General features: G+C 47.5%; 9 protein-coding genes, 1 long non-coding RNA gene and 18 other non-coding genes across 33 annotated transcripts; 7 read left to right on the top strand and 21 right to left on the bottom strand.

The window, feature by feature from the left end:
- The first annotated feature begins 3,976 nt into the window (after positions 1-3,976).
- TRNAM-CAU lies at positions 3,977-4,048 on the top strand. The gene has a single exon. It is a non-coding gene; the product is annotated as a tRNA-Met (tRNA).
- A 22,018-nt stretch (positions 4,049-26,066) lies between these two features.
- Positions 26,067-27,780, bottom strand: LOC120657107 (E3 ubiquitin-protein ligase CIP8-like). Its single transcript, XM_039935362.1, has 2 exons — positions 26,721-27,780; positions 26,067-26,442 (listed from the first exon to the last, which is right to left on the bottom strand). Exons 1-2 carry the CDS (start codon positions 27,628-27,630, stop codon positions 26,228-26,230), a joined length of 1,125 nt encoding a protein of 374 aa, XP_039791296.1. The 5' UTR covers positions 27,631-27,780; the 3' UTR covers positions 26,067-26,227.
- A 20,863-nt stretch (positions 27,781-48,643) lies between these two features.
- On the top strand, positions 48,644-51,594 carry LOC120657105 (protein FAM32A-like). Of its 2 annotated transcripts, none has more exons than XM_039935361.1 (3): positions 48,644-48,821; positions 49,842-49,993; positions 51,138-51,594. In XM_039935361.1, the coding sequence occupies exons 2-3, from the start codon at positions 49,846-49,848 to the stop codon at positions 51,398-51,400; spliced, it is 411 nt and encodes a 136-aa protein (XP_039791295.1). In that variant the 5' UTR covers positions 48,644-48,821; positions 49,842-49,845; the 3' UTR covers positions 51,401-51,594. The 2 variants fall into 2 exon arrangements, with proteins under 2 accessions (XP_039791295.1, XP_039791294.1); XM_039935360.1 differs by having other exon boundaries at positions 48,725-49,015.
- A 999-nt stretch (positions 51,595-52,593) lies between these two features.
- LOC120657106 lies at positions 52,594-60,484 on the top strand. The gene is made up of 3 exons (XR_005668084.1): positions 52,594-52,680; positions 53,105-53,186; positions 60,120-60,484. It is a non-coding gene; the product is annotated as an uncharacterized LOC120657106 (long non-coding RNA).
- A 1,905-nt stretch (positions 60,485-62,389) lies between these two features.
- On the bottom strand, positions 62,390-62,465 carry LOC120657858. Its single transcript, XR_005668391.1, has one exon. It is a non-coding gene; the product is annotated as a small nucleolar RNA R160 (small nucleolar RNA).
- A 924-nt stretch (positions 62,466-63,389) lies between these two features.
- On the bottom strand, positions 63,390-63,468 carry LOC120657854. The gene has a single exon (XR_005668388.1). It is a non-coding gene; the product is annotated as a small nucleolar RNA R160 (small nucleolar RNA).
- Positions 63,469-63,598: 130 nt separating this feature from the next.
- Positions 63,599-63,678, bottom strand: LOC120657847. The gene has a single exon (XR_005668380.1). It is a non-coding gene; the product is annotated as a small nucleolar RNA R160 (small nucleolar RNA).
- Positions 63,679-63,940: 262 nt separating this feature from the next.
- Positions 63,941-64,019, bottom strand: LOC120657853. The gene has a single exon (XR_005668387.1). It is a non-coding gene; the product is annotated as a small nucleolar RNA R160 (small nucleolar RNA).
- A 130-nt stretch (positions 64,020-64,149) lies between these two features.
- On the bottom strand, positions 64,150-64,229 carry LOC120657846. Its single transcript, XR_005668379.1, has one exon. It is a non-coding gene; the product is annotated as a small nucleolar RNA R160 (small nucleolar RNA).
- Positions 64,230-64,491: 262 nt separating this feature from the next.
- On the bottom strand, positions 64,492-64,570 carry LOC120657852. The gene has a single exon (XR_005668386.1). It is a non-coding gene; the product is annotated as a small nucleolar RNA R160 (small nucleolar RNA).
- A 130-nt stretch (positions 64,571-64,700) lies between these two features.
- Positions 64,701-64,780, bottom strand: LOC120657844. The gene has a single exon (XR_005668377.1). It is a non-coding gene; the product is annotated as a small nucleolar RNA R160 (small nucleolar RNA).
- Positions 64,781-65,042: 262 nt separating this feature from the next.
- On the bottom strand, positions 65,043-65,121 carry LOC120657851. The gene has a single exon (XR_005668385.1). It is a non-coding gene; the product is annotated as a small nucleolar RNA R160 (small nucleolar RNA).
- Positions 65,122-65,251: 130 nt separating this feature from the next.
- Positions 65,252-65,331, bottom strand: LOC120657843. The gene has a single exon (XR_005668375.1). It is a non-coding gene; the product is annotated as a small nucleolar RNA R160 (small nucleolar RNA).
- A 262-nt stretch (positions 65,332-65,593) lies between these two features.
- Positions 65,594-65,672, bottom strand: LOC120657850. The gene has a single exon (XR_005668384.1). It is a non-coding gene; the product is annotated as a small nucleolar RNA R160 (small nucleolar RNA).
- Positions 65,673-65,802: 130 nt separating this feature from the next.
- LOC120657842 lies at positions 65,803-65,882 on the bottom strand. The gene has a single exon (XR_005668374.1). It is a non-coding gene; the product is annotated as a small nucleolar RNA R160 (small nucleolar RNA).
- A 262-nt stretch (positions 65,883-66,144) lies between these two features.
- Positions 66,145-66,223, bottom strand: LOC120657849. The gene has a single exon (XR_005668383.1). It is a non-coding gene; the product is annotated as a small nucleolar RNA R160 (small nucleolar RNA).
- A 130-nt stretch (positions 66,224-66,353) lies between these two features.
- On the bottom strand, positions 66,354-66,433 carry LOC120657841. Its single transcript, XR_005668373.1, has one exon. It is a non-coding gene; the product is annotated as a small nucleolar RNA R160 (small nucleolar RNA).
- Positions 66,434-66,695: 262 nt separating this feature from the next.
- Positions 66,696-66,774, bottom strand: LOC120657848. The gene has a single exon (XR_005668381.1). It is a non-coding gene; the product is annotated as a small nucleolar RNA R160 (small nucleolar RNA).
- A 130-nt stretch (positions 66,775-66,904) lies between these two features.
- LOC120657840 lies at positions 66,905-66,984 on the bottom strand. Its single transcript, XR_005668372.1, has one exon. It is a non-coding gene; the product is annotated as a small nucleolar RNA R160 (small nucleolar RNA).
- A 285-nt stretch (positions 66,985-67,269) lies between these two features.
- LOC120657856 lies at positions 67,270-67,348 on the bottom strand. The gene has a single exon (XR_005668389.1). It is a non-coding gene; the product is annotated as a small nucleolar RNA R160 (small nucleolar RNA).
- Positions 67,349-68,730: 1,382 nt separating this feature from the next.
- Positions 68,731-74,432, bottom strand: LOC120657104 (putative U-box domain-containing protein 42). Of its 4 annotated transcripts, none has more exons than XM_039935359.1 (5): positions 74,257-74,432; positions 72,862-73,249; positions 71,423-72,396; positions 71,001-71,310; positions 68,731-70,461 (listed from the first exon to the last, which is right to left on the bottom strand). In XM_039935359.1, exons 3-5 carry the CDS (start codon positions 72,392-72,394, stop codon positions 68,843-68,845), a joined length of 2,901 nt encoding a protein of 966 aa, XP_039791293.1. In that variant the 5' UTR covers positions 72,395-72,396; positions 72,862-73,249; positions 74,257-74,432; the 3' UTR covers positions 68,731-68,842. The 4 variants fall into 4 exon arrangements, with proteins under 4 accessions (XP_039791293.1, XP_039791292.1, XP_039791291.1 ...); XM_039935358.1 differs by having other exon boundaries at positions 73,857-74,410; XM_039935357.1 differs by having other exon boundaries at positions 74,075-74,410.
- Positions 74,433-74,992: 560 nt separating this feature from the next.
- Positions 74,993-77,085, top strand: LOC120653733 (amino acid transporter AVT6A-like). The gene is made up of 6 exons (XM_039931411.1): positions 74,993-75,419; positions 75,547-75,699; positions 75,791-75,994; positions 76,139-76,558; positions 76,843-76,894; positions 76,977-77,085. The coding sequence occupies exons 1-6, from the start codon at positions 74,993-74,995 to the stop codon at positions 77,083-77,085; spliced, it is 1,365 nt and encodes a 454-aa protein (XP_039787345.1).
- Positions 77,086-83,134: 6,049 nt separating this feature from the next.
- LOC120653732 (spidroin-1-like) lies at positions 83,135-91,415 on the top strand. Its single transcript, XM_039931410.1, has 3 exons — positions 83,135-83,272; positions 84,305-84,685; positions 91,113-91,415. Exons 1-3 carry the CDS (start codon positions 83,135-83,137, stop codon positions 91,413-91,415), a joined length of 822 nt encoding a protein of 273 aa, XP_039787344.1.
- Positions 91,416-98,395: 6,980 nt separating this feature from the next.
- Positions 98,396-101,670, top strand: LOC120657102 (transcription factor BIM2-like). 2 transcript variants are annotated; one of them, XM_039935352.1, is made up of 11 exons: positions 98,396-98,625; positions 98,779-98,856; positions 98,956-99,306; positions 99,408-99,519; positions 99,720-99,789; positions 100,044-100,136; positions 100,283-100,321; positions 100,440-100,617; positions 100,737-100,872; positions 100,960-101,086; positions 101,209-101,670. In XM_039935352.1, the coding sequence occupies exons 1-11, from the start codon at positions 98,610-98,612 to the stop codon at positions 101,257-101,259; spliced, it is 1,251 nt and encodes a 416-aa protein (XP_039791286.1). In that variant the 5' UTR covers positions 98,396-98,609; the 3' UTR covers positions 101,260-101,670. The 2 variants fall into 2 exon arrangements, with proteins under 2 accessions (XP_039791286.1, XP_039791287.1); XM_039935353.1 differs by lacking the exon at positions 100,283-100,321.
- A 184-nt stretch (positions 101,671-101,854) lies between these two features.
- Positions 101,855-103,079, bottom strand: LOC120657103 (protein TIC 20-v, chloroplastic-like). Its single transcript, XM_039935354.1, has one exon. It carries the CDS (start codon positions 102,818-102,820, stop codon positions 102,173-102,175), a length of 648 nt encoding a protein of 215 aa, XP_039791288.1. The 5' UTR covers positions 102,821-103,079; the 3' UTR covers positions 101,855-102,172.
- Positions 103,080-110,596: 7,517 nt separating this feature from the next.
- On the bottom strand, positions 110,597-114,456 carry LOC120657101 (rhamnogalacturonan I rhamnosyltransferase 1-like). Its single transcript, XM_039935351.1, has 8 exons — positions 113,552-114,456; positions 112,807-112,874; positions 112,616-112,704; positions 112,328-112,493; positions 111,953-112,242; positions 111,648-111,852; positions 111,372-111,529; positions 110,597-111,182 (listed from the first exon to the last, which is right to left on the bottom strand). The coding sequence occupies exons 1-8, from the start codon at positions 113,847-113,849 to the stop codon at positions 110,939-110,941; spliced, it is 1,518 nt and encodes a 505-aa protein (XP_039791285.1). The 5' UTR covers positions 113,850-114,456; the 3' UTR covers positions 110,597-110,938.
- Positions 114,457-118,665: 4,209 nt separating this feature from the next.
- Positions 118,666-118,793, top strand: LOC120657890. Its single transcript, XR_005668422.1, has one exon. It is a non-coding gene; the product is annotated as a U11 spliceosomal RNA (small nuclear RNA).
- Positions 118,794-119,311: 518 nt separating this feature from the next.
- On the bottom strand, positions 119,312-122,686 carry LOC120657099. The gene is made up of 6 exons (XM_039935350.1): positions 122,033-122,686; positions 121,860-121,960; positions 120,846-120,943; positions 120,067-120,281; positions 119,919-119,971; positions 119,312-119,614 (listed from the first exon to the last, which is right to left on the bottom strand). The coding sequence occupies exons 1-6, from the start codon at positions 122,421-122,423 to the stop codon at positions 119,552-119,554; spliced, it is 921 nt and encodes a 306-aa protein (XP_039791284.1). The 5' UTR covers positions 122,424-122,686; the 3' UTR covers positions 119,312-119,551.
- Positions 122,687-138,126: the final 15,440 nt, after the last annotated feature.

Here is a 138,126-nt window from a genome sequence, read left to right as displayed (position 1 = left end):
ATGACTTAGTACAATACGTGATCGAGATACTATTTTCCATAGAAAGGGTTGTATCTGCGCATTCATGATCTACTTGTGATCTACTTGTGGCCTGGGGTTTCAAGATCCTTTTTTCTAAATGAAAACAGTGTGGTGAATTGATGATGACAGCGGTAATCCTAATGGACATTGGGATGGTATTTTGTTCTGCAATGGCTGCTGATAGTTTCTGGTAGAGCTCTCATGAAATGGGAGAATATTTCAGAAAGGAAAAAAGAGGTACCAAGGTTGGTGTCTTCTGTCCGAATATTTCAGGAAGGAAAGAAGAGGTACCAAGGTTGGTGTCTTCTGTCTACTGTTGTGAGCTTGTGGCCCCATTTGAATTTTGCCCGGATAAAAAGAACGTGCACTTCAGAAGTTGGCAACTTGGCATTAATTTTCCCATCAACTAAAGGGAAACCATATCCGCTAGCTCTTATGCTTTGGCACATAAACATTGCGTAGTTCCAGTCGCTCCCTACCTTTTTATTATTTAACTGAGTTTTATGTACTAAGAATTCTAGTGGTCTTCAATGTGACATTCTGTTCCTAGGATGGTTTTGACCAGCTGGCAACATGGTTTTGTCAGGCTTTTAGGACCTTATTTTTTGAAAGTAAAACCTGAACCGTCCTGATCCATGTGCGTTTTATGGTAGTGTTTGTGCATTAGCCTCAAACAAAATCATTTGTCATACATAGCTCCATTCTAATGGGCGTAAATATGTCATACTTGCTGCTCAGACATCAGTATCAAATATTGTGGCCTAGGAACAGTAATAGGACTCCTTTTGAGTTATTTTCCATGTGCTTGTTTCCTTGCTAGAATATCATATTAACTTCTAGACTTTGAATTACTTAGTAACATAGTTAAGGTATCTTCTTGTGCTGATGCTCAAGTGCAACCTCGAGTTTAAAATACGAAGGTGCGTCATGTCAGTGTAAATAAGAGGTGCACTGGTCATTACATCATGGTCAAGCTATTTTTCGTCTCATATTCAGCATATTGTTGACAGAAATACTGCGGTCAGCTACTAGCTGAAAATTTGCTCAACTGGATTGGAGGAGAATGGTAAAGCCAAAGAAAGAACTGGAGGAAAATTTGCTCAACTGGATCGGAGGAGAATGGTAGAGCCAGAGAAAGAACTGGAGGCTCCGGGGTTTACGGGAGCGGTCGTGTTCAATTGGATTCGATTTGTGATTCCAAGCCGCCAGTCGAATCATTTGCACCCAGGGCAATCTATTCCGGACTCAATCAATGGCCTAGACCCTATAGAGCTACAAGGCCATCGTCTTTGGAAGACATGGAAATCTTATCCGGTTCTCTCTTTGGATCGTGATCACAAGTATGAAGGGGAAAACTCTCAAAAGATTGTAATGATCAGAGGAAAGAAGACGGCCCGTTTGTTTTTTACTTGGTTTCCTTTGCTTCCACGATTGGTTCACCTTTCCTGTGGTAACATGCTTGTCAAAGATTGAGACCCCAACCTGATAAAATGAAATCAACCCATCATGCCGCCATCAAGCATAAGGTAAGTACAAGGTAACAAACTTTTGCTATCTTCTCGTCGATTGATACTCCCCTTTGTCTGGATTAGTCAATTCATCAGGTGCAACACTGTAACATATCACTATTTGGAAATCCAATGGGGTCAGCTGGTTGGTGGTCGACCTGAGCGGCTCAGCATATTGAAGGCGACAACTTTGACTGAACCGGACCTGGTTTTACTGATCCATATGGAGAGTCTGGCACTGGGTGGCGACCGTGATCAATAATGCTACTGGGAAAGCCAAGCAGAAACCAGAGGCCCGTTTGGCCTACACAAAGATTGGCTTCTTTCTTTTCGTATACGGCGGGGATTCATGTCCGGCAGCCCCCATCAGGCGCACCAGTCATGCCCGTAAATCCACCGACCCGGACACAGAATCTATCGGCCGTTGGATCGACCGATCACGCGTCGTATCACCGTCGACCGAAGCTTTCATTGTCCTCGAAGAAAACAAGAGGCACTGTGTGTGTCTCCATCTCTTTGGGACACGCTGGACCCCGTGGTTACCTAATTTGGGATGATGTGTGGGGAAGCTGTAGGCGCCTCGCGCCTAGACGGCGTACGGGCCTACGGAAAGCGAGGCAAATTCTTTTGGGGGAGAGTTGGTAGTCTCGTGTGGTGGTAGCGCGCGCCTAGGGTGATGTCCGCACGCTCGCACGCAGGGTCTGAAAGCCGATTGGGTTGGGTAATGCAGCACGGTCACGTACTAGCGCGCAAGTCGCATGCTAATGATGCGCATGCAGGAATAGGGCACGCACCATTTCCGATCCTTTAAAAAAATATTTAAAAAACGAGTCCAAGTGCAAGAACAGGGCACCCTTCCTTTTTCCTTTTTTTCTTTATAAAAAAACTACTAGTGCACCTGAAGCATGGAGAGTCTTATCCATCTTCGGCATCATCTCAGTAGCACTACTTACTTTAGGAATTGAATATGGTTGAATGGTGGAATTCTTGCGGTTCCAAACATGTGGATTGTGGAGCTTCCCTAATTCCGAGCTCCTTTTGCCCTCTGCTAAAGACTAAAGTAAATCCATTCAGTGATGATACTCGAGATGTCCATTCTTTTTCGTGTAAGGCTGCGACATCTAGGGGTGGTAAAGGGCCCTCCAATTTAGCCTAGCAAATTTAAGGATAGGGCTGGATAAGGGCAGGGCTAAAATTATATTCATTTTTGAGCTAAAATTGATTAGGGCTCAAATTAATTTGTGAAGGAAGCAAAAGGGCCTGGCCCGTTACCACCCCTAGCGACATCTCTCCTAGCGATCGATAGCAAGCCTGTTTTTTGTGTGCACGTGAAACAGTACCCCCATCCTCATCATACCTAGTAAACCATAGAACGGGCTTTCTTGCATCGTAGCGTGTACTACGTGACCATTACAGCATCTAATTGCTCACCGACCCGTGCGTACTCCTACGCCCGTCGGCCGCTTCAAATCAGTCCGTATCTCCTGAGCCGGGACAGAACGCTGCTCGAGTTGCACAGACAGCAAATCGCCAAATCGTCGCGACGGGACGAGATAAAGCGGAGCCGTCGGGGCAGCCAACCCTCAGATTTCAAAAGGAGACGTCATCCTCCAAAATCCAAATCCCCACCCACCATGCATCGCGTCCCGCTGCTAGCTACAATGCAAGTTGTAGACGCAAAGCTAGCTACCCTGGCCACTAGACGCCTACCCGGCCCAGCCCTGGCCCCCCTTGCTGTCCGTGTGCTTGCTTGCTTGCTTTGGCCGCGCCATGGCGGCCATGGCGCGATGATTGCGACCACTCGCCCTGCCCGCCCCTAGCCAACCACGGACTCCACGAGCGGGTCAATTCATCGGCCAGTGCTGCCGCCGAGCTGGACGGACGGGTCAACGGCCCACCCGTAGAGCACTCGAGGCCGCGGGCGAAAGGTTGGGGAGGGAAGGAGACGGACGGGGGGACGCCCGGCTCGGCAAAGCCGGAGGCGGGGGCGCGCGACCGAATGGAGGCCGGCGACCCGGCCTTGCCTGCCACGGAGGGGCACCGGCGTGTGGCGGGGCCGCGGCGGCGCGTGTCGCGCTCGCGCTGGTGCGGCGCCCATTTCCTGCCGCCGCGCCCGCGCGTGCCGCTCGCTGACTCGCTGTTGCTGTTCGTCCCACTTCCTCCCTACGACCCCACCCACGCGACGCGGATACTATTTGATATAGGGTTCGTGTGGTCTGCGGTCTGCCTGCATCTGCGAGACTGCAACAGGGAGTTGTGCATACGTGCTCTGGTCCTGTTGGCTTAGAGCGACACATAGAGTAGTGTCAGGGTCACGCTGCGACGAAAATTTGCCGATAAATATACGTCAAGGCAGGGAAGTCGTAGATGACGAAACTTTGAGCGGCGCTAGTTTGTGCACCTAGAACATCAGACAAGTAAGGTAAAAGGACAGCACCATCACAAACATCAGAGTGGCGCAGCGGAAGCGTGGTGGGCCCATAACCCACAGGTCCCAGGATCGAAACCTGGCTCTGATAAGTTTGTCTTTTTTCTTTTTTGTTTTTGCCGTTTTCTTTTTCTGGTAACCAAAAAAAAGGAAAGTTCAATTTACCCGCCTGCTCGAATCGATCCTTCACCACCAAATCCCCTTTCAGCCATAGCCTTTTTCTCTTACGCGACACGAACGAGCCTAGCTTAGCGTAGTAGCTTCGATCGCTTGGCTCGTCGGTTTAGTGCAAAAGCAGGCGTTCCTTTGCTTCGGTAAGAGCAATTCCAAGAGAGGAGGCAAATTTCACTCTCTATATATCAATTTAGCTATCCATTTAACTAAGATCATAGTTGAGTATACTCCAACAGACTAGCCATATCTTTCGCTATCATGTTCAAATCACCCTTCTTTCTCTCCACCGAGCTCACCTCGGCTCTCTCCCCCGCATCCGCGTGGCCATGGCCGCTTCCACGCTCTTCCTCGTCTCTTCTCTGTCCAGCGGCGGCGGCGGCAGCCTAGCTTTCCTGACTCTCCGATTTCCCCCCTCCCCTCCAGCTGCGGCGCGGACGGCCGGTGGCGCGTCCTCCTCCTCCACCTCCCCGCGACGCGGCCGGCCGGCGGCGCACCTCCCCGGCGCGGGCATCGGCGCGTCCTCCCCGGCGGCCCGGCGCGGCTTGGCGGCGGCGTCCTCCACCTCCCTTCCCACCTCCTGCTGTGCATCCTCCACCTCCCTGCGACGCGAGCGGCCGGCAGCTCACCACCCTGCGAGCGGGGGCGTCGGCGCATCCTGCTCAGCGGCCCTGCACGGCTCGGCGTCTTCCTCACCTCCACCTCCCGTTGTGTCTCCTCCACCTCTGTTGTCCCCGGGAGGCGCTGGCGGCCCCCCAGCCCGGCTTCGCGCCTCGCCCGGCACCGGTCCTGCGCGTCCTCATCCGGCGGCGACGGTGCAGTCCGGCCGGCGGTGCGAGGGAGCGGAGGAGGGGGAGCTCGCGAGAAAGGGGAGGAGGAGCGTGGGGCTTCGCGCAGGAGGGGACGGTAGCGAGCGCGAAGCCTCGGCATAGAAGCCGAGCGCGGCCGTGAGTATGCCGCGCTAGAAAGCGAGCGGATGAAGATGTCGAACCATTTTTCTTCTTTTTACCGATCCTTCTCATTTGAAGATCCTGTTGGAGTTGCTCTAAGCGGCTCGCAGCAATAGCAGTAACACCGTTATCATTAGTTATTGCAACTCTAGCAGAGTCCCTATTTTGGTGACTAAACCCATATTTTAGTCATTTTACTCAAATTTTCATCTCCAGCAGAGCCTCTACTTAGGTGACTAAAATGAGGGGGTGACTAAATTTTCTCTCCCACCCCTCAATTTGGTCACCCTCTATTTAGGCTACCAAAAATAGGGCCCACCATTTTTTTTCTCTTTTAGTCTATTTAAAAGTCTATTTAGTCGGTGCTACTGGAATAGATATTACATTTTAAATGACCACTCAAATTTAATCACTCCACTGGAGTTGCTCTTAATCACCATTGCGCAATGCTAATGCTGGCCGATTCGAAAGGCGACGCGGACAGCCGGGAACGCACGCACCGCGGCACCGCCGAGCTGTGAGCTTTGCTCGGCTGGCCGCACCGCGCTGACGTATGCCACTCGGACCAGACCGACTCGCCGGCGCCCGCCAAGACGCGAACCGCGGCGCGGATAAGAAAGCCGGGGATTTCCTCCCCGGAAGGAATCCCCTGTCGTTTCTCGTCGCGCACCAGCTGCTGTTTTTTTATTAACCGCGGCAAGGCAAGGGAGTGGGCGCCCGTCGCGCTCACGCTCGCGACGCCGATCGGGCAGACGACGCCTCCGCGCGCGATCGTGCTGCCCGCCGCTTTCGTGTGCCGGCCGCGCGCGCGCGCCCGGCGGCGCGGTGTCGAGTCCCCCACGCCCGCCGCGTCGCTCTCGTCCCGTCGTGTCGCCCGCGCTCGAACGAGTGGGCGAGATGCTGGCGACATCTTCCACCACGCGCGCGCGCACGGCGCACCTCGGCGCCTGCATGGGCGCGTGCGGTCCCCCCAGCCAGGGCGTCGCCGCGGCACCGTGCAGCCGCAACTCGATCGCCGTCGCGCCGTGGTGACCGTCCCTATCCGTTCGGCCCCGGCTCTCGTCGATCCGGTCGCGGTCGCGCAAGCTCTTTTCGGCCCGGACCTAATTCTTCTGGACCCACCTGTCAGGCAGGCGGCAAGCACGTGCACGCACCGACGGCGATCTCGAAGATAGCGGCGGCCTCTCTCCATGGCCGTCTCCGGTGGGCAACTGCGGCGCGCTGCGGCGGCCGTGCCTGGACTGGATAGAAAAAGCAACGGCGCGCCGTCGGGCTTCCTCGGCTCGCGACGAGCAAGGATTTGCGGCCGGCACGGCAACAGCTGTGCTCGTACGTGCTCGGCTCGCCGGATCCTAAAGCGGTCTAGATTTCTCCTTTGGTGAGCCAATCGTGGGCACGAAGCTGGAAACACTAGGTTTCTTCGTCACTCTCTCTTCCTTTTCACAGGAAAGAAAAAGGAGGAGCAGGAGCACTACGGATTGTTAAATGTTTGTCGGGATACAAAGTTGGCCCAGAGCCTTTTCGGAATGGCTTTAACGTTAGGTTATTATGTGGACAGGAAGTTTCTTCTTGTGTCACATTTTTTTTTAACTCGCACGGCATGAGCATGACCTCCTTTGTTTATTCGAAATGGTTGATTAGGGTAGCGAGGTTAGCAAATTGGTGGCTGGTGATTTTTTTTTAGGGGTAGAAGAAGCTAGTAGTGGTGGAGTGAGAAATGACACTCGCTGAGATTGCGCCCAAACTCCTTTTTGAATTTTGAGCCCAGTAGCATGTCTAGCAAGCTGGGCTTGAGCTTCGGAAGTCCGTCCACCCGTGAGTGAGGCGATTCGCATTGGGCCTACCGCGTCTATGTTGAACTTTTTTCTTTTTAATACTAAACCATATCATATTATATGTTCAATATGTAGATCTTCTCATATGGAGTTCAACAAAATTGAATTTTTTATTTTATGATTTTTCTATAATTTACAATAATTTTTCAAAGATTCGGCTGAAATTTTTAAAAAAAAGAAAAAGACAAAACCGCGGTTACTGTAGCAACCACGGTTACTGTAGCGACATAGTCTTAAAACCACTCGAGGGAGGTAAAATGCACGGTTTGAAAAGTCGAGGGAGGTGAAGTACCCGATTTCGTAGTTGCAGGAGGAAAACCAAATTTTCGTGATAGTTGGAGAAGGTAAAACAGACTTTTTCCATGATTTGAATCCTCTAAAAAAAACCTCATTGATTTGAAGCATCTTCTCACTTGATTTTTTCTCTCGAAATTCTCGCTTATCCTTCCTTTCTTCTCCAACTTGGATGAGATTCCAGCGAGATTAAGAATCGGGCTAGCGTTTCGGGGATGTCGACGGGCCGGTGCTCAACCGTCATGTGCTCAGCAAGGTCTCGCAGAGTTACAGAAATGCAGGAGTGACGGTGGCGCCCTTGGAATCGATTCCATTCTTCCTCCGTGCCTCGCTTCCGCCTTGGATTTGGCGGCCGCGTACGGGCTGCCCGGCATGTGCTGGGAACCCCTGCTTCCACGCTACGGAAACTTCAGACTTCAGAGGCAACTTCTGCATAGCTGTGTTTCCAAGATATCCGTGGAACCGGCTTGTGTCGCGAAGTCACCGTTGATACTCTGCTGCATCTTGGGTTTCAGTTTTATGGAAAGTTGGAAGCTACGAACCGGAAGATCACTGAACTGTAATAAGCTTGTGGCTTCATTTCCCCCTACTCTGCAATTCTGCATTGCCACTCGTTCTTTTCTATCACTCTTCCTTCATTTCAGACTACAAGCCAAGACAGTATATTACGAATCTATTCAGTAAAGGATTCAAAGCTCGATGTGTGACCGATAATGTGCTTAACATGAACCCTAAAAAAAGTGCTTGACATCGATTCAAATCACAGGTTCAATCAATTCACCCGTTAAGCGACAGGAACCGTGCATGCACTGTTAGAAATCTAGACAATTTTCGGTATATTTTAATTCCAAAATTAAATGTATAAATTAGCAATATTTCTATGACTTTAAGGAGTAAAATAAAACATGTGAACATGTTTATACTTATCACACATATAAGCATAAACAATATAAATAACCAAAGTTTCAGGGAGTACCCTAAAGCGGGGCCGTTGCCGGAGGCATTGGCTGCGCTGTTACCAACTGGAGTAGACATCTACTCGGTTGGCCTCAGTCGAAGTAGTCGAACTAAATCGGTGCAGGAAGAAGTTCGCAGTGCAGTCCCACGAACGGTCACCAAGATGTAGTCGACGTAGTCGTTCGGCCACCAGAATGTAGTCGACGTAGTCGTTCGGCTCGTCCACCAGGAAGTAGTCGTACAATCGGGTAAAGCCTTAGTATTTTTGAGCAGTCACGCTAAAGCGTTACCCAAAAACCTGATTGCCCGCCTATCCCGTGCAGGATCTCAAGGCGAGCAAGGTTTCGGAGGCCTGCTCACGCTAATTCTGTGCGCGCAGAAATTAGCGTTGGGGAACTCAGTTGTTGCAACTGGAGAGGGAGAAGAGAGGAGCCGAGTTGCCTCAGTGCTCTGGTGCAGGATGGATGAGGGGAATGGCACTCCTTATATAGTGACTCAGGTGCTCAGGATCGTTGAACCTGGACACCATCAGAGTCATTTAGGTGATGCGGTTATGTCCATTAATTACAGATTTAATTGCACGTTTAATCGCACGATTAATTGCTGTCAACGGCAAAATAGCCATCACACCGCGCCGCGCCGCGCCGCGCCGCGGCCTCGGCCACGGCGGCGGCGGCGGCCCCGGCCCCGGCCCCGGCCCGGCCCGGCCCGGCCCGGCCCGGCTCGGCGAGGCGAGCGAGCGCGCGCGCGTGTGGTTCACCGTCCTCCTCTTACCGGCTTCACAAGTGGTGTACAAGAAGTCCACCTTTTAAGTCGGTTGAGATCCTCCTCAATTCCCGGTACGGAATTAAACATTGATTCCCTAGCATTAATAGTGGGCTTTAAATTCTTTTAATGCTTTAGAATAAATGGGCCAAGCCCATTACTCCAACAATCCCCACCAAGAAATTCAAGCCACACTAGAAATACCCTCATTCTCTCATTGATATACCAGTATTCGACAGAGACTGTTAAGTTGAACTTCCATCTAGGACAAAGGCTACACTTATTCACAACTGTGCAATGGACTATGCCTTGAATTGCCAGTTTTGTGCAAACAAATTTGACCAGAGCCCTACACTGGTACTAGGCTGCAAAAGCATCCCCGCGGTTTGGAGCTTATAAGTCATACTCCAGGCCCTTCATGAGTTTCTAGAGAATACCCAATTCTCATAGACCATGACCAGTGGTCAAACTCATATAGGTGTGTTCCTTTCAGATGTTCTGTAGGACAACATCTTTGTTTCAAGAAAACAACTCATTTGTTTAAAAGAAACCACCTGGCACACATTAAGGTATAGACCAACCTGCCATACAGATTAGAAGAGAAATGCACCTTATACACGGAATGAGCCCTTTTCACAAAGGTTCTCTTCTCACAGTCAGACTTTAGTTTGTTTCACCATTCTAATTCACGGGATCTCCGATCACATAGGACAGGTTTCCACTATAGAATGACTCACGTGGGTCTCAAGCCCAATTCCATAGATGCATTGTCTATCACATTTCGTGAAAGACCCTTTGTAAACTGATCTGCCAGATTTTTAGCCGTCTGAACATAGTCCAGGGCTATAACTCCGGAGTTTCTCAATTTTCTGACAGATTTCAACCGCCTTTTCACATGTCTAGATGACTTCATGTTATCCTTTGAACTATTCACCTTGACAATTACCGTTTGATTGTCACAGTTCATTAGGATTGCCGGTAACGGTTTTTCAACTATCGGCAAGTCCATAAGGAGCTCACGAAGCCACTCAGCCTCAACAGTGGCGGTATCTAATGCTGTGAGTTCTGCTTCCATAGTTGACCTCGTTAAGATGGTCTGCTTGCAAGACTTCCAGGAAACAGCTCCACCACCAAGTGTAAACACATATCCACTTGTGGCCTTTATCTTATCAGCATCAGAAATCCAATTTGAATCACTGTACCCTTCTAGTACCCTTGGGTACCCGGTGTAGTGAATTCCATAGTTCATTGTCCCCTTCAGATAGCGCATTACTCTTTCAAGACCCTTCCAATGATCATCTCCCGGGTTTGAAACAAACCGGCTCAGTTTGCTTACAGCAAACGAGATGTCAGGTCTTGTAGCGCTCGCTAAATACATTAATGAACCAATGATCTGAGAATATCTCAGCTGATCTCGCATTATCCTTTTGTTCTTTCTAAGAATTAAACTGGCATCATATGGTGTTGAGACAGGTTTATAGTCGCTATAACCAAAGCGACTTAACACCTTCTCCACATAGTGAGACTGTGTAAGAATCACCCCACCATTGATCTCTTTTACCAGCTTTATATTAAGGATAACATCAGCTTCTCCCAGATCTTTCATCTCAAAATTTTGAGATAAAAACTCTTTGACTTCCTTAATCACATTACGGCTAGTGCCAAAGATCAGTATGTCATCCACATACAAGCACAAAATCACTCCTTCAGCCCCACCATAGCGATAGTACACACATCTGTCAGCTTCGTTCACAACAAAGCCGGCAGAGGTCAAAGTTCTATCAAACTTTTCATGCCACTACTTAGGCGCTTGCTTGAGACCATATAAAGATTTTAACAACTTACAAACCATTCCTTCTTGACCCTTTGATACAAACCCATCCGGCTGATCCATATAGATCTCCTCTTCTAACTCTCCATTGAGGAAAGCCGTCTTAACGTCCATCTGATGAACGAGAAGACCATAAGAGGCTGCCAAGGAAAGTAACACTCGAATTGTGGTCAATCGGGCAACTGGTGAATAAGTGTCAAAGAAATCTTCTCCTTCTTTTTGTGTATAACCCTTGGCCACAAGCCTAGCCTTGTACTTTTCAATAGTACCATCTGGCCTAAGCTTTTTCTTGAACACCCACTTGCATCCAACCGGTTTACATCCATAAGGACGTTCAACGACCTCCCAGGTTCCATTAGACATAATAGAATCCATCTCACTCCTTACTGCTTCCTTCCAATAGTCAGCATCAGGAGATGAATATGCCTCTTCAATGGTTCTGGGTGTATCATCTATGAGATATACAATGAAATCATCACCAAAAGACTTTACAGTCCTTTGTCTCTTGCTCTTTCTCGGAGCATCATTGTTATCCTCCTCAGGATTTTCTACAAGTGTATGTTCATTGTGTTCTATCGGCTCAGCAGAGCCATCATCCTTGATGAACTCTTGCCTAGATGAACTTGTTTCATCTCTCATGGGAAAAATGTTTTCAAAAAATGTAGCATCTCTGGACTCCATTATAGTACCAACATGCATGTCAGGTACTCCAGATTTCACTATTAAAAATCTATATCCAACGCTGTGAATAGCATAACCTAGAAAGATACAATCCACAGTTTTAGGTCCAAGCTTACGTTTCTTGGTTATTGGCACACTCACTTTTGCCAAACAACCCCATGTACGTAAGTATGACAGTGTTGGCCTTTTCTTCTCCCATTCCTCGAAAGGAGTTATCTCTTTATTCTTTGTAGGAACACGGTTTAGGACATGACATGCAGTCAATATAGCCTCACCCCACCATTCCTTGGAAAGTCCCGCTGTATCTAACATGGCGTTAACCAAATCCGTTAGAGTGCGGTTCTTTCTTTCGGCAACCCCATTTGACTGAGGTGAATAGGGAGGCGTCCTCTCATGAATAATACCATGTTCCTCGCAGAATAAAGTAAATAAATTTGAGAAATACTCGCCACCACGATCTGACCTAACTCTTTTGATCTTTCTCTCAAGTTGGTTTTCTACTTCAGCTTTATAGATTTTAAAGTAGTGTAAAGCTTCATCTTTTGACTTCAACAAATAGATGTAACAAAATCTAGTACTATCATCAATCAAAGTCATGAAATATTTTTTACCACCTTTTGTCAACACTCCATTCATTTCGCACAAATCGGAATGAATTAATTCTAAGGGTGCCAAGCTCCTTGCCTCCGCGGTCTTATGAGACTTACGAGTTTGTTTTGATTCAACACATACATGACACTTAGAATTTTTGACAAAAGTGAACTTTGGAATTAAGCTCAAATTAGCTAAGCGCATCATACAACCAAAATTAACGTGACAAAGCCTCGAATGCCAAACATTTGTTTCATCAACGTTAATAACATTGTATGCAATTTTATTACAAACATCTGACAAAGAAAGACGGAACAAACCTCCGCTTTCATAACCTTTTCCAACAAAAGTACCAAACTTAGACAAGATACATTTATTGGACTCAAAGACTAATTTGAAACCATCTCTACACAGTAGAGAGCCGCTGACTAAATTCTTCTTGATGGTGGGGACATGCTGCACGTTCTTCAGCTGCACGGTCTTCCCCGAAGTAAACTTCAGATTTACCGTACCAACACCAAGAACACGCGCATGTGATCCATTCCCCATCAGCAAGGAGGAAGTCCCGCCGGTCTGGTAAGAAGAGAACAAAGAAGCATCAGCACAAACATGAATATTAGCACCAGTGTCAACCCACCACTCGGGTGAACCAAAGACTGAAAGAACAGTAGGTAATAAATTACCGTACCCCGAAGTTCCTCCAGGCTCGCTAATAACCATGTTGGCGGAGTCGTTGCCTTTGCGGTTCGGACACTTTGCAGCAAAGTGATCCGTACTGGCACACACATAGCAAGCTCCCGTCTTCTTCTTCTTCTTAAAAGTGGTTGTCTTCTTAGTCTTTGGTTGGTTCTGCGGTGGCTTTTTCTTGTTCTTATGGGTGTTGTTCTTCTGAACAAGATTGGCACTTGAAGCACCAACAACTCCTTTCCCACGTATGTCCTTTGCTCTCGCCTTCTCCTCAACATCAAGAGTCCCTATGAGTCCATCTATTGTGAACTCCTGTCTCTTATGTTTTAGAGAAGTAGCAAAGTCCCTCCAAGAAGGTGGCAGCTTAGAGATTATACCTCCAGCCACAAACTTATTGGGTAACACACATGGGGACTCTTTGCTGCAATTTTTGAGATCTTTTGCCAGAGTATGTATTTCATGAGCCTGTTCCACTACAGAACGGTCTTCGACCATCTTGTACTCAAGGAACTGCTCCATGATATACAACTCACTCCCGGCGTCAGATACTCCATATTGAGCCTCAAGAGCATCCCACAAAGCTTTGCCAGTTGGCAGCCGGATATAAGAATCCACCAGGTTATCACCGAGAACACTAATGATCAAGCCTCGAAAGAGGATATCAGCCTCATCGAACGCACTCCCTTCCTCTGGAGAGAATTGTTCAGGCTTACCCTCTTTCACATGGATCACTCTCGATAGTGTTAACCACAGTATAAGCCGCTCTTGCCAACGTTTGTAATTTGAACCATCAAAAGGTGATGGTTTGATTGATGCAGCAAAGCTAGATACCGAAAGCCTATTAACATAATCAGATTTTTGGATTGTTAGAAATCTAGGCAATTTTCGGTATATTTTAATTCCAAAATTAAATGTATAAATTAGCAATATTTCTATGACTTTAAGGAGTAAAATAAAACATGTGAACATGTTTATACTTATCACACATATAAGCATAAACAATATAAATAACCAAAGTTTCAGGGAGTACCCTAAAGCGGGGCCGTTGCCGGAGGCATTGGCTGCGCTGTTACCAACTGGAGTAGACATCTACTCGGTTGGCCTCAGTCGAAGTAGTCGAACTAAATCGGTGCAGGAATAAGTTCGCAGTGCAGTCCCACGAACGGTCACCAAGATGTAGTCGACGTAGTCGTTCGGCCACCAGAATGTAGTCGACGTAGTCGTTCGGCTCGTCCACCAGGAAGTAGTCGTACAATCGGGCAAAGCCTTAGTATTTTTGAGCAGTCACGCTAAAGCGTTACCCAAAAACCTGATTGCCCGCCTATCCCGTGCAGGATCTCAAGGCGAGCAAGGTTTCGGAGGCCTGCTCACGCTAATTCTGTGCGCGCAGAAATTAGTGTTGGGGAACTCAGTTGTTGCAACTGGAGAGGGAGAAGAGAGGAGCCGAGTTGCCTCAGTGCTCTGGTGCAGGATGGATGAGGGGAATGGCACTCCTTATATAGTGACTCAGGTGCTCAGGATCGTTGAACCTGGACACCATCAGAGTCATTTAGGTGATGCGGTTATGTCCATTAATTACAGATTTAATTGCACGTTTAATCGCACGATTAATTGCTGTCAACGGCAAAATAGCCATCACACCGCGCCGCGCCGCGCCGCGCCGCGCCGCGGCCTCGGCCACGGCGGCGGCGGCCCCGGCCCCGGCCCCGGCCCGGCCCGGCCCGGCCCGGCCCGGCCCGGCGAGGCGAGCGAGCGCGCGCGCGCGTGTGGTTCACCGTCCTCCTCTTACCGGCTTCACAAGTGGTGTACAAGAAGTCCACCTTTTAAGTCGGTTGAGATCCTCCTCAATTCCCGGTACGGAATTAAACATTGATTCCCTAGCATTAATAGTGGGCTTTAAATTCTTTTAATGCTTTAGAATAAATGGGCCAAGCCCATTACTCCAACAATCCCCACCAAGAAATTCAAGCCACACTAGAAATACCCTCATTCTCTCATTGATATACCAGTATTCGACAGAGACTGTTAAGTTGAACTTCCATCTAGGACAAAGGCTACACTTATTCACAACTGTGCAATGGACTATGCCTTGAATTGCCAGTTTTGTGCAAACAAATTTGACCAGAGCCCTACACTGGTACTAGGCTGCAAAAGCATCCCCGCGGTTTGGAGCTTATAAGTCATACTCCAGGCCCTTCATGAGTTTCTAGAGAATACCCAATTCTCATAGACCATGACCAGTGGTCAAACTCATATAGGTGTGTTCCTTTCAGATGTTCTGTAGGACAACATCTTTGTTTCAAGAAAACAACTCATTTGTTTAAAAGAAACCACCTGGCACACATTAAGGTATAGACCAACCTGCCATACAGATTAGAAGAGAAATGCACCTTATACACGGAATGAGCCCTTTTCACAAAGGTTCTCTTCTCACAGTCAGACTTTAGTTTGTTTCACCATCCTAATTCACGGGATCTCCGATCACATAGGACAGGTTTCCACTATAGAATGACTCACGTGGGTCTCAAGCCCAATTCCATAGATGCATTGTCTATCACATTTCGTGAAAGACCCTTTGTAAACTGATCTGCCAGATTTTTAGCCATCTGAACATAGTCCAGGGCTATAACTCCGGAGTTTCTCAATTTTCTGACAGATTTCAACCGCCTTTTCACATGTCTAGATGACTTCATGTTATCCTTTGAACTATTCACCTTGACAATTACCGTTTGATTGTCACAGTTCATTAGGATTGCCGGTAACGGTTTTTCAACTATCGGCAAGTCCATAAGGAGCTCACGAAGCCACTCAGCCTCAACAGTGGCGGTATCTAATGCTGTGAGTTCTGCTTCCATAGTTGACCTCGTTAAGATGGTCTGCTTGCAAGACTTCCAGGAAACAGCTCCACCACCAAGTGTAAACACATATCCACTTGTGGCCTTTATCTTATCAGCATCAGAAATCCAATTTGAATCACTGTACCCTTCTAGTACCCTTGGGTACCCGGTGTAGTGAATTCCATAGTTCATTGTCCCCTTCAGATAGCGCATTACTCTTTCAAGACCCTTCCAATGATCATCTCCCGGGTTTGAAACAAACCGGCTCAGTTTGCTTACAGCAAACGAGATGTCAGGTCTTGTAGCGCTCGCTAAATACATTAATGAACCAATGATCTGAGAATATCTCAGCTGATCTCGCATTATCCTTTTGTTCTTTCTAAGAATTAAACTGGCATCATATGGTGTTGAGACAGGTTTATAGTCGCTATAACCAAAGCGACTTAACACCTTCTCCACATAGTGAGACTGTGTAAGAATCACCCCACCATTGATCTCTTTTACCAGCTTTATATTAAGGATAACATCAGCTTCTCCCAGATCTTTCATCTCAAAATTTTGAGATAAAAACTCTTTGACTTCCTTAATCACATTAAGGCTAGTGCCAAAGATCAGTATGTCATCCACATACAAGCACAAAATCACTCCTTCAGCCCCACCATAGCGATAGTACACACATCTGTCAGCTTCGTTCACAACAAAGCCGGCAGAGGTCAAAGTTCTATCAAACTTTTCATGCCACTACTTAGGCGCTTGCTTGAGACCATATAAAGATTTTAACAACTTACAAACCATTCCTTCTTGACCCTTTGATACAAACCCATCCGGCTGATCCATATAGATCTCCTCTTCTAACTCTCCATTGAGGAAAGCCGTCTTAATGTCCATCTGATGAACGAGAAGACCATAAGAGGCTGCCAAGGAAAGTAACACTCGAATTGTGGTCAATCGGGCAACTGGTGAATAAGTGTCAAAGAAATCTTCTCCTTCTTTTTGTGTATAACCCTTGGCCACAAGCCTAGCCTTGTACTTTTCAATAGTACCATCTGGCCTAAGCTTTTTCTTGAACACCCACTTGCATCCAACCGGTTTACATCCATAAGGACGTTCAACGACCTCCCAGGTTCCATTAGACATAATAGAATCCATCTCACTCCTTACTGCTTCCTTCCAATAGTCAGCATCAGGAGATGAATATGCCTCTTCAATGGTTCTGGGTGTATCATCTATGAGATATACAATGAAATCATCACCAAAAGACTTTACAGTCCTTTGTCTCTTGCTCTTTCTCGGAGCATCATTGTTATCCTCCTCAGGATTTTCTACAAGTGTATGTTCATTGTGTTCTATCGGCTCAGCAGAGCCATCATCCTTGATGAACTCTTGCCTAGATGAACTTGTTTCATCTCTCATGGGAAAAATGTTTTCAAAAAATGTAGCATCTCTGGACTCCATTATAGTACCAACATGCATGTCAGGTACTCCAGATTTCACTATTAAAAATCTATATCCAACGCTGTGAATAGCATAACCTAGAAAGATACAATCCACAGTTTTAGGTCCAAGCTTACGTTTCTTGGTTATTGGCACACTCACTTTTGCCAAACAACCCCATGTACGTAAGTATGACAGTGTTGGCCTTTTCTTCTCCCATTCCTCGAAAGGAGTTATCTCTTTATTCTTTGTAGGAACACGGTTTAGGACATGACATGCAGTCAATATAGCCTCACCCCACCATTCCTTGGAAAGTCCCGCTGTATCTAACATGGCGTTAACCAAATCCGTTAGAGTGCGGTTCTTTCTTTCGGCAACCCCATTTGACTGAGGTGAATAGGGAGGCGTCCTCTCATGAATAATACCATGTTCCTCGCAGAATAAAGTAAATAAATTTGAGAAATACTCGCCACCACGATCTGACCTAACTCTTTTGATCTTTCTCTCAAGTTGGTTTTCTACTTCAGCTTTATAGATTTTAAAGTAGTGTAAAGCTTCATCTTTTGACTTCAACAAATAGATGTAACAAAATCTAGTACTATCATCAATCAAAGTCATGAAATATTTTTTACCACCTTTTGTCAACACTCCATTCATTTCGCACAAATCGGAATGAATTAATTCTAAGGGTGCCAAGCTCCTTGCCTCCGCGGTCTTATGAGACTTACGAGTTTGTTTTGATTCAACACATACATGACACTTAGAATTTTTGACAAAAGTGAACTTTGGAATTAAGCTCAAATTAGCTAAGCGCATCATACAACCAAAATTAACGTGACAAAGCCTCGAATGCCAAACATTTGTTTCATCAACGTTAATAACATTGTATGCAATTTTATTACAAACATCTGACAAAGAAAGACGGAACAAACCTCCGCTTTCATAACCTTTTCCAACAAAAGTACCAAACTTAGACAAGATACATTTATTGGACTCAAAGACTAATTTGAAACCATCTCTACACAGTAGAGAGCCGCTGACTAAATTCTTCTTGATGGTGGGGACATGCTGCACGTTCTTCAGCTGCACGGTCTTCCCCGAAGTAAACTTCAGATTTACCGTACCAACACCAAGAACACGCGCATGTGATCCGTTCCCCATCAGCAAGGAGGAAGTCCCGCCGGTCTGGTAAGAAGAGAACAAAGAAGCATCAGCACAAACATGAATATTAGCACCAGTGTCAACCCACCACTCGGGTGAACCAAAGACTGAAAGAACAGTAGGTAATAAATTACCGTACCCCGAAGTTCCTCCAGGCTCGCTAATAACCATGTTGGCGGAGTCGTTGCCTTTGCGGTTCGGACACTTTGCAGCAAAGTGATCCGTACTGGCACACACATAGCAAGCTCCCGTCTTCTTCTTCTTCTTAAAAGTGGTTGTCTTCTTAGTCTTTGGTTGGTTCTGCGGTGGCTTTTTCTTGTTCTTATGGGTGTTGTTCTTCTGAACAAGATTGGCACTTGAAGCACCAACAACTCCTTTCCCACGTATGTCCTTTGCTCTCGCCTTCTCCTCAACATCAAGAGTCCCTATGAGTCCATCTATTGTGAACTCCTGTCTCTTATGTTTTAGAGAAGTAGCAAAGTCCCTCCAAGAAGGTGGCAGCTTAGAGATTATACCTCCAGCCACAAACTTATTGGGTAACACACATGGGGACTCTTTGCTGCAATTTTTGAGATCTTTTGCCAGAGTATGTATTTCATGAGCCTGTTCCACTACAGAACGGTCTTCGACCATCTTGTACTCAAGGAACTGCTCCATGATATACAACTCACTCCCGGCGTCAGATACTCCATATTGAGCCTCAAGAGCATCCCACAAAGCTTTGCCAGTTGGCAGCCGGATATAAGAATCCACCAGGTTATCACCGAGAACACTAATGATCAAGCCTCGAAAGAGGATATCAGCCTCATCGAACGCACTCCCTTCCTCTGGAGAGAATTGTTCAGGCTTACCCTCTTTCACATGGATCACTCTCGATAGTGTTAACCACAGTATAAGCCGCTCTTGCCAACGTTTGTAATTTGAACCATCAAAAGGTGATGGTTTGATTGATGCAGCAAAGCTAGATACCGAAAGCCTATTAACATAATCAGATTTTTGGATTGTTAGAAATCTAGGCAATTTTCGGTATATTTTAATTCCAAAATTAAATGTATAAATTAGCAATATTTCTATGACTTTAAGGAGTAAAATAAAACATGTGAACATGTTTATACTTATCACACATATAAGCATAAACAATATAAATAACCAAAGTTTCAGGGAGTACCCTAAAGCGGGGCCGTTGCCGGAGGCATTGGCTGCGCTGTTACCAACTGGAGTAGACATCTACTCGGTTGGCCTCAGTCGAAGTAGTCGAACTAAATCGGTGACGGAAGAAGTTCGCAGTGCAGTCCCACGAACGGTCACCAAGATGTAGTCGACGTAGTCGTTCGGCCACCAGAATGTAGTCGACGTAGTCGTTCGGCTCGTCCACCAGGAAGTAGTCGTACAATCGGGCAAAGCCTTAGTATTTTTGAGCAGTTACGCTAAAGCGTTACTCAAAAACCTGATTGCCCGCCTATCCCGTGCAGGATCTCAAGGCGAGCAAGGTTTCGGAGGCCTGCTCACGCTAATTCTGTGCGCGCAGAAATTAGCGTTGGGGAACTCAGTTGTTGCAACTGGAGAGGGAGAAGAGAGGAGCCGAGTTGCCTCAGTGCTTTGGTGCAGGATGGATGAGGGGAATGTCACTCCTTATATAGTGACTCAGGTGCTCAGGATCGTTGAACCTGGACACCATCAGAGTCATTTAGGTGATGCGGTTATGTCCATTAATTACAGATTTAATTGCACGTTTAATCGCACGATTAATTGCTGTCAACGGCAAAATAGCCATCACACCGCGCCGCGCCGCGCCGCACGGCCGGCCGCGCCGCGCCGCGGCCTCGGCCACGGCGGCGGCGGCCCCGGCCCCGGCCCCGGCCCGGCCCGGCCCGGCCCGGCCCGGCCCGGCCCGGCCCGGCTCGGCGAGGCGAGCGAGCGCGCGCGCGCGCGTGTGTTCACCGTCCTCCTCTTACCGGCTTCACAAGTGGTGTACAAGAAGTCCACCTTTTAAGTCGGTTGAGATCCTCCTCAATTCCCGGTACGGAATTAAACATTGATTCCCTAGCATTAATAGTGGGCTTTAAATTCTTTTAATGCTTTAGAATAAATGGGCCAAGCCCATTACTCCAACAATCCCCACCAAGAAATTCAAGCCACACTAGAAATACCCTCATTCTCTCATTGATATACCAGTATTCGACAGAGACTGTTAAGTTGAACTTCCATCTAGGACAAAGGCTACACTTATTCACAACTGTGCAATGGACTATGCCTTGAATTGCCAGTTTTGTGCAAACAAGTTTGACCAGAGCCCTACACTGGTACTAGGCTGCAAAAGCATCCCCGCGGTTTGGAGCTTATAAGTCATACTCCAGGCCCTTCATGAGTTTCTAGAGAATACCCAATTCTCATAGACCATGACCAGTGGTCAAACTCATATAGGTGTGTTCCTTTCAGATGTTCTGTAGGACAACATCTTTGTTTCAAGAAAACAACTCATTTGTTTAAAAGAAACCACCTGGCACACATTAAGGTATAGACCAACCTGCCATACAGATTAGAAGAGAAATGCACCTTATACACGGAATGAGCCCTTTTCACAAAGGTTCTCTTCTCACAGTCAGAATTTAGTTTGTTTCACCATCCTAATTCACGGGATCTCCGATCACATAGGACAGGTTTCCACTATAGAATGACTCACGTGGGTCTCAAGCCCAATTCCATAGATGCATTGTCTATCACATTTCGTGAAAGACCCTTTGTAAACTGATCTGCCAGATTTTTAGCCGTCTGAACATAGTCCAGGGCTATAACTCCGGAGTTTCTCAATTTTCTGACAGATTTCAACCGCCTTTTCACATGTCTAGATGACTTCATGTTATCCTTTGAACTATTCACCTTGACAATTACCGTTTGATTGTCACAGTTCATTAGGATTGCCGGTAACGGTTTTTCAACTATCGGCAAGTCCATAAGGAGCTCACGAAGCCACTCAGCCTCAACAGTGGCGGTATCTAATGCTGTGAGTTCTGCTTCCATAGTTGACCTCGTTAAGATGGTCTGCTTGCAAGACTTCCAGGAAACAGCTCCACCACCAAGTGTAAACACATATCCACTTGTGGCCTTTATCTTATCAGCATCAGAAATCCAATTTGAATCACTGTACCCTTCTAGTACCCTTGGGTACCCGGTGTAGTGAATTCCATAGTTCATTGTCCCCTTCAGATAGCGCATTACTCTTTCAAGACCCTTCCAATGATCATCTCCCGGGTTTGAAACAAACCGGCTCAGTTTGCTTACAGCAAACGAGATGTTAGGTCTTGTAGCGCTCGCTAAATACATTAATGAACCAATGATCTGAGAATATCTCAGCTGATCTCGCATTATCCTTTTGTTCTTTCTAAGAATTAAACTGGCATCATATGGTGTTGAGACAGGTTTATAGTCGCTATAACCAAAGCGACTTAACACCTTCTCCACATAGTGAGACTGTGTAAGAATCACCCCACCATTGATCTCTTTTACCAGCTTTATATTAAGGATAACATCAGCTTCTCCCAGATCTTTCATCTCAAAATTTTGAGATAAAAACTCTTTGACTTCCTTAATCACATTAAGGCTAGTGCCAAAGATCAGTATGTCATCCACATACAAGCACAAAATCACTCCTTCAGCCCCACCATAGCGATAGTACACACATCTGTCAGCTTCGTTCACAACAAAGCCGGCAGAGGTCAAAGTTCTATCAAACTTTTCATGCCACTACTTAGGCGCTTGCTTGAGACCATATAAAGATTTTAACAACTTACAAACCATTCCTTCTTGACCCTTTGATACAAACCCATCCGGCTGATCCATATAGATCTCCTCTTCTAACTCTCCATTGAGGAAAGCCGTCTTAACGTCCATCTGATGAACGAGAAGACCATAAGAGGCTGCCAAGGAAAGTAACACTCGAATTGTGGTCAATCGGGCAACTGGTGAATAAGTGTCAAAGAAATCTTCTCCTTCTTTTTGTGTATAACCCTTGGCCACAAGCCTAGCCTTGTACTTTTCAATAGTACCATCTGGCCTAAGCTTTTTCTTGAACACCCACTTGCATCCAACCGGTTTACATCCATAAGGACGTTCAACGACCTCCCAGGTTCCATTAGACATAATAGAATCCATCTCACTCCTTACTGCTTCCTTCCAATAGTCAGCATCAGGAGATGAATATGCCTCTTCAATGGTTCTGGGTGTATCATCTATGAGATATACAATGAAATCATCACCAAAAGACTTTACAGTCCTTTGTCTCTTGCTCTTTCTCGGAGCATCATTGTTATCCTCCTCAGGATTTTCTACAAGTGTATGTTCATTGTGTTCTATCGGCTCAGCAGAGCCATCATCCTTGATGAACTCTTGCCTAGATGAACTTGTTTCATCTCTCATGGGAAAAATGTTTTCAAAAAATGTAGCATCTCTGGACTCCATTATAGTACCAACATGCATGTCAGGTACTCCAGATTTCACTATTAAAAATCTATATCCAACGCTGTGAATAGCATAACCTAGAAAGATACAATCCACAGTTTTAGGTCCAAACTTACGTTTCTTGGTTATTGGCACACTCACTTTTGCCAAACAACCCCATGTACGTAAGTATGACAGTGTTGGCCTTTTCTTCTCCCATTCCTCGAAAGGAGTTATCTCTTTATTCTTTGTAGGAACACGGTTTAGGACATGACATGCAGTCAATATAGCCTCACCCCACCATTCCTTGGAAAGTCCCGCTGTATCTAACATGGCGTTAACCAAATCCGTTAGAGTGCGGTTCTTTCTTTCGGCAACCCCATTTGACTGAGGTGAATAGGGAGGCGTCCTCTCATGAATAATACCATGTTCCTCGCAGAATAAAGTAAATAAATTTGAGAAATACTCGCCACCACGATCTGACCTAACTCTTTTGATCTTTCTCTCAAGTTGGTTTTCTACTTCAGCTTTATAGATTTTAAAGTAGTGTAAAGCTTCATCTTTTGACTTCAACAAATAGATGTAACAAAATCTAGTACTATCATCAATCAAAGTCATGAAATATTTTTTACCACCTTTTGTCAACACTCCATTCATTTCGCACAAATCGGAATGAATTAATTCTAAGGGTGCCAAGCTCCTTGCCTCCGCGGTCTTATGAGACTTACGAGTTTGTTTTGATTCAACACATACATGACACTTAGAATTTTTGACAAAAGTGAACTTTGGAATTAAGCTCAAATTAGCTAAGCGCATCATACAACCAAAATTAACGTGACAAATCCTCGAATGCCAAACATTTGTTTCATCAACGTTAATAACATTGTATGCAATTTTATTACAAACATCTGACAAAGAAAGACGGAACAAACCTCCGCTTTCATAACCTTTTCCAACAAAAGTACCAAACTTAGACAAGATACATTTATTGGACTCAAAGACTAATTTGAAACCATCTCTACACAGTAGAGAGCCGCTGACTAAATTCTTCTTGATGGTGGGGACATGCTGCACGTTCTTCAGCTGCACGGTCTTCCCCGAAGTAAACTTCAGATTTACCGTACCAACACCAAGAACACGCGCATGTGATCCGTTCCCCATCAGCAAGGAGGAAGTCCCGCCGGTCTGGTAAGAAGAGAACAAAGAAGCATCAGCACAAACATGAATATTAGCACCAGTGTCAACCCACCACTCGGGTGAACCAAAGACTGAAAGAACAGTAGGTAATAAATTACCGTACCCCGAAGTTCCTCCAGGCTCGCTAATAACCATGTTGGCGGAGTCGTTGCCTTTGCGGTTCGGACACTTTGCAGCAAAGTGATCCGTACTGGCACACACATAGCAAGCTCCCGTCTTCTTCTTCTTCTTAAAAGTGGTTGTCTTCTTAGTCTTTGGTTGGTTCTGCGGTGGCTTTTTCTTGTTCTTATGGGTGTTGTTCTTCTGAACAAGATTGGCACTTGAAGCACTAACAACTCCTTTCCCACGTATGTCCTTTGCTCTCGCCTTCTCCTCAACATCAAGAGTCCCTATGAGTCCATCTATTGTGAACTCCTGTCTCTTATGTTTTAGAGAAGTAGCAAAGTCCCTCCAAGAAGGTGGCAGCTTAGAGATTATACCTCCAGCCACAAACTTATTGGGTAACACACATGGGGACTCTTTGCTGCAATTTTTGAGATCTTTTGCCAGAGTATGTATTTCATGAGCCTGTTCCACTACAGAACGGTCTTCGACCATCTTGTACTCAAGGAACTGCTCCATGATATACAACTCACTCCCGGCGTCAGATACTCCATATTGAGCCTCAAGAGCATCCCACAAAGCTTTGCCAGTTGGCAGCCGGATATAAGAATCCACCAGGTTATCACCGAGAACACTAATGATCAAGCCTCGAAAGAGGATATCAGCCTCATCGAACGAACTCCCTTCCTCTGGAGAGAATTGTTCAGGCTTACCCTCTTTCACATGGATCACTCTCGATAGTGTTAACCACAGTATAAGCCGCTCTTGCCAATGTTTGTAATTTGAACCATCAAAAGGTGATGGTTTGATTGATGCAGCAAAGCTAGATACCGAAAGCCTATTAACATAATCAGATTTTTGGATTGTTAGAAATCTAGGCAATTTTCGATATATTTTAATTCCAAAATTAAATATATAAATTAGCAATATTTCTATGACTTTAAGGAGTAAAATAAAACATGTGAACATGTTTATACTTATCACACATATAAGCATAAACAATATAAATAACCAAAGTTTCAGGGAGTACCCTAAAGCGGGGCCGTTGCCGGAGGCATTGGCTGCGCTGTTACCAACTGGAGTAGACATCTACTCGGTTGGCCTCAGTCGAAGTAGTCGAACTAAATCGGTGCAGGAATAAGTTCGCAGTGCAGTCCCACGAACGGTCACCAAGATGTAGTCGACGTAGTCGTTCGGCCACCAGAATGTAGTCGACGTAGTCGTTCGGCTCGTCCACCAGGAAGTAGTCGTACAATCGGGCAAAGCCTTAGTATTTTTGAGCAGTCACGCTAAAGCGTTACCCAAAAACCTGATTGCCCGCCTATCCCGTGCAGGATCTCAAGGCGAGCAAGGTTTCGGAGGCCTGCTCACGCTAATTCTGTGCGCGCAGAAATTAGCGTTGGGGAACTCAGTTGTTGCAACTGGAGAGGGATGATCGTTGAACCTGGACACCATCGGCTCGTCCACCAGGAAGTAGTCGTACAATCGGGCAAAGCCTTAGTATTTTTGAGCAGTCACGCTAAAGCGTTACCCAAAAACCTGATTGCCCGCCTATCCCGTGCAGGATCTCAAGGCGAGCAAGGTTTCGGAGGCCTGCTCACGCTAATTCTGTGCGCGTAGAAATTAGCGTTGGGGAACTCAGTTGTTGCAACTGGAGAGAGAGGATCGTTGAACCTGGACACCATCAGAGTCATTTAGGTGATGCGGTTATGGCCATTAATTACAGATTTAATTGCACGATTAATTGCTGTCAACGGCAAAATAGCCGCCGCGCCGCGCCGCGCCGCGCCGCCACGGCCACGGCCACGGCCCGGCGAGGCGAGCGAGCGCGTGTGGTTCACCGTCCTCCTCTTACCGGCTTCACAAGTGGTGTACAAGAAGTCCACCTTTTAAGTCGGTTGAGATCCTCCTCAATTCCCGGTACGGAATTAAACATTGATTCCCTAGCATTAATAGTGGGCTTTAAATTCTTTTAATGCTTTAGAATAAATGGGCCAAGCCCATTACTCCAACATGCACGGACACCTTCAGAACGCAAGGCTTGCTTTCCTTTTCTGTTTGATGAAGTCGAAAAAAATAAAACATTGTTGCGATTTCAAAATCATAATACATGCTTCCAAAGCAAGAAGTGCCAGGTGCAGAAATGCCCCACTGGCTTCGGGTCGGGGATAACTCGTAGTTCCAATAACAGCACAGCAGAAATATGGTCTGATCTCATTCAAGTAAGCTATGCGCCTATGCTACTATCGTGATCGTTCCTTTTGTAAATTGACAAACAGATTCGACAAGCATACATTTCTAGCCTTTCTCTTTCACACGTATCTTTCTAACTCCTCACATTCACGTGACCCATTCAGTAATCTTCAACACTGCTTCATCATACAATCGTTTTATGAACAAACTAGAATTACTTGCAAAAGGAAGATTCCTATTGCCCACATATTTTAAAGACAAGTTCGACTCTGCAATTGTGCAAACAATGCTGTGTGCTGAATTGTGAGGCGAGTAAACTCCAAACAGAAAGGAGCAGTGATTGTTCTCCTCTGTTTGTTCCTCTGTAAAAAGAACAATGATCAACAACCTCAACAGTCACGACCATCATACACCATTATCAAATCAAAACGTATGAAAAGCACCACCACACCCACCAATCCGTATCGATTTGATCCCTCTCCCACCCGATCAAAATGGAATTTGCAGTAAGTTGCATAGCCAAATATTAAGTTATTAACACAGCGCCACCTCTAAATTAGAGGCTCTAATTATTGAAGCAAGTTAGTCTGTTCCCCTGCACTTATCCATCCATCAAGGTAGCCTGACGAAGACATCGTACCTGTCGCCGCCGCACGGGGGTCCGCCTCGCCGCCACCGCCGGGAGAGGCGGCGCGCCTCGCCTTCCACTTCTCGTACTCGGGGTCGTCGGTGGGCAGCTCGTGGCGGCAGAGCGGGCACGTGTTGCGGATGGCGAGCCACGGCAGGATGCAGGCGTCGTGGTAGAGGTGCGCGCACGGCAGCCTCCGGGCGCGCTCCCCGGCCTCGACGCCGTCCTTGCACACCGCGCACTGTGCGTCGGCCTCCGCGACCACCACCGTCGGGAGGGCCTCCACGGCGGCCTTCGTCGCGGGCCGCCCGCACTTGCCCTGCGGGCCGTGGTCCGCGTCCGCGGCGGCGAGCTGCCCGAACAACAGGTCGTCGGCGTCGTCAAGGAAGTACGTCTCGATGCCCGCGTCTAGGTCGTCGTCGTCGCCGGCGTCGTCCACCACGAGGCTCCCCAGGCTGTTGGCGGCCAGCAGCACCTCCCACTCCAGGCTCCTCACCGCGGACGCTGCGGCTGTATCCTCCTCCCTGGCGGCCACCTGCTCCCACTCATCGGCGTCGCTGACGCCCACGTCCCACCGCGGGTGGCCGTCGTGGTCCTCTAGCTGCAGGCAATCCCAACAGAGCGGCAGCTCGACCTCCCCGTCCTCCTCGTCCGGCGGCGCCCACTCGTCGTCGTCCCCGTCGTGGAAGCCGAGCCCGAAGAACGACGAGGCGGCGGTCTCCCGGCCCCGGGGCCGGTCCACGCGCGGGCGCACGAAGCTGGCGGCGTCGGAGTTGGAGTCCGACGAGAGCGCGGGGAAGGGCGGCCAGAAGGAGGGGAAGGCGACGTTGGCGGGCTCCTCCTCGTCGTACTCGTCAACGTCGGAGCAGCAGCCGGCGGCGAGGGGGCGCGGCAGGTGGTGGGCGAGGGAATCGTTGGCCATCGCTAAAGCGAAGACGGGGAGGAAGAGAGACCGCCCGCGCCGCTGCGCTGCTCTCCTTTTCTCCCTCCCCTTCGTGCGCTTTTTGTGCGCTTTAAAATTGGGTAGGGTCAAGTTGGGTTTGTGTACCCGACGCCATGCGCCGCCGAGCCGAACGCCACCCCGGCAGCGGTGGGGACTGCCGGAAACGAGACGCGAGCATGGCGTGGCCTACCGAACCTTCGCTCTTGGGTGCACACGAGAATACGAATCAGTGTGTGTTTAGTTGGTGAAAAAATTTGAATTTTGACACTGTAGCACATTTCGTGTGCCCCGTAATGGGTTTTGGTTGGCGGGACCAGAGAGGAGCGTGTGCCCTGTGCGTTTAGATTAGTGCTTCCAATCCCGGATCCTAGGATGATACAACCTCACAACATTGAAATGATCCAGCTCCCATCTAGAATCCTAATTTTATAGGATATGAACCTGGACAAGTGTTCCTATATAGATCCTGATCCCGATAAGTGACGATAGTTTTTTTTTTTCATCTTGTGTCGGATCGTACAATCGGGACTAATCTGCTAGGGTCGGCATTTAGGATTGCACGTAGGACAATTGGCCTTACATTCATTCAAAGTATGCCAACACAAAGGTTCCGGTTTTAAAGTCTCGCAGCAGTAGCACGAAGCACCATCCTCGTCGCACACACCTGGAACGCAAAATATAAGGGCCACCTTCTCATCAACTCCCAAGTGCGCGCCATTATTGGTTGTGTTCCTTAGGCTCCCTGCAGCAGTTCCAGCACTTGCAAGCCCGTGAAGACGACCTGTTTCAGTTTGTGTTCATCAGCAACAAGTATAAATACGCATATCTACGCCCAATTCAATGACAGATAAAACCCGAGGTAAACTTACATTGTACTACAGGCGATGCAACGAGGAACAGGAGTATGACCATCACATACGCCAAGCCTCCACACATGCCGCCCCTTGTATTCATCATCACAGAAGTACGTCTCAGACCTGAATCTGACTGCACAATTATGACCTCTATTGAATCCTTTATATATACACCCGCACGAGTACTAGTACATAGAAATAATACACCTGCCAACTATAGCTGGCTAGCAATTAGTAGGGGAATTTTGAAGTTACCTAAAATCGGCTGGCTGTTAATAGCCATCCGATCTCCACCTGCTAATTTTCGTTCAGAGAGAGGATCTCGCATCACATGTTGCGCGATAGGATCATCTTATTCTGTATGTATGGTAGATTCCAGGCGCTTGGAGACGGAACCCGTCCGCGGGTTTTAATTACATGCCTTGTTCTCGTCGATCCGGTCGCGGTCGCGCAAGCTCTTTTCGGCCCGGGCCTAATTCTTCTGAACCCACCTGTCAGGTAGGCGGCAAGCACGTCACGTGCACGCACAGACGGCGATCTGGAAGACGGCGGCGGCCTCTCTCCAGGGTCCAGGCCGTCTCCGGTGGGCAACTGCGGTGCGGTGGTCGTGCCTGGACTTGGACAGAAAAAGCAACGCGAACCGGACTTCCCCGGCTCGCCACGCGCGCGGATTTGCGGCCGACACGGCAACAGCTGTACTCGTCTCCGAGCGCGCGTCAATAAACAAAACCTATGTCGATGAGCTGATCTTTCACAAGTGCATTTAGCTTGCTTGTGCCTTTCAGTACTGGTGGTCCAAACTTTGGTTGAAAATATACATTCCTGTGAATCGATCGGCGATGATTGTCGTACTCGTACGTGCTCGGCTCGCCAGATCCTAAAGCGATCTAGATTTCTCCTTTGGTGTGCCAGTCGTGGGCACGAAGCTGGAAACACTAGTTCCCTTCCTCAGTTCCTCCCTCTCTCTTCCTTTTTATTTTTATTTTTTGAAAGGATTTCTCCCTTCCTTTTTACAGGAAAGAAAAGGAGGAGCGCCATGGATTGTTAAAGTGTTTGTCGGGACACAAAGTTGGCCCAGAATCTTTCCAGAATGGCTTTAGCATTATGTTATGTGGACAGGAAGTTACTCCTTGTATCACAGCCTTTTTTTTTTTCAGAACTCGCACGGCATGAGCATGACCTTCTTTGTTTATTCGAAATGGTTGAATAGGGTTGCTGAGGTTTGCAAATTGGTGTTCCTAGAAGAAGCTAGTGATGGAGTGAAATGGCTCTAGCTGAGATTGCACCCAAACTGCCAATACTCCCAGTCACGCGCAGGTGCTTGTTGACCTATCGCAGAAGCCCCCGCGGGCGTGGGGACCGCTCGCTTTTGTGGTTTTTTCAACGGCCCACCGGTACATAAGGCCCAACTTTGCCTTTTCTTTTTCCTTTCTTTTTTCTTTTCTTCTGAAAGTTGCGATGAAATATTTTTTTCATTTATTTCAATGGAATAATTTGTTCCAGTGAAATATTTTTTGTTTCAGTGGTAATATAATTAACTAAACAAATTTTATTTTTTTATTCCGATGGAACTTTTTTAGTCCAGTAAAATAATTTGTTCCAGCACAACAATTTGTTCCACTGAAACAATTTTGTTCCAACTATAGGAGAGCTAGAGCTCGACACGCCCGAGAAGAATTAGCAGCCCACCAACCTCTTCTGTGACGGGACAACGTGCAGTCGCCCGCCCTGCCCCAAGCAGGCCCCCACCCAAACACCTTTTGAATTTTGAGACCAGAAGCATGGTGCAAGCTGGGCTTGGGCTTCGGAAGTCTGTCCACCGTGAGTGAGAGGCCATTCGCATTGGGCCTACCGCGTCCATGTTAAACTTTCTTTCTTCTCTCTACTACTGTGTTTTCCCCTTCCTGCAGGATATACTAATCATCAATCACGTTTTGCACCAATAAAATCCTGACACGTCATGAATATAAGAAATAGAAAATAGTGATTGATACAACCAATATTATCACTCAAGAACACAAAATGTAAAACACTTGACAAACCGAGAATGAACACATAAATCACTCACATCTATTCTATCATGAGAAACAGAAAAAAGGGACCACATCTCTTGCGTGATCCTGCCTCTGTCAGCAACTCCTCATATATGAGACAACACAGCTCCAAATAACAGGTTATATCTTAAATTTGCACTTGATCTCTTGCACTACAATTCCACCATAAAGAAGACAAACCCAGGGGCGTAGCCAGAATTTGAATATAGGGGGCCAAACATTCATGGGCACTAATGAAAAAAATATGACATGATACATACACAAGCACATATACTAACTCAAATAGAGCATTGCTAATAAGTAAATCAGCACGAATTGCAGCATACAATTGTCTACTAATTAGCACTTAGAGATAACAAAACAAGGTAGCATGTGTGAAACAGACCGGGTTCCCGAAAGGCGAACCCGACTCGCTGTATTGTCGTGATAGTCCCTGGATCAGTAGCTATCACATACAGAACTTATTTCAATCGAATATCACAGGCATAACTCACGTTTATAACATCACATGAGTTTATTTATTACATAATCCAAAGGATTGTAATACGAATCTCAGAGTACAAGCCCCTTGGGCTAAAAGAAAACAAACAGAAAGCGGAAACGATATCTAGTCTTCTGGGCAACTTCGTCTTCACGAATCTTCTCGATCCTTCTCCATAGGCAGCTCGGAGTGTAGCTCGGGCCATCCTTAACTCCTTCCATGTTTGTCGTCCTGTCAACTCCTTCTCTCAGATCCTGCATCTATCAGACTATTCCCAAGGATGGGATAGGTTCACGTCACCACCCGTATGCAACCTTTATGTGGATGCAGACGGTATAAAAGTAATGCCAAGGATAGGCTATGTCTTCCTATGCAAGCAGTATATGTATAAGTCATCCAAACACCTTTCAACACGGGCAGCTCCGGCAACCCGGACTCCCGGTCTCCTATCTTCTACTACATCTGTCTCAACCCTATTTCGGTGCGGGAACTCCCTCTCCCCGCACCTCAGCTGCTATCCAAGCAGGAAAAGTGGTACTAGAGGGAGGTAGAAAAGTATATGTGGTTCTAACTATATTTGTGGGGTCAGATCCAGAGTTGTACATGACCGAGTACGCGGCTATACGTATAGTTTTCACCCTGCAGGGGTTGTACACCTGTACCCACTCGCCCCGAATCCAGCCGGGGATCAGCCGACTTTCTCTGAGGCACCAGTCAACGAAACTAACGGCTACGGCACCATCCTACTCCCGGTTTGGGGCGCGTCCTCCCGCAGTAGGTCGCCCGGAGCTGTGAAGCTATCTAGAATGAAATCTCCATGGATCCTGCGATCGGGGGCTAAAGGGTCCTGCCCACTCCCCCTGACACTGAAACACTATCCTCCTGTAGTAATGGTGCCGCGCGTAGCTAGCTCGGGCTGGGTCCCCCCTCATAAAAGATAAGTGGTGTGCACGTTTGACATAGTTCCGTCACTAGGGCCACAAAGTCAAGTCCTTAATCCCGCAAGGGCGAGCGTCTTCGTCCACAGTTTGCATTCCGTAAACACGGTTCGCGATCGGCACCCATTACAGGTATCGCCACCTCAACTCCTCAACTCATGTTCCCACGGGAACAGCCTTGCACCCGCCACAGGTGCTCACAGGGTTGTGCCCAACACACAACCCCCAGCTCCCGACCCTAAGGTCGGAGAAAGGGTCCGCTCGCCCCGCTGTAACCTAATCACCAACTCCCATATATGTGGAGGCATCTTCCAGCAAGTAAGGACTATCACATCATATATTCCCATACCCCAAATCTCACTCATAGAAGCAATAGCATACATCAATTAATGTCTAGTATGGGAAACAAGGAATACGGTAAATAAATGGCCATGCAAGCTCATCTCATCACACTCAATTTGGGAGCGTAGCGTATCTAGCAAGCAATGCCTAATAGGTATTCAATCTCGAATGGGTGTGAACCTGATAGGTCTTCGTAGTCTTCCTGGTCCTCTGGGGGCTTCTGGTCTCCGGGTACGTCCTTCTGGGTCCTCCGGTGTCGGGGTAGTCCTTCTGGATCTTCTGGTCGTCCGGGACGTCGGTCAACTCCTCCACATCAGGACCTAATCGTAATTACGTATAAATATAAGGGCCAAAGTGCAAGAATGCACAAAACTGCTCAAATAAGATCCAACTCACAACAAAACCTAGTCTAATGCATAGATCATGATTTTTGAAGAATTATGAAACTGGTTTCATATTTTTCGGAGTTCCGGTTGAATTACTATGATCTTTCTAAGATTAAAGCATTTTCTGGAATTAATAAATAATTATCGAAAAAGGAAAAAACATAGGGGTGACACGTGGCAGCACCAGAGCGTGCCACGTGGTATGATGATGTCAGCATGACGTCACCTGGGGGTCAGCTCTGCTGACGTCAGCAGTGAGCCCTGCTGACATCAGCGTTGACCAAGTCAACGTTGACCATTGACCGGTCAACTGGGGTCAGTGGGTCCCACTGGTCAGCCTCTCATCAGATGCTTACAAGTGGGGCCCGCGTGTAAGGTTTAAAAAAGGAAAAAAGGAAAAGGCAAAGGGACTTTTTTCTTTTTTATATTTAAAAAAATCAAAATTTCAAAAATATATGTCCGTTTTGAAAAATTTCAAAAATACCCCCGGCCGCCCTATGGGGGGGCGACAGGCCCTAGATGTAATTTTTTTTCTTCAAATTTTCAACGAGGTCCATGGCTGAAAAAAATGAAAGGGGGCTCTGTCGCCCACCCCAGGGGCGACAGGGTCCCTTCCCCCCTATATAAGCTCTGGCCGCCATTCCCTTGTCATTTGAGCCTAAAAATTCAGGAAAAAAGAGAGGGGTGAGGAGAAGAAAAACGGCGAAGCTCTGCCGAATTCCGCACTTGTGATCTACCGGTAACTTCCGTATGAATCCATTGATATTGTATAACAATTTAATTTAATTAGCGGATTAGCTGAATTAGATTTGGTGCTTTAGAACACTCGTTTAGTATTACAATTTGAGTACTATTATAGACTTGTTTTTAAATTAACTATGCATTAGAATAGAATTATGACAGTACCTTATTGATATTGTAGCATAAGACAATAGAATTATGACAGTACCTATATTTTCACGCATCGATTTGGTATATGATATGTGTATTATTTAAATCATTGTTCGTTATTTGGCGCACCGCACTATAGCGCCAATGTCTTCGTCAGGATCAACCTACATTCCGTGGAGCAAGTGTGTAGCCACCGTACCTGAAGGAATTGATGTGCCAATGTGCTTCTGCGGTTCGTTATGCAAGTTCATGCAATCTGAGGTTTTAGGAGATGACTACGGCATGAGGTTCTTTATATGTGAGAACTACGAATATGATCCACCTAAGCGATACGGCAAAGACCGGGCCAAGGTAGTAGGACAACATACGCTATTTTTCTTTGTGACCTAACATTGAGTTATGATTCTAACTTTTGTTGGACAAAGTCTCCTCCGCCTCTTTGTGATTTTATGCAGTGGTTCGACACCGTACAGTCGCAGCAGGCAAAGGACTTTGTGGAACAACAAGCAAGGTGGGCTGCAGAACATTGGCACCGAATGAAGCACGAGGAACAGCAAGAGGAGAAGCGCGAAAAAGAGCAAGAAGAGATCCGCAAGAGGATGGAGGAGGTGGATCGTAAGGCGGCGGCCGAACGTGAAGCTGATAGAGAGAGAAAGCGAGAGAGGGCACGCCGTGCGAAGGAAGCCGGGCCCGAAGCAATTAGGAAGGGCAAATATCCTCGGTGCACTCAGTAGAGTAGTACCATGTAATCCCGGCATTTTACATTCCATAAGGCATGGTAGGTTTAGATGCAACAAGAAATTAACTTGTCGCGTGCACATGCCACTGCAATTTGTTGTTTATGTTTTCAGTTGAGAGCTTGACTCTGTGTGTTGTAACTTTTACCATTAATTGGCAGTTGTAGCCGGGAATCTATGAAATGTTTGAACTTGTCCTTAATATTTTCGGAGCTTTTCATATCACTAGAATACTAAAAAGCACACATTTAATTAATATAACGATAAGAAATAAAAACTAAGAAATGCATTACATAATGTGAACCATCAAATTTTACATCATAATACAAAGATAATGAAACACACATCACACATACAGTGGCATGGCAGAACCCGTTGCAAACTACGGTAAACAGATTCTGGACTAACCTAACATGCCTTAGGTAATTTAAAAAAAACACAACAAACACAACGATGCAGCATGTCACTAGCACTAGGGTAGTCCTAGTAGCCGTACCCCCACGTAGCAAACTGCGTTGAGCCTTCTCCGTAGTATCCACCCATTGCAGGTGGTGTAGGCGGTGGTGCCGGAGGCGCAGGGCCCTTCTTCTTGTGACAAGGGCAGTTGCAGTAAGAAATAGTGCATGGTTCATCCTGTGAACCAGCAGCATTGCTGGTATCATCATCTTCGTCGTCTTTGTTACCCTCGCCCACTTCCTCATAATGGTTCACCTTGCATTCCAGATCAAAGATCTTTATCTGGAGGTACTCGATTAACTCCTGAACAGAATCAATTGGTGCAGGATCGACCCACCTAGTAAAACCACAATTTTCTGGAGCATCGGAAGACTGCAAAACAAATTTCATGTAAGGTGTCTTATTGAAGATAAAGAAATGAAAAACCGAGTATTACCCATGCGTGTGGACATTTAAAGAAACGCCGACCGCCATCCATCCCGTCGGTGCACATCTGCACTAAGCAGTTCTCACCATGTCTGTATTTTGGCCACAGTTCTCTACGGTTATCATATTGTCGAAGAGGAGTTTCATTGGTAAATTCACTCTTGTGCTGTGACGGAAACTCAAACACTGGTTCCGAAAAGGAATCAGGTCCAAGAGGCCCCTCCCATATTATGGGGTCTTCCTTTCTCCCCCCTTTTCCTTTCCCAAAACCGTAGTAATTCTTCCCGCTAGACCCACCTCCAGACATTGGGTATACAATGAGGTTTGGTGTTTGAGTGCAGCTGGGAGTTCACAAACTTCGGAGTATTTATAGGCGCACAAAGGTCTGATACCCGGAGTGTGGAGTGTAAATGCACCTAAAAAGCCTACACGACAACACAGTGAAGAGGCTAGCTGACCTAACACTGAAAAGGCTAGATTCAATTCTCGAAATGACTACTCGATGCATATCTGTGCATGCAGACTCACAGCACTGCATTGCTGCTGCTCGGTCGATCGCGACTAGATGCCGCCTTCCCCACTACACGCCACAGACCTTCGCTGTAGAATGACAGGTCCGTCGTCCTCACCAGAGAGACTACTTTGAAGGTGAGCTGGTGTGGTTGCCATGTTGTCACATCTTTTTGAAATGGTGGAAGGGCACTGCTATTGGGTTGTCGTCTTTAGTCACATATGTCTGGGCAAAGAATGCGATATTTGGGAAACCCGTGATCGCCGTGCTGAGCAGTGGCAACCTGTGATCTCATACTCGCAGCTAGATACACTATGGTTCCTATTTTGAGCTATTCGAGCGTGTCACGCAGTTTACACTGTATGCGGTAGTCGTCATCATCGTCGGCGGGATCTCGGCCGCTAAATCCTACCGCACCTAACTTGTGCTTCATTAAATCACGGAAAAAATTCGCAAGAACTTCCCTTATTTCACGAGCATTATGGAACCCACAAACATAACAAGTTCACATCAATAGTATCTATAGAAATAAATGACAAGTAAACTAGCACAATCATAAACATCAGATACAAATAAGCGGTCCACGGCTATCTCATTATAAATAAACATCAGCAATGAATACGTACTGTAAACTGTAGGAACCAGGTCTTCGAAGGACCTGCTGCTCGCGGGTGCGGATTGATCGGACCTGCTTCTTCCACGCGGTCAACCAGGGCAAAACGGGCCTCCAGGTCATCCTTCCACGAGGCCGCTACCACACGCGGACCTACAGCCTCCCCGCCGATAGGGAGGCCGAGGAGGTAGGCCACGTCCTGCAGCGTAGGAGTCATCTCCCCACACGGGAGGTGGAACGTGTGTGTCTCCGGCCTCCATCTGTCAACAAGCGCCGTCAGGAGGGATCGGTCGAGCTGAATAGGCCCACCCTCGACAAGACGGCTCAGAGTCAGTAGACCGGCCTCACGTAACCTGCAATAAACAAAATTGTCGAAACAAAGGAATACCGACGAATACATAATTGATAAATAATAATATTTCATTACATATCTGTCACACCAATCGTGGTGTATAGAGATCGCCTCCCCGGGTGGACAAGGACGTAGCACCTCTAGGGCTCGGTGCTCAACTGCTGCAAAGTAAGACCTGTGGCTCGAGTTGATAACTGGGTCTAGCAAGGAGTCCATCTCCGTACCTGCATTCAAAAATATATGAGGACACATAGGTACATATATGTTTCATACAAACTGGACGTGTAATATTTATACATTACAGATAGGTTCAATACAAACTCCATGCACGATTACTATATATTACAGATAGGTTCGATACAAACTCCACGCACGATATTTATATATTACAGATATGTTCCATACAAACTGGACGCACGATTACTATATATTACAAATAATGAAATACAATTGTGGATCATGACACCGAATGCATTCCACGAACAATTCTCGCCGATGGTCGTCTGAACGTAGGAGGTGCTCCGTCTCTGGGATTTCCGGAAGGACCGACGTCAGCAGCATCGTGAAGTGCATTCTGAGGACACTTCTTATAGTTGTGACCCAATGCTCCACATTGGCTGCAACGCTTTTGTGCCTTGCTTGCTTCAGACTCGTCCATACCATTCCGAATACGACGTGTCTGACGGCGGCCTTTGCCTTTCTTAGTGGCTGGATCAGGAATAAACATCTTATTCTCATTATCCTGAATGAAAGGCCCCACTATTCCAATCCCGTATACCTCATGTCCCCCGGTGGATACAACTGCTTTCTTGCTGAAGTAAGGTGAAACAAATACTCCTGGCTGCAACCCAGACTCTGCACATGCCGCAATGAGATGCGAGCATGGCAAATGCAATAACTTAGGCTTCATGCAGGAGCAGAAGGCTTTGCCATCTACTGTAATCAAACTCTCATGTACCACCATATCTCTACGGATACCACGACCAGTTCTATCCTTGCATAGAACCTCAAATCTATACTCCATTGTACATGTCGATATGATGCGGTGCAGTTTAGCCTTTTCAATCTTCTCTTGCATATATTGTGTCACTCTTGTGCAAAACTGAATTTGGGAGTTGCTAATGTTTATGCTTGCAGCCATGTAATGCTCTCTGAAATACTTCATGCACCCATACATGATGAACTCAACAATTACCACAAGAGGAAATGCGCGACAAGAACGCATAACTATATTGAAACAATCTGCATGGTTCGTTGTCTGAATACCATACCGTATTCCGTTGGTATCATAAAGGAATGACCATTTCTCCTTAGGTGCACCTCGAATCCAGTGTGAAAATGGCTTCTCAATTGAATCCCTAGCCTCTGCAGCCTGACTCGTGCCTGTTCCTGATGCCCTTACCTTCACTAGCTCTGCAGTCAACTGATCAAGCATCTGCCATAATGCATTGAATTTTCTCTGTTGATTTTGGGTGAACAACCTTTTAAACAGGTTCTTAAGATCCTTGTTCTTGAAGTGGTCATAGAAGTTTGCACCCATATGCCTAATGCACCACCTGTTTTGGACATCGGGCCACAATGGAGGCGTTGTCGCAGTTCCACGTTGCAATTTCAGTATTGATTGCAGCAGACCTGCATGCCTATCACTAATAAGGCATACATCTGGACGTGCAGCAACAACATGAACCATCACTCATTCAAGGAACCAATACCAACTGTCTAAGTTCTCATTCTCAACAAATGCAAATACGAGCGGAACTATTTGGTTGTTGCAATCTACCCCGATTGCGGTGAGTATCTGACCTTTATACCTTCCAGTCAGAAATGTGCCATCAATGCAGATCACCGGAAGACAACACTGAAATTCTCTAACACAAGCACCTAAGCAAAAGAAGGCTCGTTGCATAATTCTTTGCCCCCTAGTCACGGCTGGTACGAGGTATGTGTCATAAAAGCTTCCGGGATTTCTAGCAGCAACCTGGGATAACATACGAGGTAGGTTATCATATGATGCCTCGTATGTGCCGAACCGCATCTCGAACACCCTTTGTTTAGCCCGTCATGCCTTCAAATAACTATTGGTGTACTGGTAAGTCTGCTCAATGTGTCGAACAATTATTTTTGGCTCATAATTTAGGTTGTCCATAATCAACCCATATATTTGCTTTGCAACAAATTCGCATGATATATTGCGATGCGAGGGAAGAACTTCTGACAACAAACAAGTGTGCTCTGTCACAATGGAACATTTCCAGTTCGACTTCCATTTTTCCTTGAATGCATGTACTCGCCACGGACATCCATCATTCACACACTTCACCTCATATTCTTTACTGCCAGACTTTACGACTCTAAATTCTCGTTTCAATGATATTGCCCATAGTCTCACAGCATCTTTTACGGCTTCAATGTTTGGATATGTTGCACGTTGCACTACCTCATTCCCTCTGTACTCTCACTCCTGATTTCGTACGTCTTCTGCGACATGACTGCCAAAACCATGCTCCTTCCACTCTTTTGGCAATGAGTACTGCTCGTCATCAGATGAGCCCTCATATTCTTCCATCTCTATTGCGGTTTGGTCTTCTGCCTCCATCTCGTCCATAATGCTATGTATCCTCTCTCCCTCATCAGCAAGACCCTGTGGTCCCATGTTTTGGTTCTCTATCTCTTCTGACTCATCTTGCTCAACATAATTGGTCTCTCTTCGAATACTCGGAGTTGCTTGATCTGCACCATATTGGATTTCATTTTGTGTCTTTTCCCGGATTTGAACAAGAATGGCCAGAGGCCACCCACGCTCTAGAGCTGCTTGCATGTACTTCTGCCAGTCATCAGTGCTGTGTATCATCATCAATTCCCATAATTCACTTTCTACCTCCCAATTAACAAGAGTCTGGACGGTCATCACATGTGTCAACGGATCAACACGGAACCCACGCTGCAGCCACTTACATATGGAACCAAAACTCCTTTCCAGAGGTTTATCTATGGCGCTAGATGTGCACTTAAAGGCAGAAAGGTCTACTCTATTTGGCCCATACAAAACATTGTAGTCACCATAAAATACTTGAAACTGCATCTTGCTCGACATATCTGTTTATCACAGAATAGTTATCGAGTTATACTCTTTACTTCACTACCTTATTCAATAATCCGTAAAAACTAAGTATGGAATTCAACTACAACGTATAAGTATTCATAACTACGTGATGACACTCAAATTCTATACTGCATATGCCAAATTCTATTCTAAATCATAATTAATTTATAAACACGTCTCTAATAGTACTGCAATTGTAATAATAAATGCGTAGTACTAATTTTCTAAACTAATTTACTACTATGTAACTAAAGTATCATTAAACTCCTACTTAAATGGTTCTATTATAGCACTAATTAAATTAAATTACTCTACAATACCAATGGAAAAATACATAAACTAAATGTACTAACCTGCAGATCACAAGTGCGAAATCCGGCAGGGCTTCGCCGCTTTCCATCTCCTCACCCCTCTGTTTTTTTTCTGGATTTTTGGTGGAATTTTCGGACTCAAATGAGGAGGGAATGAGGGTCGGATGCTTATATAGGGGGGCATGGCCCGGTCGCCCGAGGGGGGGGGGGCAGCCCCCCTGTCGCGCCTGTGGGCAGGAGCCACCGGTCGCCCGAGGGGGGGGGGGGGCGACAGGCCCCCCCTGTCGCCCGTTGGGGGGGGCGACATGCCCCCTTTCATTTTTTTTTTCAGCCATGGACCTCGTTGCAAATTTGAAGAAAAAAATAGCATCTAGGGCCTGTCGCCCCCCCCCCATAGTGCGACCGGGGGGAGTTTTGAAATTTTTCAAAACGGACATATATTTTTGAAATTTTGATTTTTTTTAAATATAAAAAAGAAGAGGGAGAGGACAAGGCGTGGGTGCGGTAGCGAGGCAAAGGTGTGTGCGCGGCCAGTGCTGGTTTGTGCGCACACAGGCAAGGCCCGCGGCGGGTTGTGTGTGTGCGTGGCCACCACGCGAGGCAGGGCCGTAGCGAGGCCGGACGGGGGCGTGGGCGAGCATGCGAGCACCCGGCTTGTCGGGGCCGCGGCGGCGTGGTTACGGCGAGCCGTGCTCAGCCTTGCCAAGGCATGGCTCTGGACATGGCTGGCCTGGGTTTTTTGTGCGCGCGCATGTGAACACCCGGGAAGTCAGGGTCACGGCGGCGTCCCGACTGGGCGACGGCGGCTGCGGGGTTTGGGTGCGGTGGCGCATCGGACTCCTGCACAAACGCATCACACAAAGGGCAGGGGAGTTCCTAGGGGCTGGCTACGGCTCGTCGGCGGCGAGGTGGTGCGGGTGCCTACCGTGCGGCTCGAAGAAGATAGGTGTGGCGCCGTGACGAGTCGAGGCCGCGGTGAGTTGGAGCAGAGCAGTGCCGAGCAGGGGCGTTGGCGTTGTCGATCGGGGCGCCGGCTCGACGGCGTGCACCAGCGGCGGCATCCTCCTCCTCCTCGCGGTGCTCCTTCTCCTCTCCCTCTTCTCCTGGCGCACGACTCATTCTCCTCCTTCCTTCTTCTCCTCTTCTCTGTTCTCTCTCTGCTCTGTTTTGCAAGTGTGGCGGCGATGGACGAAAAGAGCTCGGGGCTCTAGGGTTAGCGGCGGCCACGGGGTTTTATAGCGGTTCGGCTAGGGTTTGAGGGCGCGTCGAGACCCGGACGCCGAGGAACGGTGGAGGGCGCTCGGCGCGGGCTTGCGGACGCATGGCACGCATCACACAGCTGCGCGGCGCGGGCTAGGGTTCGGGAGCGCGCGCAGGCAGTCAAAAGCGAGCGGGGAAAGGTGTGCGGCGGCCTCCTCCGTGCGTTGTCGCGGTGCGGCGCGGGCTGGTGACGCAAGCGGCAGGCGGCACCGGCGTGAGAGGCGGAGAGGGTGGTCAAAAGCGAAAAAAGCAGAGCGGGGCGGCAGAGCTAGCGCGGGCAGGGTAGAGGCGGTGAGCTGGCGCGACCGATTCTTCTAGCGGTCGCGGAGCGGAGACGCGCGGGGCAGAGCAGAGGCGGCAGCGGCAGGCGGCGGCGTCGATTTGGGGGAGAAAGGGGAATAGTTTCCCCTGGCAGGCGGGCCCGGGATGGCAGCGGCTCGTGGGGAAGGGAACGGAGCGGCGCGTCGGGGCGATTGGGCTGGTGCGTCCGCGGTGGCGAGGGGCGGGCACGGTTGGGCCGGTGTTGCCGGGCCGCGCGGAACCGGGCTGGTGTGCAGGCTGGTGGGCGTGTGGGCCGGTGCAGGTTGGGCCGGCGGGTGTGCTGGCAAGGGTGAAGTGGACCAAAAGGCTTGGCGGTTTGGGTTGGACTGGTTTTGATCTTGGGCCAGGTTTGGGGTGAGTCCCGCTGGGTTTCGGGTTGGACCCGAGTTCGGGCTTGGGCTGGTCCGGGTTAGGGCCGGATAGGTTAGCGGGGTTAGAGTTAGAGGTTAGAGCTCGGATTTAATTTGAATGACTTAATTCAAATTAAATCCCACACAAGTGTTAGCGTTTGAAATTAAATTGAGGGGCACACATCGATTTAATTTCCACACAATTTCATACAATAAAATAAATCCAAATCAAATTCGAATTTTAAGCAAGGTAGAGCCAAATAAAACCAATAACTCCAAATATTCTCACACTAGCATTACATTATCCTTAATTAAGGACAAAGTTTTAATTTACTAGGAATTTTTGGAAGGTAGAAATCCTACTTAAGTTGATATTTACAGCATTGCCACGAAATTTTTTTGAAATTCACATTTTTCGACTTTATAACATTCCGGAAAAATCCGGGATGTTACAATGTGCATATGTGATATGTTGGAGCACAAGAGATTTACATGGTTACTACATCTCTATCAATTTGAAGTTGCCTCTGTGAGGACCACCTAAAAAAAAACTTTCAATATGTCAAGAGAATTAATCTTTGCTGCCAATTCCTTCTCAACATAAATGATCGTGTAACTAATCATTAGAGAGCACTAGTGGTGCTACGGGAGGGGGGGGGGGGCTGCGCCCCCTGTTGCATTTTGCAAATTAGTTCATTTTGTATTGAAATAGGCTGCAAGCTGAGCCAATATTTATATCAAAAGATCAGACACTAACACAAAAGTAGCCACAAAAGCTCAGGATCTAACAGAACAAGTCACATTGTTGAGTACTTCAATACAAACAACAGTCCTAATAAAGCAAAAATCACAATACACCTACTAAAACAACTGAAGTTGCTATATCCTAAGTAGGGATGAAAGCAGAAATAGGAAGATCCTGTATATCCTAATCCTAAGGATGACCCCCGAGCCAGTGGAAGGTGTCCTTGCACAAGCTTTGGATCATGTATTCCTCACTGCAGAAGTACGACCACTCGAGCCATCCTTCGTGGCCGGTGGGCTTGCCACACCAGCCCTGGAGCCATCCGACCGACTCCCAGTACAGGGACGAGCACTGTTGAACGTCCGCACGAGGCACTGGCCCAGGCACGGGGGCGGGCTGCTGGAAGTTAGGAGGCCACATCCATCCACAGCGTGTCGAAGGCGTGCTCGAGTGGACGTGAAACCCCACGATCATTCCAGACAGCGGGCGCTGGGTCGTCATACGCCACATCGGCCAGGGGCTCCTTGGCCCAAAGGTCGGCCTCGGCACCACTATTTGCTCGCCACATGAGCATAGCGAGCATGTACGCCGCCGGCTTGTGGCCCCCGCGGGCAGCCTGATCTAGCCCATCCAGCGGCGAATGAAGAGCCCCGTCGTGCAGTCGGAACACACCCCTCATCCCCTGGATGAAGCACGCATCCATGTTGCCTACAACATAGGTGTTCGCGATCAGTCGCTTGCGAGTCTCCGCATCGTCCGACTGCAGCAGCACCCGCCTTAGGTTGATCGTCCGACTGCAACAGCACCCTGCATCGCATGAGAGAGCAAGCCCCCTGGAGACGACGGAGATCGGCCATGGGGAAGCTGGATGATGCCGCGACGTGGACGGCGACCTCGATGAGCATCTCTTTTGGAAGCTCAGGGAGGGATCCCGCAGGCGCCATAGGCCGCCCGGAACAAGAAAGGCGAAGGAGTTGGTCGATTACAATGGCGATGGAAAGAGGGCGAGAGCAGCGCAATGGCAAAGGGATGAGGGGATTGAATCTCGTTGCCTTATATAATCAAGGAGAAATCTGAACGGTGATCTTGCCAACGCCGCCGTCATTTCCAAAAAATGGGAGAGTGAGTGTCGTCCACCACAAAAAAAAAGTGTTTGATAGACTCGATTAGTTTGCAACGCTTTCTATATCGTATATAGAGTGAGAACAGGGGCGGATCCAGAGGGGCTCCTGCCCCCTACTCTTGCCAACCGCCGCCATCATTTCCAAAAAATGGGAGAGCGAGTGTCGTCCACTACAACAAAAGTGTCCGATCGACACGATTGGTTTGCAACGCTTTCTATATCGTATATAGAGGGAGAACAGGGGCGGATCTAGGGGGCTTAAGCCCTCCTACTCCCATGTATCCCAAATGCCATGTCAGCAAAACTGATGATATTTAATATCATGAAATCCTCCATGAAACTCCCAGAGACTAGCCTAAGAAATTGTTAGAACCTTTATTAGTTTTTTTTCATCGTGTGTGACAGCTAGGGGAGGTAATGGATTATGGATCTAGTGGTCTCTTCACAATTCTTCTTAGCTTTTATATATTTTTAGCTCAAAATTGTATAGAATTAGAATCTGTACCTTTTAGAGTCCGATCCTTGAATTATCTAAGTCAAATTTCAAGACTCTTTACCACCCCTAGTGACATCATTGTCGTGATTAATGGGCGTGGTGTTCTGCGTATATTGAAACCGACTAGTTTGTTTCTACTTGGGCTTCATGGGCCTTAAAGACGCATAGTTTAAACTAACTTACCGGAGATAATAGATACACTCTTTAATTCTTGCTGCCAAGCAATTTTGGCAGGATTTTATTTATTTGCATATCCAGTAAGGAACGTTATTGGCCTAAAAGTTGTATACTTTAAACTAGCTTACAGAAGATAGATAAACTCTTTAATTCCTGTCGTGTATATAGCCCAAGCAATTTTGGTAGGATTTTATTTATTCGTTTATCCATCAACAATCATTACATGGTTCTGCAACTACAAAAATACTACCGCCAAAGTGCAGTCATCAGCAGAGAAGGCACTGAACACAGCTGATCATCTATCCCGTAAGCAACGCACTCCGAGTGAGACTGCGAGAGAGTCATAGAGGGATCGGCAATGGGGATCACCAGCCGTGCAACGCTCTTGGTCCTCGTGGCGCTAATGGCCTTGTTTGGATCGTGATAGAATTCTAGTATGTAGGTTTTTTGAAGAAAAAAAATATCGTATGTATGGAGTACTAAATGAAATCTATTTGCAAAATTTTTTTAGGGATGAGTGTAACTTTTTGCGACGAATCTAACGACGGTAATTAATCAATGATTTGCTACAGTGATGCTACAGTAACAATCTTCTAATCGCACGTCAAATGCCTCGTTAGATTCTTCAGCATCACTAGCACGGTAGTTTTGAAATTGATTTTGTAAACTGATTTTATTTGATACTGTAATTAACAGTCGAATGTTACTATTCCTAACGTGCTCTGGTACGCCAAACGAGACCAATGCTCTGCTCGGGACTAGCGTCCGCGGCGAGGACGAAAAGGGGGCATCGTGGTGGGGGCGTCGTCGCGCCTGCGAGCCCGCCCCTCGACGACGAGGCGGGCGGCCCCCGGCTCCTACTGGTGTAGGAGGATCGTCGAGCCGTTTGGGCCCTGCGAGCATATGTCCTGTAAGGCTTCGTGCTCGAAAAAGTACAAGGGAGAAGGCATGTGCATCGGGAAACCGGAAGGTTGCCAGTGCACCTACTTCCCCCTCCCATGGACACCGCCGCCGACCGCCGCTGCATATGGTCCGGCGCCCCGCCCGGGGATGCCGCCGCCGACCACCGAGGCTGATGGTCCAGCGCCAGTCGGCTACTAGGCGAGGAAGGATGCGACTTGGTAGTGGGGTGGTGGTGCATCTAATGGAGTAATGGTGGATCCTAGCTAGGTGCGAGCGACGTGATTTTTGTCCATGGAAAAAGAAAAAAACAATCAATAGTTTTTAATTGTATTTTGAATAAAGGTCAACTGTATCCGTTAGATAAACTGGTGCTCGAGTCTTGAGTTGATGAGTTCTCCATTCCTGCCTGATAGCTGCTAGTTCTAATCTTCAAAAAAAAAAAAAAGGATAGCTGCTAGTTCTTGGTCGCGGTTCCTGTGTCCGGCCCAACAGAATCTTGAATCCCAGAATCTTGAGTCATTGCGTTACTTTTGCTTCCATGCTTGTGTGTTGCGCCTTGGACCCTTGTCCAGGCTGCACGGCAGGGGTATGTGGCCCCTTTTCTTCTTTTGTTCTTGTACTTCTAAACTCTTTTTCTCTTAAATGAAAGGCAAAGCTTCTTTAAAAAAAAATCCCAGATACATCCGTGTGGGTTTACAAGTACGTAACTGGGCCGTATTAGATCCTGGACGAGAAGCCTTTTGTGTTTGTGTCATACTACCAGTACCAAAAAGGCCCGCCCATCTTCTATCTACAAAAACTGTGCGATTCCGCGGGCGGAGACCCTATCCACGTCACCATCGGTAACCGTCGGATCCGAACAGTACACAATATAAGCCGTCGGATCGGATATCACCCGCAAACCCGCAACATGCAGTGGATCGGGCCTCCTACCTGCTAAGTGGACCCGGGCGCCTGGATCGGCCCGTTAAGCCATCCAGCATCACAGCCAGCATCATCGTAGGCCGAGACACGCGAGCCGAATCGTCCGGCGGGCGGCGGCGGCCAGTAACAGCCTGCCGTCATCTGGATCTCGGCGCTGGAGTCCACGCTGAGGACGAAGGGAGGGGCGGCTCCAGGGCCGTCGGGCACCTCAGGTGTGGATAACTGCCCGCGGGCGCTTGTGCAGCGCGGATCTGGATCTCCGTGCTGGAGTCCGGGCTGAGGACGAAGGAAGGGGCGGCGCCGTGGCCATCGGGCACCGCAGGCACGAACGCCTGGGGGCGGCCCCCTAGGCGCTGCCGTCAACTGCCGTCGGCTCGGGCGCTGCGCGCTGTCGTCGGGCGCCACCAACTCAGGTGCCTGGGCGAAGAGGATGAGAGTGCAGGTGCCTGGGGCGAAGAGGATGAGCGGCGGTGGGCCAAGCTACGGAGTCGGTGTCTCCAGGATGCAACGGGTGCGGTAATGGTAATAACCGGTAACGGGAGGGCGGCGCTTCGAATCAGCCCGGGCGGAGACGATACATACGCATACGCCGAAACCCTAACCAAAGCTAACGACTGGGCCGAACAGGCCAGCAACAGCCAGCCCAGCAGCTGCTATCATGTGCGATGAAACTTACAGAGCAGCCTGGTCTACTCGGCCCGTTACACCAGGGGAGGCGTCTGGTGAGAAGGATGTTCCACACCGTCGTTCCAAACAAGTCACCAAATCTCTAGCGCTGGGAAACAATACATATATATAGAGGCTACATCCTTGCTAATTGTCTTCTACAACTTCTCCATTCTACTACTATTTCTTCTCTCCGCTTTGTGGTGCACTAGCCCAAAATCTGAAACTCAACGCCGCTGAAGAAGGCCAAAAAGCAACAAATCGACAAGTAAGCTGATCTGTTCCCTTAATCAATCACTAAATAAACTCTACATTTCACATTGAAACCTCAAAGTTGTGCCTTGATAATACCTTAATAAATATTTGTGGAAACGTAGGCCAGTTACTACATAGAAAAAAAAACTTCGAAAATCGACACAGCATAAACAACTTTAGATCTCTGTAATAATATCATAATGCAAGAAAGAAACAGATGTTATCAACACTGTTTGTATTAGCAAAATATAAATCGAACCTAGCTGGCTCAAAACTGAATGTCAACCTGATAACTGTAACCCATTTTTTTGCCTTTAACATATTCTGAAGTTTTTGTCCTTTCACTGTTTGTGAAAGCTGGTTATTCCCCCTTAAAATCAAGCTTGAAATCCATTCCCTTCATGGCTTTACCATATCATCTCATACAATTTCAATCATGGATATTTAGTTACTTCAATGTTAGAGCGTTTTCCCTGCACATGTGTGTAAACAGTTGCCATCTAATGATCTATGAACACATCATCTGTGAGATATAAAGAGACACTTATGTGTGGGCTTTAACAACCTCTTTAAGCCTGAGATCTCCCAGAATATCTCTACCACAGATAGGGACATCTGCAATGGACAAGATATAGCTTAAAACTTCAAAAACACCATTGCTTATTGACTGTTTAAAAAAAAACGATAACCAGCTAACTAGAGCCAACTTACCAGATTGCTGGAAGACTTTGACTGACAGTGCACTGAAGCCACACATTGGAGACTCAGGGACACTGGGTTCTCTCTGATATCCTGCCCAGAAAATTTGCTGTTACATGACAAAATGGCAGAAAGACATGATAGACTGGTTTTCAAAACCTACACGACCCTAATGTATTGTCCTGAACACCAACCTCCTCATCATACCCTGCAAACAGCGGATTCAGAAAGAAAAAAAATAATAACAAGACGAGCAAGCCATGGATCTGCCAAATTACTAGCTTAGCCAGTATTAATCTGACTCAATAATTCACCAATTACTTACGCTAGCTATAGTGTTTCCATCAACCTCATTTTAATGTTATTGTTTCATTTTGTACTGTGCAATGAATCTTTCTTCTCCTACATAGATCAACTCCACTTCTATTTTTCTTTTTTAACGAACTATACTAACGTGTTCATGGACTATTATTTTGCCCAAAAAATAGCCTACGAAAATAAGCTAACCAATATCTTCAAGTGGTTACAAAATGCATCTCTAGATAAACAATTATTGCCCACGGCATCAAAGCCTCACTCATATATGAATCAAAAACTTAATCAAAGGTCCTCTACTGCCAGCGCGGCAATGCCGCGACGCCTTTCTAGTATTTCTGCAAACTTTCCTCGCCGTCGCCGTCTGCTCGTCCGTCTCTCTCTCTCTCTCTCTCGTCGCCAGCGGCCAGACACGTCGAAGAAGGTCGTCGAGGCGTCGGCACCCCGCCGCCCCCGCCGCCCCCGAGGGGGAACCGCAGGGGTAATCTCGACTCCCCCTTCTTATCTTGGCTCCCCTCCCCCCTACCATTTGATCTGCTCGCCGCGGTCTTCCTCCCCCAGTCGCAGCGGCGGCGGCAGCAGCCGTCGCCGTCTCCGCTGCCCGGCCCCGCGCCGGGTCGAGGGAGGGGAGCGCAGCGGACCGGGACGCGGGATGAGTCTTTTCGGTCTCGGACGGTGAGCGCGCGCGATCCCCACCGAATTCCCCCTCTCCTCCGCCTCCTGCTTCGTCGCTTTCCTTTGTTGCGGGCTTGGGAACTAGGGGGTTCGCTGCCGACGAGCTCGGCAAGGTGAGATCCGGCGCCGCCGCAGCCGGAATTGGGATCCAGCGCGGGGGGTTGTGGGGGGAGGGGGAGTTCCCCTGCTTTATCCGTTGCTCTAGCTGGGTGCCGCTTCCTTCTGACAGCCCTAATCGGTGCCGGTGGCGGCTGGTCCCTCGCCCCCTCCCTCCACGGCTCCGTCTGCTGCCTCGCGCTGTGCGCTCGCCGCGCCGCCGGTCTGATTCATGGAGGGGGAGGCGGAAGAACAAGAGCGGCGGCAGCGGCGGTGCGGATGCTCCTGCTGGGCGTGGCCGGGGATGTGGAGTGGCGGAGGCGGCATCGGCTATCGCCAGGGATGAACGATCTGTAGGTGTTGGCGTTGGGCAAGGGCGAATCTGCCCCCACCAAAAATTCCTGGCGAGCTACGCCACTGGTGCTCTATCTGCTGTTCTGCTCTCCATGCACCATCTAGGGTTTCTAACCTTTCAAGGGCGATAACTGTACGCTCCCTGAATTTGGGCAATCTCCGATCTCTTTATAAAGTGATTAGCTTTGAGATTGGAATCGCTTATCATTTGAAATTGCTACCGCTTCACCAGATCAGTGTAATCTTTGAACAAATCAAGATTAGTGTAATCTATAATGCTTGCTGCCTTGTATGTGTGTTTGCGCGTCAGATTATCATGTCCATCAGGTGCTGTCTTGCTTTGCTGAGCTAACTTTCTCGGTTCTCCTTGTTGCAGCGAGATGTCCGAGTACCAAAATGTCGTTGTTGGGGGGAGGCTCAAGCTGAAGGGCAAAGCACTGGATGTCAAGGAAGGTGGAATCAAGAAAAAGAAGAAGAAGCAGCACCGTGAGGAGTCGTCTCAGATTGGGCGTGATGAACTTCAGGAAGGTTTGGCTCATTTACACTGGCTTTTCTGAACCTAAGCAAACTATTCAAATTTCTGTGAACAATGGAACGTGTTAATCAGCATTATTGTGTACGTTAGTGATGATCGGTTAATTGCTTGGTTGTGCACACCCTAGCTGTTGGTAGTTCCTGGTTCTCTATGCTCTGAATAATTGGTTTGGTTATTCAGTTACTGGCTTGTCTTGTCTACCTGAACTCCTTAGCTAATATTTGTCTGTGCAATCAAATACAGTGATTTCAGACATGAACAATTGCTTGCTGTTGCTGATGCCACTTTTTTTCCTGCTATGTACTAGTACTTGATGTCAAACCTGTGCATTCTGGACACATTGGTTCATAGTTTTACTGCTGCTGGCAGCTGCTGTTCTTTTTCTTATAGTGTTGTAATAGATAATGGTCTTGGTATCGTTACTCATTGCAAGAAGGATATGTCATAAAAAGTTTGTTGATAATCGTGACTATAGGCTATGCTAACAAATTTTAATGCAAAGCAAATAAGAACTAGGCACTGTAGCCCTATTTAGTTGTTATTATGACTTTATGAGCATCTGTGGTCACAAGTGACAACATATTTGTTTGGAGACTTGGAAATTAAGGTACAGTCAGGTTTCCACTTTAGTGTCATGATACGATAGACTGTGACATTTTTCTTCTGTAGGTGAAGACCAGTATTACTAGAATGATATGGGAATCTGGGATTCTGGGTGCATTTTTCTTTACATGGTGATTTTGCTGATTTTCTGAGCTGTTGAACGAAGTGGCTCACTCATTGTTGGTAAATCATAGTCAATACATGCTTGACTTGGTTTAATTTGTCCAACAACTTGCTTCTCTTGTACACATTGTCTCACCTTGCTGTTTGGCATAACGGAACTACATGACTGCAAAACTGCTTCCTCCTGATGCCATTATGATTATCTGATTTTAGGCTTAGAGAAATTGCTCACTAGGTGTTGGTAAATCCATACTTACACACAGAGTAGTTAGCTTGTTTAGTTTGGCCAACAACTTGATTAATTGCATACATTGTTTATCCTCTCTGTTTGTGTAATTGAATTTCATGAATGTGAAAGTGCCCTCTGCTGAATATACAACCTTCATATCGATTCCACTGGTTATTCTTCAGGTGGAAGCTCTGAATTGACAACCGATCCTAACAGTGAGCTGATTGAAGCTGACAAGATGGGAGAGGAGGAAGGGAACCCACATCCTGACTACGACCACCTCACACCAGCCGAGCGACGCTACATGGAACAGAAGCAAAAGATTGATATGCAGAAGCTGGCCAAAGTTGCCAACAAATCGCACAGGGACCGGATCCAGGACTTTAACCAGTACTTGGCAAACCTTAGCGAGCATTATGACATCCCAAAAGTTGGTCCCGGTTAACATGGCGAAAGTGCCGTGGTTCACAGAAACAGTTGTATGCTTGGCCTATCAAGACTTCTGTTTCATGTTATGCGTTATCAGTATGTTGTAAAACAAATTGGTTGTCATTGTGTAAACTATTTTATTTCAAAACCATGTTCCAAACGTTAGGCCATATTTTTTCTTTGGAAACAAGCATTGGCCAATTGGGTCCATCCTTGTGCGGTGTACTGCAGCAAAAAAACTAGTGTGTTACAACAAAGAAAATACCTCATTCTCGCAGTGTCCTACAGCTAATTTGACGAAGGAGAGCAAAAATTCCCAAACAAATTCAGGTGCTTTGCTTTTGGCAACATGCTCATTCCTGGACTGAAGTGCAGTGCAGTGCAGTACAGTACAGAACAGAACATCAAACATACTCTTGGGCGAGAAGCCCAGCCTGTGCTCTTCTGCACGGCGCGCTTCAGCTGCTCGTCGAGCATGCTGCCGTAGGTTGATTTTTTCTAGCTCTTTCGTGATTCTGTAATAGTTGTTTAGCTATCTTGGTTAAAGGTCGGAGCGTTGTAACCAAACTTCTTCTTCTTAACGAAATACTTGGTCAGGCAAGTTCTAAAAAACAACACACGAGCACACAAGACACAAGTTTGTAGAATTGTCGAATCACATCGCCGCCACTTTGGCTCGCCGGCCAGGTGATGGCCATGGGGCTGGTCATCTTGTGCTTGCCGTCACTCTACACGATGGACCCGAACGTGTAATTCTCGGTCACGCCTCCCTGCTACGGCGCGAAGGTGATCGCGTCGTACTCCTGTGTTTGCTGCGTCGCGCTGAACTGCAGCGTCGGAGGCTCCACCACGATGTGCACGCCGGCGGGGCTGGTGACGATGGTGGCCGTGTACGTGCCCCCCGACGCTGCGCACGACGACGCGGCGCTGCGTGACCTTGCCATCCCCGGAGCTGAACACCAACGAGAAGGCCGGGTAGTTGAGGTCGTCCACGGAGCCCGCCAGAGTGCATCGAGCAGTCGGTCACCAAGCCGTCCCTCGTCAAGACGGCGATCTGCTCGGCGGTGTAGCCGAGCGCGCACAGGAAAGAGATGTACTCGTAGGTACGGTGCCGGCGTCGTACATCAGGTATGGGTCCAGGGCGCAGTTGGGGTCCACGTGGCTGACCCCGCGTACGAACGGCGTGGATGCCTCGTATCGACATGTCGTTGATGGTGTCGTCGGCACTGTCCACGTTGTACGCGGTGGTCATCAGCGCGGACTTGATTGATGGTGGTGGGGCCACATATATAAAAGGTAACATTTTTATATCTTATCATACCAGCGGCCTAGACGAACAAACCGATCAATTACATCGTAAACAAACCAATTCTACTCACGTCGGATTTATTCATTTAACATTATTCCCAATCAATTACATCTTATCATTTCTAATCCATTTGAACAAACCAATTCATTAGAAACACTACATACTCATACCCAGCGGCGGATCCAGGGGGGCTCCGGCCCCCAAAGAGCCTCCTAATTACATGTAAATCACTGTAGCAAAAGACTCAAATTATCATTAAATCTTCACACAAATCAATATATCCATTGTTTCAGCCTTCCTTGTCTCTCATCCTGCATCCGCCACTGCTCATACCGTATATATACCAGGCGGACCCTTCACCTTTCATCAGAAACAAGAGAGATAACTATTACACTGTGTTTACTCTACCAGGTGGGCCATGCTGCATCAAACTCTCATGCTGCGAAATCCTCTCACACTGCAAAATTCAAGTCTCCACGGGAACTGAACTCAGGTAGGCGGTTTCCATGGGTATTAGGGTCAGAGGGGGGAGGGGGTCCCCCTTAGCCCCCCTCCCCCCATCCTCCCCTGGAAGTGGACGTCGCGGCCGTGGAGGGTGTTGTCGTGGCTGGGAGGAGGTGGTGGACATCACGGGCATGGAGGAAGAACTGGACGTCGTCCGAGGAGGAGTCGCCGCGAAAGTCGATGATGCTGAGGACGGTGTGGCGAAGGAAAGGCGGGACGCAGAGGACGTCGTCGTGGCCGGGGAGGAGGATGTGGTGGACGTCACGGCCGCGGAGGAAGAGCTGGACATCGTCGGAGGAGGAGTCTCCACGGACGTCGAGGACGTAGAGGACGCCGCTGTAGTGGAGGACGTCGTCGTGGTCGGGGAGGAGGAGGTGGTGGACATCACGGCCGCGGAGGAAGAGCTGGACATCGTCGGAGGAGGAGTCACCACGGACGTTGAGGACATGGAGGACGCCGCTGTGGTGAAGGAAAGGCGGGACACAGAGAATTTCGCCGTGGCCGGGGAGGAGTAGGCGGCGTCGGAGGTGGTGGACGTCACAGCCGGGGAGGAAGAGCTTTACATCGGAGGAGGAGGAATCACCGCGGACGTCGAGGACGCGGAGGATGCCACTGTGGCGAAGGAAAGGCGGGACGCGCCGGTCGTGGAGGAGGAAGAGGAGGCGGCGGCAGCGGAGGTGGACGTCGATGGGGTTGACGCGTAGGCGGTGCTTGTTGAGGATGAGGAGGTCGACGACGATGACGACTTGCTGCTCTTGCAGTGGCGACGCTAACAACAACAGTAAAAATAAAAGATGAAACCTCCCACTAGCAAGCTGATGAAGGCGGCGGCAATGCCTCCATCGATCGTGCCTTGGGCCATGTTGGGGCCATTGTGCTGCTTCATGCCGGTGGAGGTGGTGGTGGAATGGCGCACCTTGATTTTTGAAAGTTTGATTCATGTGTGTCTTCTGCTCATTGGAAGGCAGTGAACCAAATCATTGGCGGATTCAGAATTTTCAGTTTAATGGGAGCTATCTCCTTTTTTCTTCCTCCAACCCCTTTTTTCTTCTCTCTTCTTTCCTCTTTTTCTCCCTCCTCCTCTTCTTTCCATATGGAGTTCCCGAGGGTAGGGGGGGCTCCCCCTACCCCCACGCTGGATCCACCCCTGAACCAAATTTATGCTCTAACTACCATTGTGCTCGTGCGTTGCTACATCAGCTTGCAAACAAACTGCACGAGCAACCTCACATCCACTTATCCACGATCCCTACTGGACTATGAACTACGAGGCTAGCTATATAGGTTCTGCAAGCCTACAATGGAGTTCAAGACTACTCCTATGTGAGTCGTGGCTGCTGCCCGTATCACGACTGGACTATGAACTAAGAGTAGGTACAATAAGGGTTTATTAGCCCGTCTATGTCAGCAACAGTCCTACGTAGATGAGAGAGAATTGAGGTGAGAGAGTGTCACATGCTCTTATGTAAGAGACGCCTCCAGCACGAGAAACAAAGCACAAGAGTCGATTTTGGAGCCTGACCCGTCTCTTGCGTACGCATTTCATGAGCTTTCATGTATTTTTGTATGTAAAAATTTAATATTCCTATACCCCATAAGAGACAATCTAAAAGACATATTATTGTAGTATATGTCTCCAAGTGATGTCTCTAGATGACATGGAAGGGGCTTAAAGCCCCCTTATTGCCCTTGCTCCACTACCGGAGACCACGAGTTCGCCGTGTGCCCGAGCCACACGGCGAAGAACCGTTAGCACACGGCGAAGACTTCGCCGACGGTGGCCGACGGCAAAGCGCCGACGGCAGCTACAGGGACGGCGAAGCCCGTGTTTGCCGTGTGTCAAAAGTCGCGCACACGGTGAACCTTTTCGCCGTGTGTATATATAGGCGCACGGCGAAAAAAAGCGAGAAGACGCCGTCCAACGGTGGCTGACGGCGTCGGCGTCTGTTCACCGTGTGTCTGCACCGTGGACACACGGTGAACTTTCAGACTTCGCCGTGTGTCCTTGGTTCTGGCACACGGCAAACCAGTAAGTTTCGCCGTGTGCCTAGCTTATGACGCACGGCGAATTATGGTCAGTTCGCCGTGTGCCTAGCCCTAGCACACGGCGAACTAGGTTTCCAGGTAGTCACATGGTCACTTTGCCGTGTGCCTAGTCCCTGGCACACAGCAAAGTGACCAAACAGATCATTTTCTTTTTTGTTTTTCACGTATAAAGGACCCCATATCACAACATATATATCACAGGCATTACATATCACATATATATCACAACTAGCCGGAAATAACTTCAAACACATCCAGAAGTCCAATGCAAAGTCCAGAAGTTCACAAATACATATCTAGAAGTTCACAAGTCCATAAATATTGAAATAAACAAGTTTATGGCTGTGGTGGGTCGTCGAACGGTGGGGAGCCGCCGAACTGAGGCGGGAACAACTACTGTGGGAGCGTCGGTGAGATGCCCGGCGACAATTCTGGCGTATTCGATGCCGCCGATAGATTCTGCAAAAAAAGTAAGACAGTAAATTGCAGGTGAGACAAAAACCAAGTTCTCAAATTATAATAGAGCACTAAAGGATCATATGTAGGTCTCCTAAATCGTTAAGTGAGTAATGTAAGTCACAATCTCTAAGTCTAAAGTTCTCTAAGTATCTAATACTTCAAAAAAAAAACTAAAGGGTTTTCAAAATACTCACCGGAGGAGTAGTAGGAGGAGCCATAGGGAATTGCATGGCTGGGATGGGATTACCCATTTGGACAGAAAGACCTCGAATGTAGTTGTACATCTGGGCCATCTCGGCCGCCTGCTTCTGCTCGTTCTCTTGTCGTATCCTCCTCTCTTCTGCCAGTGCCGCCTCGTACGCCGCCTGTTGTGCTTGCATTTGGTGCTACAATAGTTCATGATAATGTTACAATGCAAAGCAAATATACGTACAAAACGAATGAACTATGAATAAATAAGAAATAACCTGAAGTTCCTGCACTTGGAGCTGCGACGCGGACAGCCGTGGCCGTATGGCCGGGCTATTGGCCGTGCTCCTCGCTCGAATCTGGGAGAGGGTGGGAGTGCTGGCCGTGTCTAAAAGGCCATCGCCAATGTAGTAGCGCCCATGTTTTTTGCCTCCTCCCACCCTCATAATGACTTCTCAGTTTGAAATAATTGAACATTTCAGTTTGAAATTCTGCAAACATAAAATAGCACAGTGATCGACAACTAACAAACATGCCTCAGATATGTTCCCTTTCATTTGACCTTGAACTTGAAGCATAAGAAACCTAAAATAAATTCATGACCGCCATTAAACCATGTGACACATCCAGCCCAATCTTAACATCATCGCATCCGAGTTGTTGCTTGGGCATGGATGTGTCACATGGTTTCATGACAACCATGATAAGCATATCCATAGAACAGAAATAACACAGTTCGACTAACACTCATGCTCAAGCTCAAGGTCAATATATATAGCATATATCATCACAGGCAATACAATTTTCTACAAGGTTAATCAAGAGGTCAACAAGATTATTTAGGTCTTTAAAGCTATCATCTTTTCTCAAGTCATCAATATAGTTATCAAGTGATGCTTGTCTCTAGGCCATCTTGTTCTACATGGCAAGAATTAAATAGAAAAATATCTGTAGCTCAAGATCGGGACAGAGGTTCGTGCCCTCTCAAAGCCCATAGCCTGATGCAACAGCACAATACCATATCTTGGGCGAAACTAGCATTTAACACTGCACATTTGCTGGTTAAAGGGACATTAAGCAAACTCATCTCAGGAATGAATACTGACGAGCTACCACATGTAGATATGTTATCAAGTTCAGGCATCGCATGCCACAGAAATATATCACAGATAAAACCTAGTGTATCTCTTCCAGCACTCGGTTTGCATTCACTCTTAGTATTCTTTAATGTAAATTGGTGTGATATATTTCTAAATTTCTGATGTATTTATTATATTGGGCTAGAGACAAACCACGAGGTGCGGACGGCGGAGGCAGGGCCGGCCTCGGGGGCGGGGTCGGGCCCAGAGCAGGCCGGGCGCGCGGCCGCGGCGGGGGCCGGCCTGGGCGCGCGGAGGAGGATGCGGCCGCGGCGGGGGCCGGCCTGGGCGCGCGGAGGAGGATGGGGCTGCGGCGGACGGCGGAGGCGGGGCCGGCGTCGGAGCGGCCTCGGGGCGTGGTTGCCCCGGACCAGGCCGGGCGTGGCGGCGGCGCCGGCCGGCCTCGGCGCTCCAAGGAGGAGGACGGGGCGCTGGACCGCGGGTGGCGCGCCGAGGGGGAGGGAGAGCAGCGGAGCGGAGCGGGAAGCCGGCGGCGGGGGCGGCGCGGGCGGCGGTGGACGGGGGTTGTGTGTGTGACGGGTTGGGGGCGCGCGGACGGGGGTGGCGCGGCTAAGTCCTGAACGCCGCTTTCGCCGTGTGCCAAGATCCGGGACACACGGCGAAGCCTGACTTCGCCGTGTGTTTCAGTTTAGGCACACGACGAATTTTTTTGCAGTGAATAATTTAATGTTCAAAATTTGATATTGAACTTTTCAAAAAACAACTAAATCTAAACACTCAAATTTTTTATATGGCCTCAATAAATTTGATGAGTTTTTTAACTAATTCCATTCTATTGTTTCATGTCATAATTAATCACATTTTACTTATGCCAATTATAGTAGTTTATTTGCAATTAAAATATTAAAAATACCAAATGGAGCCGAATTTTTTTGAAATTTCAACATGACTAAATCATTATCGCATATTGTCTATATAAAAATTTTGAACGTCAAACTGAAATTTTTCTATCATAACATGTACAAACTTAACCTTCTTTTCTTCTTCTCTCGGAAACTTCTTCGGGAAACTCTCAGTTTGTAAGCATCATCATGACAAAATGTTCGTATCGTGCTCAAATTTTTACCATACATTCGACGTATGATAGCATGAAGTTCGGGCAAATATCATAATTTTCTGACATCGTTCAAATTTTACATAATTCAAAAACTATTTTCCACCACGATCGTCGTAATGTTTCATTACCACAATCTTTGAAATTTTGTTTCAACTACTACATAAACTCTAACACTACAGTCAATATTATGAATATCATTTTTTCAAAAAAATTTCCTATTATTTAATACCCTTTGGAATTAAATTAGATTTACACGAAATAAAACAATAAATTGAAATAAATTAGTTTAATACAACTAATATATCTATAAAAATCTCATATTCAAACATAGAGTACCAAACAAATTATGAAGAGTGTAGAAAAAATTTGGAAGCAAAAACATGATTTTTTTTTCGTGTTCGCCGTGTGCTCAACTAAGGCACACGGCAAAGGTCTATGTGTTGCCGTGTGCCAGCGTGGACACACGGCGAATAGGGACTGGCGTGACGTCCGTTCGAGTGTTGACGGCAGCCGGGGATTTCGCCGTGTGTCAACCGACTGGCACACGGCGAAGATGGGAGTTCGCCGTGTGCCTAGCCCTGGCACACGGCAAACAATAACGGCCGTGAGGCCCCCTGCCGGCAGAAGGGTGTGCCCCGCACGTGATCCATGTTCGCCGTGTGTCTACTGGCTGACACACAGCGAAGATCAAGGTTTGCCGTGTGCTGGCCCTTGGCACACGGCGAAGAGTAAGATTTCCCGTGTGTTTTTTCTTTGCCGTGTGTTCTTCTGGAGACACACGGCAAAGGAGGTCTTCGTCGTGTGCCCGAAATAATGCACACGGCGAAGATTCTGGCACACGGCAAAATACCGTTTTCGGTAGTGCTCTAAGAGGCTAACCATATAGGTTCTGCAAGCCTGCAATAATGGAGTTTAAGACTACTCCTATGTCGAGCCGTGGATACTGCCCGTGTCGGTGGCATGTCCTTAAGGATGAAGCAGACTTGGAAATTAAGGTTATCCACATTAGGATGTTTTTGGTTGGGCTTCCAGCAACCGGTTGGCATGTATTCCGTATTTCCGCGTGTCGGTCACCGGTTGGCATGTATTCAGGGTTTCTTTGGATCGCTGATCACTGATTCCCTTCGCTTGCTAGGGCTTCCTTTTATTTATTTTTCCGCTCACTGTCTCTTGGAATGCATCACCGCACAGTGCATGATTTTTTGGAGAAAATAATTCACCTAGACGCACCGTGCCTATTTTCATATGGATACTGCAAACAGGAGACCCTACATGAGATGATTACACATGTTTGCCTTCCAAGACACAGCTTGATCATGGTATTGACAATGAGTAGACGCACCAAGTGAATTTTAAGCTCTCCGTTAATTGGTGTTGCACTACTTTTCTCCTTACAATACTTTGTTGTCATCTCAATATTGACAATGCTTGCTATTTGATGCTAATTTATTACCGATTGTCACGGAGATTATGGTCGGGAAACTGCATGATGATAAACATTATTGTTATCAGGTGTTTTGTTTGTTGATTGTGCATCATGGTGAATATTAACACGTGTGTGTCACACATGCACTCTACTAGTTGAGAAAATAGACAAAATATCTTTTAGTTAGATCTAACAATGGCAATTAGATGTACAATTATATATTTTCCCCCACGCCACCTACGTGACATCTTTTTTTCTATGAGCAACATAAGAGAACAAAATCTATATATGTGTTCCTAATGAGTATGTACCCTGGTCTTTGCAGTTGCAAACTTGCAATACTGCTTCACTAAACACTTTCAGTAAGCTCTTGAGCAGATGTTTGGCAACCGAGTTTCCTTTGTTTGTAGGAGGCCAAGACCTGCCAAAAGTACTCTGTCTCAACAAATCTGAACAGCAGGACAATAGTTCTAGGGTGAAGTGGGATACATGAGAGAATGGACATGTGGTCCAGTTCTGGGGATGATGCTAAAGTTTATATGATTCACCAAAACTTTCTACTGAAAATTGTAAATATTTTTTCAGCTCTGCCGAGCACAAAAGTTGAGGAGCAGGTTTACATCGAAGTGAAGGTCCTGGAAGAACAGTTTCTTTTTTCACTTGTATACGGTTTATCTATAATGGGGGTGGGGCCGGTGGGCCGAGTGCAGATCACTGCTTGGAATATTTGAGCCATGGGACAAGTGCTTAAGAGGTGGAATGGAAGCACTTGCCTGCACACTTGCTACGGATTGGTGCCGACGGAGATCAATCCTGGAGACTGACTGTAGTGTCGTGGCTTACTTTTTTTTTCAAACTTGAGCATCTCCAAGAGCTCTTTTATAATATTAGCTAAATTTAAAGTTTTACAAGCTTTGTAAAAAAATAGAAGACCTTCTATAGAGTGAGTAAACCAACAGATCTTTTAAAACTGTACTCTCCATATGTTACTAGACAGTGGACCCCGCATGTCATACTCATTTTCCTATCTTTTTCTCCAACTCTCCTCTTGCTCTCGATGGGCGAGCCGCCGCACCGCCGCCCTCCTCCTCGCCCGCACCACGGCCGGCGCAGTGAGGACTCCCGCAGCCGCGCAGCCTGGTCGGCGCCCGCGCGCGCGGCTAGGGCCTGAGACGGCGGGGGCAGGAGCAGGGGCATCGCTCAACGGCGACCCGTGACGGCGCTCGGCGGCGACCCGTGACGGCGCTCGGCGGCAACCCGTGACGGCGCTCGGCGGCGGCCCGGGACAGTCGGGGCGGGGGCCAAGCTCGACGGCGGGGGCGGGAGCAGGGGCAGCGCTCAACGGCGGCCCGTGACGGCGTTGGCGGCGCTCTGCGGCGGCCCGGGACGGTCGGGGCAGGGGCGAAGCTCGACGGCAGGGGCGGGAGCAGGGGCAGTGCTCAACAGTAGCCCGTGACGGCGTTGGCGGCGGTCGGGGCGGGGGCGGTGCTCGGCAGCAGCCCGGGACGGCCGGGGCGAAGCTCGACGGCGGCCCGGGACGCCTGAGGCGGCGCAGAGTGGTGGCCCGAGGACGGCGGGTATAGGGGCGGTGCTCGGCGGCGTGCGCGGCGCTCGGCATGGCGGGAAGGCGCTCACCGGCGGCTTGGGATGGCCGGGGCGGCGCTTGACGGCGTGGGCAGCGCAGGACATGCAAGGGGAGGGGGCCGGCGAGAGATGCACGGGGGAGCGAGATGGCGAGCAAGATGCGTCTTCTTTCTTTGCCCAGCAAGGGGGAGGAAATACAAAACAACATAGCTAGTGGAGCAAAATACAAAGTCTGTTGGATCCGAGTTTTGATGAGATTTTTCTTTATTTAGCTAACTCATCAAGCATACAAGAGCGGTTGGAGATGCTCTTAGTGATGGTATCATGTTATCTAAAACCCAAAGTTTAGAGATGACGGAGCATCACCTATTAACAGATGAGTTAGTGTTTTTTGGATCAATCTAAAATCCAAAACCTAAAGTTATTATGGAATGGGTTGACCCAGAACCCAAAACAAATTAACCGGGTAGACTAGGTCACCAATTGGGTCAACCAATTGTGACCCACTTGCATCATGATCCATGAATGAATGATTCCTTTAGAAGTGCCATAAATTAGATGGTACACCAATAGGCACATCAGCCTAAGTACTTGAAAAATATATATAAAAAACAATATCATCTCTGGCGGTTCTGATATGATCGCCAATGGATCAGCCTAAATACACCAATGGGTACACCAATGGGCACATCAGCCTAAATATATAGAAAATACAATTAGATTGTACGCCAATGGGCACAACCACTGACTTTAGATCGCTTGCCTTTCGATCAATCGCAGAGCTGACTCACGCATCTGGTGCAATATGCAACAATTTACCATAGATCAGCAAATCCAACATGAAACTGTCCATTGGTCAGTCTGTTGAAAAACCTTTATGAATTCCCAAATACAGGTTATTTTTAAGTGTAACTAACACATTGTTTATATAATCTTGAAACCATGTTAATGCAATACCGGTCATCTACTACAAAATGATGACAGTCACAGATGACACTGACAAATAAAGCCATTCTGGAAAAGCAAAGAAACAATGCAGAACAATCTGTTCCACTCTGCACCAGAATGGATGAAACAGGAATGATGGAAACCTTCAAGATGGTATCTCGTCCACGAGACCATCAGTCAGAGAGACGAAGAGTTGAATTAGGTAAGCATGCCAATATGGCGATTCATAAAGAACCCGTGCAAAAGGTATGAAAACTATAGAATAAGTACACCAAGCTGGAAAGTATAAAGTGCAATAGATTAGAAATATATAATTCAAAGGAAACAATCAGAGAACTTTTAAGACCATGAATAATGTAACAAATTAGATACTTCAGATAATACAGCCTCCTCATTACTTCTTTTGATATCTTAAACACTACCACAACTTTGCTCAAGCATAATTAAGGATTACTAAAACTATAGCAATACACATAACCAAAAAAAAAAATGAAGGCACACAGAGTTGAAGTATGATTTCAATGAAGATGATGTAGCATCATGGTTTTAAAGGCGTCGCCTAGGCGTCGCCTAGTCGTCCGGGCGGAAAAAAAGTCTGGGCGTCCGCCGCCGCCTTGCCAAAATCAAGGAGAAATAGCCAGGGATGAATGGAGGAAGAGGAGAAGAACGGGAGGGGAGCAGCAGGTCAAGAAGCGGCTGCCTCACCATCTCTTGGCAGCTCGGTCGGCGGTGACTAGTGCAGAGAGGTGCGGACCTCCTTCTGGTGAGTGGCGGCGGCGGCTGGTTTGGAAGGGGACCGGCGGCGACGGCTGGTTTGGAAGGGGACCGGCGGCGGCGGCGGTCGATTCAGAAGGGGAGTGGCAGCAGGGACCCATCCAAGGGCCGGGTGAGAGAAGGAAGAGGCAGATGCTTGGAGGAAGGCGAGAGATTGGAGCGGCGGCGCAGCTGCTGCGAGAGAGATGCGAGAAAGAGCGACGGGAAGAGCTGCGAGAGAGAGAGAGATACGAGAGAGAGCGGCGGCGCTGCTGCTGCGAAGAGGGCGCAGAGGGGTTGAGGGTGGTTGCTACCTGGGCCTGGGCTGCCTAAGGAGGGGTAAGATATGGGCCTCTTCGTGGGCTAGGCCAGTCTCCTTCTCCTTTCCCTTCTTTCCTTTTTCTTTTTCCTCTTTCTTCTATCCTTCCTGCTGTTTCTGGACAGTCATAAGGCGTCGCCTTGCCTCGCCTAGGCGTCGCCTAGACTTCGCCTAGGCGTCCGGAAGGTGGGTGAATGCCGCAACTCGCCTTACCGCCTTAAGAACTATGTGTAGCATATGTAAGTAGATGAAGCAATCAGAGAACTTTGAAGACCATGAATGGATGTATCAGCATAGATACTTCAGATCATATGAGCTCCTCATTTTGCTGCTTCACCTCTCAAAAACACATAGCAAAGCATAATTTAGAAATTTTTAGAAGTATTTTGAAGCTATACCTTAATGTACAAAAGAAAATGAACACAACCAAGTATCATCTGGATAAGGTGTGGGCAAAGGAAGCAATCAGAGAACTTTGAAGACCATGAATGTATGTATCAACATCAGATACTTCAGATTGTATGACCTCCTCATTTTGCTTCTCAACACACTCTACGGTTCTGACTCAAGCATCACTTAGACGATATTCAGATGCCATACTTAAAAAAATCTTGAATACTACTAAACAAGCATCAATTGGACAAGAGAACGTACACATAAAGAAAGCAAAAAAGAAAAGTTTGAAGACCAACCAAGAATTGAAAATTTTGAAGATAATCCAAGTATTATCAACAGTACAGTTTCAGATAGTACAGCTTCCTACCGCATCTACTCTATCTACACACGAAATGTAAGTAGATGAAGCAATCAGAGAACTTTGAAGACCATGAATGGATGTATCAGCATAGATACTTCAGATCATATGAGCTCCTCATTTTGCTGCTTCACCTCTCAAAAACACATAGCAAAGCATAATTTAGAAATTTTTAGAAGTATTTTGAAGCTATACCTTAATGTACAAAAGAAAATGAACACAACCAAGTATCATCTGGATAAGGTGTGGGCAAAGGAAGCAATCAGAGAACTTTGAAGACCATGAATGTATGTATCAACATCAGATACTTCAGATTGTATGACCTCCTCATTTTGCTTCTCAACACACTCTACGGTTCTGACTCAAGCATCACTTAGACGATATTCAGATGCCATACTTAAAAAAATCTTGAATACTACTAAACAAGCATCAATTGGACAAGAGAACGTACACATAAAGAAAGCAAAAAAGAAAAGTTTGAAGACCAACCAAGAATTGAAAATTTTGAAGATAATCCAAGTATTATCAACAGTACAGTTTCAGATAGTACAGCTTCCTACCGCATCTACTCTATCTACACACGAAATGTAAGTAGATGAAGCAATCAGAGAACTTTGAAGACCATGAATGGATGTATCAGCATAGATACTTCAGATCATATGAGCTCCTCATTTTGCTGCTTCACCTCTCAAAAACACATAGCAAAGCATAATTTAGAAATTTTTAGAAGTATTTTGAAGCTATACCTTAATGTACAAAAGAAAATGAACACAACCAAGTATCATCTGGATAAGGTGTGGGCAAAGGAAGCAATCAGAGAACTTTGAAGACCATGAATGTATGTATCAACATCAGATACTTCAGATTGTATGACCTCCTCATTTTGCTTCTCAACACACTCTACGGTTCTGACTCAAGCATCACTTAGACGATATTCAGATGCCATACTTAAAAAAATCTTGAATACTACTAAACAAGCATCAATTGGACAAGAGAACGTACACATAAAGAAAGCAAAAAAGAAAAGTTTGAAGACCAACCAAGAATTGAAAATTTTGAAGATAATCCAAGTATTATCAACAGTACAGTTTCAGATAGTACAGCTTCCTACCGCATCTACTCTATCTACACACGAAATGTAAGTAGATGAAGCAATCAGAGAACTTTGAAGACCATGAATGGATGTATCAGCATAGATACTTCAGATCATATGAGCTCCTCATTTTGCTGCTTCACCTCTCAAAAACACATAGCAAAGCATAATTTAGAAATTTTTAGAAGTATTTTGAAGCTATACCTTAATGTACAAAAGAAAATGAACACAACCAAGTATCATCTGGATAAGGTGTGGGCAAAGGAAGCAATCAGAGAACTTTGAAGACCATGAATGTATGTATCAACATCAGATACTTCAGATTGTATGACCTCCTCATTTTGCTTCTCAACACACTCTACGGTTCTGACTCAAGCATCACTTAGACGATATTCAGATGCCATACTTAAAAAAATCTTGAATACTACTAAACAAGCATCAATTGGACAAGAGAACGTACACATAAAGAAAGCAAAAAAGAAAAGTTTGAAGACCAACCAAGAATTGAAAATTTTGAAGATAATCCAAGTATTATCAACAGTACAGTTTCAGATAGTACAGCTTCCTACCGCATCTACTCTATCTACACACGAAATGTAAGTAGATGAAGCAATCAGAGAACTTTGAAGACCATGAATGGATGTATCAGCATAGATACTTCAGATCATATGAGCTCCTCATTTTGCTGCTTCACCTCTCAAAAACACATAGCAAAGCATAATTTAGAAATTTTTAGAAGTATTTTGAAGCTATACCTTAATGTACAAAAGAAAATGAACACAACCAAGTATCATCTGGATAAGGTGTGGGCAAAGGAAGCAATCAGAGAACTTTGAAGACCATGAATGTATGTATCAACATCAGATACTTCAGATTGTATGACCTCCTCATTTTGCTTCTCAACACACTCTACGGTTCTGACTCAAGCATCACTTAGACGATATTCAGATGCCATACTTAAAAAAATCTTGAATACTACTAACCAAGCATCAATTGGACAAGAGAACGTACACATAAAGAAAGCAAAAAAGAAAAGTTTGAAGACCAACCAAGAATTGAAAATTTTGAAGATAATCCAAGTATTATCAACAGTACAGTTTCAGATAGTACAGCTTCCTACCGCATCTACTCTATCTACACACGAAATGTAAGTAGATGAAGCAATCAGAGAACTTTGAAGACCATGAATGGATGTATCAGCATAGATACTTCAGATCATATGAGCTCCTCATTTTGCTGCTTCACCTCTCAAAAACACATAGCAAAGCATAATTTAGAAATTTTTAGAAGTATTTTGAAGCTATACCTTAATGTACAAAAGAAAATGAACACAACCAAGTATCATCTGGATAAGGTGTGGGCAAAGGAAGCAATCAGAGAACTTTGAAGACCATGAATGTATGTATCAACATCAGATACTTCAGATTGTATGACCTCCTCATTTTGCTTCTCAACACACTCTACGGTTCTGACTCAAGCATCACTTAGACGATATTCAGATGCCATACTTAAAAAAATCTTGAATACTACTAAACAAGCATCAATTGGACAAGAGAACGTACACATAAAGAAAGCAAAAAAGAAAAGTTTGAAGACCAACCAAGAATTGAAAATTTTGAAGATAATCCAAGTATTATCAACAGTACAGTTTCAGATAGTACAGCTTCCTACCGCATCTACTCTATCTACACACGAAATGTAAGTAGATGAAGCAATCAGAGAACTTTGAAGACCATGAATGGATGTATCAGCATAGATACTTCAGATCATATGAGCTCCTCATTTTGCTGCTTCACCTCTCAAAAACACATAGCAAAGCATAATTTAGAAATTTTTAGAAGTATTTTGAAGCTATACCTTAATGTACAAAAGAAAATGAACACAACCAAGTATCATCTGGATAAGGTGTGGGCAAAGGAAGCAATCAGAGAACTTTGAAGACCATGAATGTATGTATCAACATCAGATACTTCAGATTGTATGACCTCCTCATTTTGCTTCTCAACACACTCTACGGTTCTGACTCAAGCATCACTTAGACGATATTCAGATGCCATACTTAAAAAAATCTTGAATACTACAAAACAAGCATCAATTGGACAAGAGAACGTACACATAAAGAAAGCAAAAAAGAAAAGTTTGAAGACCAACCAAGAATTGAAAATTTTGAAGATAATCCAAGTATTATCAACAGTACAGTTTCAGATAGTACAGCTTCCTACCGCATCTACTCTATCTACACACGAAAGAAGATGATTTCCAGATGAAAGAAAAGATTTTAACAAGAGATCAGAGAACTTTGAAGACCATATATGTGTTATCCACATGAAAACTTTCAGATGTTTCAGTCTCCTCATATCACTTGTATAACCAGAAGTCAGATCATGACTAGTACTCAATAAAATCAAATTGAAGTGAGCAAACATATCTGAAAGAACATCAAAACAAGCAGCAGCAAGTGATGCAATGTGGACAGAAGATATGACCCTGAGGTTATTTACTGGCTTCCCCAGAGGTACAGAGCCCCTGCCCGATCCATGAATCTTGCACCGATATACCCTGTTCTCGCATTTTTCCCTGCATCCAACCTCAACAGAGCAGGGGGCTAATGGTGCGAGCTAACCAAAACAAAAGCCATCGATCTAACAAAGGCGTACGCATGTACAGGAAGATCATGCGAATGACTGCACTTCATGATTTCCAACAAGTACTAGCAAAGAAAAGCAGCAAAGATTAGCGGTCTAAAGCGGGACAAGAAAAAAAAATCATTCAAGCAACACACCGATTGAAGGCAAACGAGGAACAAAATCGCACAAAAACGACTGCATTGATCGGGCTACAACCATGTGAACCGGGGAGCTTGGCGCCTTGGTACTCGCTGTCTCGCTCCCTCTACGCCTGGCGGCTAGGGTTTGCCTCCGCCGGTGCGGTACGCCGGTACATCCGTAAATATATCAGACCAGCCAGAGGTGAAAGGACCCAAGATATGGTTGGGCTGGGCCTTCCTTTCTTGCCGTTCTGGGCCATATGCGCCCACAGCCCATTTGTATTTCTGCCCATTTACATTTTGTACACAAATTTGACTACTATCTCGTTTAATAATAATAATAATAATAATAATAATAATAATAATAATAATAATAATAATAATAATAATAATTTTCACGAAAGCTAGATCCCACCATGGTGATTTTCTCGAACACCAACGCCGGCGAAGCAACCAAGGCTACCTGCTGCCCCTCTGATCACAACATCTTGCTTCTTACGCCGGTCGGCCGAGCCAGGTGAACAGCTGTTTCTCCCTGCGCTGCCGGTCGGCCGGACAGGGCAACATTTCGATCGTGGTGGCGCCGCCGCCGGCCGCCGCTCTCCAGGTCTACTGCCATGCCGGCGTACTCTCCGTCCATAGGTGCGGCGCTCGGCAGAGCGAGCTTGGCCCTCGGCACGGGTTTATAGGAGGCGGTTGCTCTGTAATTGGAAGCATACTCGGAACCTCGTCCGTCTTGACCTCGGAAAATTCGAGAAGCAGAAATCGACTCGGAGTTGCAAGATGCTGCGAATTGGAGTCATGTGGCGTGGAAATTAGTACACGACACGACTGTATTCAGCATGCGCTCAACCTCTTCACCATTCACCTGTTCAGACAATCAGCAGGTTTTCAAAATGAACTTGTGCCACTAGTTGATCATCTCCAATTCTCCATTCACCTGTTCAGACATTCAGCAGGTTCAGAAAATCACGGTGGTGGGCGAAAAACGAGACTAGCAAGCCAACGTTGTATTGTAGTTTTGCTCAAACAGACGAGTAGCATATGCACAGATTTTACAATGTTTAGTTCTCAACGAAGATAAAAATCCCTAGAACTCCATGGACACATAGGTTGCAGAGTAATCGGGCATCTTGTGCAGTCGCCGGAGGATGCTCTCGGCGGCCTGCTTGGTGCTCGCGTCCCCTCTGTGGAAGGCGCTCACCAGCGCCGTGGGCAGCATCCGGTCGCCGGTCACCTCCCTCAGGCACCGATCGTCGCCGTGCTCCAGGAGCTTCTCCACCACGCAGAAGCACTTCTGCCACAGCACGTTTTGCCGGTGCTGCTTCAGCGCGCCGAGAACGCGTCTCGCTGCATCGAACTCAGAGAGGGCAGCCACGCTCTTCTCGACGTCCACTCTCTCGTCGAGGAGAGTGCACAGCGCTCCGAGAGCAGCCTCCACCACCCGGACATTGTCGTTCTCAAGGCAGCCCAGGAGACCCTCCACGGAGCCCGCCTCGAGGAGGCAGAAGGTCGTCGCTGGTGAACAGACTCCCCGGTGAACCAGGCAAAGGTTGACCTGGTGGTGCGTGCTCTTCTTGTTATTGCTGTGCGCCTTCGAGTCCTTCAGGAGCTTTAGTATGGAGTTCTTCTTTGACAGCAGCTCATCCGGCGGTGGTTGGGACAGTTTGATGGATAGGTAACTCAGGTTCTCGAGCCCCACCGCAGCAAGGCGTTGTACCTCGTCACTTCCAGCTGGTCTGCTGAGCAGCTCAGTGAGCAACGAAGCCAGGTTGTGGTCGATGGCCACCTTCAACACTTCAGGACTGTACAGAGTTGCGGTAAGCCGCACAAGTGCACCTACGAGACCCTCCATGTAGGGCACTGCATGCTTACTTGATCTAGAAGCGCCATTCTGCATCTCTTTTATTGCACTCAGTATGGTCGGCACGGCGCCCTCCTGCACAAGTGCGATGTTAAGTGAGGTATTCCGGTAAGGCAGCCTCGCGAGGAGCATCGCCAATGCAGCTTGCCGTTCAGTGATGCGGCCGGCGTGACTGATGCTTTTGAGCAGCTTGCGTGGCTGCCCTTGTGACTTGCAGAGCCTCTCTACAATGGTGTGGCCAATGTGTGGGGACAGGGTGATCAGCAGCTTCGTCGCTGCGAGGCTGAGCGCCTCCATCGGGGAGCTCATGAGCTCAACAATGGCATGGCCGCGGTGGTCCTCCCTGATGACCGAGACCACCGTGGCCAGCGGCTTGGCAAGCGCAGTGAGCGCTAGCAGGACACGGATGATGCTGAGGTTGAGGTCATCCGGCATGAAGCACTTGAGCATGTGCACAAAGTTGTAGATGGAGTATTTCGATGTGAGAACGTGGCCTTCCTTGTTCACCACCGTGGTGTCTGGATCAATGCCTGACTCGACAATGTTGGCAAGGATGGTGGCAGCACTGGCCATGGAGTTCACAGGCTCATCATCTACCTTTCGGATGAACAGTTCCTCGATCATGACAAGGACAGCTCCTGTGTCAACAAGCATCTTGCTGTTGGGGCGGTGCAAGGAAAGCTGGACAAGGACATCAAACGCTGCCTTGCGGACCCTGGGGTTGCAGCTGCGCGCCATCTTGATGAGGATCTCCGACGTGCTTCTGTTGATGTCAATGGTGAGCTCCTGCTCTTGGACCAGCTCGCTGAGGAAACTGACCATCTCCATCTGCATCTCTTCTGAGCCTGTTTTGTAATCTTCATGTCAGTTTAAACCACCAATTTACTACAGGAACATGTTGCGCTAAGTGAAATATTTCAGTTATTATGCTGACCAAACCTTTCTGATGTTGTACTGATGAAGTGTTCATACAAAACTGGCATGTACAGCTGCATTCTAATAGGTTTTACTGAATTACTACCTTTGTCCTAAATATAAGGGATCCTGAGTTTGGCCTAAGTCAAACCATTCTAAGTTTGACCAAATTCATAAAGAAGAATATCAACATCTACCAAATTAAAGAAGTAAACTATTAAAAAAATCATAATTGATCTAATTATGCTCATTTGATATCACAAATTCATAAGTATTATTGTTCTTTTCTATAAACTTGGTTAAATTTAGAATGGCTTGACTTAGGACAAACATAGAAATAGAATCCTTTCAGGATGGAGGGAGTACCACTTGGTAGTTTCAGAAACTTGGTGGATTTAACATAACCAAACTTGCAAAGATAACAACTATCATACTTTTTAAAATGCTTTCCTAATACTCTGCATCTCACCTTCCACTAGATAACTCTGAAGAGGTTCTAAGTATCCACTTTCAGCCATGTACTTGATGTTCTTCGGACACTTTTCAAGGTTCTTAAGGACAGCTCCAGCTTTCTCAGCAGCAATTGGATCATCCGTATTGTTGATCTTCATTGTGGTGAGGATCAGAATACTTCCAGACGTTGAGCCAATATTCTCCAACAGTAACTGTGACTTTGAAAGCTCCAGCAAGAAAGAGATGGCTGCATGCCTTTCACCAGTAGTATTACTTGACAGTAGCTTTACTGTCCTGGCAATGGCCTTAGTTTTTCCAATTATATCCTGTATGTCATGCAGAATAATTTGAAGAACAAGGCTAAGATGTTGAACAGTTCAGTATAAACTATTCTACATTGCAGATGAACTCCTTTAGGTAATAAAGTTTACTACTTACCTTTCCTTCTTCATCTTCAGCTAACAAACACAGAAGCTCCAGTGCATCACATTGAATCTGTGCATTGTGGTTGTCCAACAACCGTGCTAAGAACTTGGTGACCCCGATCTTATGCATCAGCTCCCTGTTCTTCCCCTTCAACTTGGCCAGCAACTTCAGCTCATGCATGGCTTCAAGCACCAATTGGTCTGCAGTTGACAGGGAGAGGGCAGTGCGAGCAATCCTCACACGCATTGCCTCATTCCTCATTGTCCATTCTTCAATTACACTCTTCAGGGAAGCATTGCTCATCACTGTCTTACTTTGCATTGGCATTTTTGTGACAGGGCAATAGATAGGTTCAGAACTGTCTGAAAACCTCTCAATATACTCCTCTATGGCTCTCCTGTCACATGTCACACCACTCTCAATTGTCACAGGATCAGTCATTATCTCATTCGTCAGTGGACAGAAGAATGCATCATACAGAGGCTCGATGTATTCTGCAACCTCCGGGAGAGTATTGAACATCTGGCCACCATATTCATGTGATTCATGGTACATTCCCTGTAGAAAGTCCACCAGCTTCGGAGTATCATTATCACGAATAGACCTCCTAGGCCTGTTGCCCATTACATTCATGGCTATATCAGCCTCAGAGTAACCCCTCATTGATTGAGATTTGATAAGCACATCCATGTAAGCATTACTGCCAAATGCTGATGCCGGTGTCCTGCAAAGCTCATCATATATGTTCTGCAAGACATTGTCCAGGTCTTGGGCTATGTTTTGTATCTCATCATCCTTAAGTTGCAATGATCTTCCTTTGCACCTTGCAGAAAGATCTTTAGCAAGATTGACATTGGCATAAAGAGATTCTATCATCTGTGTCCCATCAGTCTGGGTCCTGCGAGCTGTTTGACGCTCCATTGTTGCCCTAACTGATTCCATGGAGTTCTCTTGGCTGACATTGATGGTAGCTACTGATAACATGACTGCATGTACAAAAAAAGCAGCAAAATTTGAAAGAGAAAGAAATGTAAATGATTTTTCAAACAGGCATTACCAGTCAAATTCATCATGAGAGGGCTGAAAAACAAATTATCATAACGGCATGAAATATAAGACAAGCTTTTAAACAGCTGTACAAACCTATGCAGTTGACAGCATTACCATGTTGTGCTTACTTGCAAAACGTTATTAAACTAAGAACCATGACAATCAAATAACTACTAGGCTGAGGCACAAATAGAAAGTCTTTGTTCTCTTCTTGAACACAGGTTAACACCTTTTCCTCGGATGCACTTATTGCTACGTTCTTCTACAAAGCCTAGGCCTCTAGATAAAACAACAACAACAACAACAACAACATAGCCTTTTTTCCCAAGCAAGTTGGGGTAGGCTAGAGATGAAACAGTGTGGATAATTACAACAGAAAAGGAATCTCTATAACACAATACCTGTATATCTCTAGGCTCTAGCGAAAACCTCCAAGATCAACAATAGAACCATGTGAAGAATAGTTATAGATGGAGTATTTTGCCTTCAGCTCCAGCAAAGAACCTGGCCTTGGTTCACTGCAGTGCTTATGTGTATTATTAGATAGATGAATGCAAATAGAGCAGACCCAGCAAGGTGAGTTCAATATATAGTCTCTTCTATTTGGGTATTGGTAAACTCCCTTCAAACATCGCAACTATTTATCACCAAACAGGCCTAATGTGTTGACTTCTGGTTCCATCGGACTTCTACCCACATCAACGGGAGAAACATAACAAGTCTCAGTCTTGATGATAGATTGGCATCCTTCCAGCAACCTTAGTTTAATAAACCTTTAGGAACTTCAGCCTATAAAACATACAAATGAATAATAGGAACAAAGTTAGGTGATGGATAGATTGGTAAGCTACCCTAAAAACACAATGATACTTGTGTCAAGGAGGTTGCCGAAAGCTGTATGGCTCAATAGATAAAAAAAAGGATTGGAGGAGATATTATATCACTTCTTAGGTCATCATCGAAGCTACTGGAGAGATCAAATTACTTTGAACTTAAAGGAGACTGAAACTTAAGCATGTTTCAAAAACAGGAACCATATGCACAGATATCTCACCAGAAATTTGCAACCTTTAAGTTTGTTCGTCTACTCCGATTTTAGTAGAATGATTGTATGGTTCAGACTTCAGAAACCTTTACTACCCAGAGCAATTCTTTAAAACTTCCTAGTTCTGAGACCTTGAAGCTCACAGTCCCAACCACACAAACTAATTCCGTGCGTATTTTGGTTTGTGAAACTAAAGGACAAACCATGCTGACTATTGACTATCAGTGTTTTATTATACTCCCAAAGAGTGGTTAGGATTGGTAGCACAATCAAGACTGTTAACAAGAGCACAGAAAATTGAGCAAGACATATGAGCATAAAAAATAGAATAAGACAAGGGAACTAAGCCACCTTTGTATGTTGATTGTTGAACAACCATATTCAGGACGAGTATGGTATGACAAAATGGCTGATGCTTCAAGTTTGGCATATCAGTGCAGCACTGACCGTTTGTACGCATCTTAGACTAGACCAGTCCAAATTGTGGCAGTCATAGGCTAAACCATGGGTCAATGTTTGTTTTCCCCAACCAAAAGAACCAATGACGTGCATCTGAATGAGACAACTACCTGGCACCAAAAAATGCGTGGCGTAGTGACGATGCCCATCGATAGCCTCCGCTGCTGTGCCCCATCCCCGTGTGCGGGTCTGGCGACGGCGAGGACGCAGTGACGCACTGCGATGTGCCGAGTATGCAAGAATGGACTGCTAGTGCGCATGGAGACTGGAGAGGGAGGCCAACGAGAGGTACCGGCGTGTGGCAAGGGAGGCGCAACCGGACATCGCCGGCGGCGGCGGTGGCGGTGGCGGCGGGGAGTTCATCCTGCTTCCTTCTTGCCTGACCAGGAAGAATGGGGACGGATTGCTCGATCCATCCCTGGGCAACCGTGAGCCGTGAGATCCACGCTGAACGGATCAGATTGAGCTAGGCAAGAAGCGTTGGATGAGATTTTTTATACGGAGACCCCACAATGTCTGCAATTATCATGTATACACTCTTTCCAGATGGATCGTGGGAAGTGGTCCATGATCAGGATTCAGGCCCGTCCAGTCCAAACATTTGGGTCGGTCCATCTGTCTAATGCAGCCCATTACGAGAGCTAGGATATAGCCACTTCTAGCCCATCAGAGCCCACACAGTTAGAGGCACAATTATAGCCCATCAGCCCACCACTGAGCTTCTTCCATCTTGGCCCCGGAAAGGGCTAGCTCGGATGCATGGCCATGGCTCTCCAAGATTTCTAAATGAGGAGTCACTCTAATTATAAGACGCCTCGTCTCCTCCGACCAAAGCTTCTCCACACTCCACTCCCCACATTCTTCCTCCCTGCGCTCCATCAAACCGGAGGAACTCCAATCCACACGCATTTTTTTTTGCGCAAAGAGGGATCAGAAGAATTTAGAAGCTGGAATTCCGTCCGCGCAAGCCTCACCTCCCCAGGAACGAGCCGAGCTTCGGCGCCACCGTCGCGAGCGACTCCGCGAGGATGGTGATGCCGATCTCGAGCGGCGGCGACCACGCCGCGGAGACCGAGAGCACCGAGTCGCTCCTCCCCAAGAACCAGCAGCGCGGGGGCGACGGGGTCGGGGACGACGGCGGCGACGACTTCCACGGCGCGTCCTTCGCCGGCGCGGTGTTCAACCTGTCCACCACCATCGTCGGCGCGGGCATCATGGCGCTCCCGGTCACCATGAAGGTGCTCGGCCTCGCCCCGGGCCTCGTCCTCATCGTGCTCGCCGCGATGCTCACGGACGCCTCCATCGAGCTCCTCGTGCGCTACAGCCGCGCCGCGGGCGCCAAGTCCTACGGCAGGGCCATGGGCGACGCCTTCGGGGCGTTCGGCAGGGGCTTCCTGCAGTTCTGCGTCGTCGTCAACAACGTCGGCGTCATGGTCGTCTACATGATCATCATCGGTAAGCCGTCGATCGTCTTTGAAGCATTGCTGCTTCGATCTCCTCTTGATTGCTTGCGTGCTTGCTTGCATTAAGATCTCCTTTTTATTCCTGAATCGATTAACAATTCCTTCCTCTCGACACAAAGGTGACGTGCTCTCTGGAACCTCCTCCCACGGCGTGCACCACCATGGCGTGATAGAAGGATGGTTCGGCCCAAACCGGTGGAACGGGCGCTTCGCAATCCTCACCATCACCACCTTCGGCGTGTTCGCCCCTCTGGCATCTTTCAAGCGCGTCGGCAAGCAAGCATGCGATTCTCACGTCCATCGCAATCCTCATGATGAGCATCTCTTTGTTTTTCCTCAACATTGTGTTGATCATCATTTCAGACTCGCTGAGATTCACGTCTGCTGTGTCGGTCGCTCTGGCCGTTGTGTTCGTCGTGATCACCGCCGGGATCGCCATCTTCAAGCTGGCGAGAGGACAGATTCCGATGCCTCAGCTGTTCCCTGATGTCCATGACTGGCCGTCCGTCTGGAGGCTCTTCACAGCGGCTCCAGTTCTCGTCACCGCTTATATTTGTCACTACAACGGTATAGGAACTACGAACTGAATAACTCCAATGTACATTGCCCAAATTTGATTTTCTGCAATTTTCTAGTTATCTAATAATAATGATAGCTGCTCATTGACTAAATTTTTTTTTTAGCATTGCTCATTGACTGAAACTTTTGCAGTTCACCCGATTTACAACGAGCTCAGGGATTCCCTGCAGATCAGGCCCATAGTGCGCACGTCGCTGCTGCTGTGCTCGGCCGTGTACATCACCACCAGCTTCTTCGGCTTCCTCCTCTTCGGCGACGCGACGCTCGACGACGTCCTCGCCAACTTGGACGCCAACCTCGGCATCCCCTACAGCTCCGTGTTCAACGACGCGGTCAGGGTGAGCTACGTGCTTCACCTCATGCTCGTCTTCCCCATCGTCTTCCACGCGCTGCGGCTCAACATGGACGGCCTCCTGTTCCCGTCCGCGCGGCCGCTGTCCTGCGACAACCGGAGGTTCGCCGTGCTCACAGCAGCGCTCCTCGCCGTGATCTTCCTCGCCGCCAACTTCATCCCCAACATCTGGGACGCCTTCCAGTTCACCGGAGCCAGGGGCGGATGCACACCCCGGGCCACCCGGGCCATGGCCCGGGGTTCGGCCCAATTTTTTTTCATTTTGCAGTAGCTTCTACCTTTGGACTTGGATTAATTGTTGAAGAAGGACTTTGATCAATTGCTGAAGAAGAATAAATATATTACTTCGCGATGGCGCTTTTTGTATGTTATCTATCTTTCCGTTTATATTTTCATGTATCTTTTGAACTGTGAGTTTGTGGACGTCTATACTTAAAACTCGGCCCGGGGTTCGACTCAATCCTGGTTCCGCCACTGACCGGAGCCACCGCTTCTGTCTGCGTTGCCTACATCTTTCCCGCGGCGATCACGTTAAGGTAGGTGACCTTGATGCCTCTGTCATGGCTTTAGGATATTTTGTAGCTTAGCTACTCGTCTGATGTCGTCATTGAATTACAGGGATCACCATGGCATAGCAAGGAAGAGAGACAAGCTCCTGTCAGTGTTCATGATTGTTCTTGCTGTGGTGGCAAACGCAGTGGCCGTGTACAGCGACGCTTGCTCATGATCGATCCTAATGGCGACCAGGGCCAGGTCAAGCGAACGCCATTATCTAATTTAGTCCGCGATGAAACCACCCTAGCTGTGTACGTATAAGAAGCATCACATTTCTTGCCTCTTCTTTTCGAACGAACCGGCACGACACGCCAATTTCTGTTAGATAAGAAAATAGTTACAGCCTCGAGGGGCAAGATCAAAACAAATTAAGTACAAAGCTCGAAGTGAAAACACCGGCTACTCCGAAAGCACTAGGGCGGCATCTGATATGCCTCTCCTTCTTTGACGTGATGGGAGTGCTCCAACCAAAATAGATGATGAGCAACAAAGAAGAATCCGTTGTGGAATGAAGAGATATATGCTTGGAGGCTAGAAAGTCGAGTGAATGTGTGTAGATGAGAATAATTGGCTTGAAATCAACTTGCTGATGCTTACAATCTTTTGGTTGTTATACCAAAGAACAACTTTTCTTTGACAAGAAAGGGTGCAGCATGTTTAGAGCTTGTTGGACCAAGAGTGGATGAAAAGGGCCTTAGGCCAGTCTAAATGGAAGTGTCATGAAAAACATTAAATTTGGTGACGTGATAAAGTTATTATGAAAAGAGGTATCATCACTATGATACTCCTCTTACTCGGTTACCTAGTTACAATCTTGGTAACTGTACGATGATACTTTCCACTAAGATTGGTCCAATGGATCCTTCAAAAAAAAAAGAAGATTGGTCCAATGGATGAAATGACGCAAATGAACTTCATTAATGCTTGAGACTTCAACGGTCTTGTGAACTATCGATGCTACAGGTGAAGAGTCCTGATAAAATGCTGGCCATGATAAGTTGGAGCATGTCGGTGTTACCTATCACTAACTAGTAAATTTGTATGCGCGTCACTGATTTGGATGGTAATGCAAGTATGCGACACAAAATTTATACTGGTTTGGGCAAAATGTCCCTACATCCAATTTGAGCTCTTGCGCTCTTGCACTCGGTTTGTAGTAGGGGTTACAAACGGACGAGAGAGGGAACAGCTCCCAAGTCTCTGGTTGCGTGTGCGTGTGTGTGAGAGAGAGAAGGTTCATCCCCTCTCAGGGACACCCCTCTTCCCCTTTATAGTCTTAGGGAAAGAGGGGGTCTGATACAAAAATGAGGTAAGGAATAAAAGGAGAAAACCGTGGGGGTCGGATGTAATCCGACCCACTCTTCCTCAACAGTCCATCATGGCGGGACCCGCAGTCCTTGCTGATGCTAACGGCGATCATTCTTCTCCCATTTCCTGCCCTGTAGCGATCGTGGTGGATGGGAAGTGGCATGGCACACTGTGGATGAAGCCCCGTTGATGATGTTGTTGTTCGCAGGACATGGTTGTCCGGTCCCGACCTCCATCCGAACGGCCCTCCTGTCATTGGCGTTGACTTCCGGTGGAAGTGGAAGTACCTTGGGCGTTCCGTAACGCCAAGGCTTTCCAGGGCATTGATCAAGAGGCTGGGGAAACCATGTGCAGCTTGGCAATTGCCCTGGGTCTATCCTTCCTCAGCCATCTGAAAAACAAAGATTAAGTGAATACGTTTTGCATAAAAACGGTCTGTGAGGTTAAATAGGGTTGGACCTAATGGGAAAGGCTTGGAAAAGGGGTCTCGCTCCTAGGGGTCACGTCCTACGGCCAACCTACGGCTCTGATACCACCTAAAGCGTCGCCTCATGAGAGAAGACTTAAAAGTGATACAATATCAGTCACAGGAGGCTGATAACACTTTTATTACATCAGATGGTACATCACCGTACAACTCTACGCGGAAGTGGGCAGTGAAGCGCGACTATCGCGAGGATAACAACTAACACCCACACAACGATATTAACTACGAAGAGGGGGTCATCAGAGTCTTGCGCCATATGGAACTTCCTGCGGGTGAACCTATCCACAGGCATAGTTGGGTGCAGGACGGAACCTCTACTCAACGTCTTTGGGAACAAAGTCTGGATCTTCCTCTGTAAAAATTAAGAATGGGGTGAGTACAAACGTACTCAGCAAATTCAACTACACCCACGGAAGGGGTATAAACAGAATATAATGCACAGGGTAAATCAAGGATGAGGCTAGGATTTTATTTGCGGAAAGCAAATTTTGATGCAGGGTTCATTTAAAGAAAGGATTTTCAAAGCAAGTTTTCTTGTACTAAGTAACACATAGTGTTGATCCACACAGGACCCAAATTTTAAGTTGCTACCGGACTCCTCATTCGCCGTAGCACACGGCACAACTGCCGGACACTTTTCCCAAAACAACTCACGCCAACCCGTCCATTCCCAGAAGAAACACTAGTTATGTGACCACACTGTAACTCATCCAGTACCGTGGGCATGGCTATTCGAATATATTTTAACTCTGCAGAGGTGTGCAACTTTACCCACAAGCGGGGTACCATAGCTCGAACACCGTAGTGTCGGTGTAGATCCCAACAAAGTCATTACCCACCTTAGCTAGACCTGACTAGCCATCACGGGATCCACCAAGGGGTCATTGACCTATCACAGAGGTTTTAACCGGGGCATAAGTTACACAGAGCTAATCCCTTCTCCTTGATCACCTGTTGCTCTCAGCTCTCCTGATGGCTATCAGACTAACTAGTGGGGTTTATGCTAAGCCGTTGCCCATTCAACGGTCGAGTGGTTTGCACGATAGTGGAGTTAGGTGAGATGACACACCAACTCGGTCCTTAGTTGTGACAAGATGGATATCTCCCTTCCTTGCTTAACCACACAGGTACAAGCACATCAATCGGCAAATCACACAGAAATGTCATCCATCCTGTCTAAACACATCTTTCGAAAATTCCACATTTTTTCCTTCCCACAACACACTCACACATTTTCTTTTTATAAAACAAATTGTACCGAGTTTAAGGTCCTATGCGTTCTAGCAGCGATTAACGTCCAAACGCATTCAGACATTAGTCTAGGTGGTCAAGGAATGGTTATAACAAATCAAGGGGTGGCTATCCAACCATGTTTTAGCAGCAAAACAACATGCAGTTTTGAAACAGGCCAATAGGTTGTGTTTTTAAAAACTAGGACAAAATATGCATCAAAGGATGGGATTGAACTTGCCGTCTTCAAAGCCTTCCAGGAAGTCCTGACCGAGGCACTGTCCTTCGAGTTCGGGGTCGCGAAACTGGTCCTCGTTCGCTTGCTCACAGTACTGCTCGTTGACGGGTTCTCCCTCGTTCACACTGTGATCTACGATGCGTACAAACAAACACATAATCAAAAAAAAGAAATAAAAGTTTTATCGTTGAGCTCGAATCAGAAACAATTACGATATGAAGATAGGAGTAATATTTCTGGACGGTTTCCTAATGGCATGGCCAAAACTATAATATGAATGGCGTGATAAAGTTTCAGGTCGATCGGAGATTGTTTGGCGCATGAAATGATAGGTTACAGAGAGGTTTAGGGGTTAAACAAGGAGTCAAGGACCTGTTTGTAAATAGTGAAATGACCTGATTAGAATTTTGGGGAATGTTTGGGTTATTCTGGAATAGGGTAGGTTTTATTTATAAATAAGTTTATATAGTGGAGGATTTATTTGTAAATATAATAAAGGATGGGGCTTAATTTACAAAAGGCCAAAGGGTGGAAGGGTTCTTAAACAAATAGATTAGAGGGGAGGGGGTTTTGGGCATATTTTCCCTCCTCTCTTTCCTCCCGACCGAAAAATAGGGGAGGGAGAGGCGGCTCGCCGGCGACGGCCTGGGCTGGCGGCTCGGGGCGCAAGGGCGGCTCTGGAGTGAGGGAAAAGAGAGAGGGAGGAGAGAGGATCCGATCCCGGCCGTGGCTTGGGCCGAGGTGGTCCGAGGCGGCCCGGCCATGAGGGTGGGCGGCGGTGGCCGTGGTGGCGCCGCTGCGAAGCTCAGTGGCGGCCAAGGGTAAGGGGGCAAGTGAGAGGGGGCCAAGAGGGTCCTATCCCTACCTTGGCTTGAGCTGGGGCGTGGCGAGAAGATGGGGCGACGAGGGCGGGCGACGGCGGCCACAGCGGCTCTGGGTGGCAGCGCAACAAGGCCGGGGAGGAGGGGCATGGGGGCGGCATGGCTCGTGGTGGTGGTTGTGGAGCTCGGGGGCCTCTTTATAGCCGAGGAAAGGCGGTGGGGAGGGCTGAGCGCGTCGGGTGTCCTGCGGGGTAGCTCGCAGCCATTAATGGCATTCGGAGCGGCGCTAGCGGCAAGGCGGGACGGGACGTGTCGGGCAGTGGCGTGCAGGGGTGGTCGGCGTGGCGCGTAGCTGGTGGTGGTTCCTGCGCTCGCCGGCGGGCGGCGCGACGAGCAGTGCCGCGCGTGGTGCGCGTGGGCGTGCACAGGAGTGGCCGGCGGCGAAGGCGGGCAATCACGTGGAGCGCGTGGAGGCAGCTGGGAGCGGGACGAGCAGGCGTGCGCGCGCGGCTCGGTGCGCCGCGGCGCGGCGAGCGTGGGGCGCAGGCGCGTTCCGCACGCGGGGAGTGAGCGGCGGCGAGCTACTGCGGCTGCGCGCGGGAGGGCGAGGTCGGGGCGGTCGAGGAGGAGAAAGAAAAAGAAAGAAAAAAAGAAAATGGAAAACGGGAAAAGAAAAGAAAAAGAAAAAGAGAGGAAGAGAAAGAGAGAGCGATCGTGCTCCGGCGGTGATTGCGGCCCCAGTCGGCCACGCGCAGTGGTCGCGTGCGCGCGCGGAACGAGGGCCACAGAGAAATGGGTCGGGGATTGGAAATCGGGTGGCGGGACTGTGGCAGCCCCGCCTAAATTAAACTGGCTTAAGTACGCTAACCATCATCAAAACGACAATCAGGGTTATCACGCACTTAAAACGGAGTAATCTGGCAGTGTTGTCGGGTAAAATTCCGATTAAACCACTTGAAACAGGATCGACAAAACAGTCCAGAGAATGCAATGTTCCACAAATTTTATAGTACAGAGTATGAAAACTGATGGTTATTATTACAAACCGAGTTTGAATTTATAAAAGTATAACATAGTTTAAGTTTGACGGAAAACGAACGATAGTCTAGTGACGAAACAAGACATCATGATGAAGTTCGTTCATGACGTCAGCCACATCCTCAAATGTACCACCTGAAAAACAAAGCCACAAGTAAGGCTGAGTATACTAATACTCAGTAAGGCTTACCCGACTAAGAGTATACTTATCCCTTAATGTAGACATGCAAGGCTTTTGGCTTGAGTAGTTTGTTTTGCCGAAAAGCAGTAAAGAGTAGATCCTTAATTTCAGGTTTTAGCTTCCAAATTCTAGTTCAATTAACCATTCTAGGTGAGCATCTATCCAAAAGCATATATGGTGGGAAACAATTATCTTTCATCATCCAACCAACCATATTCATCATCATCATCATCTTTCACTTTTTACTCTATGTGGCAAAAGGGTTAACCAGTCCCAAACCGTGAGAAGCGAACGATTCGAATCGAATTTGTTAACCTGGCCAGGCAGACCTAACACACACACATGGGGATCGATGTCTCGCTTCGCCCACGCGACTTTTCCCTTCAATTCCAGCTGCACGGAACAGGCCCACCGCCCTCGACTACAAGAATCCATGCCACGGTACGGCGCCGGGTCGTGAGCCTCCTTGCACCCGCATGTGGCCGCATGAGAACAACGTTCAAAGACGGTGGGGAGGTATGTTACGGCCTCGGTGCAATCCAGTACTTAAGCTTACCGATTACCATATTTCTCGGCATGTGGTTAGTACGTTCAAAAACTTAACCACCACTACCACACACTGCGGCCTTATCCATTTTCACTAAACAGACGGGGTATCACAAGTACCACAACCCCGCCCGTGAGCCTTATAGTTGCAGTATGTAGTAGACATTTAACTCCTATAATTCTCGCGAGTGACAGGAAATCACTCGACTTCTACCGAACCATTAGCCTAGCCAACTAGCGACCTACACATACTAGTGTTCAAGCATAGGTACCTAGGATCATGCAGCTAAGGTTCCAAGCAACTCCTGCAAACTTAAATGCGCAAGTAGATAAGAATAATAATAAGTTGCATAAATTTAAAATAGATAGGACATGCTCCGGGGCTTGCCTGGAATTAACACTACATCATTGTTAGCTAGAGGCTTCTGGAGTCGGGTTCGAGTTCTCCACGGCGTCTGCGAAGTTCACTCGAGCCTCTCCTGGACCTTCTTCGGCTTCAGGCACCAGCTCGTACGTTCCGTCTGGTATGTTCGTCGGCTCTATATGAATGCATATGTATGAAATGAAGATAAAGCATTTATTTCTTGACATAGATGGAGATCAACCAAACTCAAGTTGGAGGGTGCTACTACTTTCTTTTTCATCCAGTGGGGCAGTCATTTATAGAGTAGGAATTTTATCTATACTAACTCATAAAAGAGCTGGGTGTGTTGTTTTTCTTTTATATAAGTACAGAAAAAGCATTTCTACCTAAAAATAATTCTCCAGTCTAGGGAATGTAAGTGATGGTAATGATCTTTTAACTGAGGATTGGATTCCTTAAGATGAGCTCGTGGTAAAATTTTTAGGATTAAAAGAGCTACACAACAAGCATGAGAATTAAGATTCTTTTTCTAGGCATAAATATAACTAAAAATCTACAGAATAAACTACTAAGTTTTAGTGGCTAAAATTTTACAGGCATGATCATGTTCTGAAAACCAAGCTCTAGTAAAAAAATAGGAAACTAGGGTTTTTGATTTACAAAGTTTATTCATGAATAAAACAAAAGGACTAGTTATACATTACTAAAAGTTCCCAAAAATTTTTTATAGCATCTAGAAACTAAAGTAAGGCTTCTGTAAAAATTTCAGCTCAGGAAAACTAAAATAGAACCCTAAGGATTTAATTCTATTTAACATAGGCATAAACCAAGATCTAAATGAAACCTATAGCTAAATTGGTCAAAATATCCTCAAATTTTTACAGTAATCTATTCATCTAGGGTGTAGCACACTATCCAAAAATCAGCTAAAGATCGTGGGTAGAACTTGAGATATATACAAATGTAGATATAACTAATATTGAATATAAAGATACAACTATTAGTCAAATGCAAAAGTGGATGTAACAAAAGTTGTAGATCTTGTTGCAAGGATTCCAAAACATTTGGATTTGTATTTTTCTGATTTTTCTACAAATTTATAGGTATTTTCAAAGTTCAAAGCATGAGTTCATGTATAATTTGCAAACTAGCCCCTGGAAGTTTTGTTTTCCTTGCAGGGAAGTCCCTGGCCGGACTTGCAGAGCAGAGGACCGGCGGCGGACGGGTTTCCGGCGTGCTTGCTCGCCGGCGACGAGGGAGAGGTGGGGGAAAAGAAGGAGGGGGCCAAGAGCTACCTAGAGGTGTGCTCGGCGCGAGTTGGGACGGCCGGAGGCGGGCTCCTCCGCGGAGCAGGGGCTCCGGCGGCGGCATTTGGCGGCGGCGGCGACGGTCCGGCGGGCCTGGGCGGCAGCGAGCGGGTCAGGGAGCACCAGCGGAGCGTGGGGGAGCTAGCTGGGGTGTCGTTCGAGGCGGACGGAGGCCGGAGGGGTGAGCTCCGCGGCGGCCTAGGAGGCGGCGGCGGCCATGGTGGGCTGCGGCGGCCGTTCCCGGCAGAGGGGGCACGCGGAGCTTGGCGCTCGAGCTCAGGAAGGAAGGAGAGAAGGATGGGGACGTCTCGAAGCTCACGGGAAGGGTCTGGGCGGTCAAAGACGCAAGAAGAGGCGAGGCGCGGTCGGCCGGGTCGTCACGGCGTCGCCGTGGCGCTTCGACGGCCATCCTCGGCGCGCGCGCAGGGGACGACGATGCGTGGCGAGGTCGAGAGGCTTCAGGGATGAACCGGGAGCGCACGAGGTGAACTGGGCAGGGGCGCGGCGTGTGGCCGGCGACGAACGGCGTCGGCACGGCGTCACGGTGAAAACAGAGAGGGAGGAGAGAGAGATGGAGTGATGGCAAACTCGTAAATAACTCGAAGTTCCAAAGTGCAGTTTGTAAATTCAGTTTTTCTCCTTCTACGTGGCCCCAAATGAAAAGCTTTTGAATACCAAACTTGTTCAAAATTTCGAGATCTACAACTTTCGTTTTAGGCAAAAGTTCATTTGAGGCTTCGTTTGAAAAATAAAATTTAAAACTTGAGTGCATGTGAAAAGGTCCTATACACTTCGAAATTCAAATTTTTCTCCCATTTTTGTGTGGCGACTCGAAAAACTTTGAACACAAAAGTTGGTCGTATTTTGAAAACCTACAACTTTGGTTTTGGACAAAAATTCATTTGAGCTATATTTTAGAAATTATTTTCAAAGCATATTTGTTTAAAATTTGAAAGATGGTTTAAACCACAAATACTATGGTTCATTTGACCTGTCATTTTATCTGCAAAATTTCATATACACATAAACACACATACATATAGACATTCATGCAGACACATGCATTAATTCAAGGTTTCCTATTTAATGATGCATGATTTGGTTCTAATTACCCTAAATTGGCTATTTAAAAACCTGGGCCGTCACAGCCTACCCCCTTAAAAAGAATCTCGTCCCGAGATTCCGAACGAAAGGCTCTCAAGGGAAAAGGAGTAGGCTAACCATCGAAGTCAGTCGGACAAAGTCACAAAAGAGAAGATTGATGTTGGCGATATGATCTTTTGCAGATAAGGATTGAGAATTTAGAGAAAGTTTAAGAAGCAAGATATAAGAAACACGATATCTCCTCCGATTTTGTCCGATTGGTAACTTGTCCAACTTTATGTATTTTATGCCCTCTTGTTCCAATGGTAATGGCATAGATTGCTTGAGCATCTGGGAGATTAAACAGAGTCCCTTGTCTACCACCTCTTGGAGTCTTCCCACGTTCACTTCCATTACCAGTTCCTTCGGAGATTATCCTCTTCGCAACTACAGAAGAATGGCTTACTTCATTTGAGGTCCGATATATAGATCTCCAGACGGACAATAGAGACAGAATTGAGGTAGGCTCACGCAATACCTGCGCGTGCCAAGTAATAGAACCTGGTGTTGGTTGTTCACAAAAGGCCCTCACTTTCGTTGTAGCATTGCCAGTCGCTACTAATAACACCACTACCGAGCATATCTCTAACTAGAATTTCCCGGGTAGTATAGAAAAATAATGTATGGACGAGCATGATGAAAAGATGAATAGCTAAGAGGTGATCAAAATAAAAAGCTCCAGGGCCACTGTGTGAACTAATCAATTGTTTTTCCACACTAAAAAGCTCTAGGGCTTCAGTTTTTGCAGCAAGAGTCTGTGGATAATAAATGTGATCACAATCACCATCAAAGGCGACTGGAAAGGACCGGTGGACTATCCTAGTACCAACATATAGTAGGATTTTGCAGAGAAGATAGGAGCTAAGTCCTGGAAGAATCAAATTTTCAATCTGGTGGTGAATCTAGATAGAAAAGATATCAAGGTGAGTTTTTGCTCAAAGACATTCTTGCTCAAACTGTTGATTAAATTAAACAGTATGATGTGAGATGCATATACTCAATGACCATGATAATGATGCACTCTTGAGACGTATGATTGCAATGCTGGTGCAATACAATGATGGAATTTTCTATGCGAATGAAATGGTGAATATGACATGATGCAATTGCCATGATGCTGGACCAATGATGCAGACATCATGACGCAACGATGACAATATTCTTTGATGTATGCTTGTAGGAGAGGCATAAAGTATGATGCGTACACACATGAGTTGATGCACATGATTCACACCTCATGACTGTTCTCTCATGACTAACACCTTGTTAGCTCTATACTCTTGAGAAAGGACATAAAGTTAGGACACTTAAGGTTTGCATAGAAGGGGATTGCAGTGAGTTACGTCACACATACCTAGACACCAGTGCGCTCCTAGTAACTCAATCATGTGGCTGCAGTGCAAACGAGAGTCTAGGTTCCGTCGCGGCATCAAGGTCACATGACTAAACACCACCACAAGATAAATCAAGAGTGGAAACCCAATAATGCCAGCAACGACAAGATAGGAACTGAAGACAACCCACGAAGTGATACTCAAACGCATACCCATTAGTCAGTCTACAGATTCCCGATCATGATGCAACACCATGCACTGACGAATGACATGAAATAATGTGATGCATGATTGTTGCATCAAGGACTGTATTTCAAAAGTTATTATTATCATGAATCTTTTTAATTTATCCAAAATTAACTGAGCAAGAATGAAGGTACAAGTTTTTAAATGTTGGAATCAAGGTAGCCAGCAAGATCAGGCATAACACCAAGAGGAATAGAATGATTATTGATGGGGCTTTGTTAACAAACATCATTGCTTAGCCAGGGAGCCATGAAGGAAAAAGGAACAATAGTTTTGATAGGAATAGATTGAACACATTGATCAAGGGTTGGATCGATTGACAGGTTAAGATCAACGGTAAGGTTCACGCAAGACCTAAAGCTACTAACTTACAAAAGGACCTTCTCAACTCAAGATTAAACTATCATATTACGTCGGTCGCATTACTACAACAGAAAATCTAGGGGGACATTCAGGTAGGAGCAACACATTTTTGTAAAACAACATAACAAGCAAGGCGATAAATCATACTAAGATATGCCATGATGCATGCGCGTCCTATATGTCCTCACAAAACAAAACAACTGCCAAATAGCTTTGGACTTACGGGGTTAGCGCCGGTGGCACGGCACAAATTACGTCTCTCCCTATATATAACTACCCGAATGATATTCGTTCTTAACCAATCGCAATCGGGGTTAGCGTACCTGCAGGAAATGAACATCATAAATATAAATATTCACGACTGGACCCTTTGTGCCAGCACTCACGAACGGCCCCCATGTGTCCTACGTCACATGGGTAACGCATATGCAGTTGCCCTCATATTCACCCATACATTACCGTTCACTATAGAAACGGCAGCCATACAATTTTTCCGCCGTATGGCCAACTTTAACATACGCCACCGAGATAGCGTATTCACGAGTTCCTTTACTCCCAATATAATCGACTAATGGTCGGTATATTGGCAGCAGCTCAAGTAGGCCACTGCTTGAGCACAGCGTTCGGTTCGCATCACCGACGGGAAGGTCAGACTCCCTCAGCTGACTGAGTATACTTTACTCCCAATACAGTCAACCGATAGTTGGTATATTGGCAGCACCTCAAGTAAGCCACTGCTTGAGGGCAGCGTTCGGCTCGCAAAACCGACAGGAAGGTCAGACTCTCTCAGCTGACTGAGGATCCTTACCTTATTACCTTAGCGTAGGTGCGTAGTTACAGAATTTAAGGATTGATTGTGCACAAAAGTAAGGTTTGACAAAAATATAAAGTGCTGGAAGTCAGATATAAATAAACCATAAATAGATAGCCACCTAGCAAAACTCCCATAATTTTCCCTAGGGCTTTACGAACTATGCACAATCCTTAACGAACCAACGCATTTGCAAACGCGATTTTTGGTGATCGAGTTTTAAGAAAACAGGTTTTTAACGTTTGTAGTACTCTCTGGAGTATGCTTTGCAGCTCTGATACCAGCTGTGGCAGCCCCGCCTAAATTAAACCGGCTTAAGTACGCTAACCATCATCAAAACAACAATCAGGGTTATCACGCACTTAAAACGGAGTAATCCGGCAGTGCTGTTGGGTAAAATCCCGATTAAACCACTTGAAACAGGATCGACAAAGCAGTCCAGAGAATGCAATGTTCCACAAATTTTATAGTACAGAGTATGAAAACTGATGGTTATTATTACAAACCGAGTTTGAATTTATAAAAGTACAACAGAGTTTAAGTTTGACGGAAAATGAACGATAGTCTAGCGACGAAACAAGACATCATGATGAAGCCTGTTCATGACGTCAGCCACATCCTCAAATGTACCACCTGAAAAACAAAGCCACAAGCAAGGCTGAATATACTAATACTCAGCAAGGTATACCCGACTAAAGGTATACTTATCCCTTAATCTAGACATGCAAGGATTTTGGCTTGAGTGGTTTGTTTTGCCGAAAAGCAGTAAAGAGTAGATCCTTAATTTCAGGTTTTAGCTTTCAAATTCTAGTTCAATTAACCATTCTAGGTGAGCATCTATCCAAGAGCATACATGGTGGGAAACAATTATCTTTCATCATCCAACCAACCATATTCATCATCATCATCATCTGTCACTTTTTACTCTATGTGGCAAAAGGGTTAAGCAGTCCCAAACCGTGAGAAGCGGACGATTCAAATCGAATTTGTTAACCTGGCCAGGCAGACCTAACACACACGCATGGGGATCGACGTCTCGCTTCGCCCACGCAACTTTTCCCTTCAATTCCCGCTGCACGGAACAGGCCCACCGCCCTCGACTACAAGAATCTATGCCACGGTACGGCGCCGGGTCGTGAGCCTCCTTGCACCCGCATGTGGCCGCATGAGAACAACGTTCAAAGACGGTGGGGAGGTATGTTCCGGTCTCGGTGCAATCCAGTACTTAAGCTTACCGATTACCATATTTCTCGACACGTGGTTAGTACGTTCAAAAGCTTAACCACCACTACCACACACTGCGGCCTTATCCATTTTCACTAAACAGACGGGGTATCACAAGTACCACAACCCCACCCGTGAGCCTTATAGTTGCAGTATGTAGTAGACATTCAACTCCTATAATTCTCGCGAGTGACAGGAAATCACTCGACTTCTACCGAACCATTAGCCTAGCCAACTAGCGACATACACATACTAGTGTTCAAGCATAGATACCTAGGATCATGCAGCTAAGGTTCCAAACAACTCCTGCAAACTTAAATGCGCAAGTAGATAAGAATAATAATAAGTTACATAAATTTAAAATAGATAGGACATGCTCCGGGGCTTGCCTGGAATTAACACTAGGTCATTGTTAGTTAGAGGCTTCTGGAGTCGGGTTCGGGTTCTCCACGGCGTCTGCGAAGTTCACTCGAGCTTCTCCTGGACCTTCTTCGGCTTCAGGCACCAGCTCGTACGTTCCGTCTGGTATGTTCGTCGGCTCTATATGAATGCATATGTATGAAATGAAGATAAAGCATTTATTTCTTGACATAGATGGAGATAAACCAAACTCAAGTTGGAGGGTGCTACTACTTTCTTTTTCATCCAGTTGGGCAGTCATTTATAGAGTATGAATTTTATCTATACTAACTCATAAAAGAGCTGGGTGTGTTGTTTTTCTTTTATATAAGTACAGAAAAAGTATTTCTACCTAAAAATAATTCTCCAGGCTAGTGAATGTCAGTGCTGGTAATGATCTATTAACTGAGCATTGGATTCCTTAAGATGAGCTTGTGGTAAATTTTTCAGAATTAAAAGAGCTACACAGCAAGCATGAGAATGAAGATTCTTTTTCTAGGCATAAATCTAACTAAAAATCTACAGAATAAACTACTAAGTTTCAGTGGCTAAAATTTTACAGGCATGATCGTGTTCTGAAAACCAAGCTCTAGTAAAAAATAGGAGATTTTTCTAATGAAGGAAACTAGGGTTTTTAATTTACAAAGTTTATTCATGAATAAAACAAAAGGACAAGTTATACATTACTAAAAGTTCTTAAAATTTTTCTATAGCATCTAGAAACTAAAGTAAGGCTGCTGTAAAAATTTCAGCTCAGGAAAACTAAAATAGAGCCCTGTGGATTTAATTCTATTTAACATAGGCATAAACCAAGATCTATATGAAACATATAGCTAAATTTGTCAAAATGTCCTCAAATTTTTAAAGTAATCTATTCATCTAGGGTTTAGCACACTGTCCGAAAATAAGCTAAAGATCTTAGGTAGAACTTGAGATACATATAAATGTGGATAAAACTAATATTTAATATAAAGATAAAACTATTGGTCAAATGCAAAAGTGGATGTAACAAAAGTTGTAGAGCTTGTTGCAAGGATTCCAAAACATTTGTATTTGTATTTTTATTATTTTTTTATGAATTTATAGGTATTTTCAAAGTTCACAGCATGAGTTTGTATAATTTGCAAACTAGCCCCTGGAAGTTTTGTTTTCCTTGCAGGGAAGTCCCTGGCCGGACTTGCAGAGCAGAGGACCGGCGGCGGCCGGGTTTCCGGCGTGCTTGCTCGCCGGCGGCGAGAGAGAGGTGGGGGAAAAGAAGGAGGGGGCCAAGAGCTACCTAGAGGTGTGCTCGGCGCGAGCTGGGAAGGCCGGAGGCGGGCTCCTCCGCGGAGCAGGGGCTCCGGCGGCGGCGGTTGGCGGCGGCGGCGATGGTCCGGCGGGCCTGGGCGGCAGCGAGCGGGTCAGGGAGCACCAGCGAAGCGTGGGGGAGCTAGCTGGGGTGTCGTTCGGGGCGGAGGGGTGAGCTCCGCGGCGGCCTAGGAGGCGGCGGCGACCATGGTGGGCGGCGGCGGCCGTTCCTGGCAGAGGGGGGCACGCGGAGCTTCGCGCTCGAGCTCAGGAAGGAAGGAGAGAAGGATGGGGACGTCTCGAAGCTCACGGGAAGGGTCTGGGCGGTCAAAGACGCAAGAAGAGGCGAGGCGCGGTCGGCCGAGTCGTCACGGCGTCGCCGTGGCACTTCGGCGGCCATCCTCAGCGTGCGCGCAGGGGACGACGACGCGTGGTGAGGTCGTGAGGCTTCAGGGATGAACTGGGGGCGCACGAGGTGAACTGGGCTGGGGCGCAGCGCGTGGCCGGCGACGAACGGCGTCGACACGGCGTCACGGTGAAAACAGAGAGAGAGATGGAGGGAGGGCAAACTCGTAAATAACTCGTAGTTCCAAAGTGCAGTTTGTAAATTCAGTTTTTCTCCTTCTACATGGCCCCCAAATGAAAAACTTTTAAATACCAAACTTGCTCAAAATTTCGAGATCTACAACTTTCGTTTTAGGCAAAAGTTCATTTGAGGCTTCATTTGAAAAATAAAATTTAAAACTTGAGTGCATGTGAAAAGGTCCTATACGCTTCGAAATTCAAATTTTTCTCCCATTTTTGTGTGGCAACTCGAAAAACTTTGAACACAAAAGTTGTTCGTATTTTGAAAACCTACAACTTTGGTTTTGGACAAAAATTCATTTGAGCTATATTTTAGAAATTATTTTCAAAGCATATTTGTTTAAAATTTGAAAAATTGTTTAAAACTTCAAATACTATGGTACATTTGACCTGTCATTTTATGTGCAAAATTTCATATACACATAAACACACATACATATAGACATTCATGCATACACATGCATTAATTCAAGGTTTCCTATTTAATGATGCATGATTTGGTTCTAATTACCCTAAATTGTCTATTTAAAAACCTGGGCCGTCACAGGGACAGAGAAGGGATTCCGGGAATTAGGGTTCAGGGTAGAAGATTTTTGAGCTCAACGATGAAAGACTTCGAAAATTATATTTAGCTCAACGATGAATTTTCCGGGACGTTACAGGAGAGAGAGGCGCAAGGGTTGGGGGCGGCCCCGTGAGGCCAACTGAGATTGATTCTCAGCATGATCTATTCCAATCTAGATTATGGGTTTATAACTTACAATTGTCTCACACTATGGAAATTAAATGACATAAAAGGAAAATCAAATATTATGGCCCATTAGCCATTTGATCGCTGCCCCCTGCACTGATAGATGATCCACGCCGGGGCTGGCGCCTGAGCCTGGACTGGGGCCGGCTCCTGGCCCCTAACATCTCTCCGCTCCTCAGGAAATAGCTCATCCTCGAGCTGAAAGTCAGGGTAGTGCTTAGCGAAGGACTCCCGAGGCTCCCAGGTGGCATCATCTGCAGAGAGACCCTATCACTCCACGAGGACCTCCCAAGCGCCCTTCTGGAAGCGAGCCCGTCACACCCGGACGGGAGTCAGGACCACCCTACCATCGTGGATGGGTGGCAAGGGCGGCGTGGCCGTCGATGGGTCGCCATGGAAGGGCTTCAATAGCCCCACATGGAAAACATCATGGAGGCGCGAGCCCTCAGGAAGCCGCAAGTGATAGGCCACCTGCCCAATGCGCTCGGCCACCTGAAATGGCCCTGCGTTGCGAGAACCCAGCTTGCCCTTGGGCCGGTGCTCCAGTGAGTGGGTCGGCCTGTGGAGGAGGCGAAGCCGGACCCAATCCCCGACCGCAAACTCCAACTCGCGGTGGTGCTAGTCGTAGTAGTGCTTAGTGTGCTGCTGAGACTGGAGAAGACACTCACGGACGTTGGCGAGGAAGGCATCGCGGTCACGGAGTAGTGTCTCGACCGTCTTCGTCTGGGCAGTACCGACGGTATGTGGAAGCAGCGCCGGCGGGGGGCCGACCGTAAACCACCTCGAAGGGAGTCGCACAGAGAGCCGTATGGAAGGAGGTGTTGTAGCAGTACTCCTCCCAAGCCAGCCAGTTGACCCAAGCGCATGGGCGATCTCTCGTAGCACACCTCAGGTACATGGCCAGCACCTTGTTGATGACCTCAGACTGCCTGTCCGTCTGGGGGTGGAAGGCAGTGCTGAAGCGAAGCTGTACGCTGGCTATCTTGAACAGATCGTGCCACATGTGGCTGGTGAAGACCGGGTCGCGATCGCTGACGATGGACATCGGGAAGTCGTGGAGCCGAACAATGCTGTCGAAGAAGGCACGGGCGACCGACGACGCTGTGTACGGGTGGCTGAGGGCGATGAAGCGGGCGTACTTGGAGAAGCGATCGACCACCGTGAGGATGGCCGACTTCCCGTGGACCTTAGGTAGGCCCTCAATGAAGTCCATGGAGATGTCTGCCCACACCTGCGAGGGAACCTCAAGGGGCTGAAGCAGCCCTGCCGGTCGCCGAGTCGGCGTCTTTTTGCGCTGGCACATCGGGCACGCGCGGACGTAGTCCTGCACCAGCTTCCTGTCACGAGGGATGTAGAAGTCGGCGTGAAGACATTGTAGAGTCTTCTAGACGCCCTCGTGGCCCGCTGAATGGACCACGGAAAGCACCCGCTGGAGGAGGTCGTGCTGTGCGGGCACGAAGATGCGCTTGCCGTGGAGGAGGAGCCCTGCGTCCGTGTGCCAGGGCGTGTCGAGGCCCCCTTCCAGGAGCCGTGCAGCCTCCTCGTCGGTGGCTGTGGCCGCATGGATGTCGTCGAGGAGGTCGAAGGACGGCCCGGAGATGGCGTGGAGCTCTACAGTGTCATCGGAGTTGGACTCGCTGTCGCGGCGGGAGAAGGCGTCCGCCGCGGCGTTGAGGCGACCCGGGCGATACTCCACAGCGAAGTCGAACCCGAATAGCTTGCTAAGCCACTGGTGTTGCGGGATCGTGGACAGCCGCTGGTCGAGGAGGTACTTCGGATAGGATCAGCGATCCTACCGCGACTCCGAAGGTTGTAGGCATGAGAGAGAGGGAGAGGGCTTGAACTGGCGCCTGCGAGGAGGCACCGTGGTTGCTGGTGGAGCGCAGGGAGAGGAGGCGGGTTGAGGGAGAGAGGCGCAAGGGTTGGGGGTGGCCCCGTGAGGCCAACTGAGATTGATTCTCAGCCTGATCTATTCCAATCTAGAGTATGGGTTTATAACCTACAATTGTCTCACACTATGAAAATTAAATGACATAAAACGGAAATCAAATATTATGGCCCATTAGCCACTTGATCGCCACCCCCTGCGCTGATAGGTGATCCACGCCGGGGCTGGCGCCTGCGCCTGGACTGGGCCGGCTCCTGGCCCCTAACAGTTCTATGCTTCAGGGTGACAAGAGGATTTCCACAACCATCTGAATGCCTGGTATACTTGTCTGTGTCCTTACATAACTTTGTAAGCCTTGAACAGGAGTAATAATTTGTACCCTACCCCAAATGTAAACCCAGATATCACCCTCCCCGGATACATTACTGTCATCCACATCCAGTATATTCGGAAGTTCAATAAACTGATTGTAGGCCTCATCTGGGATTGGAATATGGAAGAGCTTATATAGATGGTTGTTCTTGTTCAGAATTGCCTTGTGCACTTGTATCTTCTTGAGGCTCAGCATAACTCATCAAGTCATAACGTAGGCATTTGAAAATTCTTGAGCCTTGGCAAATAATCTCCTCCTTAATACTTATTAAGGGTGTCACCTTCACGTGGTGGAAGTAATCAGTTCAAGCGTGATATCACCCATGTTTTACTTCATGCGCTTGACCTTGACAAATGAGTCTCCAAACCAATCAGATAAAAACGCACGTTTCTTACTTCAGGAAGAAGGAATCGTGCATGAATATCTCCTCAGTCAGCCCCTATTTAGTGACAGGCAGGCCTTCGACGAATGGAGTGAGCGCGAGTCCAAAGCCCAAAGAGACCCTTAGCAGGTGATCATGGAGTACAAACCGGAGGATGGATCGCCGAGCTGGTTCTCGCCGGCAGCCGTGGCGTCATGGCTGGCGCGCTTCTGCTCGGGCTGCATCGGCGACGATGACCGCGACGAGCCGACCGGCATCGACGACGACGACCGCCGGACGGCGCAGATGGCTGCAGCAGCCGCTAAATACTTGACTTACAGTCCTCATAAGATAAAGTTTGCTTGATCATTGTTTCAGTTCGTCGTCTCAAAGAAGTGCCCCATGTTCCTTAATTTCCTCTCGCAAGTTCATGTTGGTAGCTAGTAGTAGTAGATTGCCTCTCTTTGTGGCGTGCCTACACGGCTACACGGTACTCCTACACCTGAGATGTCACACCTGTAATAACTTTGCATGGTGAGCTTCGACTGGCGGCTCTCGCTAACCAGAATTCAGAAACCCAAATCGTCGGGATCGGGACACGCTGTTGCGGCCTCACGTGCCGGCACCCACGCCATGACGGCGACAACTCATCGGCAAAAGCCCCAAACCCACATGCCCCTCCCCTAGAAAACAGATCCGTGTCCCGTAATCTACCCCGAAAAGCAGCCCAAATCATCAGCGCCCCCGGCCATCTCGGCGCTTCGGCCCTGTTACCGGCGATCTGTTACCCCCGCGGCCAGCAAACAAAGCGGCGAGCTTGCGATCGCTGCCGCCACTGCATGCAGTGACTCGATCGCTCGACGCCGGTGGCTGGCCTGCCGCCGAGATGGGTGGATGCGTTGGCCACGTGATGACCCACCCCTTAGCCCCGAGCCTGATGATTAGCCTCAGATCTGAGTGGCGAGCACCACTATTATATGCCTTAATCCCCCGGCCGGGAGCCAATAAAACTAATCGGCGCCGGCCGGGGAGTTGTTTACGGATCCCTAAACGGATTCCTCAGCTAGCTTGCAGGGAGTGTGGCAGAGGGAATGTTCCGATCAGAGCAGAGCAGGGGCAGGGCGCGGAGCACGACGCCATACACTGACCTCCTCAATGATTTGATTGATCCATCGGATCCCATCATTTTTTTAGAAAAAATCTCTTTTAGCGTCGATCGATCTGAGCCGAACGGTAACGAAGAAGAATCATCATGCCCATCCCATGTTTTGCTATGCCGCGAGAGGGAAGCGGCCGCGAAGCTTCCCGGGTCGTGCGCGACACATGCGCCTTGTCGTATCGGCCGCGCGCGACGACTTGGAGAGCCCGGCCGGAGCTAGAGCCTAGAGCTAGCTAGCAGGCAGCAACCTAGGCCCCGTCTCACCTACTTGTGCTACAGCGCTGAGCAGGTGTTGCCGATCAGGCCCGGCCGGGGGACCGTGCGGTGTTCGTTGGGTTCGTGCACGCGCCGCGCCGCGCCGCGGGTCACGCGCCGGTGCTGGACCCCGGGCCGCGGCGCGGGGCGCCCACCGGCGGCACGGACGCCGTGGTACCTGCGCGCGGCGGCGGCGGGGTCGCTGACGGTGACGGCCGCGGGCCGCGCACAGGTGCGTCGGCCGGCCAGGCTCACATCGTACACGCGTTGGCGATCCGCGGTGACGTGACGCGCGCCGCGCCAACCCATCCCTCCCGCCACCGCCCGCGTCCGCGCGCGCGTCGCGGTCGAACGTGCCATGTCGCGCCCGGCCGGCCGATCCTGCGCCCCCACGATGCCATGCGATGCGAGGTCTCGTGCTCCAGCCAGGTGGGCGCGCGCACCACCCCCCTTTCCGATCGCTCTCGGGGGGCTCGTGGGTGTAAAGGAGGCCACCACCACCAGCGGCACCCAACCGATCGATCGCGAGCGCAGCAGCGGCAACGTGGCGACGCGCGCTGGCTGGCGGCATCAGGGTGGGTCGGGCACGTACGGCCAGGTGCGAGGGCGCGTGGGTCGTGCGTGCGTGAGGCCAGCAGCCAGCCAGGCCAGTCCGGCGTGTGTCGCTCTCGATTGGTTGGGCTGCTAGCTAGGCTAGCACGACGCGCCGGGCACATGAGCGAGCACGAGGCGACGTGACCGCGCGCGGAGCGGAGGCAGGGTCATCGCAGTGTCAACCTGATGTGGCAGTCTTGGTAACAGTGTCCATAAAAATTGGCGTAACGGTAGCTACGTGCTCGTCCTGCCGGAAAGCGCGGGTCTCTCGCACCGCGGCAGCACAGCATAGCCAGCGGGCGGCCTCGTTGGCTGGGCATGTGCGCGCAACGGATGGGGAGGAGGTGGAAACAGGGAGAAAGGGTAGGCAGGGGGAGGCCCACCGGCGAGGCGGTGTACAGCTTCGTCTCCCCACCGGTGGAGCACGTGAGCCGCCGAGCTAGCCTGGAGCTACTCTCTCTCTCTCCCCTCCGGTGTTCTCCTACGTGAGCGTGTTTTTTCACTCCAAGAGCGTTGGATCATACCAGTAACCACTAACTAGTATAGTTGATTATTGAGTTTATTCTGTGGTCGCCTGTGCCGTGCCGTGATTAGCGGGTAGCTAGCCGTACGTTCAGAGATCAGAGATGTGCCATCAGGATTCAAAACTCCCGGATATAGGCCCTGTTTAGATCACAATCTGTAAATTCCGTAAACACAAAAAAACATCACATCGAATGTTTGGACACATGCATGGAGTACTAAATGAAATCTATTTACAAAACTTTTTGCATGGATGGACTGTAAATCGCGAGACGAATCTAATGAGTCTACTTAATCCATGATTTGCAACAGTAATGCTACAATAATCATCCACTAATTATAGATTAATCATGGATTAATTAGCATTATTAGATTTTTCTCGCGATTTACAACCCATATGTGCAAAAAAATTTGTAAATAGACTTCATTTAGTAATTCAAATTAGCAAGATTCCATCGCAAAAAAATTTTACTGTCTCATCTAAACACGCCCATAGTGTATCGCTTTGCCGACATGCATGCAAAAACTCTGCGTGCTCGACGCGCTAATGCCTTGGAATCTCGTTGATGTTTACTCTATGATGTAGTAGTAAACTTTTAATGACACCCCAAATTTCAAAAGATAAAAACATCAGACGAACACGACCAGACAGGCAGGCAGGCAGGCACATCTCCCCTCTTCTCTTCTCACCCCTGCCCCCTGGCTCCGGCTTTGCCTCCACGGCTCCAGCCTCCACCTGACTATAATAAGCTCAGCGGAGTCGACAGCCGAATTCGCCACATTCCGTCGGTACTAGCTAGCAGGCAGCAAGATCCAGGCACCGTCTTTCTGCTGCGGCGGCAGGCTTGCCAGGCGCCAGAGATCTCTCGGGTCCCGTGCCAATGCAGCTCTTCCAAGGTACCATGCCAGCAGGCAGCAGAGAGACCTCGCCGACCGAGTTCTTTCGTTGCTAGCTCTTGCCGTCGCCGCTCGGCCCAGCCGCCTCTCTTCTCTCTCCCACTTCAGTTCCTCCTCTGAAGCTGACGGCTATGCTGCGCCCGTGATTCGCAGGGGAGAAGCCGGCCCATGACTTCCTCTCGCTTCACACCGGAGGCGGCTCGTCCTCGCCGGTGCAGCACTCCGCCCAAGGTGAAGCGCCATGGCTCACAATTATCGCCGGGACGCAGACCACAGGGGGTCATCTCATGCACCGACTTGCTAACCCACGCAGTTTCACCGCGGCTGCAGGGTACGATACGGGGGTGCACACTTCGCTCAAGCCTCTCAAGCTGGGCAAGCGGCGCCGCGGCGCCGGCGGCGGTGGCGGAGCGATCGGCATGGCACCGTCGGGTCTGGAGGCGGACTCGGCGGAGCATCTCCTGCCGGGCGGCGTCGGGACGTTCAGCATCAGGCAGGCGCCGTCGACTGCCCAGCCGAGGGGGCAACCCGCTGGCCACGGCGTCGTCGCCACGGGCGCGTTCGCGCCCGTGCTCCATGGCTCCAGGACGGAGGCCACGCACGGAGCGGAATCTGGAGCCAGGGCTCACAGTGGGCCTGCCTCAATGTGGCAAGATTCGGGCGCCGATCAAAGATCCAGAGGTGAAAGTCTTTTCTTCGTCATGGAGTGTTAAAAAAAATTACAGTTGCATTGTTCTCTAGCATGTTCAGTTCAGACCCTGAATGTTGCTCTGCATGTTCAGCGACGAGAGGGGAGGGGAGAAGCAGCGGCAGCAGCGGTGATCAGGGGCCCAGCACGCCGAGATCGAAGCATTCTGCCACCGAGCAGCGGAGGAGGACCAAGATAAATGACAGGCAAGATCTCTGAGGTCAAAATTCCATTTTGCATTGTATTCAGCAGCTGAGAAACAAACAGATTGGCTATGCATGACCCACAGTGAAATTGCATGAACATGCTGCCAGAAGCACACAAATCTTGGATTCCATTCTGTGGCAGAATAATTGATGCATTACATGGAATTTGACAAGTGTCTGTGCATATGCTCTCGATTCAGACTTGAAATACTTCGTGAACTTCTGCCACATGGCGACCAGAAGAGGGACAAAGCGTCTTTCCTTCTCGAGGTAAGCAGAACATCAACTTTGCCACGGCTGTCAGGCGATCTCATAATGCCCTGTTGCCCCTACATTTGGGTCGACATCCTCCTTGCTGCTTGCTTAATCACATGCAAACAACATTGTAGGAACTAGAAGGCTTTTCAGAGTGAATTTTGCTGTAGAAAAAAAATTTAAGAACATAACACCAGCTGTGCACTAGATTTGAATCCTGATCAGCAAATTACAGAGGAACTTTTTACTAAGTCACATTTTGCTCGCAGGTTATCGAATACATAAGGTTTTTGCAAGAGAAAGTCCAAAAGTACGAGTCAGCCCACCCACAAAAGAATCACGAGGATTCCTCCATGCCATGGGTACTATACTTTAACATTGCCATGTTACCATGTTCACATTATAGTATACAAGTATTCTACAACAATTCTGCATCTCTTTTAAAATGAAAGAAAAGGCTGCATTTGGATTTTAATTAATTTCCATTCGTCTTTTCTTTTCTTGCTAGGCAAAACTTTACTACAGATCATGCTGGAAAAACACAGGGGTAATTCCTCACACACGCACACACCACCAAAAAAAAAAGTAATAGCACATGGAAGTGCATTTACTCATGATATATCAATGATAAGATCTTTCTTTGTTCCTTTTCCATCGTCTCTCAGAACATTACTCAAGTCCAAGGAGGATCGTCAGCCCCCACACAGGCTATGAACAAAGAGCAGTACTGTTCCACTAAAACTACAGTGGCACCTACTCTCTTCAGCACACATAGTGCTGGAGAAACTAGTATAGACGAGATTTCCTCCCAAAAGGCAACAAGCACGCCACAAAACTGGGCAGGTAAGTTGCCTGTTTTACCTTTTCCATCACTTGATCACTTTTCACTAGCTGCAGCCGGAAGCACTGAGTTATAAATAAAACAAGTCTGAATTAACAACCGTAATGTCTTCAAAACGCAGATGACAGCACACCTAGCAAACAGCCACCATGGTTGAGCATGTCAACCTCTGATTCAGGCAACAAAACACTAAGCAAGAAAGAGAAACAGACTCTTCACGAGGATACTCGTAGTCTTTCTAATGCTTACTCTCAAGGGTCTGTTCCTAAACTATTGCTACTTACAGAATGCTAGTTTAGCCATATCTACAACTAACAGAAGAATTTTTTTTTTATCTGCGGCAGGTTACTAAACAGGTTGACACAAGCACTAAAAAGTTCGGGAGTAGACCCATCTCAAGCTAGTATATCAGTTGAGATCAATATGGACAAAAGAGCAACAGAACCTAGCAATACACATGGCAATTTGAAGGTAATAGCAACGCATGAAAGTACATGAGCATGTTAATGTTTACAGAGTTCCTAGCCTTACATCACGGGTTAATCAGACAATCGGTCATTTCTTTACCACTTCTCTTCACCCTCGCTTGACAGGACAATGAATGTGAAGAAACAATCCACGTGACCAAGAAGCTTCGGTGCTGACACAAGCCAGATCTCTACCTCAAACTAGAAAAGTCACATATCCCCAAGTCCAGACCAGGACTGAACAGAAGCAAACCACAATTGATGCAATTCTTTAACTTATATTGCAATCACATTTACTGACCTAGGCTTCCATTCGAATGTAGTAGAGGAAGCTGCTTAGGGAGGGAAGTCAGAAGCCTTCCCGATTCATTCATTCCTCATTTGTAAATGCAATTCAGATTGTAAAACGGTGTACATGTATTAATTTCTCAAAATTTGTCAACAAATATGGTGGTACACTAGGTTGCAACATCACTGTGTCAACCTTCCACAATTCATCCATTATATTGGTAGATAGAGATATGGACAATGTAAACTATACTAAGCTTGTGACTTGCAGCAAGCTTGTGAAATTGATATTACTGTGAACCACTGATCCCATTTCCCTTTTTATCAGCAATTCAGCATGACTCTGTAGTCACATCAAACATTGTCTACAGTCCAGATCAGGGAGAGAAGCAAACCACAAATGATGCAATTCTTTTATTTATATATATTGCAAACACGTTTAATGACCTAGGCTTCCATTCGGATGCAGAGGAACTGCTTAGGGTGAGCAATCAGAAACCTCCTGCTTCATCCAATCCTCATTTGTAAACGCAATTCAGATTGCAAAACAGTGTATATGTACTGCTCTCTCTCAAAATTTGTCAATTCCATAAAGATGGGAGCACACTAGGTTGCAACATCACTGTATCAACCTTCCACAATTCATCCATTAAATTGGTAGCTAGAGCTATGGACAATGTAAACTATACTAAGCTTGTGATTTGCAGCAAGCACCAGTGAATCGTTGAGAAAACGAGATGTTACTGTGAATCACAGATCCCCCTTTCCCTTTCCATCAGCAAGATTCAAGGGGACCGTGCAGTCACATCACCTGGCGCTCTGCCGCATCAGCGACGATGGGCAACCGTGGCGTCTTGCCGAGCAGGCAGGCGCCCCCGCCGTACACGAAGCAGACGAGCAGGAAGAGGAACACCGTGCTCTCCATGCTCTGGAAGATCTCGAATCCGACCCCGCCGGATGGTGCGAAGGACTGCGCGAGCAGGTCCGGGAAGATGAGCAGCACGTCGAGCGCGACGGCCTGCATGGCGTTGAAGCGGACGAAGCGGGAGAAGGCCTGCTGGTTCCGCACGACGGCGAAGTAGAGCGTGAGGAAGAGGAGGAAGGGCGTGAGCGGCGAGGAGTGGAAGAGGCGCGCGGCGGGGGCCAGCGGGCGGAGCAGCGCGCTGAAGAAGGGGAACTGGGCCAGGAGGAAGCGGCCGTGGTGCGCGCCGTCGAGGAACGGGTAGAGGTAGGCGACCGCGGCCACGAGGCGGTCCGGCGCCCCCACGGCCCCGCTGTTGTCGTTGTTGTTGGAGGCGCGCGGCGGCGGGGCCGCCGCGAGGAGGCGGCGCGGGGCCTGGGCGGGCCCCGGTAGCGGCAGGAGGCCGCCGCGGCGCGGGACGCGGAGGAGGCCGGTGCGGTGGAGCGGGCGCGGGGACGAGAGGAGGAGGAGCGAAACGGCGGATGCCATGGGGGGCCGCGCGTTTCGGTCGGTCGGGATGGGCGGCGGCGGGTGTGGCTTCTTCTTTCCGCTGGTCGGCGCGGGTAGGGGGTGGAGATTTTTGGGGGTGCGGCGCGGGGGCGGGCGAGGCGAGGAGTTTGGGTGGGGGCAGTGGCGCCGCGCGGGCGCCGGCGGCTGCTGCCTCCTCCGCGCGGGTGGGAGTGGAGATTTTTGTGGAGTTCCGGGGGATGTGGCCGTGGCCGAGTGGGTGGGAGACGGAGAGGATTGATTGGTTGGTTGGTGTAGTGGAGAGGATGGACGAGGGAGGCGGGCGGGCGGGGGGGGGGGGGCGGTTTTTTATTTTTTTTATATTTAAAAAAAATTAGAATTTCAAAAATATATGTCTGTTTTGGAAAATTTCAAAAATATACAACGGTCGCCCTCCTATAGGGCGACAGGCCGAAAGTGTAATTTTTTTTTTCAAATTTGCAACGAAGGCCCTGGAGAAAAAAAAAAGGGGGCCTGTCGGCCCCCCCAATGGGCGACAGAGGCCTGTCGCCCGTTGGGGGGGCGACAGGGCCCCCTCCCCCGCCGTATGCCACCATTCCCTTTGTGATTTGAGCCTAAAAATTCAGAAAAAAAACCCAGCCCTAGCCGCCATTATGAAAAAAAACTGGAGTGGTTGCCGTGTTTTCACATCTTTTTGAAATGGTGGAAGTGCACTGCTATTGGGTCACATATGTCTGGGCAAAGAATGCGATATTTGGGAATTCCGTGATTGCCGTGCTGAGCAGTGGCAACTTGTGATCTCGTACTCGCAGCTAGATACACTATAGTTCCTATTTTGAGCTATTCGAACGTGTAGTCGTCCTCATCGTCGGCGGGATCTCGGCCGCTAACTCCTACCGCACCTAACTTGTCCTTCATTAAATCACAAAAAAAAATCGCAAGAACTTTCCTTATTTAACGAGCATTATAGAACCCCCAAACATAACAAGTTTACATCAATAGTATCTATAGAAACAAATGACAAGTAAACTAGCACAATCATAAACATCGGATACAAATAAGAAGTCCACAACTATCTCATTACAAATAAATATCAGATATATCTAACCACCCCTAGGGCGTCGGACCCTCTTAGCCCTCTGCTGGGCACGGACATGGCCCTCGGAGTAGGTGAGAACATCCGGAGACCTCACCTGTCGTTCAGGACGCGCAAGGGGCTGCGGTGTCTGCTGCTGAGAGATCCCAAGTGGTGCTCCTCCTAGCTGTGAATACCCCAAGACATCGGGGTCACCTTGCGCGGCAGGCTCTTATGGAGACAAGCTGTCGAAGTCGTCTAAGGTGAAGGTCTCGTTATCTGGTCGAAAGGAGGAAGAAGAAGGTCCGGCACCTGCATCGGGGTAGAATCCTACGCAAAAAATGTGGATGTTAGCGTACACTCGTATATTTTGTCATGACATGTAGAAACCGAAATACGAAACATAAACTAACATGTGTAGGCCGGTATCTGTGGCCCCGGTACCATCCCTGGATACGGTCCGCCAACTGGTGCTGTCCCTCTAAACATTCCAGTATGGCCGAACGCAGTAGCTGGATCGTATCCTGTATGTGATATTAGTAAATATGTAGGAACACTTGATGTAATTTTAAAGAGATATGTACGTTACCTGTACTTGGGAAGAACTGCGACGTCGGCCCGTGCACGGTCGACGGACACGGGAACGACGACGAGGCCTGAGACGACCCGTGGCTGTCTTCGTACTGCACACGGGTTCCGAAATTGTGCGCTACCTGACGCAACTGATCACGCTGCCTCGACCATGCCTCTGTCTGCTCAAACTGGGTCATTGGGGATCCGGCACGTACCCTCGTCAAGTAAGTCGAGCAGTCCGTCTCCATCATGTTGCAAAGGCGAAGCTGCATCAATTCAGTAAAGGTACAGTTAGAAACACATGAATTATCTTATGAATATGATTATATATATATATTATATATATATATGCAAATATGATCAAGAGACTCACCGCGCCAGCTAGTGCCTCCACGTGGTGCCGGGTATAGCCATCCTGAGGCCTCGCCTGGTGTGGCTGTGGGTGAGTGTCAACAAAACCAGACGAGCCCGAGTCCGGGGTAAGTACCAGGTGAGGTAAGCCCTAAAGGAGCTATTTGTGTGTGGTCCTGTTGGATGGACCAAGTGCTCGTCTGCCTGTTCCCATTGGTCCACCCACGGCTGGATCTTGGTGAGCCAATCATCAGAGCACGGCAAGCCACTCCTTGACAACCTACAAAGTGGACCACGAATAATCGTTAGATTCGACACGAATGTATGAGCCAAGTTCATTCATAATTACCTGTGGTCCTGGCGACTGACACGCTCCAATGCTGTGGGCACCGGAAACTCCTGGCGCTGCCCAAACTGTCTCATGACTCTCCAGGGGCAATATACCTCAACCGCGATGTCATAAACCAGGACGGCGGAAGTAAGCCACAGGCTCGCATTCGCGGAGCAGTGCGAAGACAGGCCTGTTGGTGCACGGGTAGCCACAGCCTCTGGGTTGTAAGGCTCCCAGACAACGTCCTCGGGCGTCAGCATGTCGAGCTCCGAAACAAACTCAGGATATGCGCGTCTAACCCGCGCATGTGCCCAGGACCTCTGCATTCCGAATAAGTAACTACGTGATGACACTCAAATTCTATACTGCATATGCCAAATTCTATTCTAAATCATAATTAATTTATAAACATGTTTCTAATAGTACTACAATTGTAATAATAAATGCGTAGAACTAATTTTCTAAACTAATTTACTACTACGTAACTACAAACTAAAGTATCATTGAACTCCTACTTAAATGGTTCTACTATAGCACTAATTAAATTAAATTACTTACCCCTACTTAAATTACTCATATTTAAATACATAGTACTTAAATGAAAAAATATATAAACTAAATGTACTAACCTGCAGATCACAAGTGCTGAATCCGACAGGGCTTCGCCGCTTTCCTTCTCCTCACTCCTCTCTTTTTTTCTGGATTTTTGGTGGAATTTTCGGGCTCAAATGAGGAGGAAAGGGGAGGACTGGAGCTTTTATAGGGGGATACCCCGGTCGCCCGCAGGGGGGGCGACAGGCCCCCCTGTCGCCCGCGGGGGGGGGGGGGGCGACAGGCCCCCCTGCCGCGCCCGTGGGCTGGGCCCAGCGGCGGTCGCCCGTGGGCTGGGCGACAGGCCCAGGGACCTCATTGCGAATTTGAAAAAAAATTTACACTTAAGGCCTGTCGCCCTATGGGGGGCGACCGGGGGGTATTTTTGAAATATTTCAAAACGGACATATATTTTTGAAATTTTTATTTTTAAAAAATATAAAAAAGAAAAAACGGCGGCGGGGGTATCACATGGGCCGAATGGGCGCGCGTTGTCCTGCAGCTAGTAGGTGGCAAAGGTCCAACATTTTAAACTAGAAAAAATTTAAGGACTAGATTCTAAAAATATCAGCTTTTAATTTTATATAATTTCGAGCTAAAAATTAACAAATTTAAGAGTTTTGTTGGGCTGTGAAGAAGCCACTAGGGCCATGGCCCATTACCACCCCTAGCAGCAGGGAGTTCCATATGTGCTTTTTTTATGGAAAAAGTCATTTCCGCCTCCCTCAACTTTGGACCGAATTCGTTTTTCCTCCCTACACCACAAAACCAGTTATTTAGACTCCTCGAACTTCCGAAATCGCGCGACCACCTTTGAGCGGTTTCAGGGTGACGTGGCAGCGGTTTTCTCTTTTTTCTTTTATATTTATTTTGACTAAATCTTTGAAAAATCATATTAAATTATAAAAAAATAATAAAATACAAAATCTAAATTTGTTGGACTCCACATGAGTAGATCTATGCAGTGAACATATTATAGAGTATATTTTAGTATAAATTTTTTGCTGCAATTTTATATATATATATACTTTTCTGTAATTAATTTATAGATACAGTTTCCGTTGTCTAATTATGGTGAATTTTTTATGGTGGGCTAATCATTATATGGTGGAGCTGCAGTAAAAATTTTATGATTATAGGATCATGTATGACTGAGATATAGATTTATCTAAGTTTATCTATATATTCGTCTAAATTTATCTAAGTTTATATAGATAAATCTATATCTTAGTCTTACATGATTCCATAATTATAACATTTTTACTACAGCTCCACTATATAATGATTAGCCCACCATAAAAATTTTACCATAATTAAACAACGGAAATTGTATCTATAAATTAATTATAGAAAAGTATATATATAAAATTACAGCAAAAATTTATACTAAAGTATACCGTATAATATGTTCGCTGCGTAGATCTACTCATGTGGAGTCTAAAAAAATTAGATTTTATATTTTATGATTTTTTGTGATTTAATATGATTTTTCAAAGATTCAGTCAAAATAAATATAAAAGAAAAAAGAAAACCGCTGCCACGTCACCCTGAAACCGCTCAAAGGAGGTCGCACGAACGGTTTCGGAAGTTCGAGGAGTCTAAATAACTGGTTTTGTGGTCTAGGGAGGAAAAACGGATTGGGTCCAAAGATGAGGGAGTCAGAAAGGACTTTTTTTTCTTTTTTTTTATAGTAATGATGTTAAGTGCGGCCTGCGAGATGCTAAGGTGGGCCGCATCCCATTTAGGGCGAAGCCTGATCGTGGCTCTGCTCATCGCGATGATTCTATTAGGCAAAGATTAATAATTTTAATGGGCCAGAAGGGAAGCCGAGTGTACGAACCTCTGAGGACCAAAAGGGTCCCATTTTTCAGTTACTGATTTTTTATATACTTTTTATAATTGTATATCCATCTTATATATTTTTTAAAAAAGGTAATCTCTCCATTATTACAAGAATAACGCATGATGACTTGCCCAAATTTATAGCAATTTAAGCATTTCTCACCACTTGGTATGGTCAACGGTGATCCATTTTTGTACACGGTGGGCTACTTTCAAAACAAAAAAATCATAACTTCTTCATATGGACTCATATAAAGATAATATGAAAAATGTAGCTCTCTATGAGGTCTACAACTTCATAGCTCATCACATTTTCATTTGAAGCCGTTTCAATACCGAAAAAATGCTACAATGTTTTGAATCTATAAATATCAAATCAAGCAAAGCAACCAAAACATGAAAAAAAATATCAATACTACTTGAGAGAGAGAGAGAGAGTACCATAATGGTGATCCTATTAGTTATAAGCCACATAAAGGTTTAAACGGATTTGAAAACAAATCTACTTTATAATCTATAAAGAACGAAACCTAGCCAAAATTCTCTATACTCTGGCACCAAAAGGAAAAGTACCTAAAATTATGAATCATCACAGGCCAAAATAACAATCTAGTTTCATTTTAGGCGGATTAAGGTTCACACTCACTGAACTTGATGCAAAAAAAAGTTTATTATTAGTTAGTTATGTTAGCCGCAGCATCGTTGTGGCTAGGCTGGGCCTTGTCCGCTGGAACAAGCCGATCGAGCTTCGCCTGCATTGGCTCTGAAATTAGTGTCGTAAAGCTTGCAATTGTGACTACCTGGTTCACTTGGTTATCTAGCTAGCTTGCCGTGCACAAATCCCAGACGTTTGATGCTGAGGTGGGATCATGAGATTCAGAAACGTCGTCATGAGAAACTCTGACATTGCTATTAGCCTGAGATGTATCCGCGTGGAACTGACAATCTGACCAGGGTAGTCGCCGGGAACTAAGCGGGACGGCGCGGCGCGGCGCGCAGGGCAGCGAGCAGGAAGCCTCACATGCCTGCGGCTGCTGTGTGCTGTCTTCCTGGGCGGTGCCTCCCACTCACCTTGCCAGAGCTCGACGTGGGGAATTGTGGACGCCGGAGGTGGGAATCGTGGTCGAGCGCCAAGAAAGAGGAAAGGGTCTCCTGGCTTCCGTCGTTGATCGCGGCCGTCCAAGTCAAATCTGACGGTTAACACGCCCCAGAGGGTGGACGGTATTTCATTTACCGTCCATGGGTGGACGGTAATTCAAACGACGACCACCCCTTGAGCTTGGGCCGCCCGTCGCCACCAACGGTGACCACGCTGTCCTGGCTTCCACGACGAGCTATGATCTCGGAGCCGCGCCCGCGTCTCGCCACAGACCTCTTCGGCTCTTCCTTCTTGCTCTGCTGGTAGGCGAGTCAGGCGAAGCGGCAGGCGGCCGAGCGCTGCGGCAGGGCCTCGCTACCTCGCAGGCAATCAAGGCCGCACACGTGCAAACAAACGGACAAGAGAGACCCAGAGGGTGGACGGCATTCGATTCACCATCCACCGTCCACCCCGGCCGTGAGCTCGGGCTGCCCGTCGCCATCGATGGCAGCCACGCCGTGCAGACCTCTACCGCGGGCGCTCACGGCTTCCGCGCGTTCTCCCGCTCCTGTATGGGCTCCCCCGGCCGGCCGGCGGCCGCCCATGGCACACCGTCGGCGCTCACCGCTACGGGCGAACGTCCACACCACGCCCAGGCGATCCGGCCGTGGACTTCTGTGTTGATTGCAAGGATCTCGCCGTAGTTCGTTGTGTGGAACAGCGACGCCGCTCCGGCATTGCCGGTGTGCCCGTGCTGCGCAGCGAGAGGGCGGCCGCCGCCCGCCGACAGCCCCCGTGAAGGGTGAAGACTTCTCCTAGCTCTCGATCTGCAGAATCCATTGGACCATGAAACTATGCAGTACATAAAATGCGGCCCATAACCCCGCATCTATCTATCTCCACCACAGCCGTTCGAGGTAGCCCACGATGAGTCCTAGGCAGGCTAACTGCTGCCGCTGCCGCCACAATGAGTCCGGACCATCGCTTGCTTGTACTTCCCTCAGCGCAGGAGGCAATCTGGAGGTTGATCAAATTATTTTCAACTTAAATTCTAAATGTAAATTACAAATCTAATTGCATACTCGGTGCATGAGTGGCCTACTAGTAGGCGGGAGGCCGAGCATGGTCAGATTATCAAGTCAGCAAGCAGAGATGTATTCTGAACTTCCGATTGCTTCACCAACACAGTACTGCTATTGCATCCGCCGGTAACACGGGCGCGCCTGCAAGTCTGTGTCGGCGACAGCACCGGCGGCACAAGACGCGACTACCAGGCCACTGGTAGCGTACCCGATCCCAAGACTGCTCTTGCGTGCGCCAAGGTCAAAATCCTCACTGAAAACAAGGCGCACGAACTCGCGAGCAGCCGAATGTACTCCCAGTCCTGTTCGAAGCGCAGCGCCTCGATGCATCTAGGGATCGGAGGAGGCGCGCGTTGACGAGCAAGATGCGCGACGTACGCACCACGCATCGATCACCTCATTCAGAGTTACAGTGGAGAGATCCACAGCCAGGCCGGGCGCACTGGGGTCTTACCGGAGCCCAAAATGACGTTGCGTCTCATCGAAACAACTAATCTAGCAACCCCAGGGCGGATCTGGCCAGCGATGCGGCCGTCTGGATAGTGGATACTCGCCACTGCTGACGGTGTGGTGCGGTAAGTATAAGACAGTGCCGTGGCACTGCATGCCCGATTAACCTCCCACTCTCCCAGAACTGCTCGCGGATCAAAGCTAACAATCCTATCCTGATCATCGCTGAAAAGCAAGGCGCACATTACAGCGGATCTGCTCGGCAACCGTGAACATTCAAGAGTGTTTACTGACTGATTTTTTCGAGCTGGAGACCAGCCTGCTGGTTGGGGCATTGGGACTGCTCTTAGAGACGTTCACAGATTCAGGAGGCATGCACTATTGTGTTACACAAATGTTGACCTTCTTTTCGGGAGAAAAACCATATCTATTCTTTTCTCATTCGAATAGTATCCCTTGTTACAAAGATCATTCTTATGGGACTGACACCATCTAAACATGGATATTTTTGGCTCTACATTTGCTGGTGTGATCAAGAGCCATGCCTCGCCGTGCCAGTACTATGCCTATCACCTATGTACCATCTACATTCAAGTATCAATCACCCTTCCTAGTTTCTAAACCAATCGCTGACCTTCCATGGCTCTGAACTGCAACCAACAGCATGCTAGCTCTCTATTTTTGACGGGCTCCGAGGATTAATGGATCATCATAGGTTCAGCCACGCCAAGTTACAGAAAGAATGGCAGCAGGAGCGCTGAAAAGATCACGATGTTCGGAGCAGACTGGGATCTCGCAGGCATTCTTGCGGGTTGGCATAGAAGTAGTCCTCTTCTTTCGGTCTGTCAGGGATCACTGTCCTGGTGGCAGCTGATCCCATCCGGTTGGCATGCACAGCCTTGATCAATGAAGAGAACTCATCCCACCGCAAAGAGCCACTGGTGTACTGATCTACCAGCTCAACTATAAGTTTCCGATCCAACAGGATCGTTTTCTTGAAGCCCATGTACCTGTATCAGCAAACAACACTTGAACATGTTACTGTTTTTCTACAAGTGAAATACTTCTGATGCATAACTTCCTCGGTGAAAAACAAAGTGCAAATCTCTAGCGTAAAAATTTAGAAAGGACCAGCAATGATCAACTCTAATACGCTGGTCGTTTAAATACAATACGGATTAAGTTGACATGATAGATACCTGCGGTGGCCCTCGACGACTTTAGCCATGTTGCCATCATATGTTGGAACAAAGATGTCACTTTCCAGTGATACCAAGTAGTCCAGCGCTGCCATTTGTGATGAATGGTTCTGAAAGAACATGAGATCAGAAGGTTCCAGAAGTGTCTCCTTCCTCGCCTGCTCATCATTGTCAGAACAACAACCATCAGCGAAAAATGGACAAGCGACATGCTGACTGATGACAGCACAATCCAGCAGTGGTGGTTATAGGTGAATTTAGTCATTTGGTCCATACCACGTTAGGGTAAGCTGAGGTAAGAGAAGCCATTCTGCGCTTTCCACCATATATCTCACCAGCTGCGATATATATTTGCATATTTTGGTCGATATCCAATGCTCTAAGGACAAGAGCAATCTCCTCTGGCGTCAAAGGGCAAAGGCCGTCTTTTCTTTTCACAAAAGAATTTATTACTTTCTCTTTCCACCATGGGTAAGCGTACCTGAAGTTTGAGTAACTTCATTGTCTGTATGCGGAAAAATGCTGTACAAAGACATCAAAAGTGACGTGAACCAAGAGACTGGAATAAATGGTAAGCATACCTCATTCTTGTAAGCTCCTCAGCTTCTTTAGGAGTGCAACCTTGAGTACAGCCAGAGAAAGCAAGCATATCCATCTCATATCGTAAGTGAAGAACTAAGAAGGGGCCATTCTGGCGGAGTATTCTAATTACTCTCTTGCCTAACTCTTCAATTTGGGGCGTAAATTTCAGTGCAGCATAATTCACCCGGCAACGCAATCTCTGGATCTCCAGAGGCAGACCATTATTTGCCAACCTAGCATCAGTTCTATTCAGATGGAGGACCTTGTACTTCCGAATCAAAGGAAGAATCTGTACAGGATGAAGAACTGATCATCATCAAATGACAACATTCAGTGCAGTATGGAGTAACGAGCTAACGTCAGACATATCTGACCTGCTTATGGTAGTAAGAGATATCTGACCAACTGATAGGAGGCATCGAGTGAAATTTCCCTAATTCCACTCTTCTCTTTATTCTTGGTGGCAATTCTCTAAGTATACGAACCTCATCTCTAAGAGAGGTTATAAAATGTTCAATATCAAATATATCCTGAAATTCGCTGAAACAAGGAGAAAATGGGGTCTGCATAAATATATTGTAACTCAATAATAGCATAAAATGCACTGATAGTTCAATAAAGAAAACGGGAAAAGGAAAATTACATGCGAAAAGTAAACAAACCTCGGGTCATTCCAGAACGATGTCTTATCCAACTCGGGGACTATCAAAGTCACATTCAAATATCTTGCAATTACAACCATATCACATATCTGATTCATCAGGGCAAAGACAAGGATGCTTCATATTAGATACAAGAAAGCTTTGTTTTCTCTTTAGCAAATGACTCAATGGAGAGTCTTAAAGTTCCTTACAGCGGCTCGCATTTGGTTAAGCCCACCATTGCATGAAACCATCAAATAACCATTGTTTCTGTAAATTCCTAACAGAAAATGGACAAAAAATATTTAGGAAAATCAAGTAAATAAATCACAAGCTCTGATGCATTATCCGGCAGTTAATACTGCCAACATTGTGATAGAGTTTAGGCTCACAGACCTTGGTAATCATATAGTAGAATCAATTTGTATTAACAACAATGCTCTGTTTTTCATTTTTGCTTTGGCAAGTGAAAGATTGATGAAAGTCTATCAAATAGTCAATAGTGAAAACGTCCGATGGTTGTACGCTTAAAGGTGCAAAATTAAGTCTGTCATCACCTGACACCATAGTGAAAACGAAATCGAGTAATGAAATGCAACAAAATTGGTACCAAAAAGGAAAATTGTAGGCCATAAGTTATGTGTACAAGCTACAAAATGTCAGTACACATTACTTTCCCACCTGTCCTGAAATGATTAACATAGTACCATCTCAGGACTTCGAACAACAGCTGGAAATTGTGTCAAAAACCTTCAGTTTTAAACTTGTAAAGCCTGCTGCGGTGCTACCCAGGTATTACTGTATGATCGCTCGGCTACCGTAGTCAGACCAAATGAGTGGCTGTCCCCGATGCTAAAAAAACTGAATAAAAAATGATGATCATAAAACGAATTTTCGGTTGGTCTACAATTGGTGTATGCAATCGAGCGAGAAGCAAAGCAGAGCGGTAGCACTCACTCTTGGGCGGCAGCGCGGCCTTCTCGACGACGGGCTCCGGCATCGCGAGCCGCGTGGTGGTGGCCGCGGCGGCAGCGGCCGCCTCCCGCGCCGTCCGGCAGGACGGCCACCCCTTGAGCACGCGGGGCCCCCAGGTGTTCCCCACGGCGGTGAGCTGCACGACGCAGGTCCAGAGCAGCACCGTCGTGGTGGCGCGCAGCATCCACGGCGTCAGGCGCGACCGCGCCGCGGCGGCCACCGAGGGCGGCCACCTGAGCTTCGCCGCCGCCTTGATCCCCATCGCCGCCTTGCAGACCATCGAGCGAGCCCCCCCACGGTCAGAGGGACTCCGCGCCACGAGGCATCTCCACCCGCGCACGTCAATAATCCACCGAGAGCGGTGGGGATCGCCTCGCCTCCACTCAATGCACCACCAGCGCCGCGCTGGCACAGAGCTTCTCCCACCCGCTGAGGCGCAGAGGCGGAGGCCCAGACGCCACCCCGCGCGCCGCCAATGCGAGCAATATAGACGCGAGCTCCCGCGCGCCTGCCCCGAATCGGCAAGAAATCAGTGTGAATCCCAGCCCGACGCGGGATTGAGCGCCCACCAGCGGCAACCCAGCAGTTATTGCCGATTCTCGGGCGCCCCGCCTTATCACCTTCCTTTCGCAGCCGAATCTCGGTCTGCGGGCGGGGGGACCCCGGCACGGCACCAAACGACGCCGCCGCCTGCCGCTTCGGGCCGAGCCGGGGGCCAGGCAGGAGGCGAGACGGGACGGGAAGCCCCGAGCCGGCGGCGGAGATGGCTGCCGCGGCGCGCCGGCTGGGGAGCGGGTGGATCCGCGCCTCGGAAGCAGGGGAGGAGAGTGGGCGGGCGCGTGGAGGGAGAGGAGGCGGAGCGATTCGCGTGGGGAAGTGAAGTTATTTTTGGAGCCCCCGCGTCGGTGGCGCGGTTAATAACCCCGCGGACGTGTCCGATTAACCCGAAGGGGTCGTGGTACACGAGGATGTGGACGGCGGGGATCGCGAGCCGGAGGCTGATGGGACGGTCGGGATGGTGGGAGGCGGTGCCACTGTGCCAGAGCGAGAATTAACGCGGACGGGTCAGGGAGCGGAGCGCCGCGTGTAGGGGTGATCCCACGTGAGCGGTAGCTGAGGCGCGGACGCCGTTAGATCGCGCACCGGGCCCACTGGACAGGAGACGGGAGGACTGAGCCTGGAGGAGTGAGAGAGGGGTGAGGTGTGGATAACTTACCAGTCACGTGCCTTCGTATTCAGAAACGGTCAATCGCCTTGTTAGTACTCCTGGGAATGGACTGCCATCCAAAATCCAAATACTGGAATCCAACAAAAAGTCCAACTAAAACAAAATCCAATCCAATCCAAACTCAAAACAAAGTTTGTAGCGCCCAATCCAATCCAATCCAACTATAAAAAATCCTAATCCATCCAAATCATCCTTTTCGGCGTACCCCTCATCATGTCAGTCAGGCCTGGTGCCACTGCAAGTAGGCCTCCTCCTCCTTTATCCACTTGCTTCTGCTTTGGATGAACTCGTCAAATTTCTTGTTCAGCTCATCGATCTCTAACTCGTCCAGCCCTCCCCTTGTCTCGCAGGCTGGTTCCCCGGCGACATTCTCCAACTACAAGGTGATGCTATCTCCTTCGTCCAGCAGCCCCAGCAACTCCGTTGTGGAGGTCGCCGGTGCATCTTCTTGCTCCTCTAGCACTTCCAATGTCGTCGTGCTGCCAGATGTCATCACTGGATCTGTGAATGCCTCCTCTGACGCAGTGCCACTGTTGATCTTGTCCTGAAGAAGACAGTCTGAATATGTGACGCACGGTTTCGCGGTTTCGCGGCGCATCGCCGCGCCTCCTCCTGATTGCGCTGCGCCTGTTGTTTCTGCAGGGCACCGCCGGGTAGCTCGCAAGCGCCGGCGACGTCGCTCGCGGATGCGCCGGCGGCGGCGAAGAACCAGGGGCAGTCGGCGGCGAGGAGGGCGAGGATGGCGTTGGAGAGCAAGAATAGCGCCGTCCTGGTCGTGACCAGGCTCCCAGCAGCAATCAGGGCTAGGGAAGTGACGGCTGCCAACGCGAGGAGGACGGCTCGCGAGGCGTCGATGCCCTTCCTAAACCTCGCGATGCCTACTAGATCGCAGTCGCAGTCCCAGACTCCCAGTCGAACTTCTTCATGGCGAGGTCATGGGACACCTGATCGGCTGCACCCTGGTCACCTGCGGGTCGTAGTCTCGTAGATGCTGACCATAGGCTTGTCCCCGAGCAGGCCTTGCAGACGTCGATCACCGCCGGCGTCTCGCGAGGCAGCGCGAGGACTGCGCACGCAAGCACAGGAAGGTGAGGGCAGAACAGCGATGCGACGGTGGATGTGTGCTACTTGGCTCCTATTCGTCTCTTCAGGGAAGTCCAATTCAAGTTGGATTATCCATTATTTTTGTCCTATGGTATCCAACGCTAATAGACTTGCAAATCAGTGAATGTCCAAATCCAATTAAGTCCAAATCCAACTAATCCAAGTGCTTAAATCCAATTGGACATTGGATTTGACCCAATCCACTCCCAGGAATACTTGTTAGTTAGATACGGAGGTAATTAGACGAGACTAAAGCTCCGTTTGATCCAATTGTTAATACATTAAATTGTTACTAAACTTTAGCACTACTTTATCCAAATATATAAGTGCTAATATATCAGTTAAACTTTAATCAAATCTTAAGAATATGTCTAAGCTTTTTTTTTGAAACAAAATATGTCTAAACTCTACCAAACTTTAGTTAGAAGAGAAGAGCTAATGTTGATAACAAAATTTTTTCTCATTTATTTAGTTTAATTTTAGCTATAGTTAGACATGTGCTACAACTTAGCCGCTAAATTTTAGTTGGGTTAGCTAACTTTATCACATACTAAACTTTAGCTAACGATCCACACGGGATCAAAGTCACATGTCAGGTTTCAGACGCTGTTAGCGATCACTGATTAGTGATCCGCCTGACGTGAATGTATCATGCTGTCCCTGCATCACTTTGTGTAAAAGGAATAAAGGATCGATAGCACGAAGCGTCTGTGAACTACACCTACCATACTCCTTTTTTTGAAGTATATACACCTATCATACTCGGTATAGCAATTTTATTTCTTGGCTGATTACCTAGCTAAGAGGAGTCAGAGGCAATGCACAGACGAGCACTACACCACCACCCTTCACCCCGCGCCGCAAGAGGTTTCACATGCAAGGCGTCCGCCGCTTTAAGGATAAAGGCAGCTGACAGACCACAGATTCACCAGAGCTGCGCGCATACAAGTACATCTGCCAACTTGGGATTAAAATTACGATCGCTTTTGGCTGGATCATGCTGGAAAATCTTCAGAGTAAGCTTCAACTTCAAAGGACCGAGCCGGACATCGCAGGACTTCAGCCGAGTTCAGACTTCAGCTGCAAGAAGCCAAAAACTGCAGCGCAGTTGCGTTGAGGCTGGTCCACTGAAAAAATGATAACGCAAGAACCAAACAAAGCAAGGCCAGGCCAGGCGACCAGCCTGGGTGGGACCCCTCCTTCCAGTTCCATGTCCGTGGCTCACGAGCTGTCCGCATCCGAGCCCAGTTGATAGCTTGTGAAGATTCCACCATTTCCAAATCCACGTGAACGTGAGACAGGAGTTAAACAAGACCGAGTGAATAAAGAAAGCTTGATAGTATACGAGCCGTTGCACCCCGGGAGCTCATTGCGAGTGAGAAAAAAAAAAGAGAGGAAAAAATGGATGGGCCGCTGCTCTCAGGAAGATAGATGGACACCTCCAAAAAGATAAAAAGGAAAGATAATGATCATGGATGGAGTGCTGATTGATGAAGCGGATCGTGGCCCGTGGGCCGTGTCTTGTACTCGCACCAGTGTAGCGGGCTATATAGGCTGCGTATTCCTAAAAGGCAAAAGTCTATTTTACCTCCTCCAACTATCACCAAAGTTTGGTTTTCCTCCTACAACTATAAAACCGGGTATTTCACCTCCCTCAACTTTTCAAACCGTCCATTTTACCTCCCTCGAGCGGTTTTGAAGACTGTTTGCTACAGTAACCGTAGTTTTGTCTTTTTTTTTAAAAAAAAATTTCAGTTGAATCTTTAAAAAATCATAGTAAATCACAAAAAAAATCATAAAATAGAAAATCCAATTTTGTTGGACTCCACATGAGTAGATATACGCAGTGAATATATTATATGGTATACTTTAGTACAATTTTTTTACTGTAACTTTAGATATATACTTTTCTGTAATTAATTTATAGCTACAGTTTTCGTCGTCCCACTATGGTGAAATTTTTATGGTGAGCTAATCATTATATGATTGAGCTGTAGTAAAAATTTTATGATTATTAGATCATGTTTGACTGATCTATAGATTTATCTATATAAACTAGATAAATCTATAGAAAAATCTAGACGAATCTATAGATAAATCTATAACTCAGTCATACATTATCTAATAATCATAAAATTTTTACTATAGCTCAATCATATAATGATTAGCCCACCATAAAAATTTCACCATAATGGGACGACGAAAACTGTAGCTATAAATTAATTACAGAAAAGTATATATCTAAAGTTACAGTAAAAAAATTGTACTAAAGTATACCATATAATATATTCACTGCGTATATCTACTCATGTGGAGTCCAACAAAATTAGATTTTCTATTTTATGATTTTTTTTGTGATTTACTATGATTTTTTAAAGATTCAACTGAATTTTTTTTTTAAAAAAAAAGACAAAACTACGGTTACTGTAACAAACAGTCTTCAAAACCGCTCGAGGGAGGTAAAATGGACGGTTTGAAAAGTTGAGGGAGGTGAAATACCCGGTTTTATAGTTGTAGGAGGAAAACCAAACTTTGGTGATAGTTGGAGGAGGTAAAATAGACTTTTGCCTTCCTAAAACCAGTCATGGGCTGGTTCTTCTCATTTCTTTCCTGCACGTGCACCACCACCTTGAGTACGAGGCCCAGAAGGCCGCGCAGCCGACATCTCCAGTTGCACCTTTGGAATAATCCCACATCGGGGAGGCGAGGCGCAGCCGAGGCGAGCTGGGTGTTGAAATAGGAGTGAGATGGCACGAGAGAAATTATAAAGGGCCGGTTGGCTATGTATGCCACATCCATCCTAGATTGATGGGTGCTGTATGGCTATCAAGACATATGGCCGGCGTAATTTGTGGAAAACAATAGGGTTGGCTCGCTCTGGCCGACCCTCCAGTCACAAAAAAAAATATAATAGAAAACACTATACGAGCGAAATTCAGTGCAGTGCCTCCGGGATTTAATTTCGCTGTAAAGCTAGGTTATTCATTAAAATTCAGTTTGAACGCGAGAAGACACAGCATGCTAAAATTCAATTCACCAGGCTACAAAGAATATCGACCTACTCCCTCCGCCCCGGAAAAGATTCATAATTAAAGCACTCATAGAAGTTTTGAACAAATATTAAAGAAAAATCATTTAATTCTCCATAGCTCTTAGCTACATACTTACCTTTTTTATTCTTTCCCTAGCAGCTTAGTTTTAGGAACAATTTTAATTATAGCTAGTATATTAAAAGCTGTTATAGAGCTAATGCGTCCTTTTCTCTCTCCCTTATTTTGTCCTAAAATTACTAGAATGTTTTGTCTTTTATTCTCTCCCCCTTATTTTGTCCTAAAATTACTAGAATGTTTTGTCTTTTATTCTCTCCCTTAATTTGTTCTAAAATTACTAGAATGTCTTATATTACAGAATGGAGGTTGGAGGTTGTATCCAGATCGCATTGACAAGAAAAAGAGTCACCACCATAGTACAGATTTCTAGAGTTTGGTCAAAAACCGAAAGTTGCAATAGGATGGCATTGCTTCATTGGGAGATAACAAATGAACAGATGGCGTGCGACCAACTAATGTACAATATCATTTGGAATTCTAAAAGTTCGCTATCACTTGAACCGTGAAACCATCGCGTACAATCCAACTTGTCTCTGGCAACTACTTTGCATCTTCTGCCTTTCCTGCTGCTGGGTTTTTGTCATCGTCGTCACTTTCCAATCCCTGCAGAAGTGAGCAGCATTGTTGTCAGCAAAAACAAAATAACAGCAAACAAAACCAGTTATCTCACTTTCCTAAACGTGTCAAGCAAAGTCGTCCACAATAGCATGTCAAGGAACGTGTACACATTCCATGGAATGACAACGATGCTCCATATTTACAGCAATAGTGCAATAACAACACGTCACACTCCACCTCCACATTCTAGATGGTATAGATGTGTTTTCTCAAATGCTGTATGCAACTAAATCATGGTTATGCCTAGTGGATACAGTAATTGCTTTCCTAAGGGAACATGTGTACTTACTGAGGTAGCATCAATCTTATCAAAGTCATCATCTAGCCCATCATCACCAACATCTGAAAGCGATCAATCAAACAAAAACTGTCATCTGCAAGAATTGAAGAATATAGAAACTCATGAGCTGTATGAGGTCCAAATAAGTGTAGTATACCAGGGCCCTCATCGTCACTGCCCAGATCTCCCAGCAGAAATACATCTAGATCATGTTCTGGATTCGTTGACGTAGATGTTTTGCTTGGGGTTTTTGTGTCTTTCTGTTCTGCAGTTGTAGCTTGTGAGGCCTGGGACTGGGATGCTTCCTTCTGGGAATCCTTTTTCTCTTCCTCTGCTTTCACTTTCAGCTCCTCAAAATATTTATTCTCAAAGCTGATCAGATCATATTAAAGTCAGTCAAAACGTTAATGTGCAGAAGAATTAAGTCATAACTAACATAAAGGCTTATATAAGCAGCATCTCCAAATCAACCATTTATGTGAAAATTGAAGCAATCAAATGCGATAATAAATGCAAAGGCACAACTAAATGCTCAAACCCAAAACCAGAGCAGCAGAACCAAAAACTGTAGATTATGCCATAAACAATAATTTCTGCTACAGATGTAATAGTCATCATCTATTTTAATGTCACAAATAAAAGTCATGACTAGATCAATCCAAATAAAATTCTATAAATTCCTTGGACAAGTGTCAAAGTGTGGCATGAAGAGTAAACAACAAAACCATCCAGCATCTAGTACATGATTTCAATGTGCAAGAGTTCATAAAAAGGGAACATAACTCCTGTAAATAAGCCCATTCAGTTTATATAAATTAGGACAAGCACTCACCAGTCTACTAAAGATAGTGCATCATGCACAGGTTGGGAAAAAAACAGTAAACACATATTAAGATTACACGGCAGTGGTTGACAAGGAGAGAGAATAAAACTTACGGGGCTGTGTAGCTGTTTACTAGCAAAAAATACACCCGCCAGAATTTGCGTTCTTTCATGTATCTTGGACATAGTTCATATCTGAACTTTGATATTTCCTGAACTTAAGATGGAACTAATTAGTAGAAATATAACATTAGGTGGTCAGAGAGTAGAGATCTTTGCTGATCCGCATTACAAGTTAACACCAAAAAACAACCCGTACACAGGAATCGTATTAACAGCAAGCAAGTTCAGAGCAGAGGTCAAGTTATACTAAAGAGACTGGTGGTCAAAATCTTTTAGGACATCTTACTAGATAAGAATTAAGAAGCCAGCTCAATTCAGTATGAAAATGGTAACTGCCAAAATTTTAGATAGCGCACGTTTAACACCAAGTTACTTAACACAGTATCTCCCAAGTTACAACTCCCTACAGATTCTAAGGACAACCATAATTGTATGCTGATGCTCTGGGAAGATAGATCCAAATTCCACAAAGATGAACACAAACAACCTTTGGATGAGCCTACACATTTTTATGTCTTGTATTCACTATTGAAGATAAAGGCTATGTTGTTGTCTTCACTATTGAAGATCCTAATTTCATGGTTACTAGCATTTTATCTATAGGCAGTTGCCACTTTTTGTTTGCCAACATACCCAGTTATGTTCAACTTCATTCCTTCATCCAAAGGAGGGAATATAAATACCCTATATGACATTTACCTCGAGTCCAAATCAATATTCAATTAAGCATCACAATGATGATGTGTGAATGTTTTACTGTCGCAATGACATGTGCAGTTTGGTTACTCCATACGTCCGAATGTCATAAGCACAGCATGCTACAACATTTATGATCTTATAGTCAATATAAGCACACCTAATCATACTAGCAAATATTATACCGTATTACCCTTTCATACTTGGATTGTTCACTAACCTATCAACCCCAACACACACAAAATCCCCAAGGAAACAAATGCATCAAGCATTGTATAGTGAATGAAAATAAGTAGATGATGACAAAACCTTGACTGCCGAGAGGACTAGTGTGGCGTGCTTGGCCTGCCACTCGTTCAGATCCTGACGCACATTCGACACTGTGGGCACATCTGACATCTCCGGCTCATCTGCAGGACCATAAATCCCCGATCAGATGCTTCAAAGCCTCGAATTCTCTAAACCCGCCCAAAACGCCGCACCTTGCAGGGGAAAGTCGCGGAAAGTGCTTATGGTCATGCCCTTGACGAAGTCGCGGAGGTCTTCGGTGATCCCGTATCGCTCGAGCTCCGCAGCGTCGGGCTCCGACGCGGCGCCGGAGGGGATGGGCGGGATCGCGGGGATGGGCGGGATCGAGGGCACGGGGAGGTCGGAGGCGAGGTGCTTGATCTGGCCGGCGAGGAGGTCGGCCTGCTTGGTGGCCTCCGCGGCGATCTCCAGGGACTTGGAGGCGGTCTCGGAGAAGATCTCCTTGGACTTTTTCGCCGTCTCCGAGACCAGCGCCGAGGAGCGCTTGGCCGCCTCCGCGGACAGCTCCTGCGACCGCTTCGACGCCTCGCCGGCGAACGCCCGCGCCCTCGTCCAGAGATCCATTGCGGCCGGAGGGAGGGAAGGAAAATCTAGAGGGCGGGTTCTGGGGTCTTCTCACCGCCGCCGGTGACAAGTCCCCGTTGACGTCGGTGCGCGACGGGAGGGGGGAAGTGTTTTAGCGCTATTTAGTCGAGGGATGTTGATTGCTTCCCAAATGGAAAGATAGACATGTACTATTTTTTGCAAAAGCCACCCTTATTTGTTGGGATAATTGGTGGAAAATCACAAAAAAAAGGTTCATTCGAAGTTTCGAACCAAATCTGAAACGTGGTGGCCGATGAAGAGAATGGTGACGAGGTACGGATGGTTGATTCATCACAGTTTTTGACGTGACAGCCAACCGTTTGAATAAAATTTGGGTGGGTTGAGGCCGAAGCGATTCTATGATTCTATCCATTCGGCGTGCATGAACAGGTAGGATGAGTGCAGTGCCCTCAGTTGACTGGTTCGAAGTGAATGGGGGCTGTGTTTAGATGAAAAAACGCAAAATGTAAAATTTTTATAAATCGCTTGTATGATGTACTAATGTTATCGCCATAAATTAATACGAATCAAGATGGGCTTAAAGCAGAAGACTAAAGAAAACTTGTAAATCGGCTCCTGCGTGAGCATCTGGGCCACATGGGCCATGTATCTTTAGATTTAGTTCAAAGTTAGAGATAGAGTCCGATCGGGACAAGATTAGTTTAGATTGTTTCCCAAGTCTCCGGACTATAAATATGTATCCTTTGTTATTCGTAAAGGAGGGCGTCATCACGTCTCGCAAACAACAATTCTCGGCGCATCGCCACCCCTAATCCTAGGGTTTCATCCAAATAAGTGTCATGCTGCCCTGATCGCTTCTTGCGATCAGGGCAGTATTGTTCTTGCTTTTACCTTAGTATTACTCGTACTGAAGCGTTTTTTATGGCGAGTAGTACTAGTTATCCTGATGTTCGTAGCATGACTTTTAGTAGATCTGTTATGCTTCGTTGCTTATTATCTACGAATATCATGTTGTCTCTGTGCAATCACGTTTCAATCTCATGCTAGTTCTTGTCGCATAGAACTAGTTGCACAGAGGCAACACCCTGCTTCTTTTATGTCTAGTAGATCTGATCTGTTATGGTTTTCTCTTATCTTAAGAGTTGGTGTAATATCTGCTAGGTTAGGCATTGCAAACGGATTGGATGATCCGGTGGTATAATAGACGCTTTATCTTAGCCTTGATAGGGATTGTTCCGGAAATCGGCTCTTGCTAGTTCTTAGGCCTCTGTTTTGGGTTGTGGTTTAGTTGTCTGTTGTGTTCATTAGGCCTAGTCACGTGTAGGATGTTCCGATCTAGCAGTGAAACTGTTACCATCGTGGATTAGATCAATTAGGGTTAATTGAAGCAGTTTTATAGTTATTTGCTTTATTTATCATATCTGGATACAATCAGATTCCATCTGACACCGGGACTCGATCGGCTCTTTAAAGCCGATGCAAGAGTCGTCCCGGGGAGCCGACCACGGCTCGGACTTACATTTACACGTGTCTTTGTATGCAGGAAACTGTTTGGAGCACGTCTGCACCCTCCTGATCGGGTATAGGTCAGGTGGCACGCCCGGTTTTCACACATCCTCCGGGCGCGTGACGGAATTGCGGGCCGTCGACGAGGGAGCAGTGCCTGCCAGCGCCCCAGCAACCTCCCGGCTCTTCGTGTTGCCCGTTGCTGCTCGCCGGTGGGTTTCGACTGACAACACATTATGGCACGCCTGGTGGGACCACTCTCGGTAAAAACGTCCACTACAACGATGACTGGAGCTCAAGATCAAGAACCCGCTCCCAAGCCCGTCACGTATGAAGAGCTTCCTCCTGAACACAAGAAGAAGTATGATGAGATCAAAGCTCTGCTGGAAGCCGATCTCATCGGCTCTTTTGAGAAGACTCGCAACCATGGCATCAGGTGGAAGGGGTTCTCACCAGAAGGCGCTCTTGACAATGTAGATATGTCTGTACCATCTGAAGAGCGCACCAGAGCCCTGCGTCAGGAGATGAACTACATGGTGGCCCATGCGCTTCATCGGCACTCTCAGAGCCTGATGAACGAACTCGAGCGCATGGCGCATCGCGTCATCCAGGAGATAATCAAGAACCAGTACTCTCCATCGGGGCCAACCCTGGGGAGTCACACAAAGGAAGCTGCGCCGCATTCTAGGCCGCAACTGCCATTCTCATTTGCAGCTCCCAGACCACAGAGCTCGCCGATCTACGTCGTCCACAAGATAGGCGGTGATCCTGGAGAAGGCCAGTTCCTCACCGAGCCACCCAATGAGATTCCGCACGGCTACACGTGCGCCTACATTCCTAACAGCGTCAGTCCAGCACGCTCGGTGTAAATGGTAAACCCAGGAGCTTCTGGAGCAGATGTAGAAAAACAAGCGTGGCTGGCAAAGTACGCTACTGGGCCGAGTGCTGAGCCATCGGCCCCAGGAATTCTTAGTGTGGAGCAGGTCAGTGCAATACTGAGAGACCAGTTCGGCATCCTGCCCAAGAGGAAAGCAATCGGCTATTCCAAGCCGTATCCAAGCGACTATGACTTGATCCCACTGCCACCTAAGTATCGGCTTCCTGAGTTCACCAAGTTCAACGGGTCAGAGGGAGCCAGCTCCATCGAGCATGTGAGCCGATACTTAACGCAGCTTGGGATGATCTCAGTGTCGGATCCGTTGAGGGTCCGATTCTTCGGCCAGTCCCTTACAGGCCCAGCTTTTGGATGGTACGCATCACTGGCTCCGGATTCGATTCGGACTTGGAGGCAGCTTGAAGATCAATTCCATACCCAGTACCATTCGGAGGCTGCTGAAGCTGGAATTGCCGACCTCGCCCAGGTCAGGCAAAAGCGAGGGGAGACTGTGTCGGAGTATATACATCATTTCAGAGAAGTCAAGAACCGATGCTACTCGTCGCGCATCACAGAGAAGGAGGCAGTCGATCTGGCTATTCTGGGACTTGCTAAGCCGATCAAGGATGCGGCTTTTCAGTTGGAGTTCACGTCTCTGGCGCATCTGGTGCAGAAGCTTACAGCACACGAGCATTACCATCCTAAAATGTACCAGGACAAGTTCAAGCGCCATGTAAACATGGCTCAGGCGGATGAATCTGATGACTCTGGTGAAGAGCAGGAAGTGGCCGTGGCAGAGTGGACTCGGGGGGCAAACCCTGTCCCGTGCAAGTGGGTCAAATAGCAGGGACTTGTGAAGGGCTTCGACTTCGACGTGACTAAAGCAGAGCAGATATTCGATCTGCTCCTCAAAGAGAAACAGCTGAAGCTTCCAGAAAATCACAAGCTACCGACGGCACAAGAGCTGCAGGGGAGGTTGTACTGCAAATGGCACCACTCGTTCACTCATTCTACGGGTGAATGCAAGGAGCTACGTCGTCAGATACAATCGGCTATCGAGCAAGGCCGATTAATCCTGGCTCAACACACGATGAAGGTTGACACCAAGCCCTCCCCGCAAGCTAACGTGGTGGAGCTGTCAGCTTTCGGATCCGAGGGCCAGGACTTGGCATTCCAGATCAACATGGTGGGACCCACTCGCCGCCATAACAAGCAGAGGAGAGAGGCCGCTTCTGGCAAACGGCCGCAAGATGAACGTGAGCTGGAACAGCGACATGTAACTGAAGAGCAAGTGTGTCACATCCGCAACCAGCTTCCAGCTTCTAATCGGCTTCTGGAAAAATACCAGTACCAGTACCAGCTACGCCGCCGATACGAATCGGAAGAAGACGAGTACGAGCACCGCACAGGGAGGACACTGGGGAGACGCCAGGCTATACGCGACCACTGGCACTGCCCGTTCTTCAGGTATTGCTGGAATTCCGGCATGAGCCGATTGCCTACTATAGATGATTGTTTGGAGTGCAGGCCTCGAGGATGCCAGCAGGACGAGACATCGGTGTTCCGGCTGTAAGCATCTAGGCCCTCAAGGTATGTTTCGGTGATTAATGACAACCATTATTGTGACTAATGAGTTTGTGCAGCTTAAAAGATCATTATCGCTCATTTGGTCATATGTCAAAAGAGGCCCCTCAAATTTCATTATTCAAAAAGGCGATCTCGGTATTCAACTCAATTTTATGTCAAGGCTAAGGATCTTTCTAGTCCTAAGTGTCACAAGGTTGAGAAGGACACTTAGGTTAGTATAGGTTTTATAGTTTTGTAGTGATCGCACTATTAAGAGGGGTTAAAGCTTAGTAACTTGAGCATGGACATGGTCATTTGAAAATGGATGCACACTATGGTCACTCAGGTTTCTAGAAGTTCAAATAAGTGGTTCTCAAACTATATCTCAAGAATATTTGGATTTCATTCAAGACTCAAATCAGAAAAGACAAAATCAGAAAAAGTCTATACACCGGTTTAACCGACGCTCTCAATTTTCCATACGTCGGTTAAACGAAGTCAGCAGAGTCTGGACAAATTCAATACACCAGTTAAACCGACGTGTTTGAATTTAACGTCGGTGCATTGGTCCAGAGTTGGTTTTTCCAGGGAAATTCAAGTTCTATTCACCGGATTAACCGACGCTGTTTGAATCAAGACGTCGGTGCAATTGACCAGTGAGATGGTTTTTTCAGAGGAATTCAAAAGTTGTACTCACCGGTTAAACCGACGATAGGTTTGAGTTAACGTCGGTGCAGTTGTCCAGAGACTTGATTTTTCAGTGGTTCAGTGGACAACTACACTCACCGGTTAAACCGATGCTACGTCGGTTAATCTGCCCCAGTTGTAACGGCTAGTTTTCAGAAGAGGCAGTTTACATTCACCGGTTAAACCGACGATGACAATGGGGGGTACGTCGGATTAACCGGCGCTACGCAGTTTTCTGGCAGCTTTTCTCCAACGGCTCTATTTGTGTGAGCTGCCTATATATACCCCTCCAATGGGTCATTTCGCCCACTCTTGACACCAGGCAACATCCAAACACTCATACCATAGTCAAGAGCCACCTTGAGCTTCATCATTCACATACTTGTGCATTCAATCAATCAAGAAGCAAGATTAAGGACTTGAGTAGAGAGAAGCTAGTGTGCATCCGCTCTTGGTGATCGGTTCTTGCTCAAGTGAAGGCCTTAGCTTGTTACTCTTGGTGATTGGCATCACCTAGGCGATCTTGGTGATCGAGGTGTTTTCTCGCGGAGCTTGCCAAGGATTGTGGGAGCCCGGAGAAGAAGATTGTACGTGGCTTGATCTCCACCACGCCGGGATGGTGAACGGAGACTCTTAGTGAGCGCCCTCGTCTCGGTGACTTGGGAGGTGACAATACTCTTTGTGAGTGTCACAACGTGGATTAGGGGTGTGTGCCAACACATCGATACCACGGGAAAAAAATCCGGTTGTCTCTTGTCCATTCCTTTTATTCAAGCATTTTCTTTCATGCAATTTACTCATGTGCTTGACTTAGAGATCATAACTTAGCTCTACCTTGATAGGCTTTACTTTGTTTTAGCTCTCTTAGCTTGTGTTTGAAGCTTAGTTATCCGGTTGGTGAATTGGTGCCCTACTAGCATTGCATAGGTTAAGGTTGCTTTACTTTGTTTTAGAATTTGAAAAAGGCCCAATTCACCCCCCCTCTTGGTCCATCGATCCTTACAATTGGTATCAGAGCCTCGTTGCTCTTTTGGATCATTAGGCTTCACCGCCTAGAGCTATGGCCAAGATGGGTGGTTCGCCGCCTCACTTCGAGGGCAAGAACTTTGCTTATTGGAAAGTTCGCATGGCCGCATACCTTGATGCGATTGCCCCCGAAGTGTGGTTGGCCACTAAGACCGGATTCACCGGAACTCCCACCGCCGAGCAATTAAAATGGAATGCAAAGGCTAGAAATGCAATTTTCGAAGCCATTAGTGAGGAAGTCTTTGCTAGAGTAAATGGCATGGACTTAGCAAGTGATATATGGAAAGAGCTAATTGAAATTCATGAAGGCTCCACAAAAGTCCGTGAACAAAAATATCACTTGTTTAGAGCTAAGTATGATTCCTTTAAAATGCTAGCTCATGAAAATTGCAATGATATGTACTCTCGCTTGAATGTCATTGTCAAGGACATTAATGCTCTTGAAGTTTCCAAAATTGACAGTGGCTCCATCAACCGCAAGATTCTCATGCTCCTTCCGAAGCCCAAGTACAACATTATCAATGCTATGCTTCAAAAGGAGAATCTTGATACAATGGAAGTGGGAGAGCTTGTGGGCGAAATTCGCGCCCATGAAATGAGTATCCTTGGTATGACCGAAGAGCCAACTTCAAGCAAATCAATTGCTCTAAAGACCAAGGCAAACAAAGCCCGCAAGCTCAAGATGATCAAGCAAGATTCAAGCTCAAGCAATGAAGAAGATGATAATCATGAAAGCTCATCCGATGTTGAAGATGATGGAGAGCTTGCTCTTATGATGAGAAAGTTCACCCGCTTGAATGACAAGATCAACAAGAAGGGGTTCAACTTTGACTCTAAGAAGGGAATGTTCCGGCCAATGGATGTCAAGAACAAAATTTGCTACAATTGTGGAGAAAAAGGTCACATCCGTCCAAATTGCCCCAAGCCGGACAAAAGAAACAAGGATCACAAGAGCAAGCATCGCCATGATTCAAGCGATGATGAAGAAGAAGAAAGGAAGAACAAAAACAAGAGACTTGGGAAGAAAAAGAGCCATGACAAGAAGACCAAGCTCTTCCCAAAGAAGAAAGGGCACACCAAGAGAAGCTTCTTGGTGGAAAAGCAAGAGTGGGTGACCGATGTCTCATCAAGCGAAGAATCAAGTGATGAAGAAGACATAGTCACCATCGCTCTCACAAATGAAGAACCATCACTACCTCCACCTCCAATGTGCCTCATGGCCAAAGGTAACTCTAAGGTATGTGAGAGTGAAAATGATAGTGATGATGAGCTTGACCCTAATGAGTTTGCTAATCTCATTAATGAGTATACATCCGTCATCAAGAGGGAAAAGGGCAAAGTCAAGGTTCTTGAGAGCACTCGTGCCAAGTTAGAGCTTGCCCACTCCGATTTGCTTGGCAAGTACAATGACTTGCTCAAAAAGCACAATGAGTCACTTGTACTTGCTAAGCAAGTTGAAGAGAGCCACAAAAAGCTTAAACAAGAGCATAGGGAGTTGGCTCACAAGTATCAAGAACTTGAATTTGCCTATGAAGCAATTGACCCAAGTCTTGAGAACTTTGCTCATGAAACTATTGAGAAGGTCAATGTTTCTACTTCATGTGATGACCTACTCATTAATGCAAATGCTACTAATGCTTTGCCCGAGCTTGCACCTTCTAGGGAAAAGGAATTGATGGATCAAGTTGCAAACCTCAAGAGTAGTGTGGAGAAGCTCTCAAGAGGAGAATACATCCACAAGGAAATTCTCTTCAACAATGCACGTGACTATGGCAAGAGAGGTCTTGGTTCATTTCCGGAGCCAAATCAAGGCACTACTCCTTCTCCGGAGATCAAGATTAGCTTCATCAAGGAAGTTGGATCATATTGCCAACATTGCCAAGTCACCGGGCACCACACTAGGGAGTGCACTTTACCATCACGTCCTCTTCCTAAATTACCCAAGAATTACTCTTCAATGTTTGAAAATAACCATTTTCTCTTGAGTAAAGTGAAGGGCAAGGTGAAGGCCAAATTCATTGGCAAACTCACTAAGGAGTCAAAGAAGAAGCTCCCCAAGCAACTTTGGGTCCCAAAAGCTCTTGTCACACATGTGCAAGGCCCAAAGCTTGTTTGGGTTCCTAAAACTCAAAAGTGAATTCTCATGTGTGTAGGTGAACTACAAAGCCGGTGGAAAACATTGGGTACTTGATAGCGGTTGCTCTCAACACATGACCGGCAATGATAGCATGTTCACCTCCCTTGAAGACCCCGGCAATCATGAACACGTCACCTATGGTGATAACTCAAGGGGAAAAGTTTTAGGTTTGGGTAGAATAGCAATTTCTAAAGATTTATCTATTTCTAATGTTTTGTTTGTAGAAGCACTTAGTTTTAATCTTATTTCCATTGCTCAATTGTGTGATCTTGGACTAACGTGTGCCTTTGACAAGAATGGTGTTGTAGTAACTCATGAAAAAGACAAGTCATTGGTATTCACGGGGTTTAGGCATGGCAACATTTACTTGGTGGATTTCTCTTCAAAGCAAACAAGCACCATGACATGCCTCTTCACCAAGTCTTCTCTTGGGTGGCTTTGGCATAGAAGAATTGCTCATATTGGCATGAGCAACCTCAAGAAAGCCCACAAGAGAGGGATGATCACCGGCTTGAAGGACGTCACATTTGACAAGAACAAGCTATGTAAAGCATGTCAAGCCGGGAAGCAAGTTGCAACACATCATCCTATCAAGACGATGTTGTCTACCTCCAAGCCGCTCGAGCTACTTCACATGGATTTCTTTGGTCCAACTACATACAAGAGCATTGGTGGTAACCTCTATTGCCTAGTAATTGTTGATGATTTTTCACGTTACACTTGGGTTATGTTTCTAGGCGATAAGGGTGAAACTCCGGAACTCTTCAAGACATTTGCAAGAAGAGCTCAAAGGGAGTACAACTCCCCAATTGTGAAGATCCGGAGTGACAACGGCACCGAGTTCAAGAACATGAAGATTGAAGAATGGTGCGATGAAGAGGGCATCAAGCATGAGTTTTCCGCCACCTACACGCCTCAACAAAATGGAGTGGTGGAAAGAAAGAACAAGACTCTCATCACCCTAGCTAGAGCAATGTTGGATGATTATGGCACGTCCGAGAAGTTTTGGGCGGAAGCAATCAACACGGCGTGTCATGCATCCAACCGAGTATATCCTCACCGACTCCTCAAGAAAACTCCATATGAGCTCATCACCGGGAAGAAACCAAATATATCATACTTTCGAGTCTTTGGTTGCAAATGCTTCATCTATAAGAAGAAAAGGCTCGGTAAGTTTGAAAGTAGATGTGATGAAGGTTTCTTTCTTGGTTATGCATCAAACTCCAAAGCATATAGAGTATTCAATCAAACCTCCGGGTTAGTTGAAGAAACATGTGATGTGGAGTTTGATGAATCTAATGGCTCCCAAGAGGAGGTTGTTGGCTATGAAAATGTAGGTGATGAGGAGATTGATGAAGCTTTGAAGAAGATGTCCATTGGGGATATCAAGCCGGAAGAGGTGCATGAAGACAATGATCAAGGGGGAGGATCTTCCTCATCTACACCAAGCACCTCCACGGCGCCCCAAATGGATAAAGATCAAGAAAAAGATGATACACAACCTCAAGAAGATGTGCCAACGCCAACACCCCAAGTCCAAGAACAAGAAGAGCAAAACGTTCCACCACAAGCACAAGTCACCCATGATCCACCCCAACAAGCATCCACGCAAGTACCGCTAGTGAAGCATGGTCGCATCTCCAAGGATCATCCAATTGGTCAAATCATTGGTAGTCCATCAAAGGGAGTAAGAACTCGCTCTAAACATGCTTCATTTTGCGAACATCACTCGTTTGTTTCTTGTATTGAACCCACTAGCATAGAGGAAGCGCTTGAGGACTCGGATTGGGTGATGGCCATGCAAGATGAGTTGAACAACTTCACCCGCAATGAAGTTTGGGTCCTCGAAGCTCCTCCAAAAGACAAGAACATCATCGGCACCAAGTGGGTCTTCCGGAACAAGCAAGATGAACATGGGGTGGTGGTACGCAACAAAGCAAGACTTGTGGCAAAAGGGTTTTCTCAAGTCGAAGGTTTGGATTTTGGTGAAACTTTTGCTCCGGTCGCAAGACTTGAAGCTATCCGTATCCTTCTTGCTTACTCTTCACATCATAACATTAAGTTGTATCAAATGGATGTGAAAAGTGCATTCTTAAATGGTGTTATTAACGAACTTGTTTATGTTGAGCAACCTCCCGGGTTTGAAGATCCGAGGAATCCTAACCATGTTTATAGGTTGCACAAGGCACTCTATGGGCTCAAACAAGCTCCAAGGGCTTGGTATGAGAGGCTTCGTGACTTCCTAATCATGCAAGGCTTCAAGATCGGGAGGGTGGACACCACGTTGTTCACAAAAGACGTCAACGGGGATCTTTTTATTTGTCAAATTTATGTTGACGATATTATCTTTGGCTCAACTAATGATTTACTAAGCCATGAGTTTGCTACCATGATGTCTAGGGAATTCGAGATGTCCATGATTGGCGAATTGACCTTCTTCCTTGGTTTTCAAGTCAAACAAATGAAGGAAGGGACATTCATCCATCAAGAAAAATATACTAAAGATATCTTGAAGAAGTTCAAGATGGATGAGTGCAAGCCAATCAAGACACCCATGGCAACCAATGGGCATCTCGACTTGGATGTGGACGGTAAACCGATTGATCAATCTCTCTATCGTTCTATGATAGGGTCTTTGCTTTACCTTACCGCATCTAGGCCCGATATAATGTTTAGTGTGTGCTTGTGTGCCCGCTTTCAAGCTAACCCAAAGGAGTCACACCTTTCGGCTGTGAATAGGATCCTTTGGTATCTCAAGCACACTCCTAGCATAGGCTTGTGGTACCCCAAAGGCGCTAGTTTAGATCTCTTGGGATACTCGGATTCGGATTTTGCCGGAAGCCGTGTGGATCGCAAGAGTACCTCCGGGGGTTGCCACTTGCTTGGGCGTTCTCTAGTTTCTTGGTCGAGTAAGAAGCAAAATTCCGTGGCTTTGTCCACCGCGGAAGCGGAATATATAGCGGCCGGTGCATGTTGTGCCCAAATCCTATATATGAAGCAAACCCTTTTGGACTTTGGTGTGAAACTAGATAGGATCCCACTCCTTTGTGACAATGAAAGTGCCGTAAAAATTGCCAAGAATCCAGTTCAACACTCTCGCACAAAGCACATTGATATTCGCCATCACTTCTTGCGTGATCACGAAGCCAAGGGGGACATTTCCCTTCAAGGTGTGAGATCCGAGGAGCAATTGGCGGATATATTCACAAAACCTTTAGACGAGAGTACCTTTGTTAGGCTAAGAAATGAGCTAAATGTGTTAGATGCGGCAAACGTCATGTAAGTTGCCATGTCATATAGAAAAATGCATACATATAGGACACTTGTCTAACCATGGTAAGATAGTGATGAGCAAGGGTTTAGCTAGAGGTGGTGGTCCACTTGTTTTTTCCTCTAGGCTTGTAGAAAGGCTCATCATGAAGAAGCTTCCCGTGGGTTCAAACTTGACAAGTAGATCTTAATTTATTGTTATGCATTTCTTGTCATCTAGATGTGCACTTCATGTTTACTATACTTTCGCATGGTTGTAGTTTGCATCATCATTGCATGCGTAAGGGTCACAAAGGAGATCACTTGATGAAAATGAGACTTGTTTTCATATACAAGATCTTAATTCATGAAAAGTGAAAAGAGCAAAGTGTTAGGTGCGTTATTGCCTAGTGAGCAATGTCATGATGAGTTTGAAGCTTTCTATCTTCAATATTCCTATGACATGGCTCATACATTTTATTTGGCGTTTTGTCTCTCTTGCGGCTTTTCCTTGTGTTTGAAAAGAAATTTACTTAAGCAAGTGTGCTATCCTATTTATTTTGAGGGGTAAAGTCGCCTATGCAAGTCCATTAACTTGAGTTTATTTGAATTTTATAAGTTTATTGGACTTAGCATAGAAGAGTGAGCTGAGTGTGGGGTTTTTGGCTTCACCGGTTAAACCGACGTTCAATGGAGCATCATCATCGGTTTAACCGGCGTTACTAAGTTTTGTCTCAGCTCAGTCAAGTTACAGGCGTTCAACCGGCGTATACAAAAGTCAGAGCATCGGATCAACCGGTGATAGTAAATGCAAATCAGACCTAGCAATCAACCGGTGTTTTGATCAATCAACCGACGAGTACACTTTTGGTATCGTCGGATCAACCGGCGTTCAGAAGGATTTTGTGCTGAGTGTCGGGTGAACTGCACCGATGAAATCGACCGGTGTTCTAAACCTAGTCATCGGATTAACCGGTGTTAAGGAAATTCGTGGGGCCCGTCTGTCATATATGAGTCTTGCTCGAGCCGCCGCCTCTCTTCCTTCTCTGTTTCACCCGCGTCCCTCCATCTCGAACCACCGCCGTGCGCCATCCGCGCCGCCGCTCGCCTGCAAGACCACCGTCGCCGCTCCGCCACAGCCCACGCGCCGCCGTGCGCCATCCGCGCCGCCGCTCGCCTGCACGACGAAGTCGCCGCCGCCGCGCCCTCGCGCTCGCCCAGCGCCGCCCGTGCGCGCCTGCGCCGCCGCCTGCGCGCGTAGCCGCCGCCGCCGCCGCTCCACGCTACTCCACGCCGCTCCACGCCGCCACTGCCGAGCGCCGCCGTGCTCCACGCCTCCACGCCGCAGCCGCAGCCCCACGCCGCAGCTGCAGTCCCACGTCGCAGCAGCACCCGATCAGCGCTCACCAGGTGCTCGACAATTTGCTTGTTCGAGATGGGTCGCGAAAAGAGAAAGGGAAAAGAAGTTGTGGTCGAGAAGCCCGCTCGCAAGCGGACTCGTGCAGAGAAGGAGGCCGAGAGGGCCGAGATGGTGGCCAAGGCCGCCGAGGAGCAGGCATCAGGCCGTGCTCGTCCGTTTCAGATCAGGGAGGACCCCAGAGGCAGAGGCAGAGGCAGAGGCAGGGGCATGGGCAGAGTGAGAGGTGCCAGGGCCACCAGAGCCGCGACAGCAGCAGCAGCAGAGTCAGATCAATCAGATACAGCTGCAGATTCAGATTCAGAGGCAGAGCAGTCCGAGCAGTCTCAGGGGCAGAGCACACAGGAGTCACCGACTCTACGACGGTCTGGCCGCACTCGGCAGACATCCCCAGCAGCAGAGACTTCACCAGCGACCGAGCGTCGCACTGGACCGAGGACGCGAGGAGGTCACCAGCCACAGGAGCCTCGCAGGTCCACAGCTGCAGCTGCAGCAGCTCGTAGAGCCGAGGCCCTAGAGGCCGAGCGCGCAGTGTTCCGTATGGACACTGTTGTGCGTCTGGAGCCAGGTGTGCTGCTCCAGAACTTGACCCGAGCCAATGCGGCCAAGGTCAAGAGACTCAGGTGGAGTGTTGACGAGGAGGTCTGGTTCCCGGTGACCCGAGACAGCAGAGTCGACAGGAGGTTCTGGACTTTGCTACAGGCCAGTTTCTACGAGACCTACCAGAGGCGGGGCCACCGGATCTTTCAGCACAGGGTTCTTGACTGGGTCTCACTGAGGACAGCCGCAGGGGGAGCAGATGTGAGAGCACACTTTGCTCATTTCAGAGGTCTGCCTAGACTGCTAGAGATGGAGCAGAACCGTTATATCGAGGACTGGGTCAGAGTGTTCTACGCTACAGCTTGGATAGCCCCCGAGCGCAGAGCTGTACACTTCATGTTTGGAGGGCAGGACTTTGGTTTGTCGAGGGCGACCATTGCTGGTATTCTTGGAGTTGACCTGGTCGACGTCTCGCTGCACGAGAGGGTTTACGGGGACTCAGATCCACCCCGCAGGGCGATGGTTGGCGGGATTGCTCCTTCTCACGAGGCGATCACTCAGTGTTTCCGCCAGCCGTTCCCAGCCTCTTACGCCAGAGTGCCGAGCTTGCTGACCCCAGAGGCTTACGCTATTCACATGGCACTCCGGAGGACTCTGTTACCGAGGAGTGGCTACCCAGAGGGGTTTACGGGACTGCAGCAGCTCCTGCTTCTACACATCCTCACTCACGAGCCGTTTGACATAGTTGACTTTATTCTGGCTGAGATAGAGGATGTGATCACAGACGGGATGGGTGTGGTGCGACAGTTTCCCTATGCGCACTGGATCAGTTACATATGCTCTATGATAGTGCCAGCAGAGTCACCCATCAGTGCTCCTTACCGTCACGACGAGGCTCCCAGGTTCCCTGTCTACCGACCCACAGCTCCACAGGACAGGAGGAGGGGCAGACACGCAGATAGAGCAGCGATGGCTCGACTGTCACCGGAGGTTCAGGCACGAGTGGCAGAGGAGGATGAGGCACTTCTAGCAGCAGAGGCACAGCTTCCCGGGGGAGATGATGAGATTCACTGGTCTGAGCTTGAGTCAGACTCCTCCGACGACGTTGAGTACTTTCCTTCAGCTGCCCCAGCCAGTCACGATCACGAGGCAGGAGGTTCAGGACAGTCAGCACCTCCGACTTCAGCAGCTGCTACAGTCTCTGAGTCTCAGGTGACTCAGCCGTCCGAGCTCACTTCACTACTACAGCAGCTCGTGACCCAGCAGAGAGAGGACAGGCTTGCTCAGGAGGAGGCCAGGAGAGCCCATGAGGCCCAGATTGCTGCTATACAGAGAGAGGCCGCCCGAGAGCGGGCTGCGACCGAGGAGCGTTTTGTCGGGCTTATCGACAGAGTTTCACAGAGGACAGACGCTCAGTTTCAGCAGATGCAGCAGGGGATGATGGCGATGTTCGGGATGATCTCACAGCTTTACTCTCACACCGGACTCGCCCCGCAGCAGCCAGGACAGTCAGGCCTTCAGGGTGTTGGAGCACCTCAGCTTGCCGTCACACCAGCTCCTCCTCCTCTAGCCCCTACTGCAGCTCCAGCTACCTCAGCGACACCGGAGACCACGTTCTCGATGTCAGCACTCTTTGGGTCTGCCGGTCGTCCGCTCTTTTCACCACTGCCGGCGACCACACTCTTTCAGGACTCACCGCCAGCGGTTCAGTCGGTCGCCCTCCCCTCCTCACTTCAGGCAGCACCTTCAGGGGGAGGAGCAGTAGAGGAGTCCCTGCTTCCACAGTCGACGCAGCCGGCAGCCTCAGCAGTCACCTCTTCAGATATTGATACTTCTTCTGCTGACCCGGTTACGACTTCTACGGATCCTCTACCAGGCAGTGCCAGCACGAGAGCCTCCACGACAGTTACTCCCCCAGTGAGCTCAGACCCAGACCAGCAGCTTCCGTCTGTCACCGAGGGTGAGAGTTCTCCGTCCGACGACGACGACCCGGACCGCTTCGTCGCCGTACCACGACAGCACGACCCGTAGCTCGCCTTTTGGTGCTTTGATGCCAAAGGGGGAGAGGTGTTAGGGGGAGCACCAGAGTTAGGGGGAGGGTAGAGCTAGAGAGAGCTCGTAGTTATCAGGACTTTGATTCTTTTGATTCTTTGTATCTCTTTTGGTGTTAGTTCATGGATATGTACGTTTGTCGCTTGAGTATGCCGTGCTTTGAGACATATCTATGAATTTCGTTTGAGCCGTTGAGCTTTTTGGTCCTTCTTTTCGAGTTTGCTTGTGTTTATCCTGCTTTATCTTTCTCGCTCTCTCGTTATTTATGTTTGTGTTGTCATCAATCACCAAAAAGGGGGAGATTGTAAGCATCTAGGCCCTCAAGGTATGTTTCGGTGATTAATGACAACCATTATTGTGACTAATGAGTTTGTGCAGCTTAAAAGATCATTATCGCTCATTTGGTCATATGTCAAAAGAGGCCCCTCAAATTTCATTATTCAAAAAGGCGATCTCGGTATTCAACTCAATTTTATGTCAAGGCTAAGGATCTTTCTAGTCCTAAGTGTCACAAGGTTGAGAAGGACACTTAGGTTAGTATAGGTTTTATAGTTTTGTAGTGATCGCACTATTAAGAGGGGTTAAAGCTTAGTAACTTGAGCATGGACATGGTCATTTGAAAATGGATGCACACTATGGTCACTCAGGTTTCTAGAAGTTCAAATAA

The sequence above is a fragment of the Panicum virgatum genome, chromosome 1N, assembly GCF_016808335.1.
Source record: "Panicum virgatum strain AP13 chromosome 1N, P.virgatum_v5, whole genome shotgun sequence".
Taxonomy (NCBI): Eukaryota; Viridiplantae; Streptophyta; class Magnoliopsida; order Poales; family Poaceae; genus Panicum; species Panicum virgatum.
This window is presented reverse-complemented; position numbering and strand designations above follow the sequence as displayed.

Excerpts from the sequence above, each read along its gene's own strand:
- LOC120657103 (XM_039935354.1), bottom strand. The coding sequence starts at position 102,820 with ATGGCATCCGCCGTTTCGCTCCTCCTCCTCTCGTCCCCGCGCCCGCTC.
- LOC120657101 (XM_039935351.1), bottom strand. The coding sequence starts at position 113,849 with ATGGTCTGCAAGGCGGCGATGGGGATCAAGGCGGCGGCGAAGCTCAGG. Across the intron at positions 112,705-112,806 it reads TTAACCAAATGCGAGCCGCT|ATATGTGATATGGTTGTAAT; the intron begins GTAAGGAACTTT and ends CTGATGAATCAG. Across the intron at positions 112,494-112,615 it reads TCGTTCTGGAATGACCCGAG|CGAATTTCAGGATATATTTG; the intron begins GTTTGTTTACTT and ends TCCTTGTTTCAG.
- LOC120657105 (XM_039935360.1), top strand. The coding sequence starts at position 48,993 with ATGAGTCTTTTCGGTCTCGGACG. Across the intron at positions 49,016-49,841 it reads AGTCTTTTCGGTCTCGGACG|CGAGATGTCCGAGTACCAAA; the intron begins GTGAGCGCGCGC and ends TCCTTGTTGCAG. Across the intron at positions 49,994-51,137 it reads GCGTGATGAACTTCAGGAAG|GTGGAAGCTCTGAATTGACA; the intron begins GTTTGGCTCATT and ends GTTATTCTTCAG.
- LOC120657099 (XM_039935350.1), bottom strand. The coding sequence starts at position 122,423 with ATGGATCTCTGGACGAGGGCGCGGGCGTTCGCCGGCGAGGCGTCGAAG. Across the intron at positions 120,944-121,859 it reads TAGTCCTCTCGGCAGTCAAG|GAAATATCAAAGTTCAGATA; the intron begins GTTTTGTCATCA and ends TCTTAAGTTCAG. Across the intron at positions 119,972-120,066 it reads CAGTGACGATGAGGGCCCTG|ATGTTGGTGATGATGGGCTA; the intron begins GTATACTACACT and ends GATCGCTTTCAG.
- LOC120653732 (XM_039931410.1), top strand. The coding sequence starts at position 83,135 with ATGCTCCGGGGCTTGCCTGGAATTAACACTACATCATTGTTAGCTAGA. Across the intron at positions 83,273-84,304 it reads TCGGCTTCAGGCACCAGCTC|GGAAGTCCCTGGCCGGACTT; the intron begins GTACGTTCCGTC and ends TTTTCCTTGCAG. Across the intron at positions 84,686-91,112 it reads GGCCGTTCCCGGCAGAGGGG|GGAAGTCCCTGGCCGGACTT; the intron begins GCACGCGGAGCT and ends TTTTCCTTGCAG.
- LOC120657102 (XM_039935352.1), top strand. Across the intron at positions 98,857-98,955 it reads GGTGCAGCACTCCGCCCAAG|GGTACGATACGGGGGTGCAC; the intron begins GTGAAGCGCCAT and ends CCGCGGCTGCAG. Across the intron at positions 99,790-100,043 it reads AAGCGTCTTTCCTTCTCGAG|GTTATCGAATACATAAGGTT; the intron begins GTAAGCAGAACA and ends TTTTGCTCGCAG.
- LOC120653733 (XM_039931411.1), top strand. The coding sequence starts at position 74,993 with ATGGTGATGCCGATCTCGAGCGGCGGCGACCACGCCGCGGAGACCGAG. Across the intron at positions 75,700-75,790 it reads GGCATCTTTCAAGCGCGTCG|ACTCGCTGAGATTCACGTCT; the intron begins GCAAGCAAGCAT and ends TCATCATTTCAG. Across the intron at positions 75,995-76,138 it reads TTATATTTGTCACTACAACG|TTCACCCGATTTACAACGAG; the intron begins GTATAGGAACTA and ends AAACTTTTGCAG.
- LOC120657107 (XM_039935362.1), bottom strand. The coding sequence starts at position 27,630 with ATGGCCAACGATTCCCTCGCCCACCACCTGCCGCGCCCCCTCGCCGCC. Across the intron at positions 26,443-26,720 it reads CCCCCGTGCGGCGGCGACAG|AGGAACAAACAGAGGAGAAC; the intron begins GTACGATGTCTT and ends TTCTTTTTACAG.
- LOC120657104 (XM_039935359.1), bottom strand. The coding sequence starts at position 72,394 with ATGTTATCAGTAGCTACCATCAATGTCAGCCAAGAGAACTCCATGGAA. Across the intron at positions 71,311-71,422 it reads CTGAAGATGAAGAAGGAAAG|GATATAATTGGAAAAACTAA; the intron begins GTAAGTAGTAAA and ends CATGACATACAG. Across the intron at positions 70,462-71,000 it reads TCAGAGTTATCTAGTGGAAG|GCTCAGAAGAGATGCAGATG; the intron begins GTGAGATGCAGA and ends ATTACAAAACAG.